Source organism: Labrus bergylta, chromosome 17, assembly GCF_963930695.1.
Source record: "Labrus bergylta chromosome 17, fLabBer1.1, whole genome shotgun sequence".
Lineage (NCBI taxonomy): Eukaryota > Metazoa > Chordata > Actinopteri > Labriformes > Labridae > Labrus > Labrus bergylta.
The window spans coordinates 10,146,421-10,271,316 of record NC_089211.1 but is presented as its reverse complement, the minus strand read 5'-3'; the positions used below and the strand labels follow the sequence as shown (position 1 = coordinate 10,271,316).

General features: G+C 39.6%; 2 protein-coding genes across 5 annotated transcripts; one reads left to right on the top strand and one right to left on the bottom strand.

Annotated features, from left to right (window-relative positions):
- The first annotated feature begins 3,703 nt into the window (after positions 1-3,703).
- tnksa (tankyrase, TRF1-interacting ankyrin-related ADP-ribose polymerase a) lies at positions 3,704-99,393 on the top strand. Of its 4 annotated transcripts, XM_065965354.1 has the most exons (30): positions 3,704-4,216; positions 5,047-5,162; positions 7,321-7,429; positions 13,984-14,079; positions 35,073-35,109; positions 38,565-38,640; positions 54,045-54,139; positions 55,295-55,361; positions 55,542-55,728; positions 59,381-59,502; positions 60,200-60,291; positions 60,552-60,630; positions 62,254-62,425; positions 63,029-63,108; positions 70,255-70,400; positions 70,502-70,667; positions 75,867-76,086; positions 78,135-78,244; positions 79,375-79,563; positions 81,109-81,189; positions 81,723-81,909; positions 82,431-82,510; positions 82,718-82,732; positions 84,416-84,536; positions 85,578-85,675; positions 90,873-90,947; positions 91,104-91,209; positions 93,773-93,959; positions 95,166-95,322; positions 95,654-99,393. In XM_065965354.1, exons 1-30 carry the CDS (start codon positions 3,712-3,714, stop codon positions 95,738-95,740), a joined length of 3,858 nt encoding a protein of 1,285 aa, XP_065821426.1. In that variant the 5' UTR covers positions 3,704-3,711; the 3' UTR covers positions 95,741-99,393. The 4 variants fall into 4 exon arrangements, with proteins under 4 accessions (XP_065821426.1, XP_065821428.1, XP_065821427.1 ...); XM_065965356.1 differs by lacking the exon at positions 13,984-14,079; XM_065965355.1 differs by lacking the exon at positions 82,718-82,732.
- Positions 99,394-101,981: 2,588 nt separating this feature from the next.
- dusp4 (dual specificity phosphatase 4) lies at positions 101,982-115,004 on the bottom strand. Its single transcript, XM_020636967.3, has 5 exons — positions 114,894-115,004; positions 111,720-112,455; positions 110,177-110,304; positions 107,751-107,970; positions 101,982-105,382 (listed from the first exon to the last, which is right to left on the bottom strand). The coding sequence occupies exons 2-5, from the start codon at positions 112,087-112,089 to the stop codon at positions 104,994-104,996; spliced, it is 1,107 nt and encodes a 368-aa protein (XP_020492623.1). The 5' UTR covers positions 112,090-112,455; positions 114,894-115,004; the 3' UTR covers positions 101,982-104,993.
- Between the last annotated feature and the right edge of the window lie 9,892 nt (positions 115,005-124,896).

Here is a 124,896-nt window from a genome sequence, read left to right as displayed (position 1 = left end):
AGACTCATGATCATGACCCTCTGATGCAATAAAAGATCAAATAAAGATAAGATATACTTGATTCATCCCAGCAGGGAAATTTAGGTGTTCCAGCAGCCAGCATACATACAAACACACAACACAACATATATATACATGCATATCCCACCCATACAAAAAACCATGAGCCCACAATACAGTTTGATATATGATTTATGCAACTCAGGCTAAAGTAAAGTAAAGTAATGTAAAGTCAATGTGAAGTGTAGTATCTGCTACAAAAATACCCTCATTTTTAGATTTTTAAGAAGATAGATTAACCACAAAAAAAGGTTATCTATTTTAGCTCTCTGAGACCTTCAACGATTTCAGAAATCATTTCTATTGGGAAAACATTGCTGGAAGAAGGATGGTTACCCATTTCAAATGATCAGCACTTTGTATCAATTTAATCTTTCTTAAAAATTACAGATGAAATAAGTAACTCACTTTAGCATCAAGGTGTCATTTTTTTTAACTCTTTATTGTCTTACATAAATTTGAATTGACCAGTCTCATTCTAAAATAGAAAACTGAACGGAAAACACTTAGCATGCTTCAGATTCAGATTTAACAGAATCAGAATCTGTGATTTTGTGGATTGCTTTGGATAGAAAATGCCGTCATGGGTGTGAGAACTGTTTTTGGTGAAGAATGTGGGTCTACAGCACCTGTTTGCCTTTTCATTCTCTGTCCTTTATGTGTGTTTGTGTTTCTTTTTATGTCATTTATCTTGCCTTTTTTTTTTCCTCCTTCTGACTTTCCCCTTTGCTCTCTGAGACGTTTTCTCCAATCTAACCAGCCATTAAAATGCATTATTCAAAAAATGCTAATATTCTGTCAACATGGTGAAGTTCATAGATGTGTTAATAAACACAGAGCCTGCAAGAAGGGTGAGAGTAAGCCCTCACGCCGCCTTCCCACAGCCCTCAAGTTTATTAGACTAAGATGAAAGTTCTAGTTTCAAAAGAACTTAACAACCTGTGAGCAGCTGATTTTTACATCCAGAAATAGGTTGATACATAGAAATCCCTTAAAATATATTCAGATGTGACAAGATTTGTTGTTAACTGATATGCCTGAAGTCACTAAAATAGACAACCTGAAAAACCTTATTTTGAAAGACTTAAAACATAAACACGATTTCATGCAATAGGCCTATCTTTTGCTTTATTCCCCAATTTCAATGTGGAAGGTGTTTTATTTGAAATCATTGATTTACAAATACAAACTACTTGACATGTTCCTTGAAGCAGTTGGGATCATTTTGTTTTCATTCAAAGATTTGTTTTTTTAAGCCAGAGCTGACATTTCAAAAGCAGAGAGCAGTTAAAAACAACGAGAGGTATGTCAACCAACCACCCAGGCAAAGCTTTGCATACTGATCCCCTGACTGCATCACTTCCACACGCTGAGTCACCGTTCTAGTTGTATTTGTCGTGTGATCAGCTGTCATGTCAAGTATTTATGTGTTGAAGGGTTGAACATAAAAGAAAAAAACTACGAGATATAGCCCTTATCTGCTGTGAAGAGCAGAACATTTCCAAACTGGTGCTGAGAGAAACACTTCCCCAAGCATTACTTCTTCATACCAAAGGTGGGACTCAAGGTGCAAAATCTGACTATCAGTGCTTTAAAGCCTCAAAGACATAATGTGTTGTGGTGGCTTATGGGCTCAATGTCGACCTTTCATTGCCTATTAAGTTCAACTTTCTTGTTTTCCAGTGAAGACAATGGTTTTTAAAATCCAGCTGTCAGTTGACAACCATGATTTCAAAAGCTGTTAAAGCTCCAGTACAAACTATTTTACAAATTCTTAGACAACGTTCAGTTTTTTTTAATCTTCCATTTAATTATCTGGGAAACAGTTATCTCAGGCAATATGTTTGCTTGTAAATGTATTTTACTTTTATCATATAGTTTGAAAAGCTGTAGACTAATAGCACATTTATTTGTAATGTGCTTTACTATATTAACCTGCTTAAAGAGAAAAGAAACACAGGCATTTTACGAGGTTGGAGAGCAAGGCAGCAGCCGCTTTTTGAGCTTGTTAAAATCATTCAAGTCCTCAACTAATTTTTCTTAGAAATCTCAAATGTATAATGGCCACAGTCCATGTTTCTATTTTTGCACAAGTATAATTTATTGCCTAATGTTATTATAAGGTGCTTTGATTTGTTGGATGTGATTTGTGGATCCATGCAACCTGGCTGTTACATGGCATAGAGCAGTATAATAGATTCCTCTCAGCTCTTGTCCTTCAGCTCCTTATCATCAGTAACAACTACAAATTGTGTATACAGTATCATGTGACTGTGTGAATTGCTTCAACACACATATATGCAAATGCACAGCAAAGTTAGTTGATTAAAAATGTTTGTCACTAAAAAGAGTAGAGGCTGAATTACGGTAATAATAAAATTTCAAATCATTAATACAAAAGGAGGAGATAACAGTCTTTTTTTTTTTTTAAAGGCACTCAATGATGTTCGAAACACTAACCAGAGAGCTATTGTATTGTATTGGACTTGCTTTTGTCTCATTCATGAGGATAATCATGATGTACATGACCCAGAGGCCTATCAGTCTCCATCTAGTGTTGAATTAATAAATTCACATCTAACAGAATATTAAGACGGCAAAAAGAGAAAGACCGAGTTATTTTGGAAGCACAAAGTCCCTCCGAGTTGCACAGTAGTCTGCTACTACCTGGTGGCCACTTCATGTAACAACTACCATATTATTCTGTAAGAGAAAAACATGTACAGCATGAAGAAAATATATAATTGTAAATAAATAATAAGAATAATAAATAATTGTATTTGTGGTAATGACATCAGAGACTTAAATCCCAACTAGGCCTATGTTTGATATCTTGTAAGTACTAACTTGTTTTGTTGAAACAAGATAACAAGATAACTAGGAAAAATGTTTTGTGATTACACCTTTGGCCTTATAGTTAAGCGGCACGTATTGTATTAACTAGCGAATGTTGTATTAACTCTGTTGCCTAATTAATTCTAATGGTCTAAAGTCACAAAAGCTGAAAAACAACTTTAGGTGTTATTTTTAAAATAAAAAATAATGCAATTTTAATTGATTATGTTGATTGGTGAAGGTCCTGATTTTTGAAGACACCTTTAAAAGTCTCCACTAGGTGGTGGTATAATGTTCGGCTGTCGTCACTGTACTACACACTCAATCAAATTGGTTTAAATTATTCCGATATGACAAATAACATATTTTTACTCCTACAAATAAATTATAATGGACATTTCCTGTGTTTTTATTTAATATTACAGTTATAATACATTATAAACACTGACTTTGGGCCAATTATCTATTCTTAACAAAAGTAGGCTATTAGGTAACATCATCAGCAAAAAATAATAAAATAATAATAAAAGAAAAGAAAGCCACATGGCGCAACTTGGCCGAGACAATAAATAAATAAATAAATATATGCAATAAATATACCAAAACTAAACCGACAAGAAACCACAGAATTATAATAGGCCTATGTTAATTTCGAAACTTCAACTAATTTAGTTGACGTACATGAGTCAGATATTTCAATAAATAACCTGTTTCTAATAGATATTTATCAGTATGTCCGAGCGGAAGTTAGACTATCCTTGGCAGGAAATTGTCAGCAGTGTTTTTGTTGCTAGTGGGGACTGTTGTGTTGTGAAAATGGCGACGCCTCGTCGCTCCTCTCAGCAACAGCAGCCAAACTCCCTGCTGGTCTCCCCACCCCGCAGCTCTCCTTTCCCCTTTAACCCGCCTGGCTCTCCGCCGGCACCCACTGATGATGCCACCCCGCTTTCCCCGCTAGAGAACACGGCTGACGGGGAGGTAACCCCTGCCTCTCCCACCAGCACCTCCCCAGCTCTGGCCCTCGCCGCCAGCAGCAGCAGCAGCAGCAGCAGCAGTAGTAGTACTAGCAGCAGCGCTAGCTCCCCGACCACCACCGAGGGTAGCGGGACCAGCCCTGGCTCAACGCCCGACTCGGGCAGCGGTAACCCGGACAGCAGCAGTAGCAGTGGCAGCGGTGGTGGTGCAAGCGGGGCTTTTAGGGAGCTGTTCGAAGCCTGTCGAAATGGAGATGTTTCGAGGGTGAAGAAAGTAGTGGATGTAGTAAATGTGAACGCTAAAGACATGGCAGGACGCAAATCAACACCTCTGCATTTCGCTGCAGGTAATGAAAACAAACTCGCTTTTAAATACACTTAGTTTTGTACTGTTTGTCCAGCTGCAGTAGCTGCAATTAGCAGTGAGAGTTGCCAAAACGTAGCTGGTAAGATCTGCTCTATGCATAGTCACTGAACGTTTAACCACAAGAACAGTCAACATTGGCTGAAGGCTACTTTTCAAACCCGCCCAAGAGTGCATGCAGCCCTGGATGCTCTAAAGTAAACACCGTAAGGAAGTTGTGTTATTGATAACAACATGTGACATGAGGATATTTTACATTTCTGTTTGATAAGCTCTTGTTGTTCTTGAACTTGTAGTTGCAGAGTAGGAACCTATAGAGTAGGTCCTATTATATAATTTCCATCAAGTCAAAGTGGATCAGAAGGTAACTTGCATTTTGTTCGAAGGATTTTTTTAAATAAAAATGAAAAATGGAAGCTTAAATCCTTAAATCAAGGAAGGGCTGGCTGGCTGGCCTTTTTGGGTAGGAGATAGATTCAAAGCAGATCAGAGTGGTCTTGTATTGGCAGTAATCTATATATAGTATTTTCCTTTAAATAAGTTAACCCTTCAAGACATTTGTAAAATGCTCAGGATATGTTCAAATGATATCAAACAGTTATAGAAATCAGAAAAAAAAAGTGTTTGTTCTGTGTTATACCTCTGTACACTTTTCTAGACTCTTCTTTTAATGCAGCAGATTGTTTTAATCCATCACTGAGCATTTTATGCAAAACTTTCTGCTGCAAACTTGTACTTCATTTAGGACACCGATCTGTTTTCTTGGGTTCCATCACCCCCTCCTCCCTCAATTCTCTCTCTGATTTGATCCAGGGTTTGGGCGTAAAGATGTGGTTGACCACCTGCTCCAGATGGGTGCTAATGTGCACGCACGGGATGATGGAGGTCTAATCGCGCTTCATAACGCCTGCTCATTTGGTCACTCCGAGGTGAGAGTTCACACAGCAATACCATGATGAGCTGGTATAAACCGTGCATTCTGTAATGTCTCTGTTGGGAGTTGTTTATTTTTCAGTTGTTTCCATCTGTGTACAATAGCCACAGGAAGGGAACCTTTGGAAATTGACAAAGACTACTACTAAAAACTTTGTTATATACTGTACTCGGGTATTTAATCTTCTATGTCTCAGGGGCAGATAATGTAATCTTTACTCCATTTGTCTGAGCTTATATTTACTTAATATGATAACCCGTTCATAGGCTCCCTTTCCAGTGAAATCAATTGTCATATATTCCTTTATGGGTTGATAAATGATCCCATCCCACTCAGCTAAATTAACTATGCTGTTGAAATAACATAACATTCTCACAAAGCTGGAAACAGCTGTTTTTCTGAGCCCAGTAGACATCATAGAAATCCATGGCTCTATCTATGGACAGGCAACCACGCTGCAAATATGAGGTCTTGGAATGTGATGCATAACTGTTTATTAAACTACCTGATTGTAGAGCTGTTTATATTTACAGTTATGCAAATGACATGAGCATTACTTTACAGAACTACTACAGTAAAATGCCCAGTACACATTCATCCTCTTCGTCTTTTGCCTGCTCCACTGTTCAGAAAATGTGTGCTCAAACAGTCCGTTTGGAGATTTTCCCAACATGACATCACAAAGGGCAGTAACCCCTCCCCCAGGTGGGTGACAGTCCCACAGCTAGGTGTTTGTTCTGCCCTCTGAGTCTGCCTTCTCAATGTAAACAATAGGAGCATGGAGCGAGAAAGCCCAAGACACCCAAGCCTTTCCAGAGGGGGGCGTGGTCAGACACAGCTCTTTTGCATTTAAAGCTACAGACACAGAAACAGCCTGTTCTGAGCTGGACTGAAATAGAGGGGTTTATAGACATGATACAGGATCAGAGTGGATTTAGAACAAGAAACTTCACAGACATGTTTTGGGGAGCTGTGAGACTTATTTTGAAAAGGAGAATAATATGTGTCCTTTAATCAGGTGATGATTGAAGGACTTCATTTTCTATTATGTTGGGGTTTTTCATTGTGTACTAATGCTACGTAAACCACAGTGAAGAGCTCTGATACTCGTCTAAAGCATCTTTGTACCTTACTTGCATTTGGAACCGTTTGTACACATTAACTATGCATATGTGTTCTGCAAGTGCAGTGAAAGAGAGTATGAGTACACATAAGTGCATCACAAAAGTGAAAAGGTTTAGCGCTCCTCCAATATCCTGCCTGATGTAATGCCCTGAACAGTTTATACTAGAAGGTAAATGATTGCTGGTGATAAAAAGAAAAGCAGTTTTTAGCACGTAAATCAGTGTGGTGGTAAAATCTGAAATGGTTTTAGGAGTAAAGTGCCACTTTACCACTAACTACCTGTTATTATGAGAGAAAGGGATGATTTTGTCAGTTAATGGTAAACCTTATATTACATTAAGAAAACGTAAACATTCACCTTAATTTCTGCTTTGATATTCTGGTCAGGCCCGTGCATCGTGAAGTTTTGGAATATTTGCCACAGATGTGCTAATGCGTTTAGTACTCCTGGCCATTAACCTCAGTGATGAATCTAATGTTTACAGATTTAAATGTTTGAGAGTCTTTTAGAGGGAATGCAGGGAACAACTTTGCAACCATGTCAGAAAAGTGCTGTGCTGATGGAACGTTACAATCACATGACTTAGTGTGAGAAAAAACACTGTCCAAAAAAAACCCCCAAATCACACAGTTAAAACTCATTACACTGTTGAGAGTAGTCGTTTAGTTTGCTATTATGATTTTGTATCTCATGTGATTTGAACACCTTTGGTAAAACTAGTGGGTGTCATACCAGGGGAGATATACAATACACTCACATTTTGTACTGTAGATATGGTGGGTAAAACACTCACCTTTTCACCTTTTGATCAGTCTTTTATAGGTTACCTGGCCCAACTAGGTTGCAAATGTTAGTAGTATTTCATTAAGGTGTTCTTGTGCTGGCTAATCCAAAAAGCTTCACAAAGTTTTGTTCGCAGGATCAGTGTTTATTGGGTTGAGCATGGAGGGGAAAAAAGCACCTTTAATCACATGATTTTTTTTTGCTAACTATGAGTAAATACAGATGTTCTGTGCGTTGTTTTCAGGTGGTGTCCTCGTTACTGTGTCAGGGAGCTGACCCCAATGCCAGAGACAACTGGAACTACACCCCGCTCCACGAAGCCGCCATTAAGGGCAAGATAGACGTCTGCATCGGTAAGAACAAAAAACACATGCAAATATTAAGGGCAAAGTAAACATGAGCGTGAACAATATTTACGATGCAAATACTTGAATATGACATTGTCTGTCTGGTGTGGATGAGAATATGATAACTCCTCTCCTGCCCCCTACAAAGTCCCAACCTGGAGGCGTACAATCACAGTTATTTGTAGAAGCTATAAACATCAACCACTGACTGTAAGCTATTATTTTCCATCAGGCGTGAAGCAGCAAATAAGCTGTTAATTGCAAGAGCCTTGTTCCTGTTTATTGTTGAGTTCACACAGGGGACAAATCAGCATTGACTTCTTTGTCTTATGAGCTCTTTTATTTCAAAAGTGAAACGACACCATAAGCTCAGTTCAGATAAGCAGGAGCCGTGGATATTTAAAGGCAAATTGAAAAAGAGAGAGGCTGTTTTGCTGATCCCTGAAAAATATCTGAAGTTGACAAGATAGGCCACCGCATAGAATACAATCTGAGCAGTAAGTTGTAGGATAATCTTTATGATCTTAATGGAAAAGCACCACTCGGTGTGTGAGTAACAGTAAGGAACTGATGCAATCCTGGACGGCTTCACCTTTCTGCCAGCATTTGCCTGGAGTGCTAGAAGCCACAATATGAGGAATAGTTAACACAGCCCTTGCTGCTGCTGCTGCTGCTGCTGCACATTGTCTGGTCCCTGAATAAAAGTATAGTGCTTTGTAGAGCTCTGATGATCCCCGTACACAAATGTCATCATGTTGTCAGGCACTGAAAGTCAGTTAAAGAATTGAATCTTGTTGTTCTTCTTTAACTCCATTTAGCTGCACTTGCTTTTGCTGTCTTGACTTTACTGACTTTCATAAAGAACCCAACAGCATCTTATCTTAGATGTATCAGAATGCGAGGGAAATACATAATTCAGTACATCTGATGACACTATTTGTGACTTAAGAACATTTCTAGGTGTACAAATAAATATTAGATGGCCGATTTAACAACCTAACACTGCTGTGAAAAAGAAAAGGTTAGTTTGTTTTGGCTGTTTTGGCTCTGTTATGTTTGTAAAAACAATTCTGTCACACTTAGAATTGTATTAGAAGGAGCAGAGAGAACTCCCATGATTCCCCACCAGCCTCAACGTCATCTTGTTGTTTTTGTTTTGATTGAGAATTGACATACTGTGCGTTTAATCTTTTCAAATTCTGTGGTATTGTCAATGCCACAATTGTAATGTTTCTGCTCGCTGATTTTCTGACAGCGGGCTTGAAGATCCGCTGTGAACTTTTCTTCATTCTTCTTTCTATTAAAAAGACAGACAGCCTTGTAGCAAGATTCAGGGATTATTGTTACAATAAAATGTGACAAACACACAATTCCTCCTCTATAAGTGTCATTCGTTAGCTTGCTACAAGCAATGTATGACAAGCTTTTAGTTTGTTTTTATTCAATTTGAAAGGTTTCAGCCGTTCAGAAAGATTCTCTGACACAAAAGAAATTGTTGAGATACAAAACCTGAAATTAAGTTGAGTATCATCATCTTCAGAGTTATAATCTCCAGGCTCTGAAAGGAGCATCTCATCCTCAGAATGATATCCAGACTCCACTAACTGCTATGAGGCCACTGTTAGTTTAGGCACGCTCCAAAACAATGTTATTGTGACATTTGGGACTCACGTAATTGAAGGACACAGAACACTCAACCTGTTGTCACACTCTGCTCTGATTAGCTCAGTTGTGTAAGCATGAGTGAGTGCTACTGAAAATACAGTCTGACACATTTTTAAGAGGATTATAAACACGGTATTTGCTAAGCAGTTCAAAAGGCAAATATTTTCAGGTCACATTACCAATTTGGGAGATAATTTGAAAAGCTGGCACCTTCCCTTCTCCCTCTCTTTCGAGTTACACATTTCACTTCCCTCTGGCACAAAGATCATTATTCTCATGCCCTTGATGTAAGCGTCCTTGACTGTAACACCAACGGGACATCTTTGTGCATAAGCACATGACAGCAGATAATAAATATCACCCTGAGAGGATTGTGTATCTCAGTTTGGTTTGTCTGAAGGTTAATTTCATAGCGAACTCAAATGATCAGAAGAAAAATTGATGTCGGACAACTTTTGTCGCAGTTGCAAAAATGTTGTTTCCATTTTAGTATATCTGCTTAAACTGGTTCACTCATTAAACTTATATATACAGTATATAATGCCATCACAACTCAACATAGTCATTAGCTTTGAGTGCTGAAAGTAAGTCCTCAGCTAGACATCAAGTGTAAGTGTACATATTCAGTAGGGATGTTCCTTGTGACAAATGTCCTATTCAGTTAAACATAAATTTGAATTCAGACTGTCTGACAAGTCTGAAGGTAAGAAAACACCCAGAAAACAAATTAGCACAATTTAATTAAAATTGTTTACAGGGAAACAATAAAGTTTGGGGCTAACATTAGCATTGCTAGCACCACCAGCCCTGGACAACCCTGCACGTTAACTTCCACATGCATGAGCTAAATCATGTTACTCTGGTCGATATACCTGTTAGACCTGACACAGCCTACATACATCTTTATCTCCATTTTCTGGATCAAAAATACTGTCAAACCACGCTGCTGCTGCTGCTACGACATGCTATTTGTCCACTGTGCTTGTTTACATCCTTGTAGTAGAGCGAAGAGAGGCCCATTAACTGGAGGCACAGCTAGTTAGCCCCAGGTAGCGGCGGCTGGCTGCATTGCAATTTGAGCATAGCATAGCACCTGCATCCACACAGCTGTTTTTTTTTTAAATGCCTCAGAACCACTGTTCCTGAGCTTTTTCGAGAGATTAAACGACTCAGTGACAATTTTTCACCTAAAAACATGACTTTTGTCCAAACATCATTATTGGTTTAAAATGTGTTTGTCTGGTGTCAGCCAGAGCGGGCAAGCTGAACGTGTAGCATCTTCCTCCCATCTGCACAGATACAAGCAAGCCAAGTTATGTAAACAAAAATCACATGGCCTCTTGGGGCTTGTTTATTGGACAGACTCCTGGGAGTGTGTTACCCTGCCAGGTTAGAGATTTGGCAGCAGGATGGAAGTCAGATCAGCTCTGATACGACTGTAACTTCAGCTCAGCATGATTGACGTTCTGTCCTCCTTTCTGGTGTTCAGACAACTTGAGTAAGAAATTAAACTCTCGTTACAAGACCAGCTTCTCTCTATGAGGTCACGGCCTGTTATATCATCGACAAATTGGGGAAAGAAGATCTTTGAAACCCTGAGCATATGATTGGCTCAGAATTTTATAACGAACAGCCGCCTTCTTTAATGGCTGTGTCCTTACCTCTCCTCAGAGTTATATTCATGGGTTATTGATATGATAATCAACCACAGATAGTCCACACTTTCCTGGCTAATGTTTGTTTATTGAATTCTTCTAGATGTCAGAAAGGTAGATGAGATGGAAGGAAGACAGGAAAAGACTGGGCTATATATTTGTGTAGCACAACAGCATTAGTTGTACTGTAATATCTGCCTCAAACCCCTGATTCCACTATATGCTGTGAAGGATGTTCATAGTTAGGCAAAATTGATTTCAACTGGATACCCTTTTCCAGAAGTTTTAAAAAACTTACAAAGTCATGCGAGGTCAGGTGTGGCAGATAGAGACGGCTGCATTTGTTGAAATTGCTTCAGTGTGTTATTTTGAGGCAGCAACTGAAAAATAATTCAAAGTTTAGATTTTTCTCTGTTAAAAAACGATTTTGGTAATTTAGGTTTTACCCTTTGAAAGGCCAGAAAATAAAGGTGAAAGTTGCCCATTTCGTTTTCCTTTTGCTTAAAGCTGTGAATACAATGAATATATTATAAAAACAATTAATGGTGCTTTCACTTTAAAGTATCCGCACTACATTTATTATAGAAACCACTTTATCTCAGATGTTTTTTTCACATTCATTTGTTTCCTGAAGAAGTCCTTGCAATTTACTTTGCAGTTCTGCCTTTATTATTTTTCTGTTCCACTTTTAATAAGAATCAGAGCAATAAGAAATCATTTCCGATGTCTGACTTTTGCCAGAGTAAGAGCTTGTTGTGTGTAAACTTGGCAAAACATAGATAGATAGATAGATAGATAGATAGATGGATACTTTATTGTTCCCTAGGGAAGTTCAAGAACCAAACATTTCCAAGTGCAAGCTCAAAACTACTTAAAGCCATTCAAACTCTCTGGTCTTGACTTACCACTGAATAACATTGCACCTGCTGTTTGCTATCCTACTGTTGATGCTCTGGGTTTTCATCTTCAGCTGCAATCCCCCCAGAAACGAAAAAAAACCAAAAACATTTCCATTTCACAAACCACGAGCTGTAGGAAAATGTAGATATCGAAGTTAAACACAGTCTTTTTGTTTTCATTGTGATTGACTGTGAACATTGCAGAAAGTTAGGAATAACCATTGCAAATCTGACATCATCCTGGTAACAAATCCTCTCAGAAAAGGATTTAGGTTGTTCAGTCAGTGAGGGGGGGTTTTCAGGTATTACAGACAATCCATACAGTACAGACGAAACCGAAAACACAACGTTTAAAGTTGGAAGATTGTGAATGTATGTGTGTTTCAGACCGGGTTGTTGGATTTGTGAACAAATCTCAGCTGTGTGTAAGTTTATGTTACGATGTGGTTGTATATCAGACTACCTGCCTCAGCGTGGACATATATTTATTCTCTCGCTGTTTGGCATCAATATCAGTGTATTCTCGCTCGTGTGTGTGTGTGTGTGTGTGTGTTTGTGTGGGGTTGGTGCAGAGCTAAATCATATTTTTGTTGAGGGGTGAGTGGGTGACTAAGGCCTGCGTCAGTGGCTGGGAACAGGCACACACACATTTGCCTGCTCGTGCACATGCATACACAAAACACCACATGCAGGACACGCTGTCTCCTCTCTCCCAGCCTCCTCTCTGCAGCATAGTTTGAAGTGTACACAAGTCAAAGGCCACGCGCACCGGGAACTGCTCAGTAATCACAATAGTGGGTGCGATAGAGAGGAACCCGGTGAGAGTATTGACATTAGCCCCCCTCAAAAGAGCTTATTTACAAAAAAAAAAAACAGAGCGCAGGCTGAGTTTGTTATTCAGCTCAGACCTGCTCAGTAGTCGCATGCTCTGCCCTCTCCTCTCCTCTCCTCCCTCCGCCTTTTCTTTCTGTCCTCTGTCCTTTCTTCCTCTCTTCTTTCTCCTTTCCTTCTTCTGCCTGCTCCTCTCCTCTCCTCATTTCCATTTATTCTCTTTATTCCTCCTCTCTTCCTACATCTTATCCTTTTCTATCTGCCTATCTCCCTTCTTTTGTTTTCTTCTTGCACTCCGCTCCTCTTCTCAACATTTTACTCCTCTCCCTTCTGGTGCTCCTCGATCCTTTCTGCTTCTATCCAGTTCTCCGTCCTCTCCTCTACTGTCTTTCTTTCTTTTCTCCTCTTCATTCCCTTTAACTCCTGATTTCTCCTTTTCTTTCTCTTATTTCCCCCCTTCTCCTCTGTTTCCTCCCCTCTTCACTGTCATACTCCCTTCTCCTTTTCTTTCTTGTAATTGTCTCTCCTGTCACCTTCTTTTTTACTCTTTGTACATTTTCTTCCCTTTTCATCCCTCCCCTCCCGTATCCTCTCTTTTAATGTCGTCTCCCATCTCTTCCTATGAATGTGCGGTCGTTCTCTCTCTCCTTTTCTCTCTTGTGTTTAATACCGCCTGCCCTCCCTCCCTCTCTATCACATCAACACTCTTGTTTTGATTTGCTCTCACTCGCCTCTTTTCGTTCGCCATCTCTCCCTTCCCATCTGACTCTCACCCATCCCATCCTCCCCCCCCCACTCCTCTCCTCTCCTCTCCTCTCCTCTCCTCCCCTCTTCTCTCTCATCTTGCTCCCCGCTGCATCGCTCAGTCAGTTGGAGAGGCAAGAGTCTCTCCACTCACACAGCCTGCCTGCCTCGTCGCTGCTGGTGCTACCTCGATAAGCTGTAGCCGCGCTCTTCTCCCTCCTCCCTCACTCATTTTTATTCATTCTCTCAGCTGAGCCTCCCCCTCCTCCTTCATGGAAGTGTGATGTGTTTTGTAGTCTGTCACAAAGCTGTTTTGTAAAGGTCAGCTGTTTCTCCGGCCGGGTGCTGTAGCGTAGTCTCCGCTGCTCTTGTTGTGGCATGTCTGTTTACATCAGCAGCATGGCTCGCAGGGCAGGGGCAGCCAGGGGCAGCCGAGGGAGCAGCGCTAGCAACAGAGAAGGAGCAGCTGGAGGAGGAGGAGGAGGAGAGGATGGAGAGAAATGTGAAGCAGGACATGCTGAAGGGCTACCAGGGGAACCAGGGGATACAACCCCGGGAGGAGGAACAGGGGGCATAGAAGTGGAGCAAGTGGGAGAAAAAGGTCCAGGAAGAGCAGTTTATGGAGCAGGATGTGGTTCAGTAGGAGGAGCAGCAGCAGCAAGAGGAGCCCGCGGAAGAGGAGGACGAGGAGGAGGTGTGTGCCGGGGAGTTTGCATGTCAGTCCAGGAGCTCAGCTACTGTCTGTGTCTGCCCTGTTGTTGTACAGTGTTGCTGCAGCATGGAGCCGACCCCAGCATCCGCAATACCGACGGCAAGTCCGCCCTGGACCTCGCTGAACCCTCGGCTAAGGCCGTGCTCACAGGTCAGTGTCCTGTCAATGTCATTGTCTGTCAAACATCACACTCATACGGGTTTCTACATGTCTTGTATATCTCTCTGCTCTCTCTATGGCTCAAATTCTGTTCGAGATTGTCTTTGTTTGTTTATGTCTTTCCTGGTTGTAGTTTCTTGTTTGCTTTATCTGTTTCTTCTCTTTTTCTCCGACGCACGCACACTTTCCCTTCTTAAGTCGTAATGCCAATATTTTAGAACAACTTTCCAGGAAAATAAATGTCCTCGTTTTGTCCGAGGCTGCTGACAGTATCACATTTTGTCTCATTTTCAATCTATCGTGGTCTTATTGTGCAAGGCTGTGCAGCTCTCGCACTCCCTTCTCTTGTTATTCAGGCTTTGTTGCGCGAGGCTGCGCTCACATTGGACACAACATCATGTTTTTCTTCGTTTTTCTCTCTCAGCCTCTATACAAGGGTCAGAAGTGTTTGTGTCTCTGCTTCCCTTTTCCGCTCTAATTTGTTTTTCTTTTTATTCTCCCAGCGGTGTTGGGTTTTATATTTGCTTACCTTTTATTCTTGTTTCCTCTCTTTATAATTGAATTCTTCTTTCTTCATTCCTTGTCTTGTTGTGTTTTCTTAAAATGAGGAATAATCATGACAGTGACACAGCAGACCTTTACTCAGCCATCGTAATTGAAATCCAAATTTTATTTTAATGATGCTTGGGACTGAAAGACTGATTGACTGATTGACAGATTCCATTGGTATTCTTAATGTTCTCATAGTGGAGGGGTTCATTATCATCACCATAATCCCACTTGTGTTAATGCCAGTTCTGAAACTTAAAGATTAAAGACACTGTAAGCTAATAGTTCTAACTCAAAGGTTGTTAATCTAATGGCCTTCCCATTGAAATATACAGAATCTTGCTACATTACAAAAAGTTGAAATGGGGCTCTTACACCCTTAGAAGCACACACCAAAAAAAATCCATAAACTGGTCAGAGAGCTTTAGTGGCCTACATGGGGCTCTTAAACTTTGCAGTGAAACCCAGACTAATTACTGGCCCTTTCATTGTTACAAGCACTTAAAGGCAGCAGGACTCATTACACAGACTCAGTTGTGGAGGAACCACAGGGACACAGTTACAGCCTTCCAACAAGGAACTAATTAAAAATATATGTCTGTTGAATTATTTGTAAGATCGTTTTATTTTTTCAATTTCTCCTTAGACAGCAGAAATTGCAGACACAGAATTTTGAACAAGATTTTCTGGGCAGATTTTACTTTTTTGAATTGTTTTGCTCACTGTAACTCAGCACTTCTATGTACTATATATGAATGTAAGAGTCGATGTTGATGAGCTGTGAGCCCTGATCTTCTCCATTTTTCTCGACAGTTGGGAAAGGTTAGAGACATGGTTGATGGTAAACTTATTAAGTCCTGTTCGTATGCAGTAGTAAAGAGAATTCCAGATGTAAAATCCCTTCCTGTTTTCACTGTACCGCCATGGGTATTGATAGAAGCTCTAAATCAGTTTTGCAATTCCGATTCTGTGTTTACATCATCAATTCCCAGTGTGAGGCCTCTCTGGTAAATGAGATTAACGGTGAAATGCCCTAGTGAGGAAAAACTGTGCAGTGTTAAAGCATTGAGGGGGGGATTTGACTGCAGTCATCCTCTGATAAATTATTGTCCTTGCCAGCTAGCATATGAATGAGGCAGTTTGTTGCAAGAATTATTCATTATTGCCGCATATATTGCAGATTGCCCCTTACTCAGTCTCAGTGTCACCTGTGATACAAGTTCAACAGTGGAGCTGTCATAGAATTCAGATTTATGATCAGTAAAATTCAAAGACTTGATCGAGGACAGAAGTGATAAAATGGACTTCATATTTATAAATTTGATGGAAAATGTTAACCAAACGTTGCTTACTTGTTTGTGGGCTTGTGTGTGTGTGTATTATATAGAGTAGTATAGTATGTAATGATGCCAGGCAGCTAATAGTGTCAACAACAAACAGACTGAGACAGACTCACTCACGGTGCTGCTTACAAATTGGAGTGCACTCACTGTAGCTCTCTTGTGTTTGTTTATTGATGGTCCACACTCGCAGAGGTCATGACAGAGCATGAAAGATGGCTCAAAATTGGCTCAGAGTCTGTAAATCAAAAAGCGGAGGTGAGAATTCCATCAACGAAGCAGCCAGTGAAGTCTTAGACCAACTATGCCGTTTAACGTCTCCTGAGGGGCATGCAGGAGACATGAGTCTTAGATAGTATGTGGAAATCAGCAAAAAAAATACTACTACTCGATTTAGTTTTACTCTCTGATATTGCCTAGTGAGCACTTCCAGCAGCAGTGGCTTTGACACACACACACTCATAGAGGCAATTAAAGGCGGGGTTGGTAATTTTCTCCAGATACACAGATTTTGTTTGAAGTTGTCTTTAGGTCCTGACAGACATTAATAATTCATATGCTCTGAAAATGGAATGAAGAAAATCTGTCATCTGTAGCAGTTGTAAGCCTGTAAAAACTTCAACCAGTGTCTAACACGAGGTACCAATCTGATGAACCAATCACGCCTCCCTGTCTCCCTGCTCGTTCTCGACCCCTTACATGCACGAGCCCACGCTCAAAGCATGAGCTGAGGTCCGCTCCTGGACCAGTGGCACTTGTGCATGTAAGTGAGGGACGGGGCTTTTGAGGGAGCACAGAGGGAGCACTGAGGGAATGCTATTTTCAAAATCATGCTCGTCTTCAAAAATTAGCAACCCTGTCTTTGAGGTGCTTAAATGACTCCGGCCTACATCATACCATTGTCAAATCAGCATGTTGACATGATACTTTTTTTTTCATTGGATATAATGTGACTTGCTCTTTGCATGGCAGGAAATCTGGTCCCCATGAAAAGATGTAACATTGAGCCCCATCACCACAGCCTAAAACCAACCCTGCTTCATTGCTATCACCACACCTTCCATAAGCAAATGACCAATTATAAGTTTTTAATAACTTTAACTTTGCAATTGCACCCTAGAAATTGAGGGTAATAGCAAGCGAGAAAGTGTGACATTTCCTTATCAACATCTGCAGTCATATTCATTTTAACATGCACCTAACATTTTGTACATCAAGTAATTAAGCCTTCAGCCAAGTTATTCAGTTTTAAATTCAAAACCTTTACATTTTTTTGAAAGGACAAATGAAAACTGGATGTATATGTATGTATATGCAGCTTTCTTTTTTGCATTTTAATTGTTTTAAGCATAACACTGATAAAAACGATTTCTGAGCAAGAGTGTAAAGGTTTTATTTATTCATCCAATGTTACCTTTACCATGACTGATATAACTAACAACCAAAAAGTGTATTTTCATGAGGCTCATCAAAGGTCCCTTCCTCCAATGCAGCCTTTAGAATTCAGTCCCCCACCCCCCCCCCCCCCCCCCCCAGTGCAAAACCCATGTTGCAAGGATATAATTATCTCTAATTCTGGCAAATGTCAGTCAATGAATAAACCCGAGTGGTTCTGCTTGGATATTACACATGATATCTTCATTATTTAAATCATCCAGTCAAAGTTATCTCTGTACACTGTAGAGAAACGCTTTTTGTAGCTACGTTTGTGTGCTTCAAATTATGTCAATTATCCAAAGAAGAAGAACATTTGCCAGGTTTTTCTGATGAAATCCGTGATCATACAGCCACTTAGGCAGGACTTTATTTAGCTCATCGAAATTTGTCCATCATCTCTGCACATGCTGCAGATCCAAATCCCCTTCAACACCTTTGTGTCTTTTTACCTGCAAGAACTTTTAAAACTTGCTTCATGGTGCGTAGCTGCTTTAGGACTTTTCATTCATTTGTAAGTCAAGGTTCTATACCAAACCAGTTAACATACCCTTAAATGGAAATATATTTGAGCAGATGTATGATGCCTCAATCGTTGTGTATTTTTTTCACCTGGGAGCTGAGAGCAAGTGGGTGAGAGCTACTTCCATCACATGGCTTAGGTTTTTTTAAGAATACGTCTGAAAACAAATGATACACATGTCAAGACCTAAAGCTCACAGTTTGGACCAGAAATTCTTCAACTAACCATGTCAAATGTATATTCTGTGTCCATTAGGGCTGGGCAATCGAAAATGAATCGAAACCGACATTCAGAACCTCTAATCTTGCCCATGTCGATTATTTCAATTATTTTCAGGGCAGAGTCAGAGAAGACGACACCGATGCTTTGATTTCAGTTCGAAATATTCAATAAAGAACCACAAAATGGTTCATCCGATATGCACTCTTTCATTAGAAGAGATAGCCCAGCTTTAATAGTAGAGACCATGTCAGTGAACTATGAGGGCAAAAAAAACAGAAACCAAATAATCATTCATTAATCGTAATCGAGGTAAAATGTTGATATGTAAAATGTAAAATTGATTTGATATTGAGGTCGTATCACCCAGCCCTGTGGGTGTCCATGTTTCAATTCATTCATTAATCCATGCCAAAGAGCCGACATGCACAATTACCAGAGTGCTGGAACTTGATCAAATAAATGGAATGCAGACTTTGAGTTATCATTTACACTTTGGCGTCTCCTATGTCATGAAAAGCCAACTTAAGTGAAGAAGGCTCGATGGATACAAATACAGATCAAGTACAATTTCTAAGATAGTTGAATACTCATTGTTTCCATGCTGCTGAAGCCTCCAAATGAAGCAGATGGGTGCATTTTGAAAATTTAATGAAAACGGCAACAGAGACCCACTTGCAAGCACAGCTTAATGTCGTCTTCCATTTTCAACACCTGCTGTTTCCACAGTGATCTGATGAATCATTCAGGTGAAACTCTGAAGTTAACAGAGAAACTAGTTGATCCATGACACCGGCGTTCCCCTCTGTCACAGCCCCCGTCTTACTGTAGCGGCGTCTCTGTTTTCAGTCTTTGGCTCAGAAGTGACAAAATTTACCGCATCTCGTTAGGGAAAGTGAATGATGCTTTTAATGGCCAACACTAATTACCTAAACTATCATCCTGTTACATTGTCGTTTCACCCAGGGCCACCCTGGAGTAATTCCACCGTTGTAATTATTGTAGGCAGTGATGCAGTAAATGCGAAGCTCTTACAGACAATTTCATTATTACTGGTGTGGTCAGCTTTTGGTAAAGTAGCCCAAATTTAAGCAAGGCTTTTAAAATGTCTTTGAGGAAAATCCTTTCAAAAGGGTTAATGTAAGATGATGTGCATGTGTGCAGTGTGTGTGTTTGTTGGCAGTCTCGTCTACAGTGACACACTGCATGTCCCTTTTCTCCCTTTCCTATATGTTCTGTGTCTAAGATATAGAGGTTCTGCTCCATTCCTCATCTCTGCCGCAGGCCAGCACAGCTTTCAGCGTCAGTCTGCTGTGATGGAAGTTTATATTGACCCATAAATTAGCTCTACTGCCCGGCCACATCCAACAAATTGCTCTCAGAAATGATGGACCCTTTTTCCTGTTAGCAGCCAGAGATGTGAAACGGGAAGACGGACAAATAATTCCTTTATTTCTTTTTATCTTTTAACACAACTCACACTGCATTTTAATGACGCTTTATTGTCACACATTCTGTTTACCTTATCAGGATGAACATACGTCAGAGCAGAACTAGGCTGAGGTGTGTAGTTTCTAATCTTCGTTCAGCCTCTAGTGTGCTGCCCAGATATGCCTTTTTACACATCCACACAGGTAATCCTGCAGTTTAGTCTATCACATGTATTTAAAACGACAAAAGCAAAATGAATGAACCGTAAAGAATAGAAATTCATCAAAGCTACAGAAAAATCCTGCAGGTAAAACTTGCCTTATTTCATGATGGTTTTTTGCAGTTTAAAAGCCAGGAGAGTTTCAAGTTCATTAACATTTCTTTTTATCAGGTAACAAAGGACGACTTGTCTTGCACTGATTTGCTTCAAGATTAGTTTATCGCAAAGTGGTCACTGGCTCCTAAAGCTAAATTGGAACACTGGTGGTACACAGCATTTATCAGAGTAATGCTGACATGTTTGCACCTGATTTATAGTCCTGTGCCAACATAAGGATATCAAAGAATGCTTTACAAAAATCTCTAATAAAACAAGGAAACTTGCATCTTAATTATTCAACATTTGCAGAACTCTAGGCAACAATATGTCACTTTTCCACCTTTAAATAGTAGTTTCAAAGGTCGGTTTGAGAACACGATATCTTAAAACAGGGAGAATGACATCTCTCCCATCTCCATAGCACGACCCGATTCCCTGTTTACAGCAGTAGGTAACTTTGGCAGTGGGTCGAGAGGAATATATTTGTGGAAAACCACAACTGTAGACATTGTTGTCAAGCTTCTCACAACGTCTTTGCCGGCTACACTACATCTGCTTGTAAACAAATGCACATTGTCTGAGAGGGGTAGATGTAACAGCAAGTAAGTGCAGTTTCACTCGAAGTCCTTTGTTGGGCACTAAAGTTCACCAAACCAAATCCCTACATATTTTTGCTTTAAAGGAGACATATAAAGAAAGATCCACTTTGACAGTGTTTTTGAACATATATTTGGATATTCAAGTGTCTACTGACCCACAAAATGTGAAATAAATCCATCCAGGCCTTTGTTTGTGGTCTGCATAAGTCTTACAACACAGAGCAAAGTGCTTCATTTCAAATGTTCTCTCCTTGTGATGTCACAGTAGGATTCTGGTAAAAAAAAAAAAATAATCCCCTCCCCTGATATCTCCACACATTGACTCCACCCCCAGCCTAGAGCAAAACTTTTGCACAGGTCCGCCATTTTTATTGTGGCTACAGAGGAGTGACTTCTTCCTGGACATCTTATTGGGGGCTCATTGCATTTAAAGAGACACACACACCAAAACGGAGCGTTCTGAGAGAGCTGGTTTATACAGGCTCACAAACCTCCTCTGGTGCTAGATTCATGTTTTGACCCAAGCACAGCACAGATGTTTCATTGAGACGACAGGGGACTGTTTAAAAAGGTAAAAAAGGGGTATGATATGTCCTCTGTAACTACCTTTTTTTATTTTTTTTTATTGTTCACACTACTTACTGCTACTTGTCCAAATTTCCCTTCTGGGGTTCAATAAAGTATGATCTTATCTTATCTTAGCAGTCAACACTTTGTGTAAGAGTGGGGTTATGCTGGAAAATAACAACTTGGACAATGCTAACCTACATTCATAAAATAGCCAAATAATCCCTTTGACCTTTTCGTGCCATCAGCTACAAACTCAGGGTTTTTCCCGGTCTACTCACCATCATAAGATGACCTGAAGCTAGTAACACTGAATAATTTTCAGATATTATACTTAAGATAAGTAATTGAAAGAAACACACAGCAATGATCTTAAAAGCCCGGAGAGAGAGTTAATGTTGGAAACAAAATGTCACCAGAAGGATTTTACTGAAAGCCCGTCTATCCCATCATTAGTGATTGATCTTCCGCTGGCTGGAAAGCCTTGATTAGGACACTTTCATCAAGTTGTTTCAGTCCTTGACAATTCTCTCCCCTCATCTCTCCATTGCCTTTTTTCTTCACTCATCATTTATTGTTGTTTAATGAGCTTGCAAGTACAGCATGTATCCCATCCTACTATCATCAGCCCCAGTGTCGCTCTGTGTCCCTCTGGCATGTCATCTATTCTCTTTGTCCCTTTGCCCCCTGCTGTCTCTCACCCGTCTCAAGCTCCATACCAATCAGCCCCTCCATCTTTTCTCTCTGACTTATGTCATTTATTCTCTCTCTGCTCCTCGCTTCAGATGCCTCACTCTGACTAATCCGTTTCAAATCTCACAGTTACACCATTCCAGTGTAATATTAGTCTAGCAAATATAATTAGAAAAAGCTGCCCTCTCTAACCCTGAGCTTCAACATGACACCTACATTCAGGGCTGTAAGATGAGGTTCGTGTTCAACTTACTAATAAACCTAATCAAATTATCTTTCGACCAACACGGTTTGTTTATCAGCTTTGTTAAATATATAAACTCTGTGTAACTAGTAACTAAACTGACCGTGTTTGTTTATGTGCTAGTCTCTCAAAACGGTTTTATTTGAATCTTTTGTACGTCTCCTGAATTTCTTTTCTCTTAGAAAACCCTTTAAAAAGAAATGGCTTCATACAAATTCTGAATCTCTTTTCAAATAACTCCTACAGAAGAAAATCATGCTTTAGAGGTACCTCAGGCTTGATGACAGAAAAAAGTGCGTGGGTTAACCTTTGAGCAGTGGGGGCAGTTTTTGGTGTTTTGTGATTGAAAGTACTTAAAAGAAACGAAGACCATTTCATAATGTGTGGAAGGTTGTATAAACAAATAGTGGTGCCGTTGGAGATACGACGTCCCAGCTACGGGCTCCGTAACGTGCACAAGGTGTGTTCTTGACACACGCTTGTGTACACTACAGCTGTGTGTAACTCGTGTTGAACATCGTTTGAAAGCTTTGCTTATTGTGATAACCAACAAGGAAAAAAAAAAACCACTTCAAGGTCCAACTAAAACAGCAGCCACATTCTGCACATCTGTCAGAACAACTACAAACAAATATCTAAATTTGTGTACATTGACTCATCATTTGAAGTTTTACTGCACTGTCATAATATTCTAATAAAAACAATCCTGCTGTATCTGTAAGAGTCCTGCGATCCAAATCCAGGGACAATTTAATCCGAACATTATATCCATATATGTCCTCCGATGGCTTCAAAATGATTGCTGCTATCCTTATATTTCACTGTATTTAGGTAATATTTAATAAAATAATCAATTTTCTCAGCTTCCCAGACCTACACATTGCGGCCTCACTCAGAGCTCTACAATGGCACTTCATTTGGCCAATTAGAAGCGCCCATGTACCGTTCCCAGCCTATAATACCCAACTAGAGCCTGAGTTGAAAGAAGCTGTCTGCCCCTTTTCTGATGTCGCTACACCTAGCCAATTGCTTGTGACTGTATATGGTAAATGGACTTGAGCTTGTATAGCGCTTTTCTAATCTTCTGACGACTCGAAGCGTTTTTTTACACCGCATGTCGCACCTTCCCGTTCACACACTGATGGCAGAGGTTGCTGTAGTGAGACCATCAGAAGTAACTAATCCCATTCATACACATTCAGACGATTCGGGTTTGGTGTCTTGCCACAGCTGCTCCTGTGTTGATGACTTGACATTTCTGGGAACGTGAATATGCTGCTTCAATCAATACCTAACATCCTGAAAGCAGGGAGAGGGGTTTTTTAATGCCAAATACGGACAAAGCACTGCATTATCTCAGCTGCAGTTTCCACGTTTTAATGATTTTGGAAGAATTTTGGAAGAATTTAAAAAACATTCTGAAACTACAGATTGTGTTACTTTCAAAAGAGGCCTTATTTGTAGTTGTAGCCAATTTACTCAGAGGGTAGTAAGTCCCCATATTTCTGCATATATTTTAGGGCAATTTTAAAGGATGCTTAAGAGGCTGACTTAATGCTAACATGGTCAAGTTGGTATGCTAAGATTTTTTAATTAGCCCTGAGCAAAGCATTTAGCTGAGCCAGCTGGTTAATGCTGGCCAAAGTGAAACGGAAAGAACCGGGGTTGTTTTGCAGATATAAAAAAAATCCCACTGACATCCATAACAATGCTAATACATTAAACAACTATAAGATATGGCTTATGGCTCAGTGATAGAGTCGTTTGTCTTTCACCTCCAAGGTCTGCTGTTTGAACCCAGCTCTTGGCAGTTAACATGCCTAAATAGGAGGGGGTTATTTTAATGACTTTGCTTTATATATAGATGTTTATATTAACTTACTGGAGGACTTCATCCTCGGACACTAAATAAATAAGAAAATAGTTGAAATTATTGTCTCTGTAATCATGATTATTGCAAAAATAAAAGGAGCGGGAGGACTTCAGAAGGCATAAATAAGAGATGGAGATGGCACAGGAACAGAGGAGAGTCAGCGAGTGAGAAACAGAGTCCATTAGCTGCTATTAATTACCTCTGATTGGTATTCACAGACAAGCAGCTTCCGAGCCTCAGAGAGATCAATTCTCCACTCTGGATCACAGTCAACACATACACGCTCACATATCCATACACTTGTTATTCCTGCCGCCTTCTGTTTTGCACACTAATCTCTGCTTTCTGATGTCATTCAAAACATTTTTTTCTGTATGAGATCTAAGATTTCCTTAAATAGAAATAGAATAAAAACTTGTCATCCTTTGTACCAATATGGACTTAAAAGGTCTAAGAATGACTCGGGTGATTCATGCACTTGCCTGGCTTGTGTCCAGCTATATAAGGCATGTTTTATGTTGTCAGTGAAGGAGTTTGAGTGAAGACGGATGGTCAAAATTGTCACTCAAAGGAAAGAAGTGCAGGCAGTCTCAGGAAATGGTAACTTCCGGGCCCATGTTTCTGATGTTGTGTCTTGTTGTCTTTCATGCTAAAGATACTCATTGAAGCTGAACAAAACACAACAACTGTCTTGTCGGTTGTCATATCATTGCAGGTAAACTCCAATGTGAGCATCAGAACAGTATGAGTACAGCAGGGGGGAATCTCAGGATGTATGTTCTGAATTGCTATTGACTGACAAGTCTTGATATGATCTGAGGGATCACATTAAAAAGAACACCTACAGTGTCATAGTGGGAAAAATAAGTATTTGGTTTACTTTCTATTTCTTTATTTTTGGAGGAGGTCTAGGATCCCCTGGGTGGATTCTACAGTGTTTGGACTGTTGTACTGAAGTGACAGTATTTCTTTTCTGACTTAAACTGTGGTTAAGTCCACATCACAGCTTCAAACAGAAGAAAATGTACTTGGATGACACTGATTAATGAATGATAAATCTAGGTTAGCTTTCAATTATCTTTCCTTTATGAACCATATTACTTCACAAAAGCAGTGACCTTGTGGCACCTTGTAAATCAGTAGATGTATTGTGTTATCTTATTAACTCTGTGGCGACAAAGGTAATAAGCTTTAGAGGCAAATTCATTTAGTTGGCAAATTAATTTCCTGATTGCAAAACAACAGTAGCATAGGTCTCACTTAATCAAACGGAGTGGTCCAAATCCATCCAACACTCTCATTTAAACTGTCCAACTTGAACAGAACATGATTCAGTTTCCCACAAATCTGAATTTTATTGTCAGATTCCTACACTGTTTTATATTTCAGTCAAAATAGTGTTTCTCCATCTTGGTTGAGATATGACAGAATCAGTTCGTCTTTCCCATATGGTACAAGTTTCCTGCTCCATGTCCAGCTGTATCTATGATCTTCCTTTGTCTCCAATCTGTCATAAAAAACAGAGTCTGCAGAACATGGAGCGTGAACGAACAAGGAATAAAAAAAAAATACTTTGAATACATTTTTTTTTTGTCAAGAATCCCCCTCCTGTCATCTTGTCATAGTTAGCTTTTCATCCTCTAGAATGAGTTACCAAAGGCAATAATAGGCTGTCACTGTTGAAAATACTGCAGCTGAAAGGACAAGTGGATATGAGTGGGGGGAAAAGAATCTCCAAAGAATATAACGCCGTTCAGTGGTGCTGCTTTGCAACAAAGACGCTTTTTTTTTCTTATCCTCTGCTTTGTTATCATGTTAGTTTTTCAAATTTTTTTCCTTTTTTTTTTTTTACAACTTTGCTTTTCAAGTTGGATCCCTGTCACATCTAAATCACTGGGAAGATAATTTATGACTGAAACTCAGGCCTGCAATCATCGACTTGCAACTGCCTTCAGTTCCCAGACAGTCACCGACAGGACTACTGACAGCAGTGCCTTGAAAAACGCAATGCCTCTGTGCTCAGACACATTGATGAAGTGCACAGCCTGCTGCAAATTACTGCAGAAGATTGCCCAACCGAAAGCAAGAATATGTGTGCAGTAGAAGCCCTTTGAACTCCGTGACACTCTTTCAGCGTCTCCCGTCGGTGAGTTAGCTCAAAACAACTGCACCTTGACGAGATCTACATGCACGGATGACTCTTAATGACTTTACCCTGGCTTACTGAAACTGAAACAGTGAAGCCATGTCCCGTGACTGGAATATCTACCTGCTGGGAAAATCTGAGAGTCAAAACCTGAAATAAGTACAAGACTCTACTCACTGTTAGAAGACCACAAACCCAGATATTCAACCGTCGGTCAGAGAGAGACAAAACACACAGGCAACGGAAAAATGTTGCCTGTGTGTTCTGGAAAAATGTCCCAACATTAAGACAAGACAACTATTTTGAACATTTACTAAATCTGTGTGAGCTGGGATGGAAAAATGTACTGGTAAGAATTGACAAAGAGAGGTAAGAGTTTGATTCAATGAAAAAAGGCAAAAATATTGGAACAAAATGGAGTATAGGGAAGAGAAACACCTATAGAGAGCAGTTCAGTTGTAACCTTGTTTGTGGGAGTTGTACCATCACAGATGCAGTACCATTCATGGGGATTCATCGGTTTGGACTTTTGACGGAGAACTTCACGCACGAGATGCTCTTAAAGGTCGCGCCAACCTTTAGTGGCTGAACATGACCAAAGTCCAAACTTTTGGGGCGCTGGTGGTGCGCTGGTTAGTGCGCACGGCCCAGGTTCGAATCCAACCTGTGGCTCCTTTCCGTTCCTGCATGTCATTCCCCACTCCCTCTCCCTGATTTGTCTTATCCCTCCAATAAAGGCAAAAAAAAAAAAAAGCCCACAAATAAATCTTGAAAAAAAAAAACTTTCCATGTTTTTACTTGAAAACTACTACATATGTTCCCAACTTCAAAATTATAGAATATTTTTTGTTGGTCCATTACCTATAACTTCAGTACATTTAATTTTAACACAAGTGACAGACGGTGGTTATAGTGCTGAGAAAAGTCAAAATTCAGTACTGCTATAATCAGTTCATTGAACTGTTTAATGGATTAGAAGTGTTCAGAAGAGATCAACAAGTTGAGCTGACTTACATGACTGAATATTCAGTAAACTTGTGATCTTAAATTAAAGGAAACACTACATTCATAACGGCTCTACTGTGAAGAGTTTCTTTTCAATGCAGATGGCCTAAAGACATCCAGTACATGTGTAGAGTTTAAGTACCAGTTCAGGCCTGAGGTTATGAACCCTGACACACAGCAGCCTCATCGCAGCAAAGACAAACCAGCAGACTAACAAACAGCTCCCTGATTATTCTGTATATTTGCTCACTGAAATACTCTCCTCTTGCCCTGTGCTTTTAACACTATCCCTGTCAAGCTTGTCAGAACTGGACCTGGATCAGAAACTATAACCAATCTAACTTTTGCACTGCCAGGTAGCTTCCATCTCTTAGAGACAATTAGAGTTTTTCTTCCTCGTGCTGCTTTTCAAGCTCACAATGCAGAACAGAAGCTGTGGGAAGAGCTTGTCCCTGCTCCTGCTGTTGCTACATAACTACTGAAAAAAAACAACACAGTTTGAGGTGGTGCACTAGTACAGAATATATGTGTCTCCATTAAAGATGTATTAACTGCCATGCTGGATGTGACGGCTCTCTGTCTGGAAACACTTTTTCTATTTTTTTCTTTGAAGAAAGGTTTGTGATGGGCAGCCAGCTTTTGCATAGAAATCTAACCAGCATGCGCTCTCACAGGCGATGGCGGAAAATGATTGGAGATTTAAGAGTCGGAGAGCAGGAAGATGGAGAGTAAGTCAATGAATGAGTGGAGGGGAGGGAGAGAAAGAGCCGCAGTGGAAAACAATAAACAATGGAAAGGGGAGGATATGGATAGATGTTGAGGAAGTGAACAAATACAGAGAGTGAAATAAAAGAAAGGGAGGGTAAAGGAGAACAGATGATTATGCTCACTGGCTCATGTGACAGACAAACAGAGAGAAGAATTGATGTGACTCTGAGTGAATTCAAAGAAACTGGAAGCGAGGGCCAGCTCTGATTGGTGTACGTTAACAGCCTAATCTTGAAGACAAAGAGTGGCTGTAGCTGCTCTGAAAGCTTGGTCCTTCTAATGCAGCGGGGGCTAAAGGCAATCTGGCACCTGTGTGCACCTTTGAGTGTGTGTGTGTGTGTGTGAGAGAAAAAGTGTGATGTCCTGCGGTTGCAAGGCCAAGTGTGTAGCTTCCCCCCCCCCCGTTATCAGTGACAAGCTCATTGATTACCACAATGACTGCTCTTCGATTAGTCCCAGGTGATAAATGAGCCACCCAACCCCATTTCCAAAACGACCTAGCAAGAGAAGTGAAATGAAGTGACTGTTTTTCTTTTTTTTTTTATTGTGTGTGCGTCTGTGTGTGATGCACTCTCAAAGTTCCCTCACCCCATTTGGGCCATTTTCCCGCAGCTGAAATGGACTAGTTTTCCACATGGCTGCTCTCCTCCACCACACTGAGGGGAGGGTAGGCGGCCAGTCTGCCAGAGCAGACTGACAGAATTTAGTTAATGAACTCAACTAAACTAAATGAAAAAACGTACAAACAATCTGTATCCTTGGATGCAGATCTCTTCTGCAAAACTGAAAGGTTTGGATGGATTAAAAAACTCCCCTGAATTTAAGATTGTGCTTACTCTAAAACATGTTGTAAGAATAAAAAAAAAAAAGAGTCTTGCTTTGAAATCAAACACACTGAAGTGTGGTGTGCCTTGCAGGTATTGTAAAACGCTTTACATTTTAACTAGTAAGTCTTTGTTAATCATACAAAGTGACTTAATGAAACTCCACATCCTCAGGAAACAACCAGTTTTGCACATGAGAATTGAAGAGTGTTCTCCATAAGATTACTAAATTCAGTCCGTAGATAGTTACTGACTGAAGTTGCAATATATCTGTTGAATGTTACAATACTGGGCTTTTGATTTTTCTGTCCATGAGTCATTGTGTTGAGTGGGCTGGACCAGCATGTGTGGTTGTCAGACTGCTGAGGATCAGATGCAGAGAAATGAGATGACAGTCTGTTGTGTGTTTGTTTTTTTTTTTGGTTGCTGTCACACTCAGAATAAATGCAGTGCAATTTGATCTTACCCGGATTCATTTATCTGCAGCTGACATGATTTCTTTAACGTCTAGCTCCAATAATGTGGGTGTGGGTACAACATCCTCCTTTTCCTTTTTAAACAGTAAAGGAAATCCATACTGTTGTGGACATTCCACCTAATTTCCTGATACCATCACCAATAATTATCGTTTTTTAAAGTTATCCAGGCAAGTCTCTCATACCTCAAAGGAACCATGTTGCTCTAGCTGTTAGGGAAATAAACCTTTCAAATCATATACTGCCCAGTGCCCATCATGACTGAGGGGCCAGGAACAAGGTACCAAACACATCTTTTTGTCTGACATTTAGTTTGACGGAAGTTGGAGCTGCTGAATGTGTTCGCTTTAGAAAGTATTTTGCAGCACACCAAGTTATGAAATGGACTAAAATGCATCAATGTGAAAGCCCCCTGGGGATGTAATAATGGATTGAGCATAATCTCTCTGAAAGTGGAAATGGCAATAGCATGGGTGTAACTCCAACACTAATTAAGTTCATCTGGAAGATAGGACACAGAGAAGAAAAAGAAACATGATATCCATTGGGCTGTCAAAGACTCAAGCCAAAAATATCACTTTAAATTCGAGATGTGCATGATGAATTTTATTGAGCTGATACGATGATTACCTGCTCCCCTTGCCCGATACCAATAAGATTACAAACAAATATGTTATTACATTTTAAAAAGACGTTTCTTAAAATGTAGTTTATGCACATCTTAGGGTACGAAAGGTTCAATTTGTAGTCAGCAAAGATGGAGGCCTACATAAACATTCTGAACTAGCTGACCCCTCCAATGTCATATCAACACCAAAAAACAGTTTTGTCTTTTAGATTTTTTTTTTTAATACTTGAACCAAGTAAAAAAAAAAGTTAATTTTTGAGACTCTGCAGATAACCAACGAGGAACTAAATATAGTATAAGCATGACTAGCCCCTGTTTTTATTTCTGCTTAAAAATAACCAAATGACTTTACTTTGTAAACCAAATTTTGATGACATTTTTACCTTATGAGTTCTGACCATTTTAGGGAATAAGGGGGAAGTGAGCTGGTGTTTAGATCTAGTAATGCTTTTAAGTTTTATTACCATCAAATGAATGCTTTAGCCTTTGGGCTGTCCCTTGCAAACTTTCTGCAGTTTACAAATGCTTGACGAGTCGGCGCTACTGTACTCGCGCCTCTGACTTGGTGCTAATGCAAGCGACTTGACGACTTTTTTCAAATTATCTGAATATCGGTTGGTCAAAAAAATATTGTAAACATTTGTCATTATAAAGAATAAATAATTATTCAGAAGATTCAAGAAAAAACATTTTGAACGCCTTTGGCTTCAAATAGATTGTAATTTATCTAACAGTGAAACAGTAACAGTTGGTGAGGCCTTCATTCACTAGTGTGTGAAGTATGCTGAGCCAGCAAAGTGAACGAACACCTCCCTATAATAATTTCCATTCACGTCTCATTCCATTATTTGTACCCCTCCTTTGATTGGTCTCGGTACACAGATCCACTTATAACCTCAGCAGTTGCGACCTTGCTGAGGTTATAAGTGGATCTCTCAACTCCTGACTCAAAGCCAGTTGTTGTATAACAGCGGATAAACTGCTTCTACAACAAATGATATTTGATTTGAACACACAGCAACCCACAGACAGACACACACACACGCACGCACACGCACACGCAGACAGCTGGGCACTGAGGCGACTCATGGTCCAGTCAGCATCAGTCAGCATCATCTGTGCCTGTAGAACAATTTGGTACACAGACACACACACACACACACACACACACACACACACACACACACACACACAGTATGCCAGACTCTTGCTTCATTGTCAAGATATATATGTAAATAATATATTTAGAATGAGGACAGTTTGACATTGGCTTATACTCACCTGTGCGCAACCACATACACATGCATGTACTGACAAAGTTCAAGTCTTCAAGCTTACAGTAATTGGAATTCAAACAGTGATATCTGGTGTCTACAGCACTCTGCCTAGGGAGTGACAAAGACACACACACACACACACACACACACACACACACACACACACACACACACACACACACACACACACACACACACACATGTACACTCTCTTACACAAAAACACACAATATATCATCATTCAGGAGGCAGCTAGCCTGTCCCAAGCTTTAACCTGTCCTTGTCTCTTCTGTTTGGAGTCAGCAGAATTGTCCAAACCTTGCACACACACGCATACATCTTCCACCATCTCAAGACATTGCTGCATAACATTTGCCACTATAAATATGTAAATGCAGCCAAACATGTACAGTACACATTGCCAGTATTCAAATGAGCACTTTTTGTTCAATATAACTGAGCATATTAGCCTCATTATTAGCTGATCCAGCCACAATGGGGAGACACCTTTTTTAAATTCAGATAACAGCAGATGCAATGTTGTCGTATGTACTTTAGGGTACAGTCACAGGGAAATGGTAAGTGTTTTTCGAAACTTGTTTATTGCTTTCTTCTCATTGAAGAACAGGACATTTTTATAACGGGTTGCAGAATGTGTGTCTTTGGCGACTCCTGCTGGCAGTTTGAAAACAAACAACTGAATTCCTGTCCTTTAAGTCCGACTAAGGCCGATGTTTTTATCAACTTTGTTCAGCAGTTTTAAACATTGTGCCCATATTAAAAAAAGAACACTGCTTTGTTAGTTTTTTTTTAATAAGACCACTGGAAAGAACACTGGACTCATTCGTGGATTCTGATTTTTTTAAAATATTTTAATGTTGATTTCATATGAGTTGAAGAAAAAACGAATACGCCAAGCTGAATAAAAATATTGACTAGTTATTTCGTTGTGTGCTGCATAAGGTGTATGAGTTACAGAGTGGCTGCTGTTTAACACCTTTAGTCAAATCACCTCTCGCTCTGTGTTCACTGTTTGTGTGTTGATGTGTGCGTGGGTGAGAGACCGAGATAGAGAGGGAATAATTAAAACTGCTGAGTCACAATCGCTTGAGCTCTCAAAGCATGAAAAATAATGGAAGCAAACTATGGCTGAGCAAAACGAATATCTAGTGCCAACAAATCATTTGCACACAGTGCATGACAGCAGACTCACTGAACATAATGATATGGAATATGTTTCTTTGGTTGCAGTGTAAGTTTACACATTTGATTCACAACTGAAAAAAGTGGCAAAAGGAATAGCTTAGCATAAACAGAAACATTTTTAATATATGATTTTTTTGTATTTGTCAAAAAAGCCAATTTTCTAGTAGATTATCATTAATTCCCTGTCCCACTCTGGTTATAATTATTTGTCTTGTGGGAATTTTAATGAGCATGTTTCAATACCTAAATAAATAGCACAAATATAAAATTGGCTTCAATGAAATTGAATTTAAAATGTTTCCACTTCAGGTGTGGAATGAAAAAGCTACTTCTAATCCACACCATCCAATTTAAAGTCATGATCTCTCTCTGTACATTCATCTGTTCTCTTTCTGTATTCATATTTTTCTGCCTCTCTGCCCCTCTCTGTCACCCCCCACCATTTCTTCTTCCTCCGACTGTTCCGCCTTAGCCCCGCTAACACCAATTATAGTGTGTCAAATCCATGCATGTCAGTTTGCAGATCCCTAATCATCCCTTCTCTCTTTCATCTGCAAATCCTTTGTTCCTCCCTCCTCCCCCTTCTCCCTTCTCTATAACCTTTCTTCTCTACTCCTCACCCTACCCCACCCCTTAGCTTGCGCCATGTACACACAGCCCGTCCTCCTCATCCTATTTTCATTTATCTGTATTACATTTACAAACTCGGTCTGCCTTTCATTTCTTTTATTTCCCATTTCAATTTTATACCTCTCTGCCTCTGAGGCCCGTCTCCGAGATGAACATTGTTGCTTGGATGTGCTGGCAAATTTTCCATTTTGGTTTTCTTGTGTGACAGGGTCTTCAAATCACCTCTCAGTATGTTGCTGCTGGGCTGGACGTTGCCAGACAGTTTTATGTGAACTACATAATTTACCTTGATGACATATTGGAGTGCCACTTTTAAATGCAAACTATAATAAGAGCCTGCAGCTACAACCAACATTTTACTGTTTTCAATTCCCCTTCTATTATTCGACCTTTCTTTAAAAACAAGTCTATATTTTACAAAGTAGACCACTTCATGGATAGCACAACAAAAAGACTTCACATAAATGTTTCAGCTACTTTAGTAAAATTATAAGTATTTGCTTGATGCACTTGAACTATCTTCCCTTTAATTAACGTGCTAAACATCAACAGCCTCAAGTCTGGCCAGTTGAAAAAGAGGCAAGAATCATTACATAAAAAGTATTTGTTTCAAAATCTATTATTAGAGTTTCAGTAGCGCCACTAGCCTAATGCTTAGTGTGTGCACCCCAGGTGTGAAGGGTTTGGTCCTCAAAGTGGGCAGCCCTGGTTGGAATCTGACCTGTGGCTCCTTTTGAGCCATTTCCTGTCATTGCCCACTCTCTCTCTCTCTCTCTCTCTCTCTCTCTCTCTCCCTCCACAATTTCTGACTCTATTCAGTGTCCTATCTCTGAATAAAGGCATTAAAAGCTGCCCCCCCCTAAAAAAAAAAAAGAAATGAGAATTTGAGCATTTCCTTACGTCACTTCCATGAAACACAGAGCAAGTCACAGCACCCACAGAAAATGGATTCAGCATGTCATTATCTTAATATCAACACCTGCTTTGATTTTTCTGTTTATCTGCGGATTATGAATCCTATAAAAGGAGTTAATTTGTGATATTGAGAAACAGAGCCCAAACTGCCAAATCAACTCCTTTCAAAGAAAATGTGATTTAGTGAGAAGGGTCTGGTGGAAGATGTTCCAAATATGGAAATCGTAGGGTGCATTGATTTTCGAGCTCAACTACATGTCATGGGATACAAAGTCAGTAGTAATTTCAACCATGTCTCCTTTCATTTTTACTGTGAAACATAGTCCGAAAGAGATAAAACACATGTTTTCAAATCTTTGAAGATACCCTGAAGAGAGTAGATCGTTCAGTTCCCAGGCTGATTTGAGTGATAATACAGACTGATCAGGACACTCATAAAATCTATAATGCAATTTAGTTTGAAATTGACACAAGAAACCTTGTTTTTCATCATCAATAATCCATCTGTTTTTTGAAATAGTGCACCCCTAAAGGCAGACTGTGTGAAGTGGAAAAGCCACAAGTTAAACAGAGAGATTAATCAGACAGAAGGTTACATATAACATGTCTGAGAGCAGCTACTGTCTCCCCCTCCCTTGTCTCTGTTTCCCAGCCAGAAGAGACACATATGGGAAGGTGTGTGTGTTGTGACTGTAGTAGCAGGGGGGCAGGGCTGGGAGAGGGAGAGAGAGCTGGAGAGAGGGTGAGGGATGTAGGGGGAGGGGTTTGTTTATTTCTGTTGTGTTTTTTTGATGGTAACTGCGCCTCCTGAGCCCACTGGAAAATATAGCAGGGAGACAGTGAGAGAGAGAGAGAGAGAGAGAGAGAGAGAGAGGAAGACAGGGATGATGGAGAATGAGCGAAGATGGTTAGCAAAATGAGCGGCGGCCGAGAGACGGGAGACAAACGTGGCAAAGGAGGGAGGAATGGACCGACCCACGGACCGATAGAGGCAGAGCGCGCGTCAGTTTGCCGCTCCTCGGCCAAACAATGAACGTGCTGTGGTCGCTGCCGGCAACGCATCGTCACGGCAACCGGAGCCAGAGGGGTGCGCACTGAGTGAGAAAGCCAGAGAAAGAGAGGAGGAGGAGGGGGGGAAGAGATAGAAAGAGAGATGGTGTCTTCCTCCAGTAGATAGATCCTTCCTCTGTGTGTGTGTGTGTTTGTGTCTTCACATGTCTGTGTGGTTGTTCTCTCTGCTTGATCATGTGTGTGTGCATGTGGTCGCTGTGTGTTAGTGGCCAGCTGTCTGACACCATGATCTTCTGTAATCATCTAGGTGAATACAAGAAGGATGAGCTGCTGGAGGCGGCGAGGTGAGTACCACACTCGGCATGCTCTTTGTTTTCAGTGTATCTGTTTCTCCCGTTTTTTTCCTGCCTTATTGTGCCGTTTTTCCTACTATGTGGCATCTCTAAATGTTTTCCCTCTTGGTTTGTTTTCCCTCTTCCTTGTTCACCTGTTCAGCCTGTTCAGTTTTTCCTCCTCACACCTCTTGTTGCCACGCTTACTTTCATCCCCCCACCCCTCCTCTTCCGTTTGTTTCCTTTCCCCGCACCTTTTCATTCCTCTCTTCCCTTATCTGCTGTCATCAATTTCCACAATTCTTCACATTTCCTCTTCTCCCTTTCCTTTATTTCCCCCCTGCTGTGTGCATTCCATTTCCTCTCCTCTCTAGTCCACTTGTGTTTCCTGTTTCCGGTTGTTGTTTCTTACCCTCTCCTTTCTTTTCATGCTTCCTTTCATCCTCCCTTGGTCCTTATTTCCGGTCTTGTCCTATCTAATATCCTTGTTTTTTTTGTTGTCTTCTTTTATGTTCTACTATGTCTTTCTACTCGCGTTTCCTTTTAAAATATTCCTCCTCTCGTCTCATCTCCTCTTATTGCTGTGTCTTGCTGTCATTTTTTTTTTCTCTCCTTTCATCCATTTCATCAAATATCCCCCAATTTCCCTTCCAACTTCTCATTTTGCCTCTATATTCCCAGTCTTTGTTTATGACTTGTTTATTCGTCCCTCTTTTACCAACGCACACTAAGCAAGGCAAGGCAAGTTTATCTATAAAGCACATTTCAACAACAAGGCTTCACACAAGACATCAGAAGCACCATGACAGAGGAAAAAAAGGAACATTAAAGTAGGCAATTTAAAAATCACAAACACAATCACAGGTTAAATATGAAAATATGTTGAAATGAAATAAAAATCATTAAAATGAAATTCAAACACACACACACACACTCTGATGCTTTGCAATAGACAGGTGTTTCTTCAGATCCTGAGCTCAAAACATGTGGGCCAGGAACGCATGCATTTTCTGAGGCTTGTTTTGGTTGCAGGCAATGCATGTGGGCAATGTTTTTGTGTGTGTGTGTGTGTGTGTGTGTGTGTGTGTGTGTGTGTGTGTGTGTGTGTGTGTGTGTGTGTGTGTGTGTGTGTGTGTGTGTGTGTGTGTGTGTGTGTGTGTGTGTGTGTGTGTGTGTGTGTGTGTGTGTGTGTGTGTGTGTGTGTGTGTGTGTGTGTGTGTGTGTGTGTGTGTGTGTGTGTGTGTGTGTGTGTGTGTGTGTGTGTGTCTCTTGCATGTGGAAATGGCATAGCTCTCTTTGGGATTGTGTGTGGGTGGCTGAGTGCTCAATGCCTCAACAGCCTCCCTTCCCATCTCTCTCTCACCCCCTCTCTCCCTTCCTCCCTCTCCTGGACACACACACACACACACACACGCACACACACACACACACACACACACTAGGAAGCAGCTGGCCTTGCATAGCAGTACCCCAGTGTATTATGGGGTCAGCAGGCTGTTTAAGTGTGAACTGTGAACTCAGTGTGCTTCTATCACAGCTGAGCCGCTGGCTGGCACATCACCAATGACATTTTTTCAGAAGGTTTCTCTTTTTTTTTTTTTTGGTCACATCTTTTTTTAGTGTTGTGTTTGGACAAATAACTCCCACACAGCTTATGGGATATCATGTTTTTTTTTTACCATTTGTGGCCCAGATATCATCCTTGCATACTGTTATAGAATAATTAAAGGTACAACTGGTGAAATGGTTCTACATATTCCTAGAGTAAAGTAATCCCTCCATGCATTGTAATTCAATGTGGGGTTAAACATTCTTGTACAGTAGACCAATGAAGTCCCTTTAAGGCTGCCTGTAAGCTGACAAGTAAGTCAAGTCTGCCCAGAGTCTTTGTTGATCTGAGTCTTCTCTTGATCTCAATCCAATGATTGATTCACTATCACTATTGGTAAATGGTATGTTTGCGTTGCTTAAAGCTTTCACATCATTGAAATGCATTTTAGATATTCATTTACATCGTGTTCTTAGACATTTTTACAAGTATTACGCTAAATTGTCCAAGCAAGAAATTTATTTTTGCTTCAAATCCGCATCATTCGATCTTCTGACAACATTATAGGCATATTTTTGTCAACGTCATGAATGTTAAGATATTTAATATTCCATATACTCACTGTCCTTTCAGCTAAATATTGATATCAACATCAACCTTGCCACTAAATGCAAAACAATGTTCACCTTCTAGTGACTTAGTTTGATAGTACAAACGTTTTAAAATAATCAGAATAGGACATTTCAGGCTAATTAGTTTGGTGTTCTTGGATTTTAATCATTGATATATTCATGTATCACTTTAATTAATTGCTGATATTTATGACTTTATATTCTGATGATGAACTTAAACCCATAGTCCTGTCTGTCTCTTGGATATCAATTTGGTGTTTAGAGACCATTGGTTTAGCATTAAGACTCAAAACTGGGTAAAAAGTGGAGCCAGGCTCTGTCTGCTTGATGTTGTTTTCAATGATTTAGTTAGATATTAAATCAGTATCAAACTACTTCTGGTAAAGAGAGTGTATTAATATATTTCCCAAAATAATGAAGTACTTTTAAATATTTAGATTTTCTCTTTTGATTTGCTTCAGCTCTTAAGATAACAATACTGCTCTCCAGACATCTCTAAAATAGACAAACCCATACAACACCATGCTGTTTGAAATAAAGTCTGCCTTTTGTTTGAGAAGCAAAACTTAGATGTTAGCTGAGTAAAAGATGGATAAAGATAAGGATAACTAAAAAAAAAAAGGGATGCTGACTAGAGGAGGTAAGGGGAAGGAGACACCTAATAAGGAGAGGGCGGCAAATGTAACGATCTAATGAGGGGGAAAGGGTTAAAAGCAAAGGAAGATCGCAGAATTGCAGTTGGAGAAAAGCAGAGCGATGAGGATGTTTTTTTGTGGACGGAGAGTGAAAAATTGAAGAATTAAGAGAAGGAAGGAGAAGCCCATACCAGAACAACAAAAGTATTAAAAAAAAGAGAGAGAAGGAGAGGAGGGCAACAAGAATAATCCTCGGCATCTTGCGTTGATAGTTTCTTCATTTACGACTGTCACAGGGATGATGCCTTGGCAACGCTTTTCCGGTGGTCACCCAAAGCGATGGCAGAAATGTGAGGAACCAAGAAACACACCCCAACAACACTAACAAAAGCACAACTCTTCCGTAGCTACACTTAATATTCTGCAGATTTGTAACCTGTAGTCAGGTTTACAAGAAAAACACACACAACCTTTCAATCCATTTCTGTTATTTTTCTTCTTTGATGAAATTTCTCTCTCTTCCCTCCAAGCTTCTAATCTCATTCGCCCTCATTTTCTCCCCCTCACTCTCCTGCTGAGGCACAGTGCTAATCCTCTACGGTGTTGGAGGTTTTCTATCTAATATGTGTTTTTGCATGTGTACATTCTCAGGAGTGGGAACGAGGAGAAGCTAATGGCCCTGCTTACCCCGCTCAACGTCAACTGCCATGCAAGCGATGGCCGCAAAGTAAGAGCAACACACACGCACACGCACACACACACACACACACACACACACACACACACACACACACACACACACACACACACACACACACACACAGTAATACAGTAACAAGCTCATCACCTGTATTTTCTATATGACTGCCTCCCGGGAAATAATTATGGTTACTAAAACCAACAAACTGGATCTTAACATATATATTTTTAACCTGCAGAGTATAACAAAGTTGTAATTGGCAGCTCTGGCATTCGGTTGTATCAAATAATCCATGCACTCCCTGCCAGCCATTAGCAGCCTTTCTTGGCTGTCAGTCATTAAAATGAATCGATGGAGACACTGACCCCTCAGTGAGTAACCCGCTGAGTTGGAACAGTGCATAGCAACACGTAAAAAAAATTGTCACAACCAAGGACAACCTATTTTCTGTTCTATTTGTACCAAAAACCTGATCGCAGCAAATGATACATCTGAATTTTTGGTTTTCTCAAAAAGCTGGATCTGTTTAGATTTGTTGTATTTTTTTATTTGTGTTGGCAGGTATTATGTTGGCAGGTGTTGTAGTGCAGGTGTGATTTATTATCAGAGGAGCAGGCAGGAGTTGAAAAGCCTGCATGTTCAGTGACTGTTTGTGCAGATGCTTCATAGTAAACACTTCCCAGTGAGTGCAGGGAGTTAGGCTTTAACTTTGAAGGAACTATAAGAAAGCTCTACCCCTGATTCTGGGGTCTTACCTCCACCCCCCTGGAAGAGTTTAACACAGGAAATGAGGCAAGGGGAGCTTACACAGTCAGCCGGTTATTTTGGCGCAGAGGTTTCTGAAGCTCTGTTGAACATGGACCCTTAACACACATAATAAAGAAAAACTGCTGCTTACCCAGACTCCTCTGTGTGTCAGTAAGGCACAGTGGCAGCAGAGTGGATGCAGGTCAGACTGGCCCTAAAGTATTCTCATACACAGTACTCACAAAAGAAGTGAATCAGATATACTTTATTCATCTCCTTGGGGGGGGGGGGAGATTTGTGCCTTGCAGTTGCTCTTTAACAGAAGCATGAAGAATAAAACAACAAAGAGCACAGTCTGGACCTGCTCTTTTTGTGAAGTGTCTTTAGATGACATTTTTCATGAATTGAAAAGATTGATTGATTGAAGAACTACAGGAGATGTGAATACAAGTAAGAAATATACAAAATGTCAATGATATGTAAAATCCAAGTTTACAACATGAGATATAGAGAGAAATAGACACAAATAAGAAATACAGGTATGTATACAATCTTTGACATGTTTGCTTCTAATACATTCCTAAAAGCCGCAAAGAACAGGCGGGAGGAGAGAGGCAAGAAGAAGGAGATTGATAAAGAGTTACTTTAAATGATTAATGTAGCAAAATGGGAGAAAGTAGCACATGGTATTTGGAAATTATACATATATACACCAGATTAGTATGGCAGTAAATAATGTGGAGGGAGCATTGTGTTGGATTTCATGCAAATACATACGAGCAGAAGCAAAGTGTGTCAGAGCGTCTCTACAGGTCTACTGGAGGTAGAATTGTGAATCATAGGTATGTGTGTATTAGAGGTGGGCAAACAAATTTATTTATGGAAAAATCGAGACTCTTCTCTTCTAAGATTAAAAATTGATTCACAATTTTCAAAAATTGATAATTTTTTGACGTATTATTAGTATTTTTTTGGCTTGTCAGTCACTCCCTGGTAAGTGCTAAGACTAGCTCCTTAACTCAGTAGAATGCCAAAAGACCAACAAGAAAGTCAGCCAGTCTCACAGATGACTGGAGTAGATCCTGAAGTATGCACTCATGTAAAAATAGACTTTGAATCCATGAATCCAGAATCCAGAATCGTTCTGAATCGAATTGTGAATCGAAATCGAATTGAATCGTGAGACACCCAAAGACTCCCAGTCCCAGTGTATTTATTATTTTTAGTTTGTAAAAACACTAGAAAGGGAGAAGGAAGACAGAAGAGGTTGTCATGTGAGTGCAAAAAGTTGCATCTGTAAATATTTCTCATGTTGTTTATGCATGCAAGCTGTAGCATTGTGGAAGGCCTGAGCAACTTCAAGTATGGGTTGCTGTCACTGAGTCGCCATCTTGTTTTCCAGTCCTCTTAATACACCCATGCTTGGACAAGGAAAGCCTGCTTAATTAAAAGCCAACCAAGTGTGGATTTAATTCCGGGGGTGTGTGTGTGTGTGTGTGTGTGTGTGTGTGGCTGTGACGAACGAAGCCAAACCCAGTTTACAGTTCCTCTGAGTTTCTGAAACTGCTCACCTTTATGTTGTGAACAGAGTGTAAAATCTGTAGCTGTAATTATAAGCTGTAAGTTTCTGCTTACTTTGCTAGATCCAAAAATTAGTTTGGAGTTTAACAGTCAGCGAATGTCACACTAGGGAGCAAGTTCAGCTGCTGATAGATTGCAGAGTGTAGGTTGGGACTTGGAAGAAATGCTGGACTCACTACTAAATGAAATGCCAGCCAGGCAACTCTAAAAAGTACATTGGCCAAAGGAGGATAAGGCTGTATGTTCACTAAACAGAAATGATTTTGTGACCACAGCGTCTCCTCATGTCTCCTCAGGGAGTCCTGAGCCTAATGTTGAGCTCTGCTTTGTCACAGCGGTCCGTCTGGCTTGTGGATGATTTCTCCCCCGGATGAATAACTATGAGGGAAAAAAAACAACAACTATTTTTTTTTTTTTGTTTGTTTTTGGGGTAGCTTGCTTCAGTTGAAGCACTCCCTGTGGTCCACCATATCACTGTTTTCCAACCAGGCAGAATTAAAGACTTCTCGTGCTGACTCTAAGCTGAGTGAGATTGAAAGTCCACTCCGCATGGGCAATCAGCTGAACCAGATCGGGGTCTTCCAGAGTTTTTAATGGCGTCTCGTAATATTGTTCCTCTCAGGGACCTAAGAGAAACAACATTGAGATTATTATGTTGTACTAAAAACTCTCTATTAGAGAAGTTGAACCATTGTTGCATTAAATATGCCTCTACCTTTTTGTTTTGTTTTTTAAGTGCAGAGTCTAAAGTTAAGGGTTTCTTCTAGCAACCATTCATAGAGAGATGCATTATTTTTAGTGATCTGATTGGTCAGAAAACAGGGGTTGCGTTAATTTATTGGTCGCAAAAGCAAAGCAAACTGTTTTTTATGGGTTGCCATGGCAACTGCCGTGACATTCGGAGCTTTTTTGCTCTGTACTCTTGGTAGCTGTCGTGTAAATGCTTTAACAGCCTTGAGGAGGCTCTTTGCTATAATTATGTGTACTTCAGTGTTGTTGATGATGCTCAGCTGCGGCGTATATCCATCATATCACCAGCGTGTACCCGTAATTGTGAGAGAACATCCTCTGGTTATTATCTGTGCAGGTGGCCTGCTGGGGATGGGATAGCCCGGGGGAAAACCGTGTAATTTGAAAATTCTTCGGAGACGCTGGGGACAAACTCAAGAGATCATTGAGAAGCGTTGAAATTTAATGGTTCATAAGTAGATGAATGCAACCGTGTCCAGAATAGAAAAGCTGCACTCAGACATATTCTGGATTGACCCCTCTTGCACATTCTGTATTGGTAATACACTTTAATTGCCCAGACTGGAAGCGGCCATGCACAGTAGATGGAATATATTTTCACGCCCGTGCAGTTTTATCCTTGTTATGGTCTTAGGGTAATTTAATGGAGTATTGGGGATTTACATTCCCACTGCTAACAGAAATTATTGAGTGAATTTTAAGTATGAGCTATAAACATTTGATGAAGTCAGAGCCCCTTTCCTTTTTTTTTTTTTTTTTTTTTGGCTTTTGACAGAATACACGAAAGGAAATACAGACAGAAAATGAAAAAAATATGAATTATGTAAGTACATGTATTTTGTGATTCGCAATCAAAAAAATGCTCTTAGATATATATTTTTCAGATTGATTTAATAATCAACACATCAGAGACGCAAAAATATCCAAACATTAGACGCCAACTGATAAGCTGAAGAAAGGTAGAGATGGGACAGAGCCGATCTAATATCGAAAATCGGGTCCAATATTGACGTAATCTTCATATCGGATATCTGACTGACGACGCCGATCCACGTCACCGATCAAAGATTGTTGGACACTTTGAGCATTCTCAACTAGCACAGTCTTGCTTTGTAGACATTCAAACCTAACCTTACCCTAACCCTAAACTGCAAGTACCCACAATTTGTCTGCATCAAGTGTAACCCTAACCCGTTCTGACAAGATGGAACATCGCCTTCAAAGTGATCAAAACTACCATTTGTGCACTTCAATTTAAAACCTTTAATTTGAAAACCTTACAGTTGTTGCTGCTGCCTATTTGTCTGTGAAGCCAGCACAATGCAATGCAGTGCCTGGTTTACTACAGCTTTGTTTAGCCCTGACCATAATACCAACAAAAACAATAATGATATATATATTTTTTTATTTTTTGGTATCGGTATTATGGGATATTGACACAAAATCGAAGTGCAATAAATAAACAAACGTTTCTCAGTATTAATCGTCATTGACATCACAGGGATTATGTATGATGATTAACAGGAAATAGATTCAAGTATATTAACTACAACTGATATATCTTAAAACATAGTGATTCATTGAATAACAAATAATGGTGTAATGCAGGAACATTTTCTTAATAATACTTTTTTAAACCTGCACAGAAATGCTTCTCAGTCGGCTGACACATAGAGCAAAACTCAGACAACACACACACCCACACACACAGTCATGCACACATACACAAGCCTGACTGAGAAAAACACACAAATCATTACAAGGACACTACTTATAATCGTGGAAAAAAACAGACCGTGTCGGGATCCTTATGATTGATAATAATGATGCATAATGATGCATTTCTCAAAGCAAACAGGAGCTCCATGTCTCTCTGTCCTCACCCCCTCCCCCTTTCCTCCTTCTTCTTCTTCTCTGTTTAATTTTAATTAGAAGTGGCACAGGCTCTCCATCTCCTCTCTTCAACCTCACACTCACATGCAAACACACAGATCAGGAGCATAAATGTTGATTGCAGTCGCCTCTTGGGGGAATGAAAAAAGCGCTGCTTGTACGCAGCCTATATACAGATAAAGAGAGAGGGATGAAGGGAAGGGAAACAAGATGGATGAGAGAGATACTAAATGGCGAAACGTGCATGGACAAACTTGACGATTGTGTAGTTTTGGTCCATTTTCCCTTGGTTTTGGACGAGCCATTCAGTTCGACATGAGGACAAATCTCACTGTTAAAACAGATATTGACATTTGAAAGTGTGCTGTAATCTTAGTGTGAAGAGCTTTCCTGTTCCACAATAATAACGGCCACATTCACACAGTCAGGTCCATTAAGAAATGCTTTTTTTTCCCCCCAAGTAAGAATCCTTCCCTTAGTTTTCAACAGAGCATACGCAGCATACTGCAGCCCATGTCTCTGGAACAAAATGTTCATCGGTCACGAGGGTGTAATGTTGAACATGTAGTGTGTAGTTCCCTTTATAGGTTAAGTGTTTGTCTTACTAGCTCTAATTCTAGCAATTCTAATAAGAGCCTTGTGTTCCCTTTACACTGCGCTATAGGAAAGACAATAGCTTTTTAAACAGCCACCTCGTGTGTGTGTGTGTGTGTGTGTGTGTGTGTGTGTGTGTGTGTGTGTGTGTGTGTGTGTGTGTGTGTGTGTGTGTGTGTGTGTGTGTGTGTGTGTGTGTGTGTGTGTGTGTGTGTGTGTGTGTGTGTGTGTGTGTGTGTGTGTGTGTGTGTGTGTGTGATTGAGGGCCCATCAGAGGAGGGGATATTATTAACACAGCTGAGTGGAGAGCGTTATCAAGCTGACTGTACAGAAACCTGCCGCTGACTCCTACACACACACACACACACACACACACACACACACACACACACACACACACACAGTCCTGCAGACATTGCTTCCTCAGGGAAAAAAAAGCCACTGCTCTCTGACTACCCACTGAACACACACATATTTAATCTCCATCTTTTTGAATTATTTTACTCGCCTCTCTTGCGTGCTTCAGCTTGCCTGACTGTCTGAAGGCCCTAATGGATATTCTGTTATTTTTAAAGGGAGAACATGTCATGCTTTGGACACTTTTGAGCTCTGTCGTTTGAGAATGTGTGCTCGCATTTGTTTCCGAATATTATGAATTTTGGATCTGAATCTCGTAAGAGAAGCATTGCACCCACTTGCGTCCTAGCTGGCGCCGACATCAAAGGAACAGACAGCTGAGGAGCAAGACCGAGATCCAGAATCAGAGAGAGAGAGAGGAAGAGAGGGAAGAGAAGAGAAAGGACTTTCATTGAAGTCTTGTTTAAATGTTGATTATGGGAGCTTATCCTGCTGAGAGCACCATGCTGACAGGCTGTGTTTATCATCCCTATCTGGTGAAAAACAGCCATCTCCACCAGTTAACTATTCAGGAATAGAATATGGTGTGTATTTTAAACCGTAAAACGACTTCTTATAAAAAGGAATGTTTAAGGACAAAGGGGAATTACATCTTTCTAAGCTAGTTCTATATATACCTTGTTAAGATTAGCTGTAGTGTTAACTGCACAGTCTCACAGGAGATTAAAAAACAGAACAACAATCTGAGTAAATAAATCAAGATTTCTAAGAAAGATAATTAATCAATCTTTATTTGTATAATACCAATTCATAACAAATGTTAGTGTTATCTCAAGAGACTTTCCAAACAGAGCAAGTCTTGACCTTGATTGTTTGTTTTATTATCTACAAAGACCCAACATTAATCCATCATGCGCACAGCACTAAGCAACATCTAGCAAAGTGACAGTGGCAAGGAACAACTTCCTTTAAGAGGCAGAAACCTCAAACAGAACCAGACTCATGTTGAACAGCCATCTGACAAAACTGTGTTGGTTGAGAGTGAATAGAGGGGGATGCATAAAGAAAGAGACTGAGAGAGACAAACAAGGCAACTATAACAACAACAACAACAACAACAACAACAATGAATAAGATAGATGTATAGCTGCGATGTCAGTAATAATGTTGAAAGTATTAGAAGTAACAGCTACGTATTAGGCTATTGCCTGATCAGTCTATAGGATTAACATCAGCAGCTATAATGACAATGGAATTGGGAGGACTGATATTGGTAATTATGGAGGATGAAGTCGAGCAACTATTAGATTCGCATTAACATTTCTAATGATGATTATAGACGTTAGGCTGATATTTAATAGTTGGAGTGGAGGAGGCCAACAGCAGCACACACCAACGATCCAGATGAACCTACTAATAACAAACTAAAGAGGTCCTTAACCTCCAATCAGATTCACAGATTTAATTTACACACAGAGATGAACCAATCAAAAGGAAACAATAAATACTTGAAGTAGCAGTAAATTAAAATCTGCTGATGATTAATCACTCTATTAATAAACCATGTGGGCTCTGCTATTTTGTTCACTTTTACTTTTCAATCAGAGGTTTTTTTATTTTCATTCTGACATCATTTTATACAAATGTTGCCTTTAAACTCTCATTGAATATTAAGCATCCACCGGTCTCCTCTGTTGTCCAGATGAGTTTGTAAATCAGAGGCAGCTCTGTCACGGCTGGTGTCTCAACTACCAATGTTTTCATGTTTACAAAGGGAACATGTACAAGGTCGTAGATCTGACTAAAGGCTTCTTGACAGGTGATTTTTCACAACTGAGTCAGCCTGTGTTTCAATTCAACCTGAAGTCCTGTCTATGAGAGAGATTAGTCTTCTGCTCCTTTGTAACAAATAGGAAACACATCTATTGGCATTGTTCAACTCTTCTGGTGGCAGATGACAAATAGAGGAAGGAAAAAGTTAATAAACTTCTGTCAGAGACAAATTTAACCTCCTGGTTTGATGCAAGCTGGCGGCGAGTCGACAATGTTTTCGACCATCTTGTCAAGCTTCTATTATTCTAAGATCTTTCCCCAACTTTAATCATACCAGTGTTACTTTGTGCCGATATTTTTCTTTTTTGAGGAAACAATCTATTTTGCAAAGTTTAGCGTTTTCTCTCATTACATTTTGGTTCTGGTGACGATTGTACAATCAAAGACTCACCAGTGTTGCATTTTACCCTAAATGGTTTATTAATTGCTTTTAAGTGTCAGAAAAGGACAATAAAAGGCCTTTGAATACATGTTTGAAAAAGACATACATGCAAAATGAGAGTGAGTAGGGACCCAGAATGGATCCTTGAGGTAAGAAGCTCTTACTCCAAGTCTAAATACCTCTTAGTGGAACTGTCATTCTACATAAAATCTACAGTGGTATTAGTAAGGCTAGAAGTTTTGTTAATTGGGTTAAAAGAGCTTTTCATCCTTTCCCTTAGGAATACAAACTAACCTTTGTCATATAAGGTTTGCAACTAAACAGAACCTGACAGTAGATTCTTCCCGAATGTAAAGCCGGCGTATCTGTCATGGATTGAAAGCTAGAAGGACACTTTCTGTTGCTTTCCAGGAGCGTGCTCAGAACTAACTTTCTGAACTACTGAGCTTTAAACTTTCCACAGCGTTCTCGACTCGTTGGAAAACTCAAAAGACTCTGTGTTTGTAGCTGAGAGGTGGAGCAGATTGACAGGTGATGGCTGAGATATCAGCGTGTGTGTTTCTGTGTGCCTGACTGTGTGAGGGTGCAGCGAGAGCAAAAGATGAGAGGACTTGCTGTAAGTTATTTATCTCCCAAGCTTGTTGGCTGAGCTGAGCTGTTGGTGTGTGTGTGTGTGTGTGTGTGTGTGTGTGTGTGTGTGTGTGTGTGTGTGTGTGTGTGTGTGTGTGTGTGTGTGTGTGTGTGTGTGTGTGTGTGTGTGTGTGTGTGTGTGTGTGTGTGTGTGTGTGTGTGTGTGTGTGTGTGTGTGTGTGTGTGTGTGTGTGTGTGTGTCAGTCAGTCAGAGGAATAGCATACAGATTTGCTAATATGTTTATTGATCCAGCCATCTGACACTACTCATCTTGTTAGTGTGTCTACCTGCTGATAAGCAGCCTGGACTTGAATACTAAGTCGGCGGCACACAGTCAAACACAAATTAAAGAGAGGTTCCACCAAGTATTATATTTTGACATCAAATTATGAGACTGAGGGCTTTCTCCTGCACTCCAATAGTTTTTAGTTTTTAGTCCAATCTCTTTGGAATTGCGTTGACTGACTAAAGCTCACATTTATTTGACATTTCATACTACCTGTCTGTTTCTAACCAGTATCAGATTGACTGAATCTGTCTTTAATTGTGTTTGTCTGGTTCTGTGAACAGTGTTGTACCAAATCAATGCATTTAGAAGTTGCTAGATCGAGGGGGAGGGGGGGGGGGGGGGGGGGGGGGGGGACATTATTTAATTACTTATAAGTCTGAGCCAGCAGCAAGAGCCTTGCACCTTGTGGAAGGTATACTGTGGTTTTAGCTCAGAAGATAGCTCTTTAAGGGGGAGACTTGAAATACACACAGTGACATATTACAATTAGATGAATGTGTTTGTAGAATCCACTGTGTGTGTTTTTTTTTAATTTTTTATTTACGTCATGTTGCTGATTGATTGAAAAACATCTTTACACCAGAAGACTGTTTATTACCCCAAGGTGCATGTTGTCAGACAGAAAGCTTGTCTTCTAAGGAACTGCCTCATTTGCTGATTGATGCTCACACCGATACTACAGATTACACTGCTGCACCTCTACTTTCCACACATTCAAGTTTGAGATTATTAACCTCACTTTTCTTACGTGCTCCTTCGGTTTTTATTGCTGAAACTTGAATAGTAAGTCAATTGTGTTACTGTGTTAACAATTAAATGTTCCTATAAGGATTTCATAGACTCTGTCATTCTGAAACTTGTTGCTTTTAAGTTCGATATAGGTATGTTTACTAGGCGACTAATGTCAGACTAACACACAAGGCGAAAACACAGAAAACAGTCAAAATTGGGCAGATATTTTCAAAAATGTTTCCGGGAATGTGGGACTGTGATTTAGTTTGCAGAATGTGGCTGGTTAGCAGCGCTGCTAACGCACACAGCAGGTCGACGTCCACATGCCTGAGCTAAATTTGATTTTGCATGGTCTCAGGTCGAGTTGCCAATTTTAACTTGAAACAAAACACAAGATTCTCACCGTGCACTCGCGCTTGTTCACATCCGGGTAGTAGAGCGGGGAGAGCAGGCCCATTAACGGGAGCTAAAGCTAGTCTATGGCTACAGCCCTAGCTAGTGGTGTGTGGCTGCATTGTAGTTTGGGAATTACATTTGACCGTCATTGAGGGCCAACATGTGAAAATATGAATATGTGGAACTAGATAGATACTAAACGCGCACATGTGTAATTGAATTATCTCACTGTAGGGGCAGATAATAATATTTGTCTTAGGAAAGTCTTTGTTAGGCCAGTGTTGTATGCAGTGCAGTATGGTTGTTGTTGAAATAAGACCATCCAATAAACAGATTGATATGACTCATTTTAAATGATCGGGTCCTGTGGGGCAGAGCAAAGGAACGCCGTGGGAGCCTCACGCAGTCACTCATGCAAAAGACACCAAACAAAATGGTCCAAATGTGGCGGTTCACCCTTGCACATAGATCATGTCTCATCGCTATGGCAACTGCTGACAGCTAGCAGTCACCGTTGTCATGGGAACAGCTTGACAGGCTGGGGAAAAGAACAGGAAGACATAGTCATAGAGAGAGGGGATGTAAGAGAGGTTAAAGAAAAACGGAAAGCCATAAGAAAAGAAAGAAACTTAACACAGCAGCAGATTGCTCACCCCGCATGTTTTGATTGTTGTGAATATTCCAAATGTGGGTTTGATGTTTCTCACAGTCTGACTCTATCCATGCTGTGTTCAGGATGCTTGTATTTTTATGAAAAAAAAGAAGAAGCCAAATTGAAGGAACTTTCTCATTTGGAGGGAGTATTTTGCAACACGTTGCAGCTTCCATTCAGATGCATTCATTTTCTTTGAAGAGGAAAGGGGATGCATAAAAAAAACAGATAAAAGCATCCAAGGGAAGTCAGAAAGACAGATTAGTATTTTCCATTTTGCTAGAACATGTCCTCTGCATCGCTCTATGCTTCCTGCTTTCTTATTTATCTTCCTATATTCCCTCCTTCCCTCCCTCTCTTCCCCTCCATCCTCCCAGAAAGGCTTTTAGGTGATTAAAATACAACAGAGTGTTTTTTTTTTTTTTTTTTTTTTCGTTTGCTATTGTTCACTTTCAGTCTGCCAGTGTGAGTGTTGATTGCATCTTTGTGAAATACGCTCTGCTAGGTTTTTCACTTTTGGCCAATATATTTCATCAGCTCTCAGAGAACTCTATGGATGGGAGAACCAACAGTCGAAGGAACCAAAAGCCAAGAAGCTACCTACATCTGACTTATTATTAGGTTTAACTCGTCAAACACTTAACTTTAAAAAAAAGAAATGTGTGTCTTAAATGTTGATAGACGGTAGCTGTTTTCGCTTAATGCATACTCACAAAAACTCATAATAAGAAAAAACAACCAAACAGAACAGTTGGAAATCTTGGTAAGTATGCTCGCTTCCTCGCTCTCCAAGTGTTACATAAAAAGATTGATATACTTTCATCTGTAAGCCTAATGTGTAGCCAGAGCCAGAAGAAGCTTAGCTTAGTGAAGCATTGAGACTAGAAGCAGGAGGGGAAGCTAACTTGGCTCCTTCCAACGCTAGAGAGCCATCTTACCCAACAGGTTATATATTAGATGTAATCTGAACAATTTAGACAAACATCATATAACGTGTTAAATACAAATGGTTAGCAGAAGCAGGTCAGCTGCTCCTCTCTGCTATCATTATTTATGCTTACTTAAGCCAACTGTCTCCTGTCATTTGGTGTTTTTGTTTTCAACGTACTCTGCACAGGAAAACAAATAATCGTATTCTTCTAATTGTCAAACTGTGTCTTCAATGTCAGTGGTCGGATAAAATGGCCCCAGGATTTTTAACCCTCTGTACCCGATTGACACGTTAATGTGCAAAATTTACAACCCCTTTTTTCCAGTGTTGAACATTCTTCAAACAAGACATCAAGCACATTTTGCCAGAATAAGAACATGATTTCTTTTAGAGATATTTCTTCTTTGGGGATGGAGGATGAATTTGAAACAAAGTGGAAATTGGCATTCAATCCAGCCTCCCAATCATTGCATTTTCTTCAGGATGGAAAGCAACACGGATTGCAGTCATCAGAAATGACGATACATCAAACATGTGTCCCTTGTTTACTAGCAGCTCTGTGAGGCCGTCTTTGAGCACAATGGTGCTTGCAGCTAAACGCTAACATCAAGGTACTAACATACCAACAGTAAAAGTGCTGATAGGCTAATGTTTAGCAGGCAAAATCTTCACCATGTTGACTGTTTCATCTTAGCTTAATAGCATGCAAATAGTATATATTACACACAAAGAACAGCTGATGGGAATGGCCGTGGTTTGGCATGATTTTTGTTCTAAATGTACAAACAGAAAGTTACCATTTATAGAGCATGGTTAAAAAAAAAAAAATCCCCAAAACATGGATTATACCTAGAACAGCATATCATTCTCGTGCAATGTGATTGTAGTTCTTAATGAGCAAACTTAACCTAAAAATACTAATAAGTAATAAAGTATGTATAGCAGAAACATGTTGTGACTATGTCCTAATATGCCGTAATGAGTAAAGAATGAAAACTGAGTAGAACCAGCCCAGAGATCAATCTATTATTATTCTAATTAAATAAAAGCTCCAAATCTCTTATTTGTCTTGTTCATAAATGTATATAAACAGCCTAAACTGACTTTTGCCACACTTGCATCTTGCTAGCAATTGCAGCAGCAGAAATATCGAGCTTATTTAAACAGAAATATTCTCCCAAATAATGGTTCAAAGAATTTATTTTCCACCATCTGAGGGGGTCACTATGTGTCCTTGTAAATACTAAAAAAAATATGACTTTGTTCCATAAATTCAGCGCGCTAAAAAGAAAAGGTTGCTGTGGATGAAGGGATGAAATGGGTGATGCTCTGGATTACGAGCACTTTTAGTTTGTGGTGAGATCTGAGAGTGACGCCAAGTTTTGAGCGACAACATAAAGGTTTCAGCCGCAGATACTCTTTTTGTGACTTAAATTCAAATGAGCTTCTGTGCGGAAAGTCAAAAACAAGACCTTCTGAAGCAGTGATGTTGTTGAGGGTCGGCAGTTGAATCCCTCTCCATCTCACAGACACACAAAAATATGCATGTACCCGCTCCTCTCGCAGGGCTGACAGATTGAGGAGGTGGGGCTTAAAGTACCCAGTCTGACCCTGGCAACGACATCATGGTGATGCAACAGAACATGTGTGTGTGTGTGTGTGTGTGTGTGTGTGTGTGTGTGTGTGTAAGTTAGGCCTAACTGATGACTCACTGTGAATAAAAGGTTTAAAATCCGAGGACCTGATTAACCTACACATTTAAGTTGTTTTCTGGTAACGTCCGTCCACAACAATTTGCAAAAACAAGTTCATAGGCTCATGCAGACACACACACACACAATCTGTGACACTGAATATAAAATGAGGATGATGACTAACTGTGTACCATATCCTGCTCCTTGCAAATGCTGCTGTCACATCCTGTTAATACGAGTAGACCATCTGTCCTCCCCGTCTCTGCCTCAGTGCTGCTGCCTCTGCTCCTCAGCCCAGCTCCTGAGTGAGCAGCACTGATCACCAAAGATGATCTATTTTTTTTTTTTTTTTGAAAGATCTGGTCAGACATCTACACTAAGCAGGAGTTGGGTTTATTGCAAAATGTCACCCGGGGCGACATTTTCACTTTTGTTGGATGAAAATCCAAAGTTGCAACTTGCAACCCTAAAATGCCGTTGTTATGACCAAAGGTAATTTTATTCTTCCTCCAAGCAGGACTCCAGTTTTGTGTCCATGTAAGTGTTTGAAACCATGCTGCAGTATCTTTCAAAACACTGAAGCCAACATCAAAAAAAAAGAAAACATTGCTTCATTTTCTGTGGGCAAATGAAAGAACCAGAAGATCCACTTTGAAAGACAGGTGCTTTGTTAACATTTTTATTATCTTTTTGAATAAATGTTCTTGGTTGTTTTCTTGCCCAGCTTGATACAATGCACTGCATGGAGATTGTAGTTGGGGTTTGAGATGCAGATGGTGCTGATGTTTTTGATTGAAGGCCTGGGTGAAGTGTGCCACCGTGGAGTAGTCGTAACAACAACACTTAACTCTCTCGCCGACATCATCAGCCTGATGTCACCCCACAGTCAGAACACGTCTGAGCTCTTCTTTTAGACTTTATTCTGATTGTCTTAAGAATCACTCGCACTGCAATAATAGAACACGTTGCAGTGCAGACGCTTCGGCCAGCATGCAGATAGTCATGCAAAAGCAAAATGAGACAGACTTTGTCACACAAGGAACTGGAGTATAAACTCAAAAGCCTTTTTGGATCACAGGAAAATAATAGGAAACTAACTAAGGGAAAAAAATTACTTGGGGATCAAGTCATTTCATCTCTGAAATCAAGTGGAATGTAACAGTTGTTGCCACATGAATTGGTAAATGTGCTTTAGAGGAATGTTGAAGCGCAAAAAAAAAAAAAACCCACATGTCAGACTTTGTTGTGAACCTTTCTTTTAAAGGCGTTCTGTTCAAATATCCTCATTAATCGTAATTTGTTATGGGAGGGAAGCTTTTTAATGTGTCTGCCGTGTGTTGCGTGTAATCCCAGTCCTTTTCCCAATGTAATCTCTGGTTCATTCAGTGCTTTTAAAATGGCTTCTATATTGAGACTTGGAGGCAGGTTTGCCATTACTTTTTCCTGTAAAAAGTTCAATTTGACTGAAAAATAGGAACATTCTCAGAGCTGTAACATTTCTCCAGCAGTCTGGGTGTCACTCAGGCTTTGAGGAAGAATGGCTTTTGCTTTACATGGAGGAAACTTTGCACGGACAGCTGAAGCCATCTCATCTCAGTCCCATCTCAGAGCTGTCAGAGCTGCAGCTTTCCATCAGTTAAATGGAGGGAATATAGCTAGGCTTTATCAATTTAGACTGAGTCATTGGAAGGAAAAACCCATTTCTCTATGAAAAGTCATTCTTCAAAAGCTGCGTACATCTGGCTGCTCAGTGTGAACCAGAATGCAGACTTCTTTATTGCAGTCTTTGAACACAGAACTGATGGTCTGAGGTGATAATGACAGGCTGTCGGCTGTAAAACGAACATGTGGGCTAACATTTACTTTCTATATTTACCTGGTTCTCACAATGTGTCTGCTTTCCCTGACTCTTCCTCCACCTCTGTCTTATTTCCACTCTTTCTGTGTCTCTTCCTTCCTTTCTCTGCAGTCCACTCCACTCCACCTGGCAGCGGGATACAACAGGGTGAGGATAGTTCAGCTGTTACTACAGCATGGAGCAGATGTTCATGCCAAGGACAAGGGGTACGTACAAGTAAATCAATGTAAAATAAAAAAGTTTCAAAGAAGACAGGGATTGGTGGAGGAAATAGTGAATATGGATTTTGACTTTTTTTTTTTAAAGTAGAAGATCTAAAAAAAACTTCAGTGGGAGTAAATCAATGACTGCCGTGCTTTCCATTAGCTTTCTACTGATTTCAAAAATAGATACAGTTCCAGTAGTGTTGTCAGATTTATCAGGCTTATTCATCCAAAAAAAAAAGAGAATCTGAATGAATTTGGGGTGAATGGTGGTCATGCACTAACATAAAAATTAATCATTTTCATCACAGGTTTTGGAGTTTAAAGAGCTGGCAAGTTGAGCTCAGTTTACTCTTTCCAGCTGTGGATTTAAAATGAATGTAGTTGGAAAATATAACTTGGCTCATTCAGTTAAGGCAGCCAAATCTAGGAGCACGGCGTATTGAGTTTTTCTTTTGCTGCCAATGGTACGGCTCGGATGGCAATTTTAATTCCTCAGTCGCATGAAATATCTCGACAGCTGACGGATGGATTTTTGATATCATTTTTGAAAAGATATTCACTGCTCTCAGAATTGCCTTAGTGATCCTACTGTGCCACCGTATGTTGTTACTGATACAGAGCCTAGTAGTTGATGAATTATAATCAAATTTAGTCTCAGCTTCCAAACCTTCTGATGAATTTTTATCTGTCGGGATCCCCATAACTCTTAAGCTGCGTTCGCCATCATATTAAAGTTCCAGTGAAATTCTAATCTAATTCTAATCAACATCCCCCGCACTTTGTTTTTAGCTTGTAAATGTTAGCATGCTGCTTACACTCTGGATTAAAGCTCATGTGAGACCCTTGTGAGGGTTGGGTCTTATCTCTGTGCTGACCTGTAAATTTGTTGGTAGTGTTTTCTGACCAAAAAATCTCACTGTTTTTTTTAACAGTCATATGTATCTCTCATTGTGAAAACTTTACTTCTTTAGTGTACTGGTGTGACACCTACCCAGTGGCAGTAGTCGCACGCATTGAAATAAAGAGATAGTGAGTGAAGTCGCTGATGATCTTGTTCGTATTTGTACTGTAAGAAGATGGGGTGAGGGGTGTTTAACTTAAATGTTTTTGAGTCGTAAAAACATATATTTACTGTCTTGTGTTTTGCTCTTCCAGTGGTTTGGTGCCTTTACACAATGCCTGCTCCTATGGACACTATGAAGTTACTGAGCTTCTACTAAAGGTACCCACATATACCCACATATGTTAGCTAAGCACACAATGAGTGTGACACTTGATGTAAATCAAGTAATCAAAGCTTCAAGAACCGTCAAATTCTCTTTAGAAATGAAACTCTGGTAAACTGTTCCTACATATATTCACTTTCCTCTGATTCCCTCACCTCTGTCCTCTGTCTCTCCAGCACGGAGCGTGTGTTAATGCCATGGATCTTTGGCAGTTCACCCCTCTCCATGAAGCGGCATCTAAAAACAGAGTGGAGGTCTGTTCTCTGCTGCTGAGCCACGGTGCCGACCCCACCCTGCTCAACTGCCACAGCAAGAGCTCTGTGGACATGGCGCCCACTCCGGAGCTGAAGGAGAGACTTACATGTGAGTGTGGGGCTTTATTTACATCGACTGCAGCTGCAGTGTATACAGCACTGCTAAATGTGTCAAGATGCTGAATGAATGAATTCATTACTTTTAGAGATTGTGTCTATACAACAATCCGTTTGGAGAAGTCGATTCAAATTATTTTTTTTGCATTAGTACAGTTGAAAAATATGAAATTTAGTTTATTGATTGGGGAACAGTTCTTTTTCTAGAGATGCTAATGTGTGAAAGAAAAAGCTTCCTAATGCCTGATAAACCGAGCAGACGACAAACTCAAGTGTGTTTGGTGCTCATATTTAGAAGTATTCTTCATGTTTATTTAAACCACAGAAGAACATTGCACTTACCATTTCATTTCATTTGAATTTCATTTGAATTTCCTATTTGGGTACTTTGCATCAAAGAGCCTGAAAAAGAAGAAATGTCAGTAGTCAATATAATTTATGTTCAAGCCCAGCAGAGCCTGTAGTCATGCTTCAGCTAAAAAAACTTGTCTTCAGAACAAATGAATGTTCTATAAATACTATAAATGACAAAGTAGAAATAAAGTCAGTGATCCAGACCAGAAAAAAAAACAAGAGCTTCCCCTTTGATGCACTTGATTCACAGGTTGAGATATGTACCATATAGAAATCTATCAGAACCCAATTGGTATTCTACAACATACACACATCCATTCACATTCAATATGACTGAAGGCTTGCCCCATTTTAAGCTGCCGTCATTGCCTTCATACAGCTGCACCTTTATTATAGCATTGCACTTTCACTTCATGATGTGAGGATTCACTAAATACATTTCTCTCCTCTTAAGACATTGTTGATCGTTTATAAAATAAACTTGGAAATGTAAATGGAGTATTTCACAAAGGTATAATTGAAAATTGAACAGTCAGTGCAGGAGAGTTAAATTCCTTTGCTCAGCATCATTTTCTTAACATCTTCAGCGAAGACAGACTCGTCTTTGTCTCTGTCAGAAAGCTCTCCACAGCTCTTTGAGAGTTCATTGTTGAGACAGCGCTCTTGTGCTGCACTTGCTGTTCCTTTACAAGAAGACTATAGAAACTATAATCAAATGCAATATGAGTCATAGGGCATCTCAAGTTTTTTTAACTGTCGGACAACTTCTCCTGTAAGTTGTTTTGCTTTAATAACTTTGTTTTTATGACTTTGTGTCTAGACCTTTTTTCAGGAACACAAACATAAAATCTGATGATTCTCTTTTTTAAAAGACGAGAATATTCTACATTCTAGTTTGTTGTGTGGTCATATTTGGGTGTGTGTAGAAAAAAAACTAGTTTGGAGATCGGGCTTCTAGTCGAGCAAAGGAATCTGCTTCAGCAGATCGAAGACTTTGGTGTCGTGTTACTCAACCTTGTTGGACTCGAGCTATATTGACAAAAAAATAATATTTTTTACAAGTTCAACAATCCAAAAGTGTCCCTTTCATTCTAAAAGCAATTGAGAAGATTTATAATACCTCTTCATTCTATTATCTACTCACTCACTCATTCACTCACTCGTCCCACTGCTTTTTGACAATATTCGTTAGCAGTGCGCTAAAGACATCAAATAAGATTATCTGCGTTTTGAAATGCACACAGTATTCCATTATAACACCAGCTGCGTGTGTGTAGGCTGGTTGATGATGACACGTATCACAACAGTAATCATAAACCATGAGTGCAGGGACAGCATGGGAGAAACTACAGTTTTAACAAGAGACATCACATCTCAATCGTTGCATTTAGAGGAGGGACATACCGACAGATTAGTCTGTCTATCTTTCGGGTACGCGAGAGCTGCAATATACAGATTTATAAAAGGTCAGCAATTATACTTCAGGTAGGAGGTGTTTACATGGGCCGCAGTAATGTGACTTGCATTATTTTTCAAAAAAATTCAATGTTTCCCTTTTTCAATAAATTTTGGGGGATTTGTTTTTTAAGAGGGCTACAGTAGGTCTTAAAAGAACCACAACTAGAGAGCCACATGCCGCCCGAGAGCCACAGGTTGAGTATCACTGCTTTAGTGTATGAACTGTATGTCTGTATGAAAGAAAAAAAGCTGGTACACCGATCTGTACCCACTTCAAACAAAGTGTCTGTTTGAAGTGGGTACAGATCGGTGTACCAGCTTTTTTCTTTTCTAGGAGGAATTGTTATCTGACCAGTACAGATTTAGGAAAACACTTTGGATATGTTTTATTGAACCTTTGTTTCCCTGACGTTAAGCCTCCTTTTCTGTTTAATGTTGAATACATGTCTTTCTGTTTACAATAGAAAAACAATCTTTAAAAAGTTCAGCTTGTCCAGAAAACCAAGAGAAGAGAACATAGTGTTTGAGTGACTCCTGTTAAATAAGTAATTATGGCAGCTATTGTTTAAAGAAAGAGCTTGACAGTTTGTGTAAAAAAAAAAACACTTATTTGCTCTCCTTTCCTTCATCAACATGGATTTAACCGAGCCAGCTTTTCCCCCTGATACAGTCGATTCCCAAGCTGACATGACCATCTTTTATTCTCAGCTAGAAAGGGAAATGGCTTATTCCCCATGGCTTGTATATGAGTCATGGAATTGATAAGAAAGCTGATGAAATACATAAATGATAAAAAAAACAATGGTAATGTAAGTTATCATGGTTGCTGTTCTGCGGCTGACAAAACTGGGATGCTAAACTTACATTTAATGCAACAAGAGAAACCAATAAGTCAGATGAAATGTTCACCTGAATGGATACCCAGTGTTGAGCGTGTTTCAGGGCATTTAAAGGTCAACTTTCATACTCCCTCCTTATGAAAATAGCTGCAGGAAGGAAATCAATGTAACACCTTGTACAAAGTAATTGCAAAGATGTAACATTTGTTACAGGTCCTTTTTTTTTTTCTAGTTATGTTTTTAACTTCTGACATTTAAAAACAACACTGGCTTGTTTTTCCTCTTCATGCCTTAAAGAATCATTTAAATGAAACAATAAGAAGAAGAAACATCACTCCGCTAGATGTGCTCACAATGCGTGTCCAGACGGAGGCCATTAAAAATGATGAGTGCTCTAAAAAGAGACACTAATTTAACAACCTTTTAGAAGCTAACAGTTTGAGGGAACTGTGGTATACAAGGATGGAAAACCCTTACAGTTCTCCACTATAATAAACTGCTGTTCTTGATTTTCTCTTTCTCTCATCTGTGACACAACATTCACGCTTTTTTGTCTGAATGTGTGATCATAGATTCATAAATGCTGTTGCTCCGTCTATAGATACACTTGACTTGATTCCTTTTGTAGGTCCTGAAATGCTTCTGAAGCAAAATAGTGTTTTTTAAATTGTCAGCTTGGGGGTGTGAATACTTGTTTCCGCTTCAGCTCCAGCACTCATGCTCCGGCTTGCTGTTAAAAATCTTTGAAGTTATATTTTAGAAGTAATGGTATGCTGCAGGGTCAATCCAAGAAAATGGGATTTTGTTATAGTCGAGTGAGGATCTTGTGGCTGCTGGTTTTGGTCACTCTTTTCCTTCAATACGAGCTCCAGGTGCTACTGCTGCTGCTCTGTTGGGTTCATTTCTGCAAAGAACTGCAAAAAATGTTCCACAAAACTGACACTAAGGCTGTTTTCTTTTTTCCTGACACGTTTCAATTCTGTTTGTGTTCAGATGAGTTTAAGGGACACTCACTGCTCCAAGCTGCTCGCGAGGCCGACATGGCCAAGGCTAAGAAGACCCTCGCTCTGGAGATCATTAACTTCAAACACCCTCACACACACGAGACTGCACTGGTAAGAAAAAAACCACACACACACACACACACACACACACACACACACACACACACACACACACACACACACACACACACACACACACACTTATCTGTTCACATTAGGGATGTAAAGTTAATCGTAAAATTGTGATAAATCGATTCAAAGGTGTCAAGATTCACACTCTGAAAAATAAATCGCAATAATATGGTGAGCGTCAGCAGCTATAGAGCAGAGTCGGTTGGCAGCTGCAGAGCAAGATTTTGAAATTGAGGACGCACCATTGTCTTAAATCAGAGGTGTGGAAGCATTTTGGCTTCCCCAAGACAGAAAATGAAAGCGGTGAAAACTGTGTGCAAATATTGTAAGAAGACAGGGAACGACACAAATAACAGAACCAACATGATGCAGCATTTAATCGACAGCACAATGAGAAGCTCCAATCACCTCCCCTTGTTGAGAGAAAAAAAAACAAAACATGAAAAGGCCAAGTGGGTTTGTAGCCCCTCAAGGAATCTTTTTCAGTCATGATTTGTCTACAGTGTCATTTTGTAAAATAAATCGTGAATCGTATCGTGATTTGAGTGAATCATTTCATCCCTAGTTCACATATAGGTTCCTACTCTGGTGCAGAGAAACTTAAATTATGTTCTTCTTTCTGTGTGTGTGTGTGTGTGTGTGTGTGTGTGTCTGTCTGTATGTTTGTGTGTTTTAGCATTGTGCAGTTGCATCACCACACCCAAAGAGGAAACAGGTGACGGAGCTGCTGTTAAGAAAAGGAGCCAATGTCAATGAGAAGAATAAAGAGTGAGTTTTCATCTGCTCAAGACTACAAAGTCTGATCATGATTATGTTTTTATACAAACTGTTAACTAACGGTTGAGCATAGGCAGGTAATTGAAGCCAGATATCTGTTTTTCTGGACTAAAGCTGCCAATAGTCTTAGTTTTGTCTGTTTCTCTGTTTTAGATATGTGAAATTAAAATAGATTAATTAACTAGATGATCACATGTGTAAAGCAGAAACAACACATTCTAACTACTCTCCTTTTTGTTCCCTCTCTGTAGTTTCATGACACCTCTCCATGTGGCAGCAGAACGAGCTCACAATGACATCATGGAGGTGCTACAAAAACATGGTGCAAAGGTAAACCACAGTGTCATCTATATTAAGCTTGTTATTTCAGTCTGATCTTTATCCAGCTATCTTTTTATTCATCTCATTAGTTCCCCCTTAATCCTTTTTAAATGTATGCAAAAGTTGATGTTATAATCATCTGTAGATCTCTGTTTACATCTATCTTCTTATCGGCACCTGCTATCTGATTATGATCAGCAATGTTTTTCATTTTGATTTGCTGTTGGGGTGTATTTTAATCTCATCCCCACATGCAGAGCCTTTTAAAATGAGTACAGGGTCGTTTTATCCGGCATTGAATCCGAGAGGACTTAATGTTGCTCTCACGACAGAACAACAAGATGCCTTTAATGTCAGAAGAATTTAAAGTAAACGTTTGATCCAAAGATCTTTTTTTTAAACATTTTTCTATGTTGTGTGACGCTAATCTCAACCCCCATCGACAATCATCGTCTGTCACTGTTTCACAACAATACAGGCTTCTGGAAACAGGCACATTTTAAGGTTATTTTGGTGTAGCATGCATTGTCATTAAACGACTTCCAGCCAAGATTTCCTTTTTCCAAGTTGCATTTATGTCTGCAACGCCGTCGTTTCTCCATAAAATCCCCTCGAGTAGCGCCATTCATCTATTTTTTCGGTTCAACTGCAGAGAAGAGTTTCACAGAGGCTTCACTCTGGTTTACTTCAGGTGTGTGAGTCCAAACAACAAACAGATTCTCCTGTGATTAACTTGGAATTAAAGGCACTGAAGTTTGAAAAAAATGACATGAGAAACTTGGATGTGTAAAAAAAATTAAAATGCAAGCTTTGTCAAGTCTGTCCTGAAGAGGAGTAGGAAAAAAAAAAAACCTTAAAATGTTTACAGAATTTCAGTTCAAGAATTGATCTTGTGTTCCAGTTAGTAAGGGAATCTAAATGCTGATTGGCTTTCGTGAACCAGCATCAAGCAGTTTTGTTGAAAAGTTGAAATGTTTGATCTTTATTTGACTGTTAGCTGCACTTTAATGTAGATATCTGTTTTTCATATGGACGCTTTATCCCACACACCCCAAAGCCTACTGATATGTGATTGGTCATTACAGGTTGGACTACAAACATACTACAAACAGAAAACTTCCCATTCTGAACCGATTCTACTTTTTAAAAGTAATATTTAAGAGATTCTTTTTTGGGCTATTTTTATACCTTTATTTAAGAGAGAGGACAGTGGCCAAAACAGGAAACTGGGTGGAGAGAATGGGGAATGAGTTGGGCAAAGTACCAAGGATCAGAATCTAACCCTGGCCTCCTTCCCATCTGTAAATGGGGTGCAAGATAGAACCACAGAGCTATCAGAAGCCCCAGATTCTAACGTTTTTGTAGAATCTGTAAAAACAAGAGAGATTATTTTTGTTTCGAGGTTGAATGGTTGAACATAAGAAAGTGTAAGGCGTTGTAAAAAGGACCTTCTCATTGAATTTAAGCACGATGTAGTAATTCTTCCCTGAACCAGACGCACTGTGGATGTGATTATTTGTCTGCAGAGAGAGTAACTCATGTACATCCTGTAAAGCAGAGAAGCAGTTTGTAGTAATTGTAACTGAAGCTCCTTTTATGAATCATGATACAGACCGTCTTTTGTGTTTGCAGGTCAACGCCCTCGACACGCTGGGTCAGACGGCGTTGCATCGCGCGGCGCTGGCAGGCCACCTTCAGACCTGCAGACTGTTGCTGGGATACGGGGCAGATGCCTCACTGGTGTCGCTGCAGGGCTTCACTGCTGCTCAAATGGGAAACGAAGCTGTTCAGCAAATCCTCAACGGTACACCACCCCTGATGTGTGTGGGTGGATATGTGTGCAGATGTGTGGGGGCTTTTTTTTTTCTGGTTGCTATGCGCACTTGGTAGCAACAGTTGGATTAACTGGGATTGTATTTGGAAGGTCAGTATTGATACTGCCAGACTGGAGGTTCAGATAGGGAAATATCTTTTGAGTCCGTGTGAGCCAACTTATTTCTCAGCGGGCTTGTTACTCCACAGTTTTTGACATTTTGATCATCATTGGTGACATCAACCCAGACGTGCCAGCCTTTTGGCTGTCCCTCTTTTTCTTCGAGTGTTAACTAACAATGAGGAGGCTTAATCTTCATATTAAGCATGAAGATATCGATCTTCATACACAAGTCTCTGCGACAAAGCATATGATGATATTTCCACCAAACTCCTCCTTTAATTAGAATAGCTAAGGGGTAACTCTATGGGCCTAATATACAACAAAACTTTTCTTCTCTTATTTTTTATTTTTAATCTCAGCATTGTAGTCTTAAAAAAAAAAAAATACTAGATTTCATGTTTGTCTGTTACTTTTGCTAATGGTTGTGAAAATCATTGTTAATCTCTCATGTGTTCGCCCTCTGCTCTGTAGAGAACGTCCCAGTGAGAAACTCAGATGTGGACTACAGACTTCTGGAAGCTGCGAAAGCTGGAGACCTGGACACTGTCAAGGTTTGTTTAATTATTGATTTTGTAATTTATTTTGTAATTCTTGCAAAGTTAATTGAATACAAGTAAAAAAGTCCCATACATGGAAAGACAAAGCATGTCTTTGTCATTGTCCTGATACACTCTATGTGTAAACAATGAAGCCTTAGTTATACAGTAAATGTTGTCCCTCCATGTGCAGATTAGTTTTCTAGTCCAACGATGTCATATATTCTGAAAGCTTTATTTTCAAAGGTGTTGCAGGGTGTAACAATTGAAACTGTTTAATTTGCTTTCTTTTTGCCAGCTCACATGTAAAAATGTAGCCTTGGTAGGTCAGTGTCAACGGTAGAAGAGAAACAATGTCCTCCCCTCCAAACAATCAATATTCATTCATCTGAAATAAAAAAAAAAGGTTGTGAAAAAAAGAAGGTGGCCTTAGACACCAATCGTGGGAAAAAATTTGAACAGACGGAAGAGAAATCGTTTTGAATTGCCTCATTAAGGTTTGATATGAATCCTTACCAGAAATATAGACCCTAAAATAACCACAACTGACTTTCAAGAGGTTAAACAGACACCGCTTGTACTAAGTGGCTATGAAGGATATGTTTTTGTATCTATACATTTTTAAAACCCTGATCAAGATGAAGCAGTGATTCACAACAGAAAGGAAAATCTTGTCCTACATTACAGTTACTTTATAAATGATAATACAGCAAAATGTTCTGAGCTTTGTGACTGGGCTTGTTGCTGTTCTGGATTCCAGCATGTAGTGATTTTAGTGTGATGCAAGTAGATATCTGTAGCGAATCAATCATTCCTCTGTTCAAGTCTTTCTATTGTTGTTCACACAGACACCAGTGAAACTGCAAACTGAGCTTTTCTTTTTCCCATTGGCCCTCAGTATAATCACAACCATCATGTGCAGCTCACTGTGCTGCCACTGTTAGCAGTTTGATTTGCACTGGGCCCACTCATGTTAAAACTGTAGGCGCTCGTGATGCACAGTAATAGGCCTCGGATAAAACCACCCACCAAATGTCAGGACCTGGCAAGGTTCGCTAAAGCATTTGACAGAAGTATTTTGTGTTGAGTGAAAATCTGTGTCTTTACCCGCAGAGACAGACAGTGATGGGGTTATCCAGATAAAGAGGGTCTGTCAGTGTCTGAAGTGTGATGCTTTGGCAGGTTGGCAAGGGTTTGTTGCAGAGCAGCAGACGATGAGCTCTGGTCTGGCTTTCTGTCAGACTCTTGTTACCTGAAATACACACACAAATACACACACACATACACACTCACATTCAGGGACTGAGGTTAACAGTCTGGCTGAGCTAGTGATTGACGCTTTGGGAAAAACAACACTTGCGCCGTCCCTGCCATCTGTTCAAATGACACCAATGGAGGCTACCAAAGATTTTTGGTTCATAGTGTGACAGATTTTATCCTTTGGGGATGTTTTCCACTTCATTCATTATTTGTGATTTGTTACCCCACAAACAGAAGTTACAGCTATGTTTTATTGTAACGCTACATGCTATGAACAGGTTAACACTTAAAATAAATCAGTATGGGAATGTCTTTACAACCCATAAATACTGTAATTACATGTTAAATGTTTCAAAGTTCAACTTTAAAGAACTTCCTGGTAGTGATAGAAAATCCACTTAAATCTGCTGCTCTGCTCAGACTCTAACCTTTATAGCTTGTATCAATCTGTTGCTGCAATTTTTCTGTTTTCAGCCACAGCAGGGATTTTCTTTTTTCCAGAGAAAAAGCTTTGAAACCTTCTGTAAACACTCTGATTACCACCAAACAACAGACACACACCACAATGGACTACTGTTGTGAAAAATAGAGAAGCAGTTATCAGGCGAGGAACCTGATGTTCGGCGGGGTCCATAAGCTGAGCTTTAACAGAGTAGATATTCAACCTTAATTAATCCTGTGGCCAGAAATATAACTCCAAATTACCACTGTTGGATGTTTGAATAATAACTGGCAAGTTTTAATTTTTTCAAGCTACCGCTGCATTCAACTAACAATGGACTGGAGCTCACAATATGGCTTATTTGCATTGTTATTGGCTAAAAGGTCAGTTATCCAGTTTGAAAGTGCCAACATCCCAAGGTGATATCCCTGTATGTCTATTTTCTGTCCAACGGGGCAAAACCAAAGAGGAACATTGTATGACAATGCCTTTAATTCTCATTTCTCATTACACTGACTAGAATGATCAAATAATGATAAATAGTCCTTTCAGTTGGTAAATATTTCATAAGGATGAATTTGCTATAAATAAATAAATGGATCAACTTAAAGATGCAGCTCTAGATTTTTTACTCCGTACAGTTATACATTAATAATGTGAAAGTGAAATGATACAGCTGGAGCCAGTGTACACACACATTTGAAATATATACTGAAAAAAGTGATAAATGTATTAGTTTTTATTAGTTACAGCCCAATTATCTGACTATATTCATATAGATTATGGTGGTCACAACTGTCAGGGGCTCTAGTACCGTCAGAGATAATAAATAGATGACACCATGTCATGTAGACCACATCAGAAAGTCTCCACACACCATAGTTCTTGGCTTTTGAAAAAAAAAAAAAAAAAAAACTAATTTCACTTGTGTAATTGTTGCCATCAGCTTCAATCAAAACTAATCTCATCCTTCTCATTGTATGAAGGATTGAAGTTCTGCTTGGCTGGTAAGGGTGAACATTTTATTGTTTTTCCTGGAAGCACATCTTTCAAAAGCAACTGCCTCAGCCTCAGTTGAAGTGAGGGATAATGGCCTAAAATGGAGGAATAAGCCTGCCAGCAGGATGTGTCATTGTGCTTCCTGTAGAATAACATCCACAGGGGCGATAAAAAGTAAACTTTAAAGTAACCCCCCCCCCCCCTCGTGTCTTGTCTTTGTTCTGTTCTAAGGTGTAACTGTTTCTGAAATAAGAGAAAATCAGTTATTATCTGAGAACAGCAGGCAGGCCGGTGTCTGTCTCAGTTCAGTAGACATGCATTTATTTTCTCAGCTTCAGTTAATAACTTCAATGTTGTTGCTGTTGCTCCTCTAAAACCATCTTTTCCACATATTTCATTTCACCGACATATTTTTCATCATAAATCCGCCTGGGTGGGCAGAGGAACAGTGTAACTCTTTTTTTTTTCTGTTTTTGTTTCTCTTTCTTGCTCTCCTCAGAACTACTGTTTATCTCGTTTGATGTTGGTTTGGCTGTTGGCAGCGTTTTTTAGGGAATGAAAGAAAAAAGGTGATGAAATCTTTTGAGTCTAGGCGATACGTATCAGGGTGATTCATCATATCTTCACAAGATCTCTCTTCAGGATATTTTGCTAGCCTTTGGGAGAGTGTATTTATATGTTGTCAAACACAGGCCACAATGTACAGTCTTACTTTGATACAACAAACGACAACGGCAGCAGCTTGGTAGTATTTCTGTGAAGGTGTGCAATATCACAGAGTATCTAAATGCTGATGTCATCATGCTCACAAGGACAAATACTTTTGAATAATGGAAAGTTTCCTGTTTGCTATCATCTGTATTGTGTTAGCATGCTAACTTCAGTAGTAGTAGTGGTGTTGGTATTGGTAGTAGTGGTTTCAGTGGTAGTAGTGGTGTTGGTAATGGTAGTAGTGGTTTCAGTAGTAGTAGTAGTGTTGGTAATGGTAGTAGTGGTTTCAGTGGTAGTAGTGGTGTTGGTAATGGTAGTAGTGGTTTCAGTAGTAGTAGTAGTGTTGGTAATGGTAGTAGTGGTTTCAGTAGTAGTAGTGGTGTTGGTAATGGTAGTAGTGGTTTCAGTAGTAGTAGTAGTGTTGGTAATGGTAGTAGTGGTTTCAGTAGTAGTAGTGGTGTTGGTAATGGTAGTAGTGGTTTCAGTAGTAGTAGTAGTAGTGGTATTGGTAGTAGTGGTTTCAGTAGTAGTAGTAGTAGTGGTATTGGTAGTAGTGGTTTCAGTAGTAGTAGTGTTGGTAATGGTAGTAGTGGTTTCAGTAGTAGTAGTGTTGGTAATGGTAGTAGTGGTTTCAGTAGTAGTAGTAGTGTTGGTAATGGTAGTAGTGGTAGTAGTGGTGGTGTTGGTAATGGTAGTAGTGGTTTCAGTAGTAGTAGTAGTAGTGGTATTGGTAGTAGTGGTTTCAGTAGTAGTAGTGTTGGTAATGGTAGTAGTGGTAGTAGTGGTGGTGTTGGTAATGGTAGTAGTGGTTTCAGTAGTAGTAGTAGTGTTGGTATTGGTAGTAGTGGTTTCAGTAGTAGTAGTGTTGGTAATGGTAGTAGTGGTTTCAGTAGTAGTAGTAGTAGTGTTGGTAATGGTAGTAGTGGTTTCAGTAGTACTAGTAGTAGTGTTGGTATTGGTAGTAGTGGTTTCAGTAGTAGTAGTGTTGGTAATGGTAGTAGTGGTTTCAGTAGTAGTAGTAGTAGTGTTGGTAATGGTAGTAGTGGTTTCAGTAGTACTAGTAGTAGTGTTGGTATTGGTAGTAGTGGTTTCAGTAGTAGTAGTGGTGTTGGTAATGGTAGTAGTGGTTTCAGTATTAGTAGTGTTGGTAATGGTAGTAGTGGTAGTAGTGGTGTTGGTAATGGTAATGGTAGTAGTGGTTTCAGTAGTAGTAGTAGTGGTGTTGGTAATGGTAGTAGTGGTTTCAGTAGTACTAGTAGTAGTGTTGGTATTGGTAGTAGTGGTTTCAGTAGTAGTAGTGTTGGTAATGGTAGTAGTGGTTTCAGTAGTAGTAGTAGTAGTGTTGGTAATGGTAGTAGTGGTCTCAGTATTAGTAGTGTTGGTAATGGTAGTAGTGGTGTTGGTAATGGTAGTAGTGGTCTCAGTATTAGTAGTGTTGGTAATGGTAGTAGTAGTGTTGGTAATGGTAGTAGTGGTTTCAGTAGTAGTAGTGTTGGTAATGGTAGTAGTGGTTTCAGTAGTCGTAGTAGTAGTGGTATTGGTAGTAGTGGTTTCAGTAGTAGTAGTGTTGGTAATGGTAGTAGTGGTAGTAGTGGTGTTGGTAATGGTAGTAGTGGTTTCAGTAGTAGTAGTGTTGGTAATGGTAGTAGTGGTTTCAGTAGTAGTAGTAGTAGTGGTATTGGTAGTAGTGGTTTCAGTATTAGTAGTGTTGGTAATGGTAGTAGTGGTAGTAGTGGTGTTGGTAATGGTAGTAGTGGTTTCAGTAGTAGTAGTGTTGGTAATGGTAGTAGTGGTTTCAGTAGTAGTAGTAGTAGTGTTGGTAATGGTAGTAGTGGTTTCAGTATTAGTAGTGTTGGTAATGGTAGTAGTGGTTTCAGTAGTAGTAGTAGTAGTGTTGGTAATGGTAGTAGTGGTTTCAGTAGTAGTAATAGTAGTGGTATTGGTAGTAGTGGTTTCAGTATTAGTAGTGTTGGTAATGGTAGTAGTAGTAGTAGTAGTGTTGGTAATGGTAGTAGTGGTTTCAGTATTAGTAGTGTTGGTAATGGTAGTAGTGGTTTCAGTAGTAGTAGTAGTAGTGTTGGTAATGGTAGTAGTGGTTTCAGTATTAGTAGTGTTGGTAATGGTAGTAGTGGTAGTAGTGGTGTTGGTAATGGTAGTAGTGGTTTCAGTATTAGTAGTGTTGGTAATGGTAGTAGTGGTTTCAGTAGTAGTAGTAGTAGTGTTGGTAATGGTAGTAGTGGTTTCAGTATTAGTAGTGTTGGTAATGGTAGTAGTGGTAGTAGTGGTGTTGGTAATGGTAGTAGTGGTTTCAGTAGTAGTAGTAGTACAGCTTAACTGATGTTTTTATTTTTTGAAGTATCTGGTCATGAAGTAGTAAGGGACATTTTCAGTCACTGACCTCATTGTGTATGTTAGGGGTCAGGTTCTTATAAATCATCCTGAAGTTGACAGGAAATCACAGTAATCCAACCAAACCAATGAAGATCTTGGATTTAAAATGACATATGTGACTCGTGTTGTTTTGCAAGAAAAAAAGTCAGGGGTCATAAATGTCTAAATATCACAAGACAGTCTAACAATCAATTAAACAGTTATTCTGTTATTTCAATGAACCTGGCTAATGGCTATACACATGTAAGTTCTGACTAAGGAATCTGAGCGGACAGGCATTGAATGAGTGTCGATATGGAGTACAAGAGCGCTGGAGCTTTGACTTTATGAATCACTCTGCTTCAGACAGTCTGAGGACTGTTAACATTTACACCAGAGAATCTTAAAGTCTAGATTGACGAAGCTGATACCTCAGTATAGACCATGCACCAAAGCAGCAGACTCTTATTTCACTGGTTGCATGATTAATTAAAAATCAGGGCTGCATCACACAAAGAGTTGGTGTGCAGTTACAGGTAGACACACAAACAGTAGAATTAGTGCAGGTAAATGTTGATGTGTTGCTTTGAGACGGTTCTACTCAAGCTGCAGGACTAGTTATATTGGTGGATAATAAAAAAAAAGGATTACTCTGTTGTCGCTTATTTATTTTAACAGTTATACGCTGCTTGTAGATACTTTATATTAAAGTTGTTGGGGTTAATCTGCTCTCCTTAATAACAGCAGAGCAAATATGATCTGTTATGACCAATGAAACTAAATTCAACAGACTGTCCCTTGTGTAATTCTGCTTAATAAATAAGCAACATTATAAGCTGCTCAAATAGTAAAAAAAGAGACACTAAAATGTTGTTTAAAAAATGTTGTCAACCTCTCTAAACTACAATGGTTCTGCTAAAAAGAGACACAGTTGTAAATATATGAAAATACATTTATTATCAAGAGAAAATGATTTGTCCAGTTTTTCTGAACAGTAAAGTTATTTTTATTATCCTGAATATTTCATCAGACTCATCATATTTCTACAGTAGTAAATGCCTTTAACACTAAAATTAAAATAATTGTCTTGACCATATTATGCTTGATGAAAAACATTTTGAAAATGACCTCATTTTCAAATCCAAACTTTTTAAAGCCTGTAATGGAAACAATATTGAAATTAAATCTGGATTAAAATTTCTATGTGATTGGTTCTTGCAGCCAAAAGCGGAGATATATTCTTCCTGGCCCTCTAGTAGTTCAGCTCTTTAACTGTGAAACAGATATTTTAATCTTCCCTTTTTGTCTCTCTCTCTCTCTCCTCTCTCTCTCTCTCTCTCTCTCTCTCTCTCTCTCTCTCTCTCTCTCTCTCTCTCCAGTCGCTGTGTACCGCTCAGAATGTGAATTGTCGAGATCTGGAAGGACGACACTCCACTCCTCTTCACTTTGCTGCTGGCTACAATCGAGTGTCCGTGGTGGAGTACCTGCTGCACCACGGGGCAGATGTGCACGCCAAGGACAAAGGGTGTGACATTTATGCTGTCGCCTTGTTTGTGTAAAACATAAGAGTAGTCATTCACAGACAGATTATGCTTCATTTTGTTTCCTCCTCCTCCTCCTTTCCAGTGGTCTGGTCCCGCTCCACAATGCCTGTTCGTACGGTCACTACGAGGTGGCAGAGCTGCTGGTCAGACACGGAGCCTCAGTCAACGTGGCAGACTTGTGGAAGTTCACGCCGCTCCATGAAGCTGCTGCTAAGGGCAAATATGAGATCTGCAAACTGCTGCTCAAGGTTAGACCTGCATATTCCTCATCTTATACCTAGCAAACTTCACTACCACCAATGCATATAGATTCATGATTAAGCAAACAACTCGTGTGGTAGACATTTCCATGAAAATCAAACTAGTGCTGCATATTTAGAGCTGCACATGGCAAGTCTTCAAGGAATAAAATCCTTTCTTATCAACACAAATCAAAGTTAGTTTGAAGAAGAGGAGGCCACACTGTCCAGTGATAAGTTGTCATACAGAATAATTTCTCCTACTCCAGTAATAGTTTCCAAACCTCAGTGAACAACTTTCCTCATGGTATCACATGTTTTCTCTGTTGCCTCTTTGATTCTTCATAAATCATCAACAAACAGCATTTGCAACCATTAACATGCTGTTTCTTCTACTCTTATATGGAAGACAGTCTTTAGAAGAAAGGAATTATTTGTCAAATTAAATCAGGTTATTAAATCGCGTTGCAATATGATCTGTTGCTAATGCAAGAAATGACAAATAGAGCCAGTGTTACTCAGTCTGTACATTTCTACAGTCCAAATCTTCTCTGCTGTAGCATCCATCGCAATCCTGCAACTGGGAGTCAGAAGCAAATCTATCACTAAAGGTATGACTTGTCATGATCCCTGGGAGATTAGCCAAGTCAGTCGATGTGCTTTCTCACTGATTGTCACGTCAAGAGGAGGCAAAACGAGTCCCGTGAAATGTTGCAGTTTCACAGCTGAATTGTTGTTTTTCGTTTCATTACACCTCCAGACAAGTCAGTTCACCGCTCTGCTGGCACCATATGGGGATGCAAAAATTATTATTAGATCAAGACTGTTGAATCCACAGTATGCACAAAAATATACACCAAGCCAAGCACAGACAAAACTTGCAGGAAACCTGTACTACTTAAAAGATTTAATATTCAGAATGTCTTCTCTGTAACTGTACGGTGCTCACATCGTTTTTGAGCAGTCGGTGTAAGATGCACCAGGGAAATAAAAACCCAGATAATAACATTTTGAATAATTACAGCAGCGTGATTTTACAATAACAACATTATTTTGTTTGTATTAACAATGAGAGACGCAAACGTTATTTCTCATGGTCCATTAAATATTGCAATAAACAGCATATGCAGCAAAGCAGAATGTGCAGTGAGGTTGTGCAACAGGATAAGGTCAGGGGCTGACAAAGTAGTGAAGAGAAAGTGCTGCACGCAACAGTTCGCACCAGCAAACTTACAACTTTGAAGCTGAGTGCATTTGAGCAGTGCTGGTGGTATCAAAGTAAAAGTGTGGTGAGGATGCTCCGGGCATGTATGGATGTGCTGTATGGTTCTGTGGAGCTGCTTGGATGACAGTTGTGGTTGAGCAGGCCGTGCAGTAGGAGAGCGGTGTTAACGAAGGTGACAGCTCAGTGGGGGAAAAAACTGTTTTTCCTTCTTACTTTGTATTTTGTACCGAGCACACGAGTACTGTCTGTGTTTCTTTGCTATTTCAATTTGCACATTAAAGGGAGTCCAGACAGAAACTAAAGCACTTAATTGACTTAGCTGATTTAGCATGCCTAGCTGAGGTGGAAAAGTATCATTAACAGCAAGATATAACAACCTGTAATGGACTAAGACTCGAAAAAAAACAACTATGACAAAAACAGCAACAAAAGGAAATACCAGACGTGTTCAGAAAAAGCCATCAGCAATACCATGTTTTCATTATGTTTGCTCAGGCAAAATGACAGGTTTTTGCCTTTAATTTAAATTTACAGTTGTGTATTATTAAAGGGTTACAATACAATATTTTCCTTCATCATTAATAAAATGTCTAATAAATATTTTTTTTGGATCATAAAAATCCGAGTGGTCTTTAAAAATAAATAACAGACACATGACAATTGAATTCACATACATTATGTTTATTGCATCCCATGTGTCTTTTTGTGTGTCCCTGTGTAACCATTACTCACTCTGTTGAATAAAACCGCTTGTCTGCTGCTGACCTCCTGCAGCAGTACCTCCAATTCAGAACGGCTGATGTTTCTTCTCTGTCGGTCCGGTGCTCGGCCAATGCCGTTTTCAGCACACCGTCAGGCATCTCCACAACCTTCATTTTTGCCCTGTTACCTGTGCTAATTGGGAACAACAGGCACAACTTCTGAACACAGGGCGATAGGAATGCAGCTGCTAACAATTCAGTCATTCAAGAACACGTTGATGAATCTGTCAGAGAGTCTTCTTAGAAATCTTCCTTAGAACAACCTAAGATATAAATCTTATGGAAGTTCTTAAGAAGACATTGGTGAATGAGGCCCATTGTGACCTTTTCTTGAATAATCATTTAACTTTATATCAACCTTTTATTTTGATCTGCCCATCTCCTTATACACATATATCGATTATAGATGGAAACACATTTAGTTAAGCGTTTTTTTTCTGCTTTCTTGTAACTGATGTCAACTTTACACAGTATTTAAATAGAAATGTTACTATTATTACATATTTGGGTTTTAAGATTTCTATTAGCAAAAATTCAAGACATTAGAAGATTTCCTTCTAAGTTTGTAGAATTTGAATGAGCAAAGTTCAATGAATCAGTTGTGAAAATTCTAATGACTTGCAGCATTACAGTGACTGAACTGCAGTTGTGTAATTTCAGCTTCATACCAGGCTTTGTTCAATATCAGTATAGATGAAGTGATGTGTCCGCTGGGCTAACGCAGATGATCATTCCGGAGACTTTGACAGCTCTTCTGGGTTCTTGTTGTTGAGGCTTGACCCTTTCACAAAACTCCCATCTGTAGTCGTTAACTTGAGGCAGGTAGGAAGTGCAGTGCTTATGAAGTCCTCTTGTCCTGTCATTGGTCAGCACATGTCCATGAACACCATCTGCCTCAGCAGCTTTGCTTGTTTTCATCCAACATAAGGCTCATGTCAGTAGGAGTTTATCGTAAGTGATTGTTCATCTTTGTCTGAAGTAACCCTCATTGATGGACTTATTTGTTTCCTTTCAGAGCGTGAAAAGCAATTGATTTTTTTTTATTGTGTTGGCTGTTAAATTCAGCAGGTCAGGACAGACGTTAGAGGCTGTACCCATGGCCTTGGTTTTATTATTACGTATTGTATGTAGCCACCGTTGAAACATATTTCTTATCATAGGTTTGTGAACCGGGCATAACATCATGTGCACAAAAATCCCAGTAAGTGCTCTCAGAAACAGCCTCGTAGTTCAGAGATATGGCGGCTGCCTCAGGGCGCACTTTCACTGATTTGAGGTCTGAGGTAGAGGTTAGACGCGCAGGCAGATGATCAATTGTTCGAGTAGGTGGGGAGGTTTTGGCATTTTTCACTCTCTAGTTGGAAAATCTCAAACATGTTGAATTTTGGTGAATGTTAAGCCTGTGTTTGTGATTTTTGTGTCTACACATGGCGATGCCCTCATTTCCCCTTTCGACTCACACATACGCACAAGCAACAGAGTGTTCCCGCACTTTGGTGTTAATCTGCCATGGCCTCAGGATCTAACCGTTCCCTCTTTTTGAATAAACTATTCCAGAGTTCAGGATTAGGTTCTCCTTTGTCTGCTCTGTGTGTTGTTAACTTTCTATTGTCCCTGTTTTTGTGTTGGATTTGGGCTCAGAATTAAAACTCTGCTGCGTTTGCTTGCAGCGTTGTGTTATCTTATGGGAAGTACAAAACGCGTATTAGCATTTTCTTTGTCGGAAAAGAAGTGCAAGAACATAATGAATTTATTCTCAATTATAGAAGAATCTTAACATGTGAGAGCTTGGCACAGAATGTATGAACTCACATGACTCCTGATGTTGGCAGGATGTGTTATCCTCCTGCAGTGCAACATCTTCCTGTTTGGAATTACCGTTCATGAAATTACAGCTTTCTTTTGTTTGTTAGCACATTGTATCTGTCCCTCTGTAGTCTGCACAATAAAAAAAACAGTAATTGTTCTATGATGAGTGTTTATTGCCTATTCGTTTAATACAGGCGTCCAATGTGCCCAGATGATGAATCCTAATGCCTTTCCTCATCCACAACTTTTCCTGTATGCCCTAAGTAGTTTAAACTTCTTTAAATGTGTCCAATTAAATTACTAAACCAGCCTCAGCTTGGCAAAGTACTAAACGAAGACAGCGAATATGGCTCACATTGTACATGCTTTTTTGTCATTTTGAGAATGTTAGCCTTTTTATGTTTGCACTTATCAAAGTAAAAATGTGCCACCGAACAGCCTCACAGAGCTGATACCATAAAGGGACCTTCAGATCTTGTACCTAAAGAAATGAAAAAATAAAAGTATTTTCTTCCAATGAGTCAAACATTTTGTCATTAGAGAAAGAAATCATGTTCTAAAATTACTCACTGCTATAAATGGAAAGACTTTAGGCTATAACCAATGGAAGAGTAACAAAACCTACATGTATTTCAATGTAAATGTCCCCAATCATAACTTAACTGGGTCTCTATTCGAACTTCCTGGATAGAGAATAAATTAACATTAGAATATGATTCGATCAGCAGCAGAGAGATAATAGAAATAGAGAAGTAGGGCAGACAATCCTAACATGGAGAGGTTCAAAAAGAACTTAGAAAATGGAAATACAGCCATGAGAGAGGTATAACGGACAGTTTCAGGCCAGCAGTGGATACCCGGGGGAGTGGTCGCACAACATCCAATTTTAATGAGAGGATTTCAGAACTTACAATGAAATGACAAGTTATGGCGGTACCTCAGAGACAGTTGAGCAATGAAAATGTCTGCTTCCCCCCCCCACCCCCTACCCCTCTCATCCCCTGGGTTTATGGTGTTTTCCACTTCACTGGATGTCCTGTCCTCACCTCTCCACCTCCTTTTCAGCTCCCCCTCTCCTCTTCTCTCTGGTGAATTACCTTCATCCACTTCTCACTCGTCACTTGTCATCGTCGGTTCCTCATCTGAGTGAAACGTTTCCACTGGGGTTTAAACAATGACGGCTTTTTAGACTTAAGGCTGTGATAGATTTTTTTTTATTTCAATTCCAACATTCCAGTCTCTAAATTGAGTGTTAATAATTGTGTGGTTTGTTTGAAAACATTTTTTTTTTTCTTACAAATGTAAACCTATATGGATAAATGGAGGATGATCATTTATTCAACTTGTCTTTCATCCGTCCCCAACCTTCTTTCCTCGACACTAACCTCTTCCAATTTGGCGTTCTCCCTGCAGCATGGAGCAGACCCCACCAAGAAGAACCGAGACGGGAACACGCCTCTAGACCTTGTGAAGGATGGGGACACTGACATTCAGGACCTTCTGAGAGGAGACGCAGCACTTCTTGATGCTGCAAAGAAAGGCTGCCTGGCAAGGGTGCAGAAGTTATGTAGCCCTGACAACATTAACTGCCGGGATACACAGGGACGCAACTCAACACCTCTGCACCTTGCAGGTAAAATGCGTTTGGAAACTACAAACACAAGGTTGTGGACAAAGACACATGTTCAAAGGATGCTTTAATAAGCTCCCTTTACATGCACAAAAACCATTGAGGATAAGGCTGGATGGTTATTAGGTTCTGTTTGCAGCAATTTAAGCTACTTAGAAAATGGTTTATTTGCTGCTAACTGATCACTCTGTCTGTAACATCACAGAAACAGCCCCTCTCCTGGGATTGTAGCTAAGTGCAGAGCCAAGCACAAGATAAGAACACATCCTGACAGCTCATGTCTTGAGAGCAAGAACACCCTTACACAGAGAGGAGGGCATATTAGCAATTTATTAAATGATTTTTGAGAACTTTGTTTGCACTGAAAATATCTTTCAGGGTAGAATATGAGCCCCTTTGTCACAGAGAATTGTCATTTTGTAATAGTTGATATGAGATAGTAAGATGTGCGTCAATGACTGATTACAGTTGATGTTGTTGTGTAGGTGATTATTCAAATAACACAGTGTTACATGAAAGTAGTTTGTAATAAGCAAAACTTTTATTTGTATGTAGTTTAAAAAAACCTTACGAATACAAAAAATATATAAGCATCACAGAGAAACAGTAACAAAAAAAACAAGAAGAAGAATTGTTCATGCATTATGCTTTCAGAAAGAACTCAAGCTGCAACAAAGCAATATTTATATGTCAATGGTATGCTAATTTAACACTTATTGTATCATTGACTACATGCTCAAGCTTAGAGCTACAGTGTACTGCAATGACCTTGGCTCTCACCCAAACGGTTTAAAACTTTTTAAGAGATACTGCAGGTGCACAAACACAAACTCATCTATTTATACCAGATCTGTAATCATGATAACATCAGCTACAGAGATAACACGATATTTACTGTTCTGCTACAGCACTTTACAGTTTACACTCACACACACACACACACACACACACACACACACACACACACACACACACACACACACACACACACACACACACACACTCCAACACACAGCCACCCACACTAACACAAACACACACACACACACACACACACACACATGCACACCCCACGCACACCCCACACACACTTCACACACACATATACACCCCACACAAACAAACACAAACATTGAAAACATGTTTTAAACACTAACTTAAAAATACATTTAACAGGAAAGTGTTTTCTTCTTTTTTTTTTCTCCATCATCCTTTTGTTGTTAATTTCGTTCTTGTCATCATTCTCATAAACTCATGGGCACATGTTCTGACTAAATGACCATGTGGGTATCACTTGGCTCATTGTTTTATTAAGCCTAAGTTAAAGGGTTTGGGATTTTGAATTTTAACAAAGGGTGTCAGAGCTGAAGGTTAATGCGGGGCCGGCTGTGGCACAGTGGTAGAGTCGGTCGTATCACGAGCGGATCATCGAAGGACTTCACCCCCAGCTCCTGCAGTCACATGTCAGGGTGGCCTCTGGCAAGACAATGAACCTTAAATTGCTCCTGCTGATTCATCAGCGGCAGGAATGTGTCTGAGTGGAATCAGTTAAATACTGATGGATACTCTGCATAAACATTATACAAGCTGAAGCCCATGTAGCATTTAATGTCCCCGCTGCGTGACTAGCCTCAGTCTGTTTCTATTCAAGTCTCTTGATTCAAAGAGAATGTCATGCCAGACTTTTTGATCAAGTGCATCTTAATTCTCAAATATGTTGCAGTATGAGTGACACTTTTAAAGTTAAGAAAGTACTCAAACACTTTGAAGAAAAAAAAAATTCTCTTATACATCAGACCACTTAGGCACGCACCCACACTCGCTCTGCCTTGATGTACTTGTTTGTAAACGGGAAAAGATGATTATACGCTGTCATACTGCCGCTGGTGTAGGCCGACGTGTCTCTTTCTTTCTCGCTTTATTACCTCCCTGTCATGTTACCTGACTACAATGTCTCCTCTCTTTTCTTCTATGAATCCATCATTCACTTTGTCTTTCCTCGACATCCTCCCGTGTCTTCATTCAACCACAACAACTCTGCGCCTCTGTAGCCGGCTATAACAACCTGGAGGTAGCAGAGTATCTGTTGGAACATGGAGCCGATGTGAACGCACAGGACAAAGGAGGGCTGATACCTTTACACAACGCTGCTTCATACGGGGTGAGACACACACACAGACAGACACACGCACACACACACACACGCACACACACAAAGGCTTCATTCAGAGTCCAGACGTCACAGAGTTTAGATCACAAGTGCATTTCAGAGATGCCTTTTCTTATTCTTTCCTAAGATCTGTTATAACTATAAAATATATATAAAGATGCCACTCCTGCTTAGAACCCGTGGTGTACATTTCTCACAATTCTTTTGACCATTTAGAAACAAGAATTCAAACAGAAAGCAATTGGAAACATTTAATGTGCTTTAGTTTATTCTATCTCCAGTGAGGGTCAAGAAGTTCTCTGAACTGTTAAGTGACATTTATGAATTCTTAATGAAGCTTGAGTCAGTATAACGTGTAGAATTGACACGGCAGGGTCAGGATTTGATGTCTTCTTAGTGCTGACAGGGACTGAAAATCTGCCACACCTGCAGATGTTTCATTTCCTGTCACTGCTTGAGGGCAGAACACTGTTCCTTATTCCCACCTTTTATCCACATTTAAAATACTATTATTATCATCACAACGTTTTAATCTTAGACTCTCTGGTGAAGAACATACAGCCGGACGTTTTCTTCTTCTGGAGTGAGTGGTTTTCTCTCAGTCTCGTTTTGACTTCCTGCAGCCTGCTACCTATGGAGCCATGAAACACATGTCTGAATGAAATCTTGATGAGCTCTGCGTTTCAGAAGCACACACATACACACATTTAAGCTTCTCCCAACCGGATGCTCCGAAACAAGCGACACTGTGTTTGATGCAATGACAGGAGCTGGAGACAGATGATGAAGAAAAGAAACAGTGAAAGGAGGCAATAAAGGACTGGTGGGAAAAACAAAACAAATCATGATGTAGTTAATAATTTACACAAAAGTCTTGTTCCAGAAAATTTTCACACATCACATTTTCTGTGATCAAAATTTTTATGATAGCATTCACTCCCTAGACTTGGCACATTTGATCGTTTTAAATGCCTTTGTATTTTTATTTTGCTGTTCTTATCATCTCCTCTTCTCTCTCTCCTCTCCTCTGCACTGTACATCCCTTCTCTTTCATTTTCTGTTTTGTCGTCATCCTCACCGCCTTCCTTTTTCTCACCTCTCATTCTCTCTCTTCCGTCTAGCACGTGGACATAGCCGCCCTGTTGATCAAGTACAACACGTGCGTTAATGCCACAGACAAGTGGGCATTTACACCCCTGCACGAAGCAGCACAGAAGGGGCGGACACAGCTCTGTGCTCTGCTATTGGCCCATGGCGCCGATCCTACAATGAAAAACCAGGAGGGGCAGACGCCGCTTGACTTGGCAACGGTATGCAAGTTTCCAAGTTTGTCCTCATTTCTTCATATCAGGGGCCTAACTCGTGTTTTGAGTCAGCTCATGGCAATATCGTTCGCTCCGATTGAACGGTTACAGTTAAGTATGTAAAAGTGAAGCATCGTGAGGAAAGTTTGCTGATTCTCCAAAGTGGAACAAGGAGTCTCCAAACTCCTTGCACCCTAATGAGGCTTCCTAACAAGCCTCCTAATAGGGATCTCATTTGACTGTAGGTACCAAAGTTTGAGCGTCTCCCCAAGAGAACAAGAAGTCACTGCAGCTGACACCCACAGTCAGCAGTCAAAAGTGCAGCATGGGATGAGATCTCAAATGAGTCTATGATTCTGTCACGAATTAGAGATTAGATCAGATGATGTGCTGAAAGCTCTGTGTGCATGTTGTCTATGATAAATGATAAATGTTGTTAAATACATTATTTGCAATAAATACTGTCGAAGAAGTGAATATAAAAATTGATCATCAAACTGAGCCTCACAAGGGACGGATTGAAACCACTGGAGGGAAGAACCTCAAAAATCACACCGCTTCATCCAAGAGCATTAATCAAAGAAACAGAACAACTTGATTATCGATAGAAACCTCCTGATATATCCAGGAGGAGCTGTATGTGTGAACGCAAACAGCCCCATTTTTTCATTCCGCCTTCATCCTGAGTTTCTCCTGACAGACCCCGAGTATTTTTTCCCGCAGCAAATCCCAGTGAGCTGATGTGAGAGCGCCACGGGATAATTTACGGAGAATTCACCTCGAGCCAATGGGAGCTGGCGTTTATATCCTGTAACTGCTTGGCGCATAGAGTGTATACAAGCGACCGCTACAAACTGTGTGCACGTAATTAAACGGCTGCATTATGTTTTCTGTTCGTCACTATGTTGTTTTCCGCTCTTTTTTCGACATTCTGATTCCGTTGGACTACACGTAGCGTTGATATAAAGGCAAATATTCTCCTAATAACGTCGTGTCGCAGACTCTGTTGCATCGTCCGCTAATTCTGCGTCTTTTTTTTTTACATCACGTCTTACCTCAGGAGATTTATGATAATGTTCTGATGCATAGTGCAAATTAGACAAAGAAATGTCAAATCAAGAAACCATAACGTAAAACAATTCAACTTTTTGAGAGAAGAAGAAAATGTTTTATTCCATGAGAAAAAAAAAAAGATTTGATGCTAGACTCTCACGCAATCTTGAGTTTTGCTTCTCTAGTCTTTGTAGGTCTTTGTGTGGACACTGACGAGCTTTATGCAGCAGATATTGGTGTGAAATAAACATAATTTCAGTTCATAACTAAGACTTTTTGACTCATCTCTACTTGTGTCAGCTGCCATATTACCTCATCATTTTCCCCAAATGCTTAAAAGGTAGCTCATCATTTAAGCCCCTAAGCTAACGTGCAAAAGAATTTTAATAACCCGTTATGACAGAACTCAACAAACCGTGCATGTTTTATGTGGAGAATCATAAAGAGTACGTTAACAATACATATGTGTCATTCTTTCCATTCTTCTGTCTGTTGCAGGCTGATGACATTAGAGCGTTATTGATTGACGCTATGCCTCCAGATGCCCTGCCGAGCTGTTTGAAACCCCAGGCCACTGTGGTGAGTGTCCACACGTGTTTATATCAGTATAGACAAGAGGCCTTTGAGCTGAAACTTCTCCCGTGCTGGTCCAAGGATTGTTTTGATATATACAAGAAACAGAAGGACAACAAAGGGCGGAGTTAAAGTTGATGCACTGAAATCAACCTTGAAAGAGTTTGAGCTGTAAATGTTGGAGGTTGAAATGTTAGAGCTTCAACAACTGATATGACATGAAGAACAATGACTGAAAGCACTTGAAGGTTTGAACACTGAAGCTCTGTAGACTGTTGTCAGCTCATAGCTCACAGCAGCTGAAATATCAGATGACTAGTAAAGACTGAAAGCAGCTTATTAACCAGTGAAGGAGAGGAAAGCCATGTCATATATGTCAAAGGTTGAAAATAACTTTTTAAAAGTCAATGACTGTAAAAATGACAGTACATTCAATTGATGTTACGTGTGTGCTCTGTAAAGTTTCATTTAGTTTAATGAGTCATAATTCTCAATAAAATTAAGCTTGGGATCTTTATTTTTTCCTCTTCCACATTCAGGTCAGCGCAAGTGTGGTGAGCGCAGGTGCGTCAGGGGGCGTGGTCATCTCTCCCTCTCCGTCTCCATCGTGCCTGTCTGCAGCCAGCAGCATAGACAACCTGACCACAACCATCGGTGACATCACTGTGGGCGGGGCCACTGGACCGGCAGATGGAGCATCTGGGTCTGAGAGGAAGGAGGGAGAAAGTACGTGCAAAGCAACATGTTACGTGTTAGATATCCAATGTGGAGTGTGCAAGAAGCTTCAGTTCCTCAAATGTCCACTTGAGGCTGACTACAAAAGCCAAGGAGTTAATCCACATGTAAAATCATTTTCACAGTAGAAATAAAACATTTATTTATTTATAAAATGTGGGGGGCTATATTTTTCTAATAACTAAGAATTATGCATAAATTAGCATAATTAGGGGCAGGCTGATTTATTGACATTTGGACGCATTGTAGCTGTTTGTCATGAGACTTGAGAACCGCCTGTTTCTAGTTTAAACTAAAGTTAGTTTGGGACAGTTTTTTCTAACTGCCTTTGTCGTGTTTCATTGTGCCTCTTCAGAAACCGATGGGTGATGCCACTGAGACTACGTCTATGTTTTGTACAGTATTTGGTTAAGGAAATGAGGGGCTGTTCCATGCATGGAAGGCGTCACAGACGTTATTGCTGTACTCATGAACTCTTCTCTAATCCCGCTGACATCACTGTGTCTCTGCAGCTCTGCTCGACATGACCATCAACCAGTTCCTGAAGAGTTTGGGGCTGGAACACCTCAGAGACATCTTCCAGCGGGAACAGGTACAATCACATTTTGAAGTGTTTGGGAGACCTCAAACGTTTTTCCTGAGTGGTCGAAACAGGGAAGATTAAAAAGATCTTTAGAGATCATAAAGTGATTTTTTTTTTTTTTTTTTTTTTTTCAAGTAACATCTTTTCATTTAAAAACTGAAACGTTGTATTAATCTTTTTTTGACTTGTGTTTTTTCATCATTTCTTGCTTCTAAGGTCTTGTTAAAAAAGGTCAGTCTTAAGCCGCCCTATCCTTGTTGCTTTAGGGATTGCAGTGGTTCTGTTTGGTTTCTTTCACTTGAATGGTTCACTTTAAAATCATCAACAGATGGATTACCATAAAAAAACTCAAACATCCATGGTCCTGTTAGAGACATGGATGTTTTGAATCAACTTTAGTTTTAAACGTTTTTTTTTTAGAACAGCCTATGGCTTGTTATGACACAAGATGTGTCCAGATACTATACAATTCCCATCAGCCCCAGTTGTAGTTCATTACAGCCTAGCATAAACGCTAGCATCATTGTAAACCTTTAGTCTTGCTCTTTCGTAAGCATGAACTTCTAATATGAATAACAATGACAGTTATAGAATGAGCTACCAAGAGTCAGATAGAAAGAAGTGATGATGTAGACAGAAGAGGGAGAGAGTTGGATGGATTGAGAAAAAACGAAAGAGATGGACGGATTGGGGCGGAAAGATGGAGAAAATAGAAAGATGGAGAGAGACATGGAGACCGATGGGTTGTGAGAAAGATGAGGAAACAGACAGCTAGACATTTAGATGGTGAAACTGAAAGTTGACAGCGGGCAAAGGGATAAACAGAAATGGCAGAGTGGGAGAAATAAGGAGGACGTGTGTTTGGCTGTGTTGTTATTCGGGGTCCCTCTGAAGGGAAACGAGCCGTCGTTTGAGAGAGTCAGCCTGGTGTTAATGGAAAAGTTCATTTTCATTTCACAAGCGCACAAACAGAGAATCTGAGTTTGAATAAAGTACATCAGGCAATGTCAAAATCTCAACTTTTTTATTAATTTAGTGGATTAAAAGTGAATTCAAAGTAAAACAAGCATACAACCTATGTTAGCTGTAGTGATTTATAACATCAATACTTCCCTCCTCTGCAGTAATCTTACCTCCAATCCCTCTGTTACATTTTGCTGCTGAGTTGTTTGAATTAAAATACTTCAATTAAAAAGTTTATTCAAACATTTTATGCAAAATATATCAAGATTGGCACATTTTACCATCTGGATTAATCAGGATTTTGCAAGATATTTGTGAAATAGTAGAAGAAATGCTTTGATTTATGTCATAAAACCAGGCGATTATGTTCCCACTTCTGGTGACAGATGAATACTTAGCTTAGGTATTGGTGATAAACACCCGTGGCTGTGATCACAGCTATACAGCGGAGAGTAGGTAAAGGTTATCGTCTGAAAAGCTGACTTATCTCTGCCTCCAGCATGAATCATCTCTGCTCTTCCTGAACAAATGTGCAGACTTCAGCAACAACAATTTGCATATCAATGGCTTGATTAGTGACTTTCATTCATTGACCTTTTCTTTATGCTGCATTCGTCTTTCTTTCACAAATATTATGTCATCAGTATTGTCCCTGCAATATGTCTAATGTCCCTGAACTCTGATGTATGAACTGGTGATCTCTGATAAGTTGAAGTATGACCGACTGTTGTGACTGTAAAACTGAACTGTTTTTAAGTTGAAGTTTGTGCAGAAGACGACTTTTAAATACAGCATTTGATTTTGACAGACACATGCTTGCAAGTTTGGATTCAAAGGCACATTACTGATAATTATTTAATGATACAAATATTCTAACTATTCACATTCTTGAGACAGCAGTCACAACAACGTGTAAGACTGACCCGTAGTTTTTTGTTTGTTCCTGGGCAGATTTCGCTGGATGTGCTGGCAGACATGGGTCATGAAGAGCTCAAAGAGATCGGCATCAACGCTTACGGTCACAGACATAAACTCATCAAGGGCATCGAGAGGTTGCTGGGAGGCCAACAAGGTCAGGAAAAACAAAGACACTCACACACACACACACACACACACACACTACCACTACATTAATGGGGGAAATTACTATTACACTAGTCAACATGTAACACCAATTGTACAAGCTTTCTTCCACTTGTCCTCCAGCTGTGCTTCATAATGTAGATTTCCTCTACTGTCTCTACCCATTGATCCTGAGTAGGGGGGTCCGTCCACTTTACCCCACCTCCTTGTAATAGATACATGCTCTGTGGTTTAATGAATCAGGGCCAGTGTCCACTGACAGAGTTCTTTTGCTCTGGCAATTTCAGAGGGCTTCTCATCGGCACTTATTGTTGCTAGGTTACTAAAGTTGTCTCACAGCGCTTCTGCTTCCCTTGACAGTGATCATTAAGTCTGTTTTAGATGGCTCTATATGCTAAATATTTGCTTTTATGCAAGGACATTTCACAAAGGTCAGCAGCAACTCTAGACCTAGAAGTTTTACCTTTGAAAAAAAGTACAGTAGTCCGGGTGCAGAGGCACTTAGTTTTTCTTCCACATTGTTTTGGACAGATTTGACATTAAAAGTCTTGCAAGTTTTTTAAATTATTTATTTATTTTTTAGATCTGTATATGACTTTTTTTTGGAGGGCAATGGATAGAGTGGAAATCCGATTGGGAAAGACACGATGGAAGAGAGCCGCAAGTCAGACTTGAACCCGAGTTCCTCCTTTGTAGGACTGTAGCTTCAGTACATGGGCACGACCTAACCGCTAGGCCAACCAGTGCCCTAGCCCCTTTATGATTTTTGATTGGCCTGTGAGCGAGAAGTAGCATCGACAGGCACAGAAGTGTTCCAAAGGTGGAATTACTTTCAACAGAATGCAATCAAAGAGCTTTTAGGCATTTTGAGCTCTGGACACTGAGCGCAGAAAAACTCTGAACTCTTATCATGTTTGTATGGAAAATAGGAGCGTGCTTAAAATATGGTGTGTCCATTAAAACTGATCCCAATGGACGGACATCATGTGTGAAATTTACCAAATGAACCTTTAAAATGTTGTGTTTGTAGGTCCAAACCCCTACCTGACGTTCCACTGCTCCAGTCAGGGCACTGTGCTGATTGACCTGGCAACCGATGACAAGGAGTTCCAGTCTGTGGAGGAGGAAGTAAGGAAACACACCTTCACAAACACACCTTCACAAACACACCTTCACAAACACACCTTCACAAACACACCCTCACAAACACACCCTCACAAACACACCTTCACAAACACACCTTCACAAACACACCTTCACAAACACACCCTCACAAACACACCTTCACAAACACACCCTCACAAACACACCTTCACAAACACACAAACACACCTTCACAAACACACAAACACATCTTCACAAACACACACACACCTTCACAAACACACAAACACACCTTCACAAACACACAAACACACCTTCACAAACACACAAACACATCTTCACAAACACACACACATCTTCACAAACACACATTCACAAACACACCTTCACAAACACACAAACACATCTTCACAAACACACAAACACACCTTCACAAACACACCTTCACAAACACACAAACACACCTTCACAAACACACGAACACACCTTCACAAACACACAAACACACCTTCACAAACACACAAACACACCTTCACAAACACACAAACACACCTTCACAAACACACCTTCACAAACACATCTTCACAAACACACAAACACATCTTCACAAACACACAAACACACCTTCACAAACACATCTTCACAAACACACAAACACACCTTCACAAACACACAAACACATCTTCACAAACACACCTTCACAAACACACAAACACACCTTCACAAACACACCTTCACAAACACACAAACACACCTTCACAAACACACAAACACATCTTCACAAACACACCTTCACAAACACACAAACACACCTTCACAAACACACAAACACACCTTCACAAACACACCTTCACAAACACACAAACACATCTTCACAAACACACCTTCACAAACACACCTTCACAAACACACAAACACACCTTCACAAACACACAAACACACCTTCACAAACACACAAACACATCTTCACAAACACACACACATCTTCACAAACACACATTCACAAATACACCTTCACAAACACACAAACACACCTTCACAAATACATCTTCACAAACACACCTTCACAAATACATCTTCACAAACACACAAACACACCTTCACAAACACACCTTCACAAACACATCTTCACAAACACACCTTCACAAACACATCTTCACAAACACACAAACACACCTTCACAAACACACCTTCACAAACACACCTTCACAAACACATCTTCACAAACACACAAACACATCTTCACAAACACACCTTCACAAACACATCTTCACAAACACACAAACACATCTTCACAAACACACAAACACATCTTCACAAACACACCTTCACAAACACATCTTCACAAACACACAAACACATCTTCACAAACACACAAACACACCTTCACAAACACATCTTCACAAACACACCTTCACAAACACACCTTCACAAACACATCTTCACAAACACACAAACACATCTTCACAAACACACCTTCACAAACACACCTTCACAAACACATCTTCACAAACACACAAACACATCTTCACAAACACACAAACACACCTTCACAAACACATCTTCACAAACACACCTTCACAAACACACCTTCACAAACACATCTTCACAAACACACAAACACACCTTCACAAACACATCTTCACAAACACACCTTCACAAACACACAAACACATCTTCACAAACACACAAACACACCTTCACAAACACACAAACACACCTTCACAAACACACAAACACACCTTCACAAACACACCTTCACAAACACACCTTCACAAACACACAAACACACCTTCACAAACACATCTTCACAAACACACAAACACACCTTCACAAACACACAAACACACCTTCACAAACACACAAACACACCCTCACAAACACACAAACACACCTTCACAAACACACCCTCACAAACACACCTTCACAAACACACCCTCACAAACACACAAACACACCTTCACAAACACACCCTCACAAACACACCTTCACAAACACACCTTCACAAACACATCTTCACAAACACACAAACACACCTTCACAAACACACCTTCACAAACACACCTTCACAAACACACCCTCACAAACACACCTTCACAAACACATCTTCACAAACACACCTTCACAAACACACAAACACACCTTCACAAACACACAAACACACCTTCACAAACACACAAACACACCCTCACAAACACACCTTCACAAACACATCTTCACAAACACACAAACACACCTTCACAAACACACAAACACACCCTCACAAACACACCTTCACAAACACACCTTCACAAACACACCTTCACAAACACACAAACACACCTTCACAAACACACCCTCACAAACACACAAACACACCTTCACAAACACACCTTCACAAACACACCTTCACAAACACACAAACACACCTTCACAAACACACCCTCACAAACACACAAACACACCTTCACAAACACACCTTCACAAAGACACATTCACAAACACACCTTCACGCACGCATGCACACACACACACGCACACACACACACACATGCACACACTCACAAACTTTGGTGGATTAGTCTTCTTCCTACATGACTCTAAAGCACTTTGCTAAATAATGTAGTGATTTCTCTTGCTGGGTTTCTAATTAATCCCCCAATAGGCACTTTTCGACCATCTGGCAAAGGACACACACCACACAGTGTCACAACTGTTCACACTCTCAGTGAAATATCCCTGAAACTGCCCCCCTGACTACATTTGTCTTGTAAATGAAAGCAGTAATTCAGAGAGACAGCGGGTATCGGTCTGAATGAGTTTCAAATTAATGAGGATTGTCAGATGTTAACAGAAATTTAACAGGTGATTCAGACCGTAAATTTGACTCAACAACGTGAAAAATGACTGGCACGAGGTCTCTCTAGACTTCTTTTCATACCAGAAAATGTGGGTTAAGTGCCTCTGCCTGTAATACTGTCGTTTTTTAAAGTCATCAGTCATTCCGTTATTAGGATGATAAAATGAGTAAGTGAAAGACATTAATCTCTAAGAGCTGCTGTAGCTCCTGCAGTATTCTACTTCATTTCTTTTGGTGAGCTCAGTTCTGTCGTCTTTCTTTGCTGATGCCACACTTTTGCAGCAGCGCTCATCTACATTTCCCAGAGGCATTGTTCAGGTATACACCATGATTGAATGAGCTGCAGCTACTTCATCACTGACTGTATAGGCCTTGTTTACACCCTGTGCCAACATGTCATTGGATGATCCGATTACAGGAGGTCATCTCTACTTACATCTGTACACATCTGGCACTGAAATTAATCTCAGCAGGCATATCCTTTGACTGCTTGTGATCAGACTTCACCTCCCTCTCGGCTTTGTATGCAAATAAACATGAATGTCATTTCTATAATAATTTTCCATTGTCTACGTATACAGCTTATACTGTTAAGGGTTTAAAGTGATCCCAGCTTACATTGGGTGACGCATCATCTTCTTATCACTTTAATTATATTTATATAGGATATCATCAAGTGATAAAAAAAAAGTGCTGCATATTCACTGCAGAGAGAGAAGAAGAGGTCCTCATGCGTACATAAAAGGGAAAGATTAAACGTATTTGATTCGTCTTGATGTAAAATCTTAATTTAGTCTTTGATCATAGAGCCTGATGTTTTGTACTTAACCAGTAAAGTGTACCAGACAGATAGCTCTGAAATATATATGTTCACCCTCTCTCTATGAAGTGTCTGTTCCCTTACTTTGTCACTTCATAAGCAGACTCCTAATGCATAAACTATGGCTTTTGCAAGCATGGGACGTGGTGAGAAATAATAAACCGAAAACTCAGAAGGAAGCATTATATAAGTTAGACAAGATTGACATGCAAGTAGTCTTTTACATAAATGATGTCCAGTGTTGATTCAGGAAGGGCCTGTGTGTTTTTCAATACGGGACGATCTCATACAAGGGCAAGAGAAAAGGCCAAGGTGGTGCCTAGAAGGATGAGATGTGCGATCAGTTTTTACATACATAATGCAGAAGAGCGAGGATACACATATTTCACAGTGGAGACAAGCGTAGATCAGACGGATCAATGTGTCTGTTTGTCAGGGTTAATAGAGACTCCAGACTTCAGTGAAGTTTATGCACTTATCAGATAAGAGCCAAAACTGAAGGTTACATTTTAAAAGTTCTTTATCTCAACATATCTATCCATATTCATACTCCGCCCCTTTTCTCTCGGTTTTCCACAACCACACCCTCCCCTCCCCCCTTCTCTCTCTTTTTCTCTCTTTCTTTCTCTCTCTCTCTCTCTCTCTCTCTGTACTGTGAGTTTGCATTTTTTTGAAGTTCATGAAGACTTCAGATTTATTGATGATAAAGCGTGTGCGTGGTATCTATTCACAAGTGGTCACTGCAGACACATTAAGATTATTCTAACAACTGGTGTGAAAGGCCTATCCAGTTTTCATCTGATCACTCAGGAATGCCTTAAATATGGAGTGTAAACAGGGCCACTCAGTTGTCAGTTTGAGTAAACCTAACTTAAACTTAAACAAAGAGTCCTGCCATAAATCCTTACTTCTTTAAAGGTGCACTATGGAGTTTTGGTAGTGAAATTTGAAAGTTGGAGAAGTGAAACAATTCTATGCTATATTTTCTGAACTAAATACACAAACTTTATTCAAAGGAAAAAATGAATCCCTGGAACACTCTTTGGAGCTAGAAAGCTACCAGGAGAGTTACGGTTTCACTGTTGCGGGCCCACCACCATAACTTCTCACTTAGCATTTTATCTTCAAACAATGATACAGGGATCAAATTTCCCTCTGAGGACAGTTTGTGTAAAGAGTTATGAACATATACCCCAGAATCTGTACACGTCCCCAAATTTCAAATTTCTCCACCAAAACTACATAGTGCACCTTTAACGCTGAAATTTAATATATTTTTAAGAGCTAAAACACTAGAAATCAACATTTTCAGAATTAATAAAATGAAAGTGAGAAACAATGACAAGTAGTGTTATTTGTTATTGTTCTGAAAATTAAATTACAACTGGGTTGTTAAAATGAATAAAGACTCATCACTGAGTCTCTTCTTGGTAGTGCTGTCCAGAGGGACAGCAGGAAGCATTTCATGATATCACTCACATTATCAACATATTTGAGGCTTAATGTTTTTTGAATGTGTAATTCAGAGTGTCCCCTGTCTCTTTATGTTCCTTCCTTTTCAGCTGCAGAGCACTATCAGAGAACACCGTGATGGAGGCAACGCAGGAGGAGTCTTCAGCCGCTACAATATCATTAAGGTGTGTCTCCATATATCTCAATTTATCAACAGAAATAAGGAATATCATTAATTTACAGTGAGTAGACTTTTGCAAATAAGTGAGTTTTTGTAATACACAGCACATTTGACTGATTCTTTTATTTAATTCTTTCTCCTCCTCCCTGTGACTCCACAGATTCAGAAGGTGGTGAATAAGAAGCTACGAGAGAGATATGCGCACAGACAAAAGGAAATTGCAGATGAGAATCATAACCATCACAACGAGCGAATGCTCTTCCATGGTAAATTGAAATCTAATCGATGTAAATTGGCATTATTTGATTCACTCAACACATATTTACTGTCATGTCTCTGCTGTAACTGGCTTGTGGTGTTTGGAATTGGAGGAAAATGTGAAAAACTGAAACTTAAATGACACAGAAAATGTTTATTGTATGAGATTTTGAATCTGTCAATGTGTTCTCAAATCATTTACATTTTTGCGTCTTAGTCCCTCTCAACATGGATGTTTGAAGAGAACTGAAATGAATTGGGATGCCCTTTCCTCGGAAGCATCAGATAATGACATCTGTTTCTGTAAATATTGAAAGCAGATCATAGCTGAACCATGTCATAGCTTCTATTAACGGCTGTGTTTTTGTTTTTTCTGCACAATCTTGTTCTTAACAAGGTGAAGGTGCACGTCACAGGACTCACTCAAAACATGGGGATACTTTCCCTTTTCATTTTTAATAATAATAATAACTTTATTTATATAGCACCTTTAAAAACACAGGTTTACAAAGTGCTTCGACAAACAGAAAAAGGCAAAAACAAAAACCGAGCAAACTAAACCAAATACAGAAGAACATAAACAGCAGCAAGAATATAACAAATGCAAAATACTCCAAATAATAAAAGTCAATTCAACAGAAAAGAACCCATATAGCAACATACCCAACAGACATATATAACCCAACCATCATAAGAACCATCATAAGAACCCAGGCGACACAAGAACCTAACAACACGAGCTGAGACCAAGAGGACCAAAGATTTAAAAAGATGTAAGAAACTAAAAGAGCTAAAAGCAAATAAAAAGATAACAGCAATAAGAAGGTAAGAGCAGAAAAAGAAATAGAAACAAGTGCATTTTTAGTCACTTTTTCTTATAGATAAACAGATAATATTTTACAGTACAATCAAATGATCAATAACATCACAGGCACATGTTTTTTTTTGGCAGTTTGTGAGTTTAGTTGTCTGTGTATAGTTCCTTTATATATGAATGTTGTTTTTCATCATCCAGCATAGAGAAGACAAAAACAAATGATATGTTCATTCAAATGATAATGATAGTTAGAGGGTGACATGCTGTGTCATTATTCACATTAAGACAACAATCATTCCCTTCTCATTTGAATTAAGCTTTGTGAAAAACTCCCCTGTAGTCACTTCCTGTTAGTTGACTTGGACCTCTGCTGTCAGGTTCAACCGTTTGTTGTGCACTCTGAGATTAACTCCGCTTTGTACTGCACTGCTTTCATACTTGCAGCCTGACTGTGAGCTTGAACAATTCTCATTAATCTTCCATGTCGCCTCTCAACCACACAGTTTAGTCAGGACACAACCCTCAGGACTGCAGCCGTCTGCTGTTTCTTTAAACAGTGCCGACTAGAAAATCCCAGGAAGTCTTTGGCTTTTGTGATGCTTGAAATGATGCGTCTGGCACAGCGATCATTCTGTGTTCAAAGCCTCTTAGATCATGGATTTCCCAGGATAACACTTATTCAAACTGTTTCTACGCTGTCTGCTTTTGGGGCTTTATTTATTTCTGATTCCCTGTCTGAAGAAGAGAGCTGTTATGGCTGTTTATAAAAGGAGAGGTGTACTCATTGCCTTTTTTCTCTGAAACTCTTTAGTTACTTATATTTGGGGCGGGTGAGGCTCAGTTGGTAGAGTCGGTCGTCTCTTGACCGGAAGGTTGGGGGTTCAATCCCCTACTCCTTCAGCCACATGTCCGATGTGTCCTTGGGTAAGACTCTTAACCCCATGTTGCTCCAGTATGAATGGGATTAGTTACTTCTGATGGTCACTTTACACATTAACCTCAGCCATCAGTGTGTGAAGGTGTGACATGCGGTGTTAAAGCGCTGAGTAGTCAGAAGAGTAGAAAAGCCCATTTACCATTAATATTTAGGTGAGGAAGGAAATAATTAGGGCTGTAATCGTGATTAATCACTACATTTCCATAGGTAATGGCATCAAATCACATTTTTAATCAAATGTTTGAAATTCCATTATTTCAAATTTAACTTTTTTGTACTGTCTTAGGCTTAGAGTACTTTATGTACTTTATGTACTTTATTGAAGTAAGGACCTTCTAAAAGATTGAAGACATTAACTAAATCAAGGAAAGAGAAAGTCGTTATGGATTAAAAACTAAATGAAAACAGACAAATAGTGAAATGTTTGATGCCATGAGGTGGATCTTACTTATGTCTCGTAGTCTGAGCTGTTTAGACGTTGTTTAAACGTGAAATGAGACATTCAAGGATGCAGCAGTGTCGTTTTTTTTTTTTCCATCACTGTGACAACAGGGAGACAATGCAAAGAGCTTATCCACGATGCCCCTCAAGGGACAAAATAACAAAAATGTATTCATTTCAGTCCATTTAATGCTGACAGCACAATAACACTTCATGTTTTGAATCTAAAATAAAAGAATGTGTTGGCATCTTCTGCAGGTACTAATAAAAGAGATACTGTGTATGTTGAAAGGGGAAGTGTCCCTCTCCCTGCAGTAGAGATCTGAGCAGCTCTTATGAATGTGTCCCTTACACTTTTTAATATTTTCTCTTGTAGGTTCTCCCTTCATCAATGCCATCATCCACAAGGGCTTCGACGAGCGACATGCTTACATCGGTGGCATGTTTGGCGCTGGCATCTACTTCGCTGAGAACTCCTCCAAAAGCAACCAGTACGTGTACGGGATTGGTGGAGGGACGGGATGTCCCACCCACAAAGACCGCTCCTGCTACGTGTGCCACAGGTGAAATGTCTTATAAATTAAGATGACGTAGTTTTGCTCCAGCATGGGGACATTTGACTTCTCCTGTTTGTTCATTAAGAAATAAGTTCTTTCTACATGGAAGGAAAAAGAAAGTGTCCCAATTCCACAAACTACAACTTTATTTTCTATTTTTATTATAATTATTGATTCAAATGACAGAATAACTTTTCACTCAAGGTGCAACTGTATATCCACTTTTTTAAATGAGAGTCTTATGGACTATTGTATACTATAAAATAAAGATTTGTATTTAGGCAGCTTCATGTCTGGTAAAAAATTTAGCCTACTTTACATACACTGAAGAAAACTCCAAATAATTATTGTAAAAATATTTATAATCTTTTCAACTTATGCCCCTAATGCTTTGAAAACACAAGTGGAAGTTTTATTGTTGGGGCAAAAGAATTCATGTTTTGACAGGCTGAGAATCTGACTCATGAACAGGCAAAATATTGACCCAAATCATTTATTATGGATTTGGACAAATACACAGACATGCCACGGTGTCAAGAGCTTATGGATACAAAACTGGATTATTGACCTTGGTGGAAGTCTGCACCCTCTCAAGGCCCCTGTAGTTTTGTAGTTCAGAATTTGAGGTAGAGAGAACATGGATTAGCATTTTATCAGCGAAGTAGATAGACTGTTGTGTTATTGCAGGAGAACAAGAAAATCCTTTTAGTCACGCAGCAGGAAACTGTAAAGTGGTTACAGCAGCCAGGGTGAAAGCATAACAGAAGAACGAGAAAGTGAACAGACTGAGCATTTAACTTTACATTATTTACATTACATTTACATTGCAAATCTTTTTTTTTTAGATTTATTTTAGTCTTTTTGCTTTGAATTTATTGGACAGCCTGAGAGAGACAGACAATATGGAGAGAGAGAGTGTGGGATGACATGCACCAAATAACAACAGGGCCGGAACTCGAACCGCATCCAGTGCGATGAGGACTGTAGCCTCTGTACAGCTGAGCTCAACCAGCACCCAACACATTGCAAATATTACATTTATTTCAGATGAGTGTGATCTCCAGGGATCTGTGTGTTTTGTAAAACTTGAAAGCAGCAGAGTGAAAGGACTTTTCAGACTCATACAGCAGTCTGTTACTGACAGAGCTGCCCCGTGCTGTCTCTGAGCTGTCTCCTTTATTGGGGTCTGAGTTCTCCTACTTTGCATTTCAGGCAGATGCTGTTTTGCAGAGTGACGCTGGGGAAGTCATTTCTTCAGTTCAGTGCAATGAAAATGGCCCATGCCCCCCCAGGACACCACTCTGTCATAGGACGACCCAGTGTCAACGGACTAGCCTACGCTGAGTACGTCATCTACAGAGGGGAGCAGGTCGGTTTACACACACACACGCACACACACACACACACACGCACACACACACACACACACACACACACACACACACACACACACAGTTTTTCTCATTACTACTACCTTTTGATTTGTGTAAAACACCATCTAAATAGGTGGATTAATACTGATTTTAATTAATTCACATTTTTTTATTCCAGGATTAATTAAAGACAAACCATGAATTAATCATATTCGTTATCCATTTTCTATTTGATTAAGATAAATATACATAAATGTACTAATGAGTTAATCAGTGGTAAAAAAAAAAATCACTTTAGCTTGGGAATAATGTGTTCTTTGTCCCCAGGCGTACCCAGAATACTTGATCACCTACCAGATAGTGAAGCCGGAGAGTCTGGCCACGCCTGCTGCCAGCCCAGAGCAGAAGTCCTAGAAATCACAGCCGGATGTAAAGAAGGCCAGACTGCAAAGAACTAGAGCCTGTCTCTAGGAGGACTAGAACTACACGAGTTGGCATTTCAAAGCTCAGACCCTAAACTTAAGAGTCCGGAGCTGGACCTGAGCTGGGCAGGATCGAAGAGTCGACCCCTCAGACAGACGACCCTCAGAAATGAGACGTGGAATGTGTTCAAACAGAAGAAGCAACGGAGAAGAGGAGACAGTGGCTTTTAGTGTCAGTCTATGACACAGATACAGTGCAGAGCAGACAACAGGTAAAAGTTGTCCGATTGTTTTGAAATAATTGAACCCAGCTGAAAACGATATTTGAATCAACATTTCTTGAGTCAGCACTTTTTCAATGCGCAGGCCTCTGATTGGAGAGATTACAAACAGCAGATAGAACAGGCAAGGCAAAAACAAACATCTCTGATTTTGTACCTTTCCACTGCTACTCTATATTCCTCCACTGTAGTCTATCCCCTGTTTTAATGTGGTGTTTAGATATCGTGTCCTATTTCCGCTTTGTGCATTAACAACCGCAACAAAACAACAACCCAAGGCCACTCTCAGAAAGAAGCAGTCCTGGTGCTGAGAGAACAAAAATCCTGCACATTTTATGTTACAGCTTGTCATGTTTTCGCCACTGAGGCTCAATGTCAACAAGACACTTCTCCCTGTGTTCCCTCACATCTTTTCTGCTGTAAACAAAGACGAAATTCTGAAACGAGCGTGACGGAAGGAAAAGTCAAACCAGATTATAGCGCACAAATACCCAGGAGAAAAAATACAGGGGACCACAATCCAGCAGTTCATTTCCATCCTCCAGCAAGGGAGCCCAGCAGAGCTTCAAATCCACACAGTAGAAGAAAACATGTACATCACAGATTTATTCAGAAGAGGGTTTCCAGTCCACGGTCGGGGCACAGCTAAGTTTGCAACAAGCAAAGCAGCAACTCCATATCGAAGTTTAGATATCGTGTCCTATTTTCAAATTGTGCATCGTCAACCGCGACAAACGAACATCCCAAGGCCACTTTTAGGAGCAACACTCGTCATGCTGAGAGAGCAGAAGTCTGGCACATCTTATGTTACAGCTTGTCATGTTTTCACCAGCAACTGCTAACCTGTATGTGCCTGAATGAATCTGACAACATGACATCAACCTTTACTACTCTTTCAGCCTTTGTTTTATATCTTAAGAGTCATTTTCAAATTGTTCATGCAGAAGATTTGGAAGGCTTTTAATTGGCTCTGAAATGATGTGTGCTGTGCATTTCAGCTCAGTGAGCATGAAAGGAAAAATCTTAATTTAGTATTTATTTGAACCAGGAGGACCACAAGACTTTGACACTGTTCTTTTTACACTCGTAGCACACACTTTACACAAGCTTTTCTGATCAATTTGTTCAGCAGATCCCTCTAAAGCTTCATGTGGCAACTCAAACTACATAACAGAACAATAGGAATGGTATCATGTGATGTCCTTGAGCTACACACACAAAGCTCTGTGTGTAAGTCCTTTATGACAAAAGGACCCAAACAGATGGATACACAAAATGCATTGAAATGAGTTCTCTCTGGATAAGGTGCTCACCTGCCAGTTTTTCCTTTCTGGGTAAGAGAAGTGAGAAGTTACCACAGGAATAACTAAAAGACAAATATTGACTTTGGGCATTATTCTCAGTAGTCGTGTCACAGTCTTTACCTTTACATCTGGAACATCTTTCTATTTTGTTTTTTTAAAGTCATTCAAAGGCTCTTACAGTTCTCCTTTTTCTGTTGTTTACATGTGCCTGATGCACCATTTCCTCTTTATCTAGAACTGTTGCTGCCACCTAGTGGTGAAAGAAAATCATTCCACTGTATTTTGCTGTGGATTACAGCTGTACTGTTACTCATGGAGCAAGTTATGTTGGGATTCATTCTGCAATGTACTATGTATGTGTATTTCTTTGAGGCATTCTCCATTTTGTTTTTTATTCTTTGCAAATTTTTGTTGCCGTTGTTTTGGGTCATGTTTTTTTATATTTCTGGGTTTTCACAACTCCAACATAGCAAATGTTCAAAGTGAATTTTATCAGGCCATGCAGCAGACTGGTCACAGACTTTATGAGGACATTTTTAGAAACCAGAATTCTGCAGACCAATTCTTGACCTTTGACCGTAACAAACTAACATGTCATACAAACCTCAGAACAAGATTACTGTTCTACTCACACTACTTACTGTTAGCTAAAACTGTTTTTAGTTTTTATTCTGACCACGTTTTTCTTTTGTTTATTTATTTACGGTTATTATTTTTATTTAAGCTGTACAACACGGGACTACACGTGGGTCCAGCAGTGCTGGAGGTTAATGGACTCCTTGAACATTTTGGAATGAAACTTTTTGGTCTTCAAATCACTTAGAAACTCTTGTGTGATAACTAAAAATCAGACAACAGCAGAAGAGAGAGAGGGTTGGTCTGTATCCATTACATTTTAATGTGATGGGTTTATCTTTTGTTTTTGTCCCGGCTTTGTTCACACTGGAGTGTTTGTTAGTCAAACTCAGATTTCAGCTGAAGTTCATCCCAACAGCAATGAATGATACGATATTTCAGTAGCAGCACATTTCAGCACATTATAAAATAATGATTTGCAGGGAAATGAGAGGGGTAGACTGACTGATCCTTTATATAAATAAGTACATGAAACAACAGTTGATGACTAAAGCCAAACTTAAACAAAGCGTTATATTACATTTGAATTGGGAATATGTTAAACAGTTGCATCACTGATACACTGTTAACATAATATTGACCCATGTATTACTTGTTTTAAAAAATATATATAATTAAATTGGCTAGATAAATTGTTTGTTTTTTAATCTCTTAAGAATTTTTTTTTAAATCCGACATTTCACCAAACTCCTAATTACAAACCACTCATCACATTTAGAGAGGTGAGGGGTGCCGGAAGCGATGGTTTATGGTAGCTCTACAATAACACTCCCCAAAGGCCCCCAAATAATGTTAAAGAGTTGATCTCTAAGTCGTGTTTTTCACACCTTCAGAGTCAGTTGTGGAACAAAGGTTTCAGATGAGATGGTGGTGTCACTGTTGTCTCTCTGCATACTGAGCAGGTGGAGTTTATGGTGTCGACCTCAAATAAGGTCACAACACTAAGATTTAATACCAGAGAGCTGTGGGTGCTGTTTTAAATAGGACTGTACATAAACTAACTCCAGATGGGCCTTTTAACAGGTTTTTAATGGATCATTTTAAGTTCTTTTCCTTTTTTTTTTGTTTTCCTTTGAAAAACTTTTCAAAGGCTTTTTTTTTTTATGTGATAACTATCTGAACTGTGTTGGAGCTGGTTTGTCTCTATTTATTTGTGACAAGGGGCCAGTCAGCCATCGTGTTGTAAATAGTTTTGAGAGGTGTGTGTGTGTGCACGCGTGCTTGTGTGGTCAATCATTCGATCCATGATTCACCTTCTGATCTGCCTTCTACAAAAGCCACACGTTTGATGATCACATTTCCTCTCAGTAAAGTTTGAACTCCTGTTGTACAGTCGGTTGTACAGAGCTGCCAATCAGCTAATATGTGGAACAAATGCTCTTTCTTGTACAGAAGAAAATACTTAATAAAAGAAATTAACAGAGTCTTTTTGTCTGAGTCATATTCTTTGGTCAGTTGTTTGGTATCATCATTACTTCTCTAACATTGCATGATTTGTAATCATTAAAATAACATTATTTTTCAGGATATGTCCACAACAATACCCAGAATACTTGAAACACTTCCCAATAGAACAAATTACAAATCTAATGCAAAGCAAAGTACAGCCCATAATGGCTAGAAGGGCCCTATACTGCATATAAATGAATGATCTGCCATCTATATGTAAACAGTGTGATATTTTTGATGATACAGTTGTTTTTACTCATGGTAGAACTTCCAAAGAGGTCGTACTTAAACTAAGGAAATCGTGAAAGGTTGCATCCTGCCTTTACCAAAACTATCTAGAATGAAATGTATCAAAAACAGTCTGTAGGTTCTTCACTAAAGGCCACAGTGTCGATGTTAAGCAATAAATTCTTATCTCAGAATTAGAACAAAGATTACAAGTTTTGCCAGAATACAAATACGAAGAAGTTCACATTGGCTTCAAAGACCACATCCAAAAAGTCTGAAGAAAAGTGACGTTTGGCAAATTTTGGATTTATCAGAAACTCCCTATCATCTGATGCAGCTAAAATATACTTCCCCTCAATGAATCTCTCTCATATCACGTATTGTCTGTTATGTTAGTCTAAGACACACTCTACAGCTCTAAAACCACTGGAATCATGATATAAACGAGCACTCAAAACTTTAGACTAACAACGGTTCAGTTTTCATCATTGTTACATTCTAAAGAAATACAGTCTGTTTTGTTGGGAAAACCTTATCAGATAAAAAAACTAGTTTATAGAATTCTTCATGGTTTAGCTCCCCTCTTCGCTGTAAGGCTCTATTAACTTAAAAACTGCCACAAACAGGCCCAATAGAGGTGCAGCTAGGGGGGAGTGCACAATCCCACTCAGAATTTGGCCAGGGTGTCTCTTCCTTCAGAGCATCACATCCGTGGAAATGAATACCACAATCAATAAAGGAGTCAACATCCTACCATTCATTTAATTATAATGTTAAATGGTTTATTGAGAAAAAACGATTGAAGATGGGGATAAACAATGGGCCTTCAGCTGCAGTCTTTTAAACACAGTGGGTGATCTAAAACCCTGCTGTGCCTGAACAATCAGAGACATTCAGCACTGCAGGGGGCTGCATGCCCTGTTGTCAAAAGTCCCTGGACCTTCAGAAAGTACATAACCCCTAGCAGGGTCTTATTTAGGGGGAGATCTTTTACCCCAGAACTACATTTCTACCCTGGCAGATTTGGCGGAAACGCTTGAGTTCTTCTCAAAGACCATAGTTCAGGGGTAAAGTTCCTCCGGTTGAAACAGGGCTAGTGTCAACACTGATGATATACCTACCAATGGTACTTGTATCATGTCCTGTTGGATATTATTGGTTCTCGTTACCCAAATTGTATTGTTTATATCTGTTATTTTCTAAACTACTGAATGTATGTTTTATTCTATGACGCCAAAGAACATCTGGCAAAGGAATTGCTGATGAAAATAAGCCTTCTGGCTAACTTAACTACATTTACAACGGTCTGAATGTTAATGTACACTGTCCCTCTTCTAAAAAAATAAATAACCAGGGGAAAAAGCCTGTATATGAGAGACAATCAACCTGCTTTTTAATCCATCTAATCACAGGAGGTGGTGTCATTCGAAATCTGTAGGGTCACACTGGAGCAAGCTGTTATAAAATACAGAAACAAATGTTAAGATTTGTCCCGTTATTGTCTAGTTGTACATCCTTTGACAGAAATCAATTGACTACACTTTTCATTTTGCATTGTGTGCACAAGATGCATGACAAGATAAAAGAGTTTATGGCACTTCTTAAGGAATAAAGCCTACAACAAAACTTACTTAATCTACCTCCTGCTGCATTGGCAACGTTTACAAAACTTTGCCTTATGTTAATGTTAAGCTGCACTAAGTTGTGGGACATAGAGTTGTTGTTTTATAGATATTTTTTTAAATGTAAATGTACAATGAAATGCATTTATAATACAATAAATATCAATAATATCTGCAAATATCTGCAGCTTAAGTTGCTTAATCACAATCGTTCATATATCTGTAGCTGTGTAGTGCTTTGTTCATGTTCTCTGAAATGTTATGTAGGAAAACAATATATACTCTCACCTCCAGAGGGCGCTGTAGGCTAACATTACTTTCTATGAAATGCAAAGACGAAAACACATGCTGTCCTTTGATTTCCCATTTGGTACATTAATATATTGATCTGATTTATATTACAGCAATTTTGGAAAAACACCAACGTGTGTGTGGAGTTACGGGCAGGGAACCCTACACCAGCTTTACTCTGCTTTTTCATAGCTAATGAAGTTTTCAAGTAAAAAATGACCATGTGCTTTATTCGGCCCTATTTCTTTGTCGTCAATTTATTTGTTTCTTACTAACCCCCTTTGGTCATATGTGCATTAAATACAGCGTTTTAATTCAATTTAATAAGTATTCAATTACTATTCCCTATGATATGATCACCTATTATCAAAGTATATTTATTGGTTTTCACACCGTGCAAATAAAGTAAGCAAACAACTTAATTAAGAACATTGTTTATTCAACAGTGGCTTCAGTAATAAATAAATGCACGAATCATTCATTCCACAATAAAATTGAGGGAAAGTTGTTTTTTCTATATATAAATGTCCAAGTGAAGTATTGATATTGCCATGATGGGTAAACAGCATTGACTAGACAGAGACACTCAAGACAGATGGACCTACACAGAGAGACAGACAGACAGGTACCACACAATGTGTAGAAAGTATTGCGTTTTTTACTGATTTGCTCTCTTTTCTCGCACACTCTCTGTCTCTCGCTCAACATCGATAAAATCACATACTGCAAAGTTTAGCCAGTCTACCATAATCATGATGTACAAATTACCTATAAATTATAAATACAGTATTGCATCACTTCAAAGTGCTACAGAGATAGGTGCTGACAATCTTCAAAAAACAGAAACGTTTGTTTACTTTGAAACCATGTGTGTATGTGTGTGTATCTGTCTGTTTATTGAGTGCGTACATGAGCACCCGGGTATAAAAGCGAACATGGACGGACTTTGTGCCTTTGGATGTCTAGCACTGAGTGTAGAGCTGAGCCCGTTCAGAGGCAGAAGCACTACAAAACTCGTCTCAGACTGGGATGTAATGAAGGATTTGACATGAAGCTTGGGTGTGATAGCCTAAAAAAGTCATTGCTATTGTTTCTTTCCTTGAATGAATTGTAAGAACAGTATTGTAAGACTTCTAACAAACTGCTACAAGGAGAACTGTGGACAAGCCTAAAAACAGAAAAGGTTGTGGTCTGTATGTATGTATGTGTGTGTGTGTGTGGGGGGGTGAACATCAGAACTCAGACATACACTGATTGAACGTAAGGACGACTTGTTGTTATTGAATTCTCTTTTTCCATTACTTATTTTTTTTAGTTTGGATTTTAAATGTTAAATCACTACACGTTTGAGTTTTATTGTTTCCTTGTTTATTAACACAAGGAGCAACACTGGGGGGTTCCTGATGTTTTTAAAACGATCTTTAAATATCCTGTCTCATCAAACCCAGCTACAGTTTGGAGTATCTGTGAAAACATCAGAGGATGGAAATCTAAGAAAATATTGCCTCTAAAAACTTCTTTGATCCACTTCCAAAACCAAACTACAAAAATGCAATTTTTGTGTGATAATCATTATTTACTTTGAAATGTTGTAATAGTTGGTCTTTGTAGCTCAGGAAATCAATTTAAACATTGCTTTTGATACGCTTTTTCTTTTCTTTTTTTTTTTACTTTTGCCATCCTGAATAATTGTCTGTGGAGTTCATTGTAAGTCTGATACCTAATAACATATAGTACATGATTTTGTTGTGTGTGTGTGTTTGTATTCATATGTGGATGTATGATTAGGGAGATGAATTAAAAGCTTTTGTTCTTGTGACATTGAGGGAAAAAGAGTCTGGTATGCACAGCTGAAGTTCTGAGTTTTTTTCTTAAAGGCTCATTCTTAACATTCAGCATTACGCATTCTAGCAGCTAAGGAAACAGTTTGGTTTCACTGGAGAATCCAGGAACACCAAAGTTCAGGGGATACCTTTATGAACAAGGCACAAACATCTTAAAAGATCCATTACTGGTGCAAATTTTTCCCCATTAACTAAATAATTTCCATTTTTCAAAGCATAGGAGCAATTTTCAGTTCATTTGAGTACCCTAAGAAAATGAACAGATTTGAGGGAAGGGAACAAAATAACTTGTATAAAAAAGTAATGTATGCTTTGGAAAATGGTTAAGCATAGGGCCATAAATTATTTGTAATGGGTTAAAATATACAGGACCACCAGCATGATTCTCTGAGCGGCTCTGTTTTTGTCTTAAGACTCTCCCAGAGCTGAGAACTGTGCTTCTTAACTGGACCTTTGATCTCAAGAAACATCAGAATCGCCCCAAATGTCACAAATAAGACATGTAAAGTCTAACAGCAGAAACCTTTTTTTTTTTTTGTAAAGGCATTATTTCCTCGAGGCTCTGAACTCAAAATACAAAATACTTTGTGGCAGATGGGGTTTCCTACAGTGTTTATCAGGGACCAGCAAAGGGGTTTCCCAGTCCAACAGGGAGGGCCCTGGCCTGGCATCTTATTTTATATATTTAGCCTCTTTAGTGAAGAGATGAGGAGCAGATGAGAGAGGGTGGAAGGGGTAATGATGAGAGGCAGCGGTGAGAGGAGGAGGAATATGAAGATCGGGGGGTGGGGGTGAATAAAAGAGGATGAAAAGGAGATGAGAGGAGAGGAAGGTGTGTGTGGGTGGGTGAGAGACAGAGGGAGGAAGAGGACGTATGAAAGGCAGGAAGCTCCGGTCGGATCGCCGACAGAGCACCTGTCACTGAAGAGGCTCCTGCTTTCTATCAGTGTCTCCTCCCCTCTTTTCTCCATCCATCTCTTTGTCTGGCAACAGGAGGGACACCCAAAAGGGGAAGGAGCTGGTGCTTAAAATTCCTCCTTCCTTCCTGTGTCCATCTCCTCTCCTAAAGACCTGTTGTCTCCATAGCAACAGACTCTGTCTTCATACTGAGCTTATTCAGTTGGTAGTCATGAATGTGTGTGTGTGTGTGTGGTGTGTGTGTGTGAGGCAGAGTGTTCAGTGCTGTTAATGTCTCTCTGTGTCAGCGTGTGTATCAGTGTGCCTCTGTGCATGTTGTTGTTTTTGTTTTTACAAAGAAGAGGGTGTAACTTCAGTAAATGTCAGTCCAACACTCCGTCCGAACTTGTTTACTGAAAAAGCCAGTTCATTTTTGGTCAATCAGAAGAAATCTAGAGTTGAAAATGGAAGGAGCGTTGGCTGGTTTCTGAACTATAAAAAGGTTTGTTTTCAGTCTTTGAGTTTTGAAATAGGCACCATGACGCTTTTCACCTCCCCCCGCCCTGGAAGCATGTACATCTTGCAACACTCACTAAGACTGACCACCCATCCAGACAATGGCAGCCAAGTCTGTGCTCAGATAGTTTTGTTTTTGGGGTTGAAGGGGGGAGGGGTTTGATGACCGGCTGTCCATCAGCAGCCAGGGGAGGTCGTGAGTGGACTGTGGTGCAGGTAGGCAGAGTTCACCACAGAAACTGGAAAGTTAAAAATGAACGGGGAGGTGGGTGTCGTCGATGTCGAGGTGGTGGTCGTTGAGGATTTGGGTCCGAGTAGAGGGCTCGCGGTGGCAGCAGCTTCTGCAGCACACGAGGTGGCGAGGAGCTGAGTCTCGAACTGCAGCAGCTGACCCATGAAGCTGAAGTTCGGGGAAATGATGCTGCGACGCCGGCGCACAAACTCGAATGCTTCATCCAGTCGCACCCGCTTCCTCTTCATCAAGTAGGCGAGGCAGATTGTGGCAGAGCGAGAGATGCCTGCTTGACAGTGGACCAGCACTCGCCCACTGGAGTCTCTTACTGAGTCTGAGGAGAGAACGGTAAGAGGTCAGAGGTTTCAATAGACATTCATGAAATTTACTAATTCATTCTCAGATTAATTTCGTACAGATATACGTTCACAGCGGAGAGAGGATACGGCAGCATTGACTGATCACCCACATCAACCAGACAGAACAAGCATCAAATTCCATAGTGACATGGTACCATGTAACCATCCAACTTTTTGATTGAGGCAGTCATTCGTGGCTTTTATATCAAATACATCCTCAACTGTTGGATGAATTGACATTTCAGCCTCCCTCAAGATGAGAAAAGTCATGATTCAATAACTTTCCATTTAGATCCATTATCAGTTCACTCATAGAATGTCTTCAACACCTTAAATTCAAATGCCTGTCGAATGAATTGGTAATATATTTAATAATTACTAATTGTAAATGCTAAACTACCATGGAGAAAAGCGGAATTATTACACTTGCTTAAAATCTAAATATTTCCATTGTTAGTTTGTCTTTAGCATTTAGCTAAAATCAGCACTGTGCCTTTGAGGTCAGCCACACAGAGCTGCTTGTTAATGGTGATTTTCAAATAGCTCTGTGCTATTTTTTTTTTTAAATGGGAAATACAAATGAAATGAAGTGCAGCTTTTCCTGTTTAAATGATTACAAATGAAAGTGCTCCAAGCATCTTTCAAGCAGATCATTTGAGGACAGTCCTATAAAACGGTTAATCCAGTCAAGTAACCTTTGCTTAAAAAAAAAAGGGGGAAAAAATAGCACTTTTGCATTCAGTTATTCTTTTGGAGTAAAAAGGCCTAATTGGAATTTTGGTAATTGCCCGATCCCACTGAGGCACTTCAAAATGTTAATCAAATTCAGTGATAGGGAAGTAGAAGCTGATGGCTGTGCTTGCAGCAAAATGAACGTGGGCTCTGTCTCATGTTTCGCTTTTTCTTCCTCTGCTCAGAGAGCACATACATTTCTTCTACATAGACGCCACTTACCCCAAAAAAACAATTGTCACCCCAAATGTATTTTTCATCTTTTTCTCCCCCTAGCAAGTAAGTGTTTAAACACAACAGATGTACAGTGATCCTCACTTTAACCTCCTCTCCTCCCCTCTCTGTGCAATCATCCACGGTAACTAACCTCAAAGTGAGAAAGCAGCAAATCACATTTAACTGAAACACACAAGTGCAAAACTTGAGTCATCAGCCCCTTTCTCACTTCCTCTCATGTCCTATTTATGTCTCTGCCTCCTTCCCCTATGTTAAGACGCATGCTGTTACATCCGTTGGATCGAATAATCAGATTTAGGTAATAGTTTGATTGAAGCATTTACAATAACTCAATTTCCTCAAGAGCCTCATTTTGAGTGATAAGTCGGACATTCATGAGATGGCAGCAGCAGGAAATTGGAAGCACACATTATGAAGTAGATAATGGAATGACTTCAATAATTGTTCTAATTTAATCTAATATTCCACCATTGCTGGCTATACTTCTGCTATAAAAACGATAATCTGAGTCCAGTCCACTCTATCACCTAAAATCCCTCCATGCATGTCTCTAAAGAAACACAGCGACTCACTGCTAAAAAATACATTCACCAATTTTTTGATTATGCTATGCGTTCCAAATGTCTATGTTTCCTCTCTCAAACTCTGTCTTTCCACACACAAACAGACAATTTCAGGTATCTCCAACACAGCGTCTGTTCACCCGGTAACAGTGGATGAGTCAGACTCTGGTCCCACAGCAGCTAACTATGACGCATACCAGCACCTACACACACACACACATCAAGAAAACATGCTCACGATCATACACCGACAGCACAGAAAGCACACACGCCATGTCTACGCACAAAACGCAAAGAGAAGGAAATTATACCATTTTTGCTAAGATTTCATTCTGCAGAATAATGATGGATTGGAATAAATCGTCACTTCAAATCCCTTCAAATCAGATTTTCTGTATTTTTCTTGTTCTACAATGGATTCATTGATTACATTTTGGTGATCCTCTGTCTTTTGAAGTAAAGAAGCGATGCAATGGCTTTACATTACAGGTCATTTTAGGATTTCAAAAAAAAAAGAGTGTCTTTTTGGTAAGCAGAGCTGTGATGAGCCACCATTGCTGAACCTCAGATTATTTCAACCAACCCAGCAATGAGCAGAAAAAAAAAAGATATACATTTTTAAATTCATAAATATAATCTATGTGGATTATTGATTCAACATTCATAAAACGCAAATATGGCAAATATTATACTGCAGGGTACATAATGTACTGAAGCCATATCTGTTTTACTGGTGGTTATCCAACATGGGAATGCATTTGTTCTGCTGAGATACCACACACTCCAACGTCACACAAGTGAGTACACTTACCTATGAACTCGATAGCCTCCAGGAACCAGCAGCTGATGTCTTCTTTATGGTTATCCTCCACAGGAATACATTTGTACTGGTACGCCCCCTCAAAATGGTTTGGACAGTCTGCGGACACGTTCAGCAAGGCGGAGATTCCGATACCGTCTAAAACCTCTTTCTTCGAGGCATGGAGGGCGCTGCCAAGGTAGAGAAACGGGAGAATCTCCACTGGACCCCCCTAAGACCAAAGACAGATGGGAGGAAGATGATTAATTTATCATTTCAATATGAATCAGCAGATTTTCTGTTCTGAGGCAAAATCCTCCATTCATTTGGTCCTTTAATTAAAGGTCATTGAATAAAGAAACATCTCCTGACCCAGCCTAAGTTAGAGAGCCATCTTGGACATAATTAACGTAAAAAGAAAAACAGCTTATATGATAATACAAAGAACTCACTGTCTCAAGTTACAGCGGAGGCCATGTACCATAAGACTTTGCTTAAATACTTTGTTAATCACATTATCAATGCTTATCATTGGACTCTGGTATCTTATTCTCTGCATGATTAATCCAGGGTCGTCCCATACAGTCCATTTAGTTTGTTAGTTCAGGTCTCAGGCCAAATTGGTTCAGTTCGCATGGAAAAATTATTTTGCAGTACAAGCAGCTGTCACTGATGAACTGACTAATGTTTCCATGAACAAGCCATGAAATTCAATAAGAATGTTTTGGTGTTTAAAATGTATCACTAAGCACAACTAATTTATCTTAATATAATCACATACAACCTAGACATACTTTCATGCTGAGAATAGGACATCTTGTACTTTTCTATAATCACACAGAAAGTGGAAAGAAACTATTCCTTTGAGAAGAGTATGCTTCACAGCAACCCATCGTACGTAAGCTGTAAGCTAATACAGAAGCTGTAGTGTATGCAAAAGTGCAATTTACAACCACAAATGTTCAGTTCATTCAATCACTTTTCGTAACGTGCTGAGAACTTTTAGTCTCAGTACATTTCCTACAATGAAAAGGAGAATTCTCATTGAAAATAGAAATGTCTAATTGTGCTTGTCTGCTCTGTTTTTCTTTACCTACTACATATTAAAACAAAATGTTATTTATGGCACAAAACATACTTTTTTTATAATGAATACAAATGTTGCCTGGGGTTCCACATATCTTTTTGTTAGTTGTGTCCTGTCTTGTATGTAGCATATTGTAAAAAATAAAAAATGTTCTCCAGTTTAAGGCCAAATGTTTACTTATTTGTAAAAAAAAATAATTCAAGTCATAATCTGATATAAGAGTTAAAGTATTGCTTTCCCCTCCCGTTTAATCTGAGTGGTCAGATGGTTGCCGGTCTATACCGGTAGTGAGATTTATTGACCAGGGCTCAGTCTGTTTATGTCATCGCCACTGAGGACCTCGGTACTGACACAGCGTCAGGAAATGATCAATATGGCTAAAAGATGTAATATGAGGAGGAGGGTGTGGAGTGAGAGTAACAAAACAATTGAAAAACCCATCGAGTAAATCTCCCTCATCAATTCCTAAACTGCAACAGGAAACTAGCATATTCCTGGTAAATAACCCCCACCTGACAGTGTGGGCGAGACCATCTAGCTCTTTTTTTTTTTTTTTCCTTTCTCGGGGACATACAGAGGCTTGATTGTGTGCGTCTCTCTCCTCATGCGTTCCAGGGTAATTAGACCCACAGCACATGTGACTGTGAACATGGCATAAAATCTGCAGTCCCGAACAGCAGATCACTGACCAACAAAATAAGCTAACCTGGGTCACAGGACGTGACGCAAATTGGTGAATCAATGATGAACTATAACCTTGAAAGCCTAATATAAACACAATGGAGATTTTCAGAAATTGTCCCCATCTGTTCACATTACTTTTTGTAGCATGGCCTTAGACTAATAGACTTATCTGTTACTACCTTTTCACTAGTTTGAGCATCCGGGCCGTATGGGGACATGGCTAAGTGAGTGAATGACAGTTGGCTTGGTAAATAACTTCAAGTGTTTGCACATGGCAGCTCTCTGTGTCAATATGATGATGTGTATGCAGGATCAAAAGCTGAAACAGTTTCATTGTTACAGTGTCTGGTGTGGCAGGCGAAAAACCTAGTTTTGATACACAATAATAATTATAGTTCAAAATTCATCAATCATAAAATATTATTTTTTTCCATTACAATTGTACTGCTTGTACTGTTGATTTAACTGACACACCATGACACTTAAAGACATTTGATAAGTCTGAGCATTTGTGCTTCTTTCCACCTTTTTTGGAGACAAACACTTTTTAGTTGCAGCCTGAACATTCAGTGCTCACACTCAGGAGCAGCTTACATAATCCCCACATCAAGTTGACCCTGCTGACTGTTGACTCGTTACTAAAAGTGCTTCTGCTCTTGTGTTTTACCTGATCATGATGTGGCGTTCCACATGACGAGCAGGCAGAGTCGATGCTGGACTGGCTGGTGAGGGACGGCAAGGATTTGGTCTTCAAACAGTACTCCGGGTACTCTGCGAAAAATCTGTCGTATCCACCTGAAAAATAGACCTTGTGATTAGAAATGGTGCAATGTTACACTACCTAAAGCCCTGGAGTATTATACTGTTAGTTTTATAGTATATAATATCATCACATAAGAAACAGTCTTGTTTTTAACATGGGATATTCATTCCGTTTAGGGATTGTAGACAAAGAAAACAGCACTCAGTATTGTAGAAATATTTTTTGTAAACTTGTGTGTGTGTGTGTGTGTGTGTGTGGGGGGGGGGGGGGGGTATAGGTATATTTAGGGACTAAAGAAGCATTGCAACCAACATGTATATCCAGGACAATCTGTATCGAGTACAGCACAGGGTCTTTAAAACTGAACCCTGACCTACTCTGTCCTGTATCTACAGCCATGGATTTGAAAACAATTTAATCATCCCTTTGCTTTTTTTATTCATCTGCAAGCTGACCACTGCTCTCTGCACCTCTGGGGTCAAATCAGATTAACTGAGAAAATGTCATCTTTACAAGCTACACACATACACTCCTGTGCTTCAAGGCGTCTGCGTCATTAGGATGCACAACACAAAAAATAATGCGACACAGCTTGCAGCTTGCAGCAGCTTTTGGTTTTGAGATTTCCTGCAGCCTAAAAATAGCCTTGTGGGTAAACCGGGTGTTGATTTTACACTTTGCAGCTTCCAATCGTTGATTTTACCCGAAGTGAACTGTTTCTGAAAGGCTCATGTGTGTCCCTGTAAGTCTCTCTGGTTTGATGTGGCTTCTACGCATCAGCATTACCTCATTCACTCAGCTCACGGCCATTGGTCATGTGTGAATGTGTAGCTGAGGGTGACAGAGTGAGTGTGTGTGTGTGTGTGTTATAAAAAAAACACAACACCAATGCAGAAATAGCTCGGACAGCGTTATCAAAATATTTCAATGTCTGTTTATCAGATAACGAAAAAAGGTAAATATTCAGGAAGCAATAAGATTTTCAATTGCATTGGCCATATCATTTATTTTTGGTTGAAAAATTAAATGACAAATACCCAACATGCATATTGAAATTAGGCTACTCATACAATTTGCAGTTATATTTTTTAATGAGGCTATAGTTATTATGAGTGGCTGTTTTTATTCCATTTGAAGCTTCACTGAAATGGAATTAATGACATAAAAAAAAAAAAAAAAAAGACTTTTTATATTAGAGGTGGTTCCCTCCCCATTTAAAGGCTGAATTACCAACAAAATCGAAAATCAACATTTGTTTCATTATTAATATTATTATTATTTTATTATTATTATTATTATTATTATTAGGCCTATTAATATTATAATGATGATTGGATCGTCTGTAACTTGTTATTTGTTATAATTCTTACACTTCTAGTGGTATTCTAGTGCTGCTGGTGAGTGTCAGGCTCTTCATCATGACCCGTGAAGGCTGCTTCATATTCACCTTTAAGCAGGTATATGTGCGTGCCGGAGGAGTCACTGCACACCGCATTGAGGACCAGGGTCAGAGTGCTGTCCTCCTTCACCGTCTCAGAGTCCGGCGTCCTCTCATCGTACAGCACCACCGCGGAATACATTCCGGAGCGTAGGCGGCCCCGGACCTCCTCGTCCCCGGCTAGTATCTGGTCCAGACTCAACACGGAGCCCTTGGCTCTGCGGCGGACGATAGTGTTGCAGCGGGCGTTGACGGCGCCGCGGATGTGTCCCGCACTGAAGGCGAGGAACGAGCGGCAGTCCAGCAGCAGGCACTTGGCGCTGTCGTCTTTCAGGAGCCGCTTCACCACCGGGCAGTCCATCTCTCCTAGGTCCTCCATAACACGTCGTTTCAGACTGCGTATGTAGGCTTCTCTGTCGCTGAGCTCCTCTCTGCGTTTCCCTTTTCTCTTCGCACGCAGAACAGTGCACACGGTGCGCGGATACCCTTCTGCGCCTCTTCTTTTATCCGCTCATTGTAACCTGCACTTGACGCTCAGTCCGCTCACTTCGTACTTTCTCCCTCTCCTGCTGCAAGTGTGCCTCCCCTTAGGTTGTTTCTCTTCTTTTTTTTTCTCTCTCTCCTTTTTTTTTTTTTTTTTTTTTTTTTTTTTTTATGAATGGCTGCATCGCGTCATAGCGGAGGTGACGTTAACTCGGAGAAGCCTATCACACAGCGTCTAGTTTTCCGTCCCCTTTCACTCCTCCTGCGTTCATTCATAAAAGAAAAGTAACAGACATCAATGACACGAGAGGCGATGGAGACTGAGATTAGACTCCATGAGCTGTACTCTCCATGTGAAGACATTTAAAGGACATGTTGAATGAGCCGTCTTAAAAAAAAAAGTAAAAAAAAATGGGTTAAACATTGTAGTCAATCTGTTATTATTTTTATGTTATTCAAAAGACTTTTGACTTTTATTTTTTATACAGTCTATCTTGAGCTTTTCAGCCTCTTTTAGCTTTTCGTTTGATTGTTTTGATTTGTTTAAGGTCTGTCCCGGTATAGACTATATTTCATTTAACTATACAGTAAATTCAACAACATAAACATCATGTTAACCCAATTCCACCTGACCAGCCAAAACAAGGGAGACATTAGGAAAATTCTTGGTGAAAAAAAGACGATCACAGCAGCAAGCAGATGTTTTTTCACAGGGTTTGGATACAAGCAGAGCTATGTATACAGCTATGTAAACAGTGAATGTTTGGCTTTACATCTTAATCCAATGGCTCATGTATGCAAATGTTACTTTGCTTCCAAGGTGAGCATTAAGGCTATATCATAGTTTAGTAGGCCTATTGGATGGCTAGCCTATACAAGATGGTCTGTATAATGATTCAATGTTTTCCTGCCTAAAAATAATAATAATACAGTTTTAAGATAGTTCCTCCCTGAAGTTCAATGCAAAAACTTGAATAGCTGTGTTTCACGTGAAAATAATTCACAATACAAATATATTTATAAATATATGTTATTTAAGTTGAGTATCTAGACATTTTATTCCAAATTGAATATCCTACATTTAACAAGTGATCTCAGTTTTGGCTGCAATGAACTGGACTGCTTTAGGATGAGCTTGCCTATTTACGCACACAAACGTTTGTGTGTGTGCGTGTGCATAAGGCTGAGTATGCATCTGTGTGTGGGTGTGTGTAATCCTACAAGCGGAAATGTAATTTGCATCTCCTATCACACAGCCTTATCGAGCGTGTTCAGGTATTTGCATGTTGATCTCATTTCCATGGTTACGAGAGGAAAGAGCAGCAGCAGTAGATGAGAAGAAGAGAAACGCCAGACACCCTGACACAAGCAGACTGGCAGGAAAAATAAGCGAACACCAGTTGAAAGATAAACAGACTACATTCAAATATGATCATTTTAATGCTGAATCACTCTTGAACAGATTCATTATGAATGGGATTATGTTAGAAACCGTGTGTGTGGTGTGAGCTAAGCCTTTGGTTCAGGCATTTGTAAGGCTATTGTTCAGAGACCTGATGTTTTTTTTATGAATACACTAAGATTAAAGTCATTACAGTAAATACAGGTATGATCTGTCAGCAATGTTAAAGCCACACTTGCCAGGCCTCATAAGCTTCTTGTTTTTTTAAATGTGGCATTTTTTTTATTAACAGAGACACAAATGCTTTCTGTATGATATGAAAGTGTGAGTACGTTTTACAAGATATTCAAAGTTTTATGATTTAAGTCAGAGTCTTATCACATTATGCGACCATGAGAGTATGTTGTTGCTCCAACACATTTAGATGTGCTACATGTCCACAGATGAAATGGTTTCTCCAGAAATTAAGATTGCTCTCCAGTATAACTGAGGTATGTCCAATGGTCCAAAATATATAAAATAGTATTTAAAGAAAGGCAAAGATATCCTATTTTGTTTGTTTTATGGATGAATCTTTGGGGGGAAAAAAACTATAATGCAAGATTTAGATCAGTGATCATTTTAATATTTGAAGACCAACGACCAATATTAAAAGCCATTTAGCATCCCATAAACAATTTGAAGGCTAATGGTCATGATTCCCCCAGGAACTCTACTGAAAAGATGCAGCCATTGACACTAAAAACACAAGAAAGTTCCAATGTTATTGGTGGAGAGGGCTCTGTAACATGCTGGTCAAAGATTTGGTGACTGTGAAGGCAAATCATCCAGTCAGCCGAGTCATTTGTGCATTGATTGCAACTGTTACTCCTCCACACATTCATAATGTTTTTCTTTAATATGTGATAGATGTCTGTAGATTCAGGGAAAATATTTTTTTGTGCAATATATATAAATTGTACGAAACATTGTGAAAATGTTTTTAAAAAAATCACAAGTGGAACATGAAAGTATGATTTGTTTTTTCTGCGTGTGATCATCTCATGTGATTAGTTGACAGAAGCACTGCAGCGAAAATAGAAGGACCTTGAACGTTAAGACGGATAGGTGAGAGAAAGTGAAATGGAGGACAGCGACAGAGTCAACAGAGAGGAAGAGAGGAAAGAGTGCGAAGGATGGAGAGGGGGGGAGGAAAGGTGAGAGACGGATGATTGGGTTAGAAAAAAAAAAGAAGTGATCACTTGTGCTGGACTGTAGCCTCTAGTGTCCTACATAAACACATAAACACACATACACACCACGTCCCATTACTGCCGTCCCTAAACAATGCCTCGCACAGGCGGGATGGAGTTGCTGCCGTAGCAACAAGGGAGAGGTGTAGGAGGGCGGAGACAGCAGGCAGGAGGCTGCAAGGGGATTGGCTGGTTACAGACTCTGCGCTGATGTCATCCCTCCCTCCTTTTTGGTTTCCCATCCATCCATTCATCCCCTCGTATTTCTCTCCCGAATGCCGTCATCATTCAATATAGTGAAAGACAGAGAGAGAGAGAGAGAGAGAGAGAGAGAGAGGATATTTTTTATCTGAGCTTTGTACACATCACAGCTTGTAAATATATCTACTTATCCTCCTTCTTTCAACCTACTACCTACTCTATCTATTCTGTTGACACCTTACACCTTCATCATACTCTCTCTCTCTGTTCTTTTCCAGTTTACAGGCATATTGAACATTACAGTCATGGAATGCAAAGCTAATTTTCATCTGCTGTCTGAAGATACAATTAACACACAACCCTAATAATACAAAGAGGATATACCTTTACAATCGTTACAAATATGCAACCACACAAAAGCACAATCTAATTTGCATGCAAGGAGGCAATAGTAACATAGCAAGGTCACAGGACAGGCGAGAAACATAGACACAGACAACTAGCAAGTTGCCGACAGCACAGAGCAGCTTACATTTGCGGTTCATTAGAGAGGCCTAGAGCGGACATCTTTCACAGTGTTGGTGGCCCCCACCCATACAGGGTGGATAAACACTAGAGGCAGGAGAAAACAGTCTGGACCTGTAAAGCCCAGCGTTATTTATTGTCACTAATTACTTAATACATTATTCTCAAGATATGATGACGATGCTCCTTTATGTATCAAACTACTACTACTACTACTAATCTGTGTTGTAAATGTACTCACAAGTCCCTTAAAAAGGAGCTCTGAATGAGTAATACGTATTTTTATGGTTTGTAATGTAATTGTTGTATTGCATACAAAATGTAATTAATAGAAGTCAATGTAAGTAAAGTGAACCACTTTTGTGTTATTGTGAAAATCTTGCTTACATTGAGTGCAAATAAAGTCCACAAGGCAGGTTAATTAAAGCTCTAACACAGCACAAAAACAACACACAACACAGACTTGTATGTGTGTGTGTGTGTGTGTGTGTGTGTGTGTGTGTGTGTGTGTGTGTGTGTATGTGTGTGTGTTATTCATGTGTTTATGCTCTAGATCTGTCCCCCTCTCTAATCCCATAATCCAGTGGTTAAGCCTTTACTGAGTGGCGCAACATTTTCATGAATGAATTTGTGTCATTTGTCATGTGTTTGTGTGAGTGTGCTGATGAAGGCAGATGGGGGGGGGGGGTTGAAGGAGAAAGGCAGTGACTGTGTGGAAAATAAAAAAGAATAAATATATGAGAAAAATCTGAGGGATGCTGAAAGGTTGCTGAGGAAAGGGAAATAAATAAGGCAGAGAGAGAGCATGGTGAGTTTAACAGTGGAAGCGAGAGTGGGTGGTTAAGGATTGTTTTTCTGTTCAGAAGAATAAATCCATATTTTTTTCTCTGACAGGCATGTTGAAGTACCTACAATGAGGAGATGAGTTCTCATAGCTGACAAGCTGTTTCACTTTTCCACTGAAAGCAAGCAAATCATGAAGATGACAGTTTTCCAATCTGATGGTAATAAAAACCCTGCAAAAAAACCACATCATGTATATTTACCAAATTCATATAAAGACTTGACACATGCCATATTGGGTTATTTTATAATATTGGCAGAATTTATTACAGTAGAAGACAAGCTGATTAAAGCAACAATGTGTTGGATTTTGATTTGTTAAGCTTTGGTGTCGAATGAAGACCTCTGAGTGCAACAGTGCTGTCATGCCTCCCCCTCACAGAAAATGTGCAATTGTTGACAAGCATAGGAGCGGTGTCAGGAGAGGTAGGAGATTCTTGTCGACTGTCAAGGTACAGTAATGTACTGTAAATATGACTTTGCCAGCGTCTACAGCCTGTTGTAAAGACAAATTCTGGCGTAAGATGGATATATATATATATTTTTTTTTTATTTGTACACAAGCCTGAGCCATAACTTGGGTTGTTGTTCAGGCAGGCCATCCACCAATGATCCCGAGCAGCCTAAGAGAGCTCAGGAGCTCCCAGGAAAAAATGTGGTTGACAACAATGACAAAGATAAAAATACAGCCTAACGTCACATCGCAATCTGTTGTTTATAAAGTCTGTAGGGATGTACGCTCTGCTTCTTGCTCCGTCACTCTCTTTTTTCTCTACTTAGCGTCATCAGTCACTGTCCTGTCCATCTCTTAGTCTCAGCCATCAAACAGTACCGAGACTGACTTATTGGCTAGTTGCCGTAAAGCTGTACCCACTCCTTGTTTCCCACTGCCAAACTTACTGATTGTGCTGTAAGCAGGTGTATGGGGCGATCTGTGGACATGGGAGAGACGCTATTCGTTGTTTAAAGTTGTTGTATTATTAGATCAACGTTTAAACTAGAATCTTTTGACTGGAAAAGTTACATGTTGTAGCTTTAAATGGCAAAAAAACACACCTCCATCTGAACAGCATGGTTAAGTGGTAAACTTATGTCCAATATGTTCCTTTGTTTTAGAGGCCTTAAAAGATGTTATTGCTCAAAACTTAGGAAGAAGATACACTTGCTCATATTTTACTCAAAACTTCACATGAACAAATTAAACACTAGAGTAAAGCCTGAAAAGAATCTCATAACTTCCAGAAATATAAGTTGTTGAAATGCCATTATTCAATGTAATGCCAAATTGGATTTTGCTCACAATTATTGCAATATTTTGGTTGAATGACATTTTATCATCAATAGATATATTTTGATCCCTGCTCCCTGTCTGGGAACCTCTTGAAGTTTGTCTGTTAATGATAGCAGGTGTTGCTTTGACTTCTGCCTTCTTTAAACTCTGTTTTTTTATGGTTTATGACATGTTTATCCAGAGCTGTTTGTGGAGACTCTGTGGGTTAATCAGTAATAAAGATAATAAGTCACCAACTGCCTCTTTCCATTCAAACAAACCAAATCTCACAGAAACAAGGTCATTGGACTGAACCCTTTAAAACCCAGACGTGTATGTGCTTTGCCTCTTTACTCTTACTATTTATGGTGCATGTAAATGTCATCGTATGGACAACTTCCTCCTCATTCTTCTGTGTAAACACATCAGTATTTGACAGTCCTTGACCTCGGTTGACGGGAAATGCATGTTTACTTCTTTGTTTGAACCTTTACCGAACTAGGATGATCAATGAAGAGCATATTTACAATGATGACCAGACTAGAAAGAGCAATATTGGCCTCCAATTTTGGAAAAAGAGAGGAAAGTACGGGAAATGATGGCCTTCATTTAACTTACTTTTTACTTAAAGTTATTTAAGTAAAAAAAAAAATGTTGACCTCACAAGACCTCCCTTGTTTCATTCAGAAAAAAGGAACAAAAAAAACAATGTATCAAACCATAATAAGTCAACAGAATTGCAAAAGAAAGTGCAGAATTGTTTAAAGAACAAGTCTCGAATCTGAATCTTTAATTAAGTGTTTATTAGTTGTTTGACTTTTTACAGAGCCTTCGCTATAAAGCTAAACTATGTTTCCAAAGTGTTAAAGCCTACTCTTTTCACTTAAATGTCGGCCCCCAAATTGGTGGCTGTACATGTTAAGCACTGTTGTTAATGCTACATGCTAAAAGGTGAGGAACATACATCTAAAAAAAAAGGAAATAATGTCCATTGACACCACTGAAAAAAAGGAAATAGTAATTGTTGATCTGACAGAAAATTAACATTACATATCATGCCTTTAATCAAGGACTGGTTTTACATTAGCATGACATTTTCATCTCAACTTGTGGCATATAGGCTAATGCAAAAGTGCAAATACAGTGTTCATAATCCATTTTCCCTTCTTCATTTCTCTTCCTCTTTCACACACAAAAAACACATTTCCCCCCTACAAATTTAAATGTGCTTTGAATAGTCAAAGCAACACAGGATGAAATGGTGAGATCATATTCAAACTTATTCATATTTTACTCAAACATCTGTAACCCTGGGGCATGTGTGCAGTCCGACTTCTCTGTTACTCCTCAGCATGCAGTGTGTTTAAAACTACACATCTCATATGAATACTGCTTTAGGACATTACAAAAAAGGAAAGGCTCATCATCAAGGCCAATAGGAAGCTAAGGTTTTTAAAGCACTTAGGCACAGGTGCCTAACATGTCCAGGTTGCTTGTTTTTATATTTGGCCATCTGGGAAACATCTACTGGTTAAAGCTGAGGGGTTTACACATGGAAGTGATGCCAAAGGGAAGGGTTACATGTACACTTTGTCTGTTTGAAATAGAATAAATGTACAATGTAAAATAAAAAATAAAAAATAAATAAAAAAATAAAAAAATAAAAAAATAAAATAAAATAAAACATTACAAATAACACAGAAGTGTGTGCAGTGCTTATAATGAATGTGTATGTGGGCGAAAAAAGAAACAATCATGAAGAAAACATATTTTTGAGTTCTGCCACTTCTGCCACATTATGATGTCCTTTTCTTTGATTAGCTGATCTTGGAATTAGTTTTTTTGTAAAAAATGTGCATTAATGTTTACTGTATTTATTAGTATGCTTCTGAATGAATGACTATGAATGAAGATTGTGCGAAGGTCACAAGCAGGAAGTACTGAGGCACAACTCCTTTGTGTGTGTGTGCTCATCTGACATGTGGCAGAATAGAACATGAGGTTTAGACAGGAAACAGAGCTGCATTCAAAGCCTTTCTACATCCGTACACAAACATAAAAACACAAATATATGGTTTGCTTCCTTGGTTTGACATATTGTATATTTCATGTTTGACTCTTGATAAAATGCTAGATTATTCGTCTGTTTACATGCGTTCAGACAGTCAAATACACACACATTATGGCACCACATTTTTTTTACGTTATCTTATGAGGCAAAGGTGCATTCAACTTTACTCACGTCTTGATGTCATCAATCATTCACGTTTTTGTTTGAGAAAACGTGACAGAGTGAAAATTGTGGTTACTAAGGCAACAAGCAGGGCAAATATAAATGGGAACGACGGGTAGAGACACACAAATTGGTATCTACACATTACTCTAAAGCACACATGCATACAAAAAGACAATCCATGTTGAACTCATGTTGACCTGTGTCTCATATGATGTGCTATTTTCCAGAAAACACCATGAAATGCAGCTGACCAGTGATACAGGATAAAAGGGGAAGGAGGGGAGGGGGGAGGGGGGGGTGAGAGGAAGAGAGGAGATGAATGGGGGAGGAACAGGAGGAAGTGGAGAGTCCTTGTTAATGTGACACTGTCACATTTAAGTGATTGAATTTCCTCTGTGTGAGTGTTTGTCTATGACTGTATAGCCATGAGTCAATTGCCCAATTGCCTGACAGACAACATGACTCGAGTTACACAACACAATACTGAAACATTTCCTCCCCCACCCCCCACCCCCCTTCTTTGCCCGCTGGAAGCTCAAAAATGAAACCCAGGAGTCGAGGTGTTATCACAGCGTGCCACCGTACAAAGCAGCAGAATCATTTTATGTGCAGAGTGATGTAACACTTGACTCTCCTTCTTCTTGCGCCCTGCTCTCATGCTGTAAGAACATGCAGCAGAAAATACAACAAGAACTCTAAGCTGTAGGTTGTTTCCAAACTTTTACTTTTAGCTGGGGGAGGGTCAGAGATGAGTCTAAACCAAACTACTATTTGCATGCTTAGTTTACCTACATTTGTTTATGAGATTGAATGTCATATCTCTTTGTCTATTTTGCCACTTTACCTTTGTCTGTATGTAACCCTCATAAAGAGATCAACATTAATAGTGTCTACCTTAACTAAAGCATATAACACATGAAATGTTAAAAAAATATATATACATATTTAATTATTGAATACATAAAATATTAGCATGCAAGCAAGACATCTGATCCAGTTGACCTTGAATCAGTTGAGCTGAATCCACTTCGACCAGGCTGCTGGTTTTCTGGGTTAGCACAGTTGGTAAAGAGCAGGCGCCCCATGTAACATGTACGGAGAATACAGTCCTCATTGCACTGCTCGTTGATTTCCGCTATTTGATGCATGACATTCCATCCCCCACACATTTCCTGCCTATCTATATCCATCCTATCAAATAACCCCCTCCCCCCCCAAAAAATAAAAAAATAAAATAAAATGAATTAATGCAAAAAAAGAACAATTCCACTTCAACTAAAAAATTGGTAGACCATTTATAAAATAACCGAAACATGACCCAAAGAGCACAAGAAAATGTGGATAACAATAACAATTCACAGTGTGCTTAGCTTGCTAACAGTTCAAGATGATCTAGAGAAACAGTATTTCAGGGAATGTGATCATGAATGCAACACAGATCACCAGATAGCCAAATAGCGATTTATATTGGATGAGTGTTATTTCCATCTATGTGGGCTGATCTCTTTGGTGTTTCAACATAAAAAATATTGCCAAGTACAATGTAGGTGGGGAACTGGGCTTTCAGCTGGAAGATTACCAGTTTAAATACATAGAAGGAGTCGGAGGCGAGAACCACGTTGTCACGAATCTGGTGCAAGCTTTTTTATTTTTAATTTTGTTAATCAGAGTCTCAGCACATACTTCTATCTTTTGGAAAAAAAACAAACGTGAAAAAACAGCATAAGTGACAACTAACAAGCCAGGGTCTGGATGAGATAGGCTAAAACTCATTCATTATCATTTTTTAAAGGGCTTTAATCATTCAATGTAACTTGATAATAGCTTCAAAATGTTGCAGAATATATATGACAATACTTGAAACTGACTGTATGTGTTTATGTTCGGAATTTTATTAGTAGCACAGGTGATATTCCAGGTAGGATGAGTTAAGGTAGAATACAATGTGGAGGTAGAGAGCTTTCTGATTTTGATGTGTTAAACTTTGAACTGTGCTTTTCTGTAAAAGAGCAAACTGTACATGCAGAGTCAACTTACATGAAGGTCAAACTCCTTCAGTCACAGGTTACAGCAACGTCACATTGTCTGAAAATCACATTCTGTTTAATCTAATTGTAGACTGTCCTATGTCTACAATGGTAACTTCCAGCGCGAGCACTAAATATCAATATATTCTCGACTTGAGGGTCAAGCGCCATTTACTGGACCTCTCATATAATCTAATTGTGTTGTGACATGATATTTTGCTCTTTTAAGGCACACTGTATTATCTACAATGACTTTTCCATGATATCCATTGCCTGTTTATGCTGCAAGCAATGCTGCCCATGCCCTTTGCTGTAACACCCTGTCTAAAAATAACCAGCTCTTGGTAAAGAGCAGCTTTTGGACTGGTTTACAGAGCTGCATGGGCTGTTAAAAACAGGAACTTACATAATTTGAGGGTGGCCCCAAACATGGGAATCAAAGATACTTTGAGTGATTTTACTTTATAAGAGGACAGTATTAGCCATCTCAGATATTTTTAACTAACTAGCTTTTATTCTACTTGCAGAGAAGAAATGCTTCTTTCTTCAAAATGTTTCCCATGAATTATGCCTTAACCCTCTCACACATCCTCCTCAGCATTCTGCTTTAAGGTCTGAATCTTGTGGTTGCCAGGAAACACTTAATAATATTTTGGACCATGTGTCTCATTTTCTGTCTCCTGCTGGGAATATTACCCTTCTTGATTTCACATAAAGATCACCCTGTTCATCAAATTCTGACAGACACTATTGTGGGCAGTCATCTTCAAATCCTGAAACCAAAAATGAAACCCACAAGAGGATGATATAACACCGTACATTCACTGGAAAAAACAGTCTAACTCCTACTCACTCCATCATTAGAAGCCAAACAGCAAGCCTGTTCTCCAGTTTCGATAGAAAAACACTTTCTTTCTGCACAGGTTGCTGTTACACCCCATGTTCTAACTGCTGTTATCTTCTCTAATTGTGCAAAGACAAACATCTCCTCCTACACTCCCAATGGGATTGGTTCTGAGGAAAAACAGTCGTCAACAGTATAGAGGACACAGTGATGAAGCATTGAAGTGAGACAACACTCTTACAAGTGTGAGGATTGACAGTTGAGGATAAGGGGGGGAAAGCGAAAAACTGATCTGGCTACATATAAAACCATGTTTAGGACATTTACAAATATTATTCCCCATCCTATGCTTCATGACTTTTTTTTAGGACATATTATCCCCCTTTTCAAACAGTCCCCTGTGGTCTAAATGAAACATCTGTGCTGTGCTTTGGTCAAAACATGAGTCAAGCACCAGAGGAGGTTTGTGACCCTGTATGAACCAGCTCTCTCTGAACGCTCCGTTTTGGTGTGTGTGTCTCTTTAAATGCAATGAGCCCCCCTGAGTTTTCCCTGTAGACATCACTCCTCTGTAGAGAGAATAAAAATGGTGGACCTGCGCAAAAGCATTGCTCTTGGCTGGGGGGGAGTCCATGGGTGGAGATATCATTGCAATTTTTGCTTTTTCAGGTAATGAGTCCTTTTCTATCAACCTTAGGTTCTCCAATGGATGAATTTAGATGAATGAGTCCATTTATACTGATCAGGTTACCAGTGCACAGTTATCAGAGTGCTTAGAAAACCACATGTCTCTAAACTACTGGACTTTAGCTTGACCTTGTATTGTGCTTGTGTAGTCTTCACACTGATGGCAGATGCTGCTACAGTATGTGAAGTGTCCATCAGTATTAACTAATCTCATTCATACACATTGAGACGTGTGTTGCCCAAGGACACATTGGACATGTGGCAGCATGTGGATCGAACCCCCAACCTTTCGCTTGAGACGACCTACTCTACCACAGCTGGTTACTGGTTATCCATTCGCATCATAGTTTACCAAAATACTCTCTCATGTTTGCTGACAACCTTCTTTCTGTAACCTTTGAATAAGATATTGTGTTTTCATTGCTCAGATCATATACTCTGCCATGGTGTCATCTTCACTTGCCGAAAAAAAGTAGTTTTTTTATGTCCTTGTGGGGTGTGACAAGGTCATATATTTACTATACTCTCAAAATACACCATTTATTGCACATGAGTTAGCTTTCTGAAGAAATAACATTTTAAAAGCAATTGCAGCAGTTCACAAGAAAGGTTGCCCCTGTTTCCTCATCTGAATTATATCTGAAATGAAATGATGGTATGTAACCTCAAAGTTTCCACTTGTGTTCCCACTAAACCGAACAGCTAAGTTCACTTTGTATAAACCATGTTCAGAAATGTGGCCTGACCTCTTAATTCAAATAGTGTGAGCATGGTTAAAGCTGTAGGAGAACAGGCCCGCTATTGTTGTCTATATATCTGAACGTGTTAGGCCGCCAGCTTTCCTAACAGCTGAGGATAAACATGCTGAGCTCTCTAACACCAAGCAAACGGCACAGATTTTGCCTAAGCATGTCGAGTTTTTTGATGGAGCCCAGGTCTGCTCGGCTGCCTGCTCACTGTGTGTCTGCACATGTATGAATGATCAGGGCGGACACATATTGATGATAATTTCCAGAAATGTTTAAAGATTGACCAAATAATTAATGTATCTAAAGTTTCAAACCAAGACAATCTGAACAATATATTTATATAAACGCCCAGCAGAACCCAACAGGTCAAATTATGTAGTGACACATCTTCAAAGACAAAGATAGATTGACTAGTGAAAACAGTGCAGTGTTTGTGGCGCAGTGGTTAGCCAGGTTAGCCCCGTGTATGGAGGCTGTAGTCCTCCAAGCGAGCAGACCGGGTTCAAATCCAACCTGTGGCTCCTTTCGCGCATGTCATTCCCCACTCTCTCTCTCCCTGATTACCAACTCTATCCACTGTCCTATCTCTCCAATAAAGGCAGAAAATACCCAAAAAACAGATCTTAAAAAAGTTTTATAATATCGAACCAAAGTAAATATTATCATGTGACATGTAACACATAGAAC

Excerpts from the sequence above, each read along its gene's own strand:
- tnksa (XM_065965354.1), top strand. The coding sequence starts at position 3,712 with ATGGCGACGCCTCGTCGCTCCTCTCAGCAACAGCAGCCAAACTCCCTG. Across the intron at positions 35,110-38,564 it reads GAGCTGCTGGAGGCGGCGAG|GAGTGGGAACGAGGAGAAGC; the intron begins GTGAGTACCACA and ends GTACATTCTCAG. Across the intron at positions 95,323-95,653 it reads TCATCTACAGAGGGGAGCAG|GCGTACCCAGAATACTTGAT; the intron begins GTCGGTTTACAC and ends CTTTGTCCCCAG.
- dusp4 (XM_020636967.3), bottom strand. The coding sequence starts at position 112,089 with ATGGAGGACCTAGGAGAGATGGACTGCCCGGTGGTGAAGCGGCTCCTG. Across the intron at positions 110,305-111,719 it reads GCACATATACCTGCTTAAAG|GTGGATACGACAGATTTTTC; the intron begins GTGAATATGAAG and ends TCTATTTTTCAG. Across the intron at positions 107,971-110,176 it reads GAACGCCACATCATGATCAG|GGGGGTCCAGTGGAGATTCT; the intron begins GTAAAACACAAG and ends CTTTGGTCTTAG.